Source organism: Ictidomys tridecemlineatus, chromosome 7 (assembly GCF_052094955.1).
Source record: "Ictidomys tridecemlineatus isolate mIctTri1 chromosome 7, mIctTri1.hap1, whole genome shotgun sequence".
Classification (NCBI taxonomy): Eukaryota; Metazoa; Chordata; class Mammalia; order Rodentia; family Sciuridae; genus Ictidomys; species Ictidomys tridecemlineatus.
Genome location: NC_135483.1, coordinates 127,528,717 through 127,672,895, shown reverse-complemented (window position 1 = coordinate 127,672,895; position 144,179 = coordinate 127,528,717). Strand labels below are relative to the sequence as shown.

Here is a 144,179-nt window from a genome sequence, read left to right as displayed (position 1 = left end):
TTATTAAGGTCTCATGTGGGTAAAAATAGGAAAGGTTTGGGCTGGGGCTGTAGCTTAGCAGCAGAGCGCTTGTCTAGCATGCATAAGGCACTGGGTTTGATCCTCAGCACCACATAAAAATAAACAAATAAAATATAGTTATTCTGTCCATCTACAACTACAATTTTTTTAATTGGAGAGGTTCATAAAAACATGGAAATCAAGTATCAATTCAGTTGAAAGAGTCAAGAAAATTGACAAGGTGAAGCTTATAAGGATGGGGAAGATTTGTCTAAGTACAAAACAAGTGAGAGTTCCTCAGTAGGAAAAATATCCAAAACAAAGGTAGGAGTGTTCAAGGCAATGAGGAACCTGCAGAATTGGAATGAAGGGTTTGGGAAAGGATTAGATCACAGCATTTAAAATTCATCTGGTCATTGTGGAACATGCTGAAACTTTTAAGTAGCAATAATTATGTGAAATTGATATTTAATAAAGGCAGTAAAAGAAATACCTTCTTAAGAGACTTATCAAGCTAACCTTCAGATTCCACAATACTTTTCTCCCTTAACTAGTAAGTGTTTAGAGACACTACATAGGTGAAGAACTCCAAGATGAGCTCTACAATGATACGATGTGATTTATGTGATTTTTCCCCCTGAATTAATTTAATGTGTTGTCAAAGCAAAGAAAAATATTATAATAAGGAAGAGAAAAAAGAAATGAAGATTTCATCTTTAATAATTTAGTGTTACTACAAATATGACCCATGGCATTTTTTAAAAGCTTCAAACACTCATACATACAGAAAAACAATCATTGAAAAAGGTCTACCTCATAATTCCATCTCTGCATGAAGAAATTTCCAGGTGCCACTGAACTGTGTGCATTAAATTTCAAATATAATCAAATCAGGTTTAGGAATACTAATGGCGATTTCATAGAAGAACACTTGCTTCAGCAACTTAGGAAATTACACTTGATTTTCTTTTGAGTGTTACTCAATTGTGCTTGAAATTGTTCATTCGAACCCTTCTAAACATGAAGCAGGTGGTTAAATGTGGGTGCTGTTTAACATTTACACAAAACATTCCAAGCACAATGTACTTTCGCCCTTCAAAAGTCAACTGCCTCCCCCCCAGCCCCCCACCCCGCCCCTCTTATATCCTGTCCTTCCCTGGTCATTTGGTTTGACCTTGCTACATCCCTGAAAGAATTGGCTCAAAAGTAGTTACCTGCTAAGGGGCATTAGACTATTTTTATAGTCTTTCAGCTAAAGCTTTTAATGTGGCAACTGCTGGTTACTGAAGCAGTTTAAGAAAAAAGAATTGCTGAGTTTGCCTTTTATTTTTAAATGGAGAAACACAAGGTGACACAATCATATAAGATATAAGTGAACTGGAACAGGGGGGAATATAGCTGAGGTTTCTGCATAGAGTAAAAGCAAAGCTTTGCAAAACACATTTTTAATTCTGTACCACAATCTGGATCTTTGCTTTTATAAAATACGTGAACTAGTTCATAAAATGTACTTTTCTCTATGTCTGCTTTCCTTTACCAGAAATACATGGGTGATATCATAAACATCCAACTGAGAATCCGTCAGCATGAGGCATTTATTAAATAGTAAAAATTATAATCAGGTGGGAAGATGACATTCAGAAATTCATCCCCTGTGTTCTTTCCTTTCTGAAGCAAGTTGTTGTGGGAGCTGGGTGCATTCTCTGTCCCCACCATCTCTGCCCATTCATTTCTCTACCCACTGCAGTACTAGAACTTCTATGCTCACTCATCCTCTAAATCTGTCTTCTCTATGCTCACTGATACAGAAGCCCAGGGCAAAGAATACTCATCCTTTTCTTCCTGGTCTCTCCTTTATTATAAAATGTCATCTCCTAGAGTTATTTCTTTCTTCATTTAATTCTTATGATTCTTCTTTCTGCCTTTCCTTTTTTTTTTTTTTTTTTTTTTTTTTTGGTGTGTTCATATATTTTCCTTTTTCTATGTCCCTAAAATGCTAACATATATCCAGGATTCCGACTTTGTTGCTCTTCATCCTAAACACTCCTTTCTGGAGATCTCATCTATTCTTGTCTTTGACAATCTTGGTGATTTCCAAGCCTACATGTTTGTTCTAGACTTCTCTTCCAAGATCCAGGCCCTAAGGTCCAGCTGCTTCCTGATGCATCCACTCAGATGTGACACTGTCACTTGAGACACAAATGTCAAAGTGTGCTTCTTTGTGCCAGACTTCTTTGGCTTAGCATGCTGTTTTTGAGATTCAACCATGTTGTTAGATATGTCAGCAGCTTGTTCTTTTATATTGCTGGGTACAATTCTATTCCACAAACACACCACACTTTGTTTATTAATTCACTTGTTGAATGACTGGATTGCTCCCAGTTTGGAGTTATTATGAATAAATCTGTTATGAACATTCATGTATAAGATTTTAAAGAATATAAATTTTCATTTCCCTTGGATAAATATCTAGGAATGTAATTGGGTAAATCCCTACTGGTGTAATAGAAACTATGGCCAAGGTTTCTATACCATTTTACAGAGTCTTTTTCTACCAGCTTGTGAGAGTAATAGTTGCTCCAGATCTTTTCATTTTAACCTTTCCAGTGATAATGTAGTGGTATCTCATTGTTAGTACAAATTGTACTTTTATGACTCATTGTTATTTCAAATTGTGTTAACTATATTTATATTCTATATAAATTCTGCAAATATTGACATTATATATTGTGAAGTACATTAGAATATTTTGTCAAAAATAAACTCATTTTCTTTCATGAGAAAACTGTCTATGGTCCCTGTTCTTCCACCTAACAACCATGTTATTGTTCCTCTTTCCAAACTCTGTCACTCCTCTCCGTCTTTATGTCACTACTCTGTAGGCTACTACTATTGTTTTAGTTTATGACCTTCCAGTCATTTCTTTGGCATATGCCATGGGTTTTTCTTATATAGTTTCTCCATTTCTGCTCGTATAATTAGTGAGTATACTAAATAGTGAGCAGGATGATCTAAATTATAAGTATCCTCACATACTGTTATTTTAAGAAATCTTATTTACAAGCTTTCTGTTTACTTTAGGATGAAATTAGAATTTCATATAACTCAATTCCCTTCTTTTGTCTTCTATAGGCTCATGTCTTATTTTTTTCTTCAATTGGTCTACCAACCACAACTACTGAGAGTGATATAAATATTGCATGTTTATCTAGGATTCTGAAATTTCATGTGATTATTTTTCTGTCTTTCTGGAACTTCCTATTTCTATCTAACTCACATGATTGACTTCTATTTTTCTGGTCAGACTTAGTTGAAGTACCATATGCTTCTGGATATTTCTCCCCGTACACATTCTTAAGCTAGGTACCCATCCTAATCTTATAAGAGAGCCAGAGGAAGGGTGCTTATTTGGGAGATGCAAAGCTTGTGCTGTCAAAATGAGGACACACAGTGTGGCTATCTCTTTTAAGTATAAATGAGAGTGAATAGAAAAAATAGATATGCATGTGTGTTTGAATCCTCACATTGTGTTCTGTAAATCACAGCAATTCTATGAAAAGCCTGCTACTATGATACTTCATTGTTAAGGACTGAATGATTTTCCTTTAAGACCAGGGATATGTTAACAATGTTCATTCTTGAAAGTTCTCTTCAACACTGTATTGGCAAGCTAATTCATAAAATAAGATAAGAGAAGGAAACAAAATAAATGCAGATTAGAAAGGAAGAAATAAATGATCATTTGAAATTATGTGTACATACAACAATCCTAACAAATCTATTAAAATGCTACCTGAAGATTAATGGGCAAAAATCAATTTAATATGAGTATAATTACTCAGGATGTACTTTTTTTGTCAAGTGTCTGTGTTGCAAATGTTTTCTTCCAGTTGGTGATATATTTTTAAGTTAATAGTATTTCTCAAAGAGCAGAAGATTTTTTTAAAATTGATTTTTTAAAAAAATAAATGACAGAGGGGCTGGGGATGTGGCTCAAATGGTAGTGTGTTCGCCTGGCATGCGTGCGGACCGGGTTCAATTCTCGATGCACTACATACAAACAAAGATGTTGTGTCCGCCGAAAACTAAAAAATAAATATTAAAAAATACTCTCTCTCTCTTTAAATAAATAAATAAATAAATAAATAAACAAACAAACGACAGTGGAATGCATTACAATTCTTACTACATGTATACAGCACAATTTTTCATATCTCTGCTTGTATATAAAGTATGTTGACACCAATTCGTGACCTCATACATGTACTTTGGATAATGATGTCTATCACATTCCACCATCCTTGCTAATCCCCTGTCCCCTTCTTTTCCCCCCCACCCCTCTGCCCTATCTAGAATTCATCTATTCCTCCCATGCTTCCCCTCCCTACCCCACTATGAGTCAGCCTCCTTATATCAGAGAAAAGCATATTATAGCGACACAGCCATATTAATGTTTATAGCAGCACAATTTATAATAGCTAAACTGTGGAACCAATCTAGATGTCCTTCAGTGAATGAATGGATAAAAAAAATGTGGCATACATACACAATGGAATTTTACTCAGAAAAAAAAAGAGATTAAAATTATGGCATTTGCAGGTAAATGGATGGAGTTATAAAAGATAATGCTAAGTGAAGTTAGCCAATCCCCAAAAAAGAGCAGAAGTTTTAAAATCAATGTAATTGATGAGGATCAATTTACTGATTTTTTAAAATGTGTGATTTGCTTTTGGCTTCTCTCTAAAAATCTTTGTCTACCTCAAGAAAATGAAGAATCCTATCTTATGTGTTTCTTCTAGAGGTTTTATAGGTTTAGCTTTAAGTTTTTAATCTCTAGTCCATTTTGAGTTAATTTTTGTGTATTGTGTAAGGTAAGGGTCACAGCTGTAAGGATTTCTGATTGTTCTATATTTGTTTTGAAGAATATTTTTTTAACATTTAAATATATTATAACCTCTGTCAAAGTTTGATTTGTCATGTATTTGTGGTTCTGTTTCTTTCATCAATATGCCCATTCATACATCAATAGCATATTATCTGGATTATTCACACTTTATAGTAAATCTTTAAATGAAACTGTATAAGTCTTCTAACTTTATTGTTCTGTTTTGAGGTTGTTGTGTGCTATTCTGTCTAATTTTTAGGCACATTTTAGAACCAGGTTTTAATTTTCTACAAAAAAATCCTCAATTTTGTTTGAGATTGCATTGATGTCATAGATCAGTTTGGAGAAAATGTCTTCCTTGAAAAATATCAGGCCTTCAATTCAGGAATATATTTATTTGTTTGTCTATGTTTTCTTTAATTTCTTTCAGCACCATTTTGAGGATTTTTCTTTCTACTTCTATTGCACTTATTTTGTTTAATTTATCCCAAAGTTTTACATGCTTTTAGGATGGTATTGGAAAAGTTGATGATATTGGAAAATCTTCCATTTCTTAGTTTTTCTACTGTGTTAATATCTGCAAATACAATTGCTCATTTTTACATCAGAATCTAAATTTAATCAGCAAAGAATTGAAAGTCTTAATCCCTCAAAAATTATAAAAGGGATGCCATAAATTGCTTATAAGCTTTGAGAATCTTGAGAGCACTTTATGGATAAGTGATAGAACAGTGAAATTAACAAAAGCTTTTTATTTTACAGGCTGAGAGAATTGGTGCCTAGACATTAAATAACTAGCAATCTTGGTAATCATGGTAGCTGTGAGCACAGAAACCTGACTAGTATGGAGAAAAGTGACATGTTATGTTTTGAATTTCAAAAATAAAATGTTTGCCCTCGATTGCTAAATAATGCAGGGATGAAATTTAAAACTGGACACACTATTCTACCTGGAAAACTTTGGTGGACAAAAATAGGATGCGAGCGTGGATGTGAGTAAAAGCTCATTCTCCTCCTTTCTACTTAGGAAAAAAAAAGATGAGTAATGCAGGGATGGATAAACAAAATGTGAAAAACTCCTTAAAAGGACTATTTTTGAATGTCTAGATTCTGTTTTATATATACTTTGACCAATAATTCACCAGAAAAAAGGACATCTTTTCAGAAGTTGGCAGTATTTTCCTTGGCCAGTAGCATGTTGTAGTAGGCCTGGCTACTGAAACCAGTTTTCTGAGCCAAATCCCGTTCTTCTGCTTACTGACAGTTTTATCTTGAGTCCTCCATACTCTGAATGATTTCTATCCTCTCCAGGTTACTGAGAATTTTTTATGGCCAAGAATATGATGTGTGTTCTGTGTGCCCTAAAAAACATATATATATATATGTATTCTATAGTTTTGTGAATAATGTTCTATAAATATAATGTTTAGCTGATTGTGTTCAATCTTTTAACCTGATTCCCTTCTACTTATTCCACTATGTACGAAAAGACAGTTGTTGAAATCTCCAACTGTAATAGTGGAGTTGTTGATTTCTCCTTGCATTTTGTCAGTTTTTGTTTCTGGTATTTTAAAGCTCTATTTTTAGTTATTATACATTTAGATTATTGTGTCTTCTTGAATAAATCCTTTTATCATGAGACATCCCTTTTTATGCCTGATTATATTTCTTGATCTAAATCTACTTTGTCTGCTATTAATTTAGCCACTAAAACTTTTTTATAATGAATATTTGGCCCGTATTTTTCCAACTTTTTCTTTATATATCTAGGTCTTTATATATCAAACTTGGAGACAGTATATATATTTAGATCTTACATTTTTATTTAGTCTGACAACCTCTCACTTTTAAAATTGAAATGTGTAGACCACTTATATTTAACATAATTTTCAATATGATTGATTTTAACTTTATTACTTTGTTATTTCTCATCTACTTTATTTTTACTTTCTTCCTTCATATTTTGAATTTAGTTCAATATTTTTAGTTTTCCAGTTTATTTTATCTATAACTTATAAGTAATATCTATTTAAAATTTTACATGTTATTCTAGGATTCACAAGTATCTTTAACTTATCAGAATCTATCTTGAAACACTGCTAAAGCAGTTTACATAAAAGTAAGAACCTTATAAAATATATTTTATTTTTTGACTCATCCTTTTTATTATTATTGTCATAACTTTTACTTCTATACATATTATACATTTCATAATATATTGATATAATTTTTGTTTTACATGGTTATAGTTTAAATAATTAAATTTGGAAGTTTTAAAAATAAGGACTGTTTCTTCTTGATGCTTGTCATTTCTTTCTTTAGATCTGAATTTTGATCTTCAATCTGAAGAATTTTTTTTTAACATTCTTTATGGAGCATTGAATTCTCAGCTTCCTTAACCTGAAAATATCTTCATTTTTTGAAGGATATTTTCGATGGACATTGAATTCTAAGTTAGCAGTTTTGTTTATCTGTCAGCATTTAAAGACATTGTGTTGTTTCATTGCCTCCTAAGTCTCACTGTTTCTGACAAGGTCAGTGGTAATTATGTTTTCCTCTATTGTGACCCTTTCTTTTCATCTTAAAATTTTTCTCCATGAGTTTTCAGCAATGAGATTGTGATGGTTTTAGATTGCTTTTTTTAAAATTCAACTTTGGTTCATTGAACTTCCTGGACTGTGTGGTTACAATTTTCATCCAATTCTGAAAAATGTTAGGACCTCACAGTGTTTTCAGGTCTCCACCCCGCCACCCCGTCCCATACTAATCTTTTCTCTTTCAGAGAAAAGTGCTTCAAATACATGCATATTTGACAACTTGATATTGTTCCTGAGGTAACTGAGATTCTATTTATTTTTCTATAGCTTCTTTTCTATGTACTTACACGTGACTCAATTCTACCACTTATTTCGTCTAAGTTCATTCTTTCTTTTATTTGCATTCTCTGATTTCCTGAAATAAGTTTCCAGTGAGATTTTCTTTTCAACATTGTACTTCTCAGCTCTGAAAGTTTCCTTTGTATTTTTTATACCTTTCACTTGTTTTCCCATTATTTGTATATTTATTTTAGTGATCGAACATAGTTATAATAGCTGTTTTAAATGTCTTTATCTTTCTCTGGGTCTGTTTTAACCACTTTTTCTTTTGTTTATGGATCAGCATTTTCTTCCTTTTTGCATGTCTAATAATTTCTTACTAGATGCTGGACATTGTAAAGGTTATGCTATTGAGTATATAGATTTTATTGTCATTTTTTTCTGAAGAGTCAAATTTTGACTTTGAACCATTTAAGGGGGTTGAAGACTAGTTCTTTTTTTTTTTTTTTTTTTTGCATTTTACATTCAAGTTTTGTTATTTAAGGTCTAGAGTAACCTTAACTCCAGGGTTAGCTTAATCCTGTGATCCTCCAGGGTTTCAACTGAATGCCCCAAGCTCTCTATATTCTGCCTGGTCAGTACACATACACAATCCAGCTAGTGTGAACGCTAAGAATTATTTCGTTTATATCACCTCAGTAATTTTTCTTTGCTTTGTTTCTTGAAGATTAACTAAACATGTACCATGAAGCATTTCAAAAAAGACTCCGGGTGCCATAATGCAGACTTTCAAAGCTCTTTGAAACTGTTTCTCTGTGAAGCACTCTCATGGTCTTGAAGTACTAGTTATCTTCACCCTTGCAGCATCTGTCTCCTCAAATCAGCAAGATGCTATGGGCAATTTGATTCTGCCTTTTTTCTCACAATTCTCTAAAAAATACTCTAGGAAAAGAAGGATCCTGAGTAATGATATGGATTGTTTCTTGTGTTTTCCTTATTTTAGGAATTATAATCCTGTTCTTCCACCTGTTGTTGAATGCCTGAAGTAGTTTGATATTGTAAATATATATACAATATATATGTGGATATATATGTGTGTATGTATTTACTTGTATTTTTTACATACATATTGCATATGTGTTTAATTCATATTAAATATATACATTTGGCTCTTTATAGCAGGAGGGCAATTATAGTGCCAAATAGTTAGTCTGCTACTGGTGGGAATAGAAATCTGTTTTTATTTTTAAAGTTCTTATCACGCTATATTTGTTTCTCAAATTATTTATTTGAATGCTTGTCTATTTATTCTGTGAATTGCATCTTTTGAGACTGAATCAAGTCAAGTACAACAGAATGACAAGTACCTAAAATTTTTTTGAACATGTCCAACTGATTAAAATATGTTTATAATACTGAGAGATGGGGGATGAAAATTAGAAAAAGATCACAAAAGCTTCATAATCATCTGTTTATATTGATGAGTGGGAATAGATATTGGAAAGTGAAGAATGATAATTTTTTGCTTTCAAAGTATTATTTATTTATCCAATAATCTGAGTAGATTGGATCCTATGTATTAAAATATATTAGTGAGTACATTTGAAATCTTCCCCCCGCCCTCTGGTTGTATACAAAGTATATTCACACCAATTCATGTCTTCATACATGTACTTTGGATAATGATGATCATCACATTAAGGGATTATCTACTTGTGAGTAGTGCAAATAGTTTCAAAATTATTCCTACATTGTTAAGTCTTATTGTAGTCATAAATGGAACATAATATTTTGTATTGTGCCTCTACTATTGAATCATAGCATTAGTTCTCTATAAATTTTGCCATTTTTATGGAATTCTAGAACAAAAGCATTGATTATTATTCTAAATGAATGTAGATAATTGCATATACTTTTCACACGTCTATCTTATTTCTGACAGTTACAATATTTCCTCCTCTGGAAGGTTGGGGGTTGGAGTGGCAGGTGCCTGACATGCCCCTTAATGTGATACTTTCACTCCCCTTTCTTACTCCCACTTTTTCTATTTTCCTTACTGATTTTGTGTGTTCTTTCATTTCCCCAGTTCTTGCTACTCAAAAAGTATTATAATGGAAGAAGGATTTTAGTTGCTATGCCTGTTCTAGAAGGGGAAAAAGCTTTGCTGTGTTGCTTACCCCTTTACATGGGCTGGCCACTTCTGAATCATGATCCATATAAAATCTAACAGAAACTATTTTGAGTCTGGCTTCATGAAACCAGACCTTGTTTAATAAAATTTGAGAAAGAACAACTCTAAGGGCAGGTTGACACAGTCTCCAGTGGCTTTTATCATAATGTACCTTTTTTAGTGCTCTCTCTAATAGTAGCTTTGAATTACCACAAGTTGATGTTGGTTTCAATTGAGATGTTACTTAAGGGCAGGATTGAGCACAGAGACAACGTGTGCTTGCTTGCATATATGCTGTGGTTATCTTCTAGAATGTTAAAGATGATTTAAATTTTAAATTTAACTTGTGAATATTAATCCCCTTTTCCTCCTGTTTTTTTTCCTGAAGGAAGTAGCTGTAAATTTGACATTTAGCATTATAGAAATTAGTTCCATTTTCCAAAAATACATTTTTAAAATATTATTTGCAATAGTGGAGACTATAACAATATCTATTATTTACCCTGATCATTGATACTTTAAGAATTGATGAGTTCTGAAAGTTTCATTTGTGTTTTTCATACTTTCCACTTGTTTCTCCATCATTTGTATATTTATTTTAGTACTTGAACATATTTGTAAGAGCTGTTTTCATGTCTTTTTCTTTTGGACCTCCCTGTGTTTTCAATATTTTTTGAGATTATATACACATGTATATACCCATGGCTGTTTATGTTCAACCCAAGGGGTTTTAAAGACCTTCCATACATTCTACGTAAAAGTAATATTTGGAAAAATGTGGAAAATAACTGCATATTTTGCTTGAGGAAGGGAATAGATATGTGTTCAACATCTATTTTTAAATGTAAATTATTTCACGTGACCCTGTTGATGGTAGTGGAGTATTTCCAAAAATGGTGATGTTCGTAGTTTGGGTCTCACATGTTCTTCCAAAACCTTGCCATTTCCCCATCTGTAACATCCACTTACCCTCTACTTGAGTTTATTGTGCCTGTGTGACTGTCTAGATGAAAAGCAGCAAAATGACAAACATGATTACTGAGAATAAGGCATAAAAGGCAGTACATCTTCCTGGCTCATTATTTCCCTCAAATGCTCCCTCTTGGAACCCTGCCACCATGTTGTTAGGAGGCCCAGGATACAGGAAACTATTACTTGTGGATGTTCTGGCCAACATCCTCAGTAAAGGTCTTGTCCAACATCCAGTATCATTATCGGACATGAACCTGAATAAGACTTCAGATGATTCCAGGTCCTTGCCAACAAGTTTTATATAGGCTTAAGTTTACCAGTTGAGGACTCAAGCACCCTGGAGCAGAGACAAAGTGTGAATTCAGTCCTCAGCTTTTAAGTTTTCCCTACTAAAGCTGAGTTGAGCAGAGATGAGCAATCTCCACAGCATCTTTCTCAAGTTGTATATTTTTAAGCAAAATAAATGTCGTTTTTTTGAGATCATTAAGTTTCAGGTGGGTTTACTGGCAGTAGTAGATGACTAGAACACATATTTTGGATTACAGCCAAAATCCAACCAAATACATAAGGCAGTAGGTTCGGGATAAGGGGCAAAGCTGGGCGTGGTGGTGCTCTCCTGTAATTCTAGCAAGTTGGGAGGCTGAGTCAGGAGGATTGTAAGTGCAAGGCAACTTAGTAAGACCTTATTTCAAAATAAAAAGCACTGGGGATCTAGCTTAGTGGCAAATTGCTTCTGAGTTTAATCCCTAGTACAAAAAAAAAAAAAGAAAGAAAGAAAGAAAAAGAAAATAAGAAAGAAAAAGAAGGAAAGGAGAGACAGAAAGAAAAAGAGAAAAAGGATCAGGGGCAAGTGGGGATGGGAAGTGAAACAGTGTTAGTGAAAGTTTAAAGGAGTTCAAGGAATTGGTTAGAGAAAACATAAGGGATCTTAAAAAGACTGCTGGTGAGGAATTAAAGGAAAAAGAGGAAAATATTATTGCAAGCTGGAGGAAAGGGAACTCTTGTTATGTACTGGTAGAAAGTTTAGCAACAATGTCTCCTGCAGTGAGGTGAAAAATAGGAAATATACCTATATTCTAGTTAAGGAGTTTTGCAGAAAGAGGGTTGAAAGTGCTTTGCCTTCTGTTTCTAGCTGCCTGTAGTAAAATGCAAGGAAGAGAGATGAGCTAAAGAAAGAACTGTTATATATAAGTCTCCAGGACTTGCTGGGTTGGAAAAGAAAACTGTTTCTCATTCCCAGCCTCTCCAGATGGCAAATGATGCTAAATTAAGATATGGCTTCTGAGCAGAGATCAAATCCAGGGTGCTGTCAGGAAAACATGATCTAAAGATAAAAACCTTTTGTTAATGCCTCATAAAGTTTTGAGATAGTGCCTTATAGACCATTTTGAGCAGACAAAAGGCCATATAAGGATCTTATTGTGTGCCTTTAAGATTCTTTCCATAAAACAATATAATTTCTGAGAATCTTAACAGTGGTACTCTTTAACAGAATCCAAGTTTAAAAGAAAAGATTTCAGTGAGATTTGAGCATGTGTCTTTTGTCTAATGGAGTGGATTATAAATTGATTCATAAGAAACCCACAAAGTGTTTAAAGGAATTTTATAACCTTGTAATTGAAAATGATAGAGACTATATAATTAAAAGAAGACTCTCAATCATGATATATCTTTGAGAAGGAAGCAGAACAAGAAAATGACTCAACCAAAAAAAAATGACCTACATTTTATGGACTAGGAAAGATAGATTGTGTGTTGGTAGCTCCCCAATGTAGAGGTAAGAACCCTGGAGAACTCTGGGCTCATACTGGTAGTAGGTATGAACCCTAATGAAAGTACAGGTAACACGTGTCTGACTCTATTTTACAATTTAAGGCCAAGTGACTGCACTGATTTATCCTTTTTGAATGTGAGTATATTTAACGCTTTTTCTTTATCTATCCCATCTTTGTGTGTCAGATGTGTGTGCAATACAGAAATCATCTATTTAGTTCACAGGTCTTAAAATCTGGAGAAATACCATCCATGGGCCAATTGTGGTAGGCCAGTGAGATAGGCTGTTGAGATACCAAGAAGACACCTGGAGACGGGATATAAGTTATAAAGTTTATCCAGAAATGCTTACAGGGAAGATCCAGTGGCAATGAGCTATGTAGATTCTTCATCAGAAAGTTCCATGGTGATGGACTGGACAGGTGCACCTTTGTTTCACACAGTGCCTCTGGTGATACTCAGGAAAAGAATATCTCCATTTCCCACGGCAGTTATCCAGTGGTGGCTGGCTGGATGAGCACTTCCCTCTCCACAGTGCTCTGATTCACACCAGTTACCACCCGGGAGAATGGTTTTATAAGCTGGGCTACAAAAGCAGTGATGTCACTGACTTAATTTGCTTTGTCCCATTGTATGACCGCCATGCCAAGGAAGTTGGCATGCATTCAAGAAAGCAACTTTCTACAGATAACAGCAACTTGCCCTAATTCTCAGCATACGTGAGAAAGCCAGTGTCTTTGAAGATAACATTTGTCTGGATATTCTGACCCAGACTTGCTCTTTTTGTTCCCTTAACTTGGCTAGGTTTCTGGAAAGAGAGAGGGCCACTTCAGGGACATATTGTTTCATTGTTTTCCTTGTATCCAAGGATGACGCAAAAGGATTGATACGCAATATGGTAAACCCAAGGAACCACAGTCAATGAACTTTATTTGATTAGGATGACAAGAACGTGTTCCGCAAGCCTTAGCTTGATAAGCTTGGGAGAGTCACCCCAGGGCCAAGGGATGAGTGTATTTGGCATGTGGCAGAGATATGGAGTTTTTTCGCTTAAAAGTGTATTGTAGCAGATTTTAGTTTCCAATAATGAACTGCATCATACTTTTGGTGACAAATGATTTTCTAGAAACTTGCAATTCTCCCATTCATGAACTATATATCCCATCCCCTAAATCTTGGACTTGGAGTCTACCTCAAAGAGTAAAATCTTGCTAAAGTGGTGCTCTATGACTTCTGAGGCTAGATCACAGAAAGAAACAGAGCTTACACTGAAGAGCCACCTAACTGCTCTTTCTCTTGGAATGCTTGCATTTGTAATCCAGGTACCATATTGTTAGGAAAATCAAGCTATAGGGAGAGGCCAGGTGTAGATATTTTGGCTGATGACACCAGGTAAAGTCTCATACCAGAGCCAGAATCAATTGCCTGACTTGTAAGTAATGGAGCCTTCAGGTGACTCAGGCTTTAAGCTGCCCCGGACACTGAGTGGACCAGAGACAAACTATCCTGAACAGGTATGTGATTGTAGATATGAACATTGTAATTATTACTTTTAAGCTACTAAATTATGAGTTGACTTTTTATGCAGCAACATATAGCCCACCAAGAATATGATCAACTATAAGAGAATATGATCATCAATTTTACTAATGAAGAAATGTGATGATGGTCACATAACATGGATATGGCAGAGTTGAGCTGTGAACTCCAATATGTCTAAATCCAAAGTTTGAGTTTCTTCCATTTTTTTGGGCCACACCTTTAAGAAGGCATAGGTTGACCAGCAAGACATTAAGTTGAGCTAGAAAGTCCATCAAGCTGTAGCCTGAGAAGATGAAGCCCAGTAGAACAAAGATGAGATTTGTAGCTTGCCAAATGTAGAGGCCTGCCTTGAAAAAAAAGACATCTTTGTGGTTAATATATATATATAGATATTATATATATAATATCTATATAATATCTATATATTCAAATTCTTTCCTAGTATTTATGAGTTCTCTTAAGTCCTCAAGCAAGCGATGCAAAATTCTCTGTGTGCAAGTTTCCTCATTTGGGATATAAGGACTTAAGTCTCTTGCAATATTGTTATAAGGATTACAATTTTCATATGGAAATAAAGGAAATTAGTATTAATTAATAATGAGTATCTGAACATCTTAATGTAGTCATCTGAAAGTTATTCTGGAAGATGAGTGATTTATACCCATTGATCTATGGTCCCTGAACAAAATGGCAACTCTACACTTGGCCATCCCCAGTTTCTCTTTTGAAATCCTGTTGCTGCTGGCTTTTCCTGCTGACCTTCCCAAATTCTGTGTCCTCAGGGACTCAGGAATTGTCTGCCACTCTCACTACTCCTTTCAACTCTCACAACTCCTTTCCCTGCCACAAAGTTTCTGTCTTGAAATTTAACTCAATCTAATTATTTGTTTAATGACATTCGGGTGCAAATGAGGTACAACCCTATGAGACCTTTGCACTTTAAAAGAAGGGCTCATTAACTGCTTTGAATATCTAATTGGTAGTATTAGTGGGAGAGATAATTTTGTACTTTGCCCACTCCCTCACCTCCCACAATAAGCAAAAAATATTTCAGAAAGTTACTTTGTAACCTCTCTATACCCCTTTTGCAAAATACTCTCTACCCCAGGAGAAACCAACAGAAATGAATTTGTTACCCGTGGAGAGAACTGAGGTTGACAGCAAATGACAAATTTACTTTTTTAAAAAATTGTGGCACTTTCTTTCATACCTTTCCTTCTTCTCAAATAGTGGGTGGTGTTGTGGGGAGGATCTACTATTTATCGACCACCTTGACTTGATGTAACTCTCATTTTATCCTATCATCTGACTATGTATTTATCTTCTGCATGAGTATCTTTTAAAAATGATATTTGCAATTAAATGATTATTTGGCTTATATCTGATGTGTGTGTGTGGGGGGGAGAGTATAATTGGGTTGTTCTTTTGATTACCTCCAATAATTTCAGTTTGTTTGAAACCAAAGCACAAAGCATTTAGGCTGTTCTGTGAGGGACTCTACATAAAGTACATAACTGGAAGATCTTTGAAATAGCATTTGATTCACTCTTTAAGAAACATGCATGGGAAATTTTTACAGCTCAGAATATTAAGAGTGATGACTAGAGGGTACTATAATAGAAACAGTTTGTGTTGATACTGTCCCCAAAATGCACAGAACAAATTTTGAAATATATTGTAATTTAATAAAATTCTAAACATATTTGTACTACTTATTATTGAACGGCCTCTACCCAAATCTGTGGCTCCATTTTTTGTCAATATACACTTCTCCATTTCATTAGCTTTCTTTTGGACTTATTACATTGGAATTTTTGCTTTGTTCAAATTCCCTGTCTTATAACAAACTCACAATTTTATCATAGTAACCGCCCACTATCTTTAGGTTCAATCTGGTTTCATTTGATTGATAATCTCTGTCCAGGGGGCACATCCTTATTAATGTCACTGTATGGTATCAGTACTTCTGTAATCTCAGTGTTCCCATATTTGGGTATGTATTGGAATATGTACTGGGGGGCTTTTAAAATAATAAATTTCTAAGGTCCATACAAAGCTACGGCACCATAATGTTTCTCCTGTCTGTCACTTCCTTTCCATCCTTATTACTCCTGCCCAAGTCTAAAATTTCATTTGCTGAATTGTTACACTTGTATATTAATTGGTACATCCAACCAGTCTCATCTTCCCAACATGCCTTTTCCAGATTAATTTTTCTGAAATAGTATGTCATACATTTTTTTCCAGTGTTCAGTAGCTGTTAATGTATCTCCACTGCCCTCAGGAATACAATCAATTATCTTTAGTCTAGAGTCTAAAATTCTACAATTTAGCTGCTACACAGTTTTTCAACATATTTTAGTTCTTATTTGATTTAACTTCATGCCAATACATAACATCTGATAAACCCTTCTGTCTTAGTCAGCTCTGGTTGCCATAACAAAATATCATAGATTGGGTGACTTAAACAACAAACATTTATTTTTCACAGTTCTGGAGCCTCGGAAGTCCAAGATTAAGATACCAGAATATTCAGTATTTGGTGAGGATCCTGTTCCTGAGTTATAGACAACTTCCTTCTTGATATATCTTCACATTGCAGAGAGGAAGTTCTGGTTCCTCCTCTTCTTTTTGTGAAGGGACAAAACCTATCATGGGGGCTTCATCCTCATGATTTCATCTGAACTTAGTCACCTTCCAGGAACCCCATTTCCCAATGTTATGTTGGGGGCTGGGGCTTTATCCTATGAATTTTAGGGGGAAAACATTCAGGCCATAACACTTTTTTTTTTCAGAATAAAATGCTTTCTTACTGTGATTTATTTGGTATCATATATTCTTTTAAAAATATGTTGAAATAATTTCAGACTTACAAAAAAGTTGTTAGTATAATTTCTGATTACCTTTTACTCAGATTTCTCATGTGTTAACATTTTACTACGCCTGCACTCTCTTTGTCTCCATTTCTTCCTTAATTTTTCTTTACTTCTACCTACTTCCATATGTATCTCCTAATTCTCTTAAATAATACAGTACAAACAGGAAACTACACATCAGTAATTAACATTGATATTATATTATCATCTAGTCTACAGAATATAGAAAGGCAAGACATCAAATGGGAGAAAATGCTAGCCAAATATACATATGCGAAGGCCTTGCATTAAGAGCATAAAATAACTCTTATAATTCAATTATACGTAGATAAGTGTCTCCTATCAATGGGGCCAAAGACTGACACCTCAAGAAAGACTGACAATTGGTTGATAAGTATCTGAAAAGGTATTCTATGGAAATGCAAGTTAAAACCATAATGAGATACTACTACGCATTCAGTAGGATAATAAATTGCAAAGTCAATATAACAACCCCACATGTTGGCAAAAAATGTTGAAAAATTGGTTCTATCATGCATTGTTTGTGGAATATGAAATCATTCATTTTGAAAATTATTTACCAGTTTCTTACAATACTCTGTGTGTATTTCCCCCTATGGGCCATCAATTCCACTCACCTTTAATTATACAAGAAAAATGAAAATATACTCCCTCAGAAAGGTTTTACAAGATTACTCAGAACATCTTTATGTTTATAAGTGTTAACTAGAAACCATCCAATACCTATGGTCATGAGAACAAATAATGCTACACTATATAATTGGATATTATAATGAAAAAAGACATACTGTGAATAGAACTATATCCTGTATTATGAATCTCACAGACATGATGTTGAAAGCAAAAGTAAGACATAAAAGAATAAAAACTATGTGATTTAATTTACAGGCACATAAAACGGGTAAAAAATAATTCATGATAATAGAATTAGAATAGTACTTGCCTTGGTAAAGAAATATATTAAACAGAAAGGAGAATGAGAATACTTTGGGAAGTGATAGAAAAGTTGTGTCCATGGGAATCAGTAGCTAAGGTAATATGGAATTCAAAATGATTAAAGGAGAGGAAATCAAGGAACTGAACAACAATGGTAATGGAACGACTGTCTGCAAATATACTGAAACCATCAAGAATTAAGGCAGAATACAGAGAACGAGAGGGTTAGATGCTAAAATCTCCCAAAGAATAAGGAGGACCAGAGGAGAGGACCTGTAAAGAGAAGAGGGTGGTCCTTTAACTTGAGTCATTCTTGATTATCTTTATCTCTTTCAACCTCTAGAGTCAACCAATTATTGGGTCCTGTCAATATACTGCTTTTCTTCATAATAGCACCACTTGAATTTTAAAATGTCATTTCTTCCTGTTTCAGTGCATTATCTTTCTAATGGGTCTCCCAGTAGCCACCCTGGGGAGCCTATTTTCCTTGCTACCGTCACCAAACTTTTCTCAATAAATCTGATCATACTTTACAAGCCCACTAACCATCCTTTAATCTAGCTTTTGAAAATATTTTTTGTTTTCACTGCTTTTAAGATCAGAACCCAAATCCTTAAAGCTTAAGAGGGCCAGAATGATATCAGGTCTCAGATCTACCTTTCTCGTCTTTTCTAGTGGCATTTTTCACTCTCACGTCTCTGCCTCGGGCACACCAGCCTTCTCCTTCAGGGTCTTTGCCTGTGCAGTTTGCTTTGCTTGGAATTGTGCTCCCATTTATGTCCCTGTGCTTCTCCAGGTTAATTTACAGTCTTCAGTTAAAGTTCATTTCAAATATCACTGACCTAATACTTCCCAGCCTGGGCAGACTTTGTATACATGGAGTGCTTCTTCAAAGAGTCATTCAAAGAAGTATCTCACGTGGGGTCTATTTAAAATTTGTGTTGACTTCTAGAGTTACGTTCAACTGATCACTGGGACTGAAAGAACCAATGGGCATGAATAAAAGAATCTCCTTAAGTCACAAACAAAACCTGGTTTAAAGACATGATTCCAGTCCAAGGCTCTGGTGTAAGACAGCTAGGTTGGACAAGTGTAAAACTTGTGCTGGAAACTCCTTAGATGTAGCATTTATAGCCCATGGATTATGATGTGACTTTGAAGAATGAGAACTGATTGAGCCGCAGGCTTTTGTTTAATGTACAACCGGTTCCACTGGACTTAAACCAACAAAGATATTACAGTGTAAGAAAAGCCCAAGTATCTAAATTGGTCTTTAATAGTGATACCATGTAGTAGTAAAAACCACTGAAAGTTATGTACCAGTTTAATGATATTAAACTTTTGTCATTAAAATTATTTAGGGAATTTTTAAGATAACAATAATTATAATTAAAACAAATTACATTTTATGCTTTTGTAATTATGTTAAAGTAAATTATATTGTCATGTGTATACATTTACATTAAAATTATTGTTGTACACTTAGGGTACATGAATTTATAATATCTAAACTAAATCTCAGTAAAGAAGTCAAAATTTTTAAATGATAGGAGTGCTTGATCCCCACCCTTGGCCAATTACATTAAAACCTCTGGGAGTGGGATTTGAATGTTGATAGGTATTACAGTCTTCCCAGGAAAATTTAGCAATATTTAAAAATGGTACATGTGCATTTACCTTTTGCATTAGGATCTTTCAGAAGTACTGAATCAATTTATTATATATATATATATATAATTGATTATATATATAAAACAATCTACCTACATACCTACCTACCTAGTTATGAGAGTATCTATTAGGTTAGCTTAAATGATAAGAGGTTAAATGGTCCCACAATGAGCTATCTGCAGGCTGGAGCTAAAGGGAAATAAGTAACTGCTCAATTCAAGAAACAGGAAGTTTCAGGATAAGAGTGACTAATAATGGAGCTCCAGTCCAAAGCTGAAGGCCTGGAAACTGCTGGAGAGTTGTTGGTGCAGGTCTGCCCTTAGAGAAATTTGGACTCTGATGTTCATCGTTAAGGGCAGCAGCAAAAACCCTCTATCTGCTTAAGAAGTTCAGCTGCAAGCACATGTAAAAGTCCCCTTTGTATTTTTTTTTGTTCCATCTGCGTTCCCAGTGTATGGGACTGTGCCACCCATATTCGGTATGAGATTTCCCCACTCAGTTTCCTTACCCACATACAATAGTCTTAAAGACACACTCAGAAGTGTGTTTTACCAATTTTCTAGTGTTTCTCAGTCCAGTCAAGTTGATAAAAAAGAATAACCAGCACATCTTTCAAAATAATCCTATTTCTAGGAAGTTATTCTGAAAGCGAACATATGGGCATGATGTGATTGATTGGAGCATTGTTGGTAAATATAAAATATGAGAAACCACCTAAATGGTCATACATGAAAGAATGGTTGAGTAAGTGGTAAAGCATCTCTACAACTGATGGCATTATGCTACTATAGAAAGAATGAGAAATACCACTCTGGGCTGATATAGAGATATGTGGGATATACTTTAAGTCAAAAAAGCAAAGTGTGCAATACATCTATAGCATGATATCCTTGGCTTAGAAAGAAGGATATAAAAAATATACATATGTTTGCTCATTTGTGCAAAAAAGAAATATAAGAAGGATAAACAACCAATATGATTGGTTATTTACAGGGATGAGTGGCAATGAATGCAAAGAGTAGAGAATACGTAGAAGGGATAAATGGGGATTTTTCTCTAAGAATACTTTTGTGTATATTTCTGACTTCTAGAATCAAGTAATGTCTCACATATTTAAAAAATTTTAATAATAAAGCCAGGCATAGCGATGCTTTAATCCCAGCAACTTGAGAAACAGAAACAGAAGGATTGTAAGTTAGAGACCAAAAATAAAAATAAAAAATAAAATAAAAATTATCTCAAAAAAATAGTTGGGGATGTAGCTCAGGGTTAGAGTGACTTTGGATTGAATCTCCAATATCACAAAAATTAATATAACTGTGATTTGTGGAGAACTCAAATGACATGTGAACTGTAACCAAGAAATCTAAGTAAACAGTCAATGAACATCACAACTATAACAACTGGAATAAAAAAGAAAAAAAATAAACATAAATAATAGTGAATAATAGTATTTTTAGTGTATTTTACACAACCAAAGAATAAAGAATTGCACAGCACACACATACTATAATGTCTTTTGTAAATTTGTTTTTTATAGGGCTATGTTAGTGAATGTGAAGATAATTTATATGTATTCTAAGTTGAGCAAATGAGTAAATAAATTGTGGATAATGAGAGCCAGTTTCTCACTGTCAGAGAAAGGAGTTACTAAGGAGGAGAGGTGGAAGACTGGAAGGAACCCCATGAATTAGAATGCAAAGTATCAGTGTGAACTACTGGTTCTATATATACTGGTTCTGGGTATATGTGTGTGAGTGTGAGTGTGTGTATGTGTGTGTGTGTGTGTGTGTGTGTGTGTGTGTGTGTGTGTGTGTGAGAGAGAGAGAGAGAGAGAGAGAGAGAGAGAGAGAGAGAGAAAATAGATTCAGATAGATGTGCATTTGTGTGTGTGTATGCATATATTTCCTAGCTCTCTTCAGCTAGAATGATGTCCCAGCAACAATGAGCATGCCCAGAGCATGGTTTCTAAATACCATTTTTTTTTTTTTTTAGCAAAAAATGGTCACATACTAAAAGGACTGGAAACCAACCTGAAGTAGCCCCTGATGGCCAGAGCTGACCAGCAACAAAATAAATACTGATAATATTGGATTATAATCCACAGAATAAACTAAATATGCATGAGTTCATATTGACAAAAACAGATAATTGAATAGGTAAACGAAGGAGAAAGGACAGGTTCATCCTTACAGTAGAAATCCAAAGAGTAAGTGGAGAAGGAATGGCAGAAATAGAAAGTCAAGGTCACCATTTGGGGAACACCACAGTGATAATTGCTTTAGGGATGACTCAATGTATGGAAAAACTAGTGAGCAAAAATGTAACTAGAAATAAGATATTTGCATATTTTTCAAATTATCTTATCTCACTAATTCCAATAGAGAGAGTAGTATCAATTGTGGAGAAACTTGACAAACACACATTTAACCAAGTGATCAAAGGTAATATCATCAAATATGTGACGTATTGACACCTTGTGCTTCTTGATAATGATGCACTGAGAAGGGTCTGGCATCATTTCTGTAGAATTCTTGCCCAAGCCCATAGCTTTCCTCTAATCATGACAAACCCAAACTGAATACTCTACAAAACAACTGACTGTACTGTTCAAAATTGCCAGTCATATCAATTATAATCTATAGATGATAATCTAATATTATCATTATTTATTTTGCTCTCCCAGATGGCAAGAGAGTGAGAAGTCATGCTCACTGAATGCAATGCCAAGTCCTGGATTAGATCCTGCACCTCGAGTGAAGAGAACCTGGCTGGACTTTATGCTGTTGGAAGAACTGATTATTTGAGTTAGCAATCAGACATTGACAAGTGAATAATCTAGGAGGTCCTGCAGTCCACAGAGTTTAATAAATCTCTTCTAGTACTCTGTACTTACCTGGTGTAGCACTCATCAAGTTATAATGTCTGGTTCTCTGTCTGGAAGATCAGTGCCATGTCTATGTCATTTACCACTCTGTCCAAGTGTCCTACACATTGCCTTACACAGGGCAGCATTTTATACATGTGGTTGAGAAATATGGCCTTAATCTTTTGCTGGTGAAGCTTAAGCAACTTTGCACCTACCCTTTGCTGGTTGACAGCCACCCACAGGTGACTGAGAGCTCAGTCCCTTTATTCAATGCCTCGGTCTCTTTCAGGCTCAATGTAAATCAGTCTTTGAGTGCAAGGCTGGAAAGCCTTGAATTTTAGAGGCTAGACAGTATTTCAAGTCCAGTTTCCCTGTGTGCTAGCCTTCACCCTGGACTGATCTTTCATCCTTTCTGGGTTTGGTTTCCTCAATAGTAAAGTCAAACCTTTACATTCTAGAGAAATTATTTCAACCTGTGTTTTAAAAATTCTTTTGTTGTTGCTCTGATTACATTTGTTTGTTTGTTTGTTTTTATGGTGTAGAGAATCAAAACCAGGGACTCACACATGCTAGGCAATCACTCTACCACTGAGCTATACCCTCAGCCCTGTTGTTTTGATTATCAATGGATTGACTATTTGTTTATTATTGCAGTTATTCTTTCTTTGAAGGTTTTAGTACCCACAGGTGTACACTAACAAAACAGGTAAAACTGATTTTGTCTCACTGGGCTGGGAGGTAGTAAGGAAGTGGAGTGGAGGTTGGAGAGTGACACAAAGCTTGCCCAAGCACCCAGCCTCCTTCAGCTACCACCTCACCTGGGAAGACTTTCAGGTAGTGATGACAAGCTTCTAGCTAGTCATTTGACACTCTAGCATAGATGATGGCTGTAATTTTTCTTCAGCATTAATCTGTCCTATGAAATGTGGCATTTGTCCTTGTCTTCTTCCATTCTGCGCTGATTATACTGCTACCTGGACTAGAATGAATGGGAAATATCTTTTTAGACACAAGGCTTGGTATAAAACTCCCAACTTGTAGTTCACTTTGCAAACATTTTGTAGATAATGACTATTGACACCAAGACTTCCAGAAACTTCCCAATGGAGTTGCCCCTGAGTCAAGCTCAGGGAGAGAGAAAGAATTTAAGTTAGTGGGAAGGAGATCATTATCCCTATCAATGGGAGCTGTGAAGTAATTACAACAGAGACCACATAATGGGCAGCTCTTAAGAGTTTCCAAGGACAGGGAGGGATGGTCAGCTCAGGGGGAGGTGCAGGATGTGTGAAAGAAGTGGCCTCCTTGAGAGTTATGCCATCTAATGCCACAAACAGAAATCACTATGGTTTATGTTAAATTAGTTCCCTATGCAGTCTCTTCTACAAGATATTCCACCAAAGATAATAGGAAATGGCTAGTTTCCAGGTTCCTTAAAGACCAATTCCCAAAGAAAAAGTGGGCAGCCTGGGAAACAAAACTTTCTCTGACATTTCCAAGGCCATGTCCTGTAACTCCTATTTTTAGTTTAAACTTCACCCTTTTTCAGATCCAGGTGAGTAAATAATGATTGCTGTAATGGCAGAAAACTCTCTGGGAGTTGAAGTCTCATTGCTTTGGTAGGAGGCTGCAGCCAGTTGGCGTTGATGGGAGTATCCTGCCCTCTGCTGGATTTGGCTAGAAAAACTGAATCTACATTACTGGCTAAAGAATTAAAGTTGAAAGTTGAAAATTAATATTTGCTTGCATGCTGCAGAGATTTACTTAGCAGAGAGTGCATTCCTTGCATAATATCTGAATTCTCAGGGGATTTCTGAGTACCCAGGAAAAATATTCATTGTGTATCATCATAAGCATCCCTCTTGCTCAGTAAATTGGCATGCAAAATATACAGTGCCAGAATTTTTAAAGAAGTGTAAAGAATCAAAGTTGCATTTATAATTTTTTTTGAAGTATTAATATAGTGTGATGTGATAGGAAGAACACTGGGAGTACCAGTAGACTGGTTTGGTTTGTATATTAATTCGGCAGGATACTAAAACTCTTTGAAGCTCAGACTATCAGTAAGATGCATGACTTACATCAAAATGTTTGTGTGAGCATCAAGTAAATTAATAATGCAGGTGAGAGTACGTTACTGTACCCCTTGCAAGTGTGGGGCTTTAAATATACATACCATGTACAGCTTACACAGTAGTACAAAGTGATCTACATTAGCAACATTGTTAAATTATTGATTTCCGGAAATTCATCTCGTTTAAAACTGGCAAAAAGTTATTCATGTTTCAAACCTAGAAAATGAAAGACATCTTTCTAAACATGTTGAAAGAAAGCAGGATGTCCTAAAAATAATTTTTTTCCAAGAGGTTCTGGAGACAGAACAACTTCTTTCCTTGGTAGTGTTTATCTTTAATTGCCCTTCATTATGTTCTGCACTGCCTGTATAAATGTCTATATTTTTGCTTTCATTAAGAGAAAAATAGCAAAAAATAATTCTCAGAATAATATTTCACAGCAACAAATACCTCCCTTTCCACTTTTCCTTTGCTCTTTGCTCTAGGTCCTTCTCTATCCCTCCCTTCTGTTTACCTCCTGTTTAATTTGAAGTTGGAAAGAAGCAGTTTCCAGCTAGTATTGCCACTGCTGTTGGGCTTAGCTATTTCTTGCCCTCACACAGCAATTCCACAGGTATACTCTTCTCTTCAGTGCTCTTATTATAATTGGAGTAGATAGAACATTGCTCAGCTCTCAGATTACTGGCCATTTAAGGGGTGACAAGCTGAATGACAATAGTGTTGATGTTAATGTGCTAGCCAGGCTGGCCTTGAACTTGTGATCCTCCTGTCTCAGCCTCCCAAATTGCTGGGATTACAGACATGCGCTATGATGCATGGGTTAAAGTACTAGTTCTTTAATCAAAAATAATAGATCTCTTTTTAACTTGTTTATTTAATCAATTTTATTCTCTTCATTAGCAGCTAGCTCTGCTTAATAAAAAGTTTTTCTTTTTTTAATCCCAATTGAGCATCTAGTTGAAGAGTAAATCCAAGCGTAACTGATTACTTTGCTACCCTCAGCAAGTATTATATTGATCTATTTTGGAAAATTCATGTTCAACAAAGTTTTAATACTAGTTGCTGAAGACATAAAGAAATAAGACATGGCCTGTATACATGAGATACTCAGGCTTCACTTAGATACCTATATAAATATATAAATAAATTATAAGCTGGCTATTAGGAAATTGGGGAAGAAATAGCCAGAAATGTCATTTGATTTTTTTCTGAACTCTTCTTTTTGCTAATATTTACTTTAATTGACGCATTGTAATTGTATACATTTATGAGGTACAATGTGACATTTCAATAAATGTACACAATGTGTATGATCAGATTAAGGTAATTGCCATATCTATCATATTTACAATATATATCATTTTCTTGTGTTGGGAACGTACGAAATGCTCTTCATCATCTATTTTGAACTATTTAAAGAAAAGTTTGTGGCAGGGAAAGAAGATGTAAGAACCTTTCAAAGGAGTAGGGGGAGTATCAGACAATACCAGAACTACTTAATCACTATCAACCACAGTTATTCTACAGTACTATAGAAAATCAGATGTTATTCTTCCTAGCCAACTTCACTTAATACTGGTTAACCACTCTCTGTTCATCTCCCTGTCAACTTCCCAGGCTCTGACAATCATTATTATATTCTCCACTTTTTTGAAATCACTTTTACCTATCACATAAGTGAAAACATATGGTATTTGTCCTTCTGTTCCTGACTTATTAAATGTAACGTTGTGTTCTCCACTCCACCCTCTGGCTGCAAATGACCGAATTTTATTCTTTTTATGGTTGAATAATATTCTATTATGTATATATACCACATTTGCTTTATTCAATCGTCCATGATGGATACCTAAGCTGATTTCTTATTTTGTCTTTTGCAAATAGTGCTGCAATAAACATGCAAGTGCAGATGTCTCCTCAACATACTGATTTCACTTCCTTTGGATATATACCTAGTTGTGGAATTGCTGAATCATATGGTAGTTCTATTTCTAGTTTTTTGAGAAACCTCCATGCTGTTTTCCATAATGACTATACTAATTTACATTCCCACCGTCAACATATGAAAGTTCCCCTTTCTCCTCACCCTTACCAGCATTTATTTTTAAAATCTTTTTGCTATGTCATCTGATCTTGAAGAATGAAGTTTTCCATGTGGACAAAGTGTGAGAGTGTGTATGCGCATGGGCGTGTTGTGTGTGTCTGTGTGTGTGTCTGTGTGTGTGTGTAGCTTGGGGAAGGGCAGACTTCAAGGCAGACGACCCCAGAAAAGCAAGATGTGGTATCATGGAAATGCATGCTGTGGTTACAGTGATAAGGAAGGTGATGTTAAGGCTGGAAGGGTAATTTGAGGCCAACTGCTGAGATGTGGAGCTTGAATTTTTGGCTATGTGTGTTTTGAGTGGCAGATCAATTTTATACCTCTGTTGTACTTTATTCAGTCAAGGAAATATTTCTTAGGGAAGGAAGTTGGGTTGTAACTGGTATAATTCCCTATGACTTTTAAAATATGTGTAAGTTTCTAAGTGAGATCTGTAACAGTCCCTAGGTTTGATCCAAACTGGGCTGGATTAGTGACTCCCTAGCCAGACTAGAATCTTTATCCTGTTTCTTTAAAAGACAACAGACTGAATTCCTTTTGAGTCATCAGAATGACATGCATTTTAAAAAAAAACCCACCAGCCTCTTCAGTCCAGTTAGTCTTAGACTAATCATATACTCTGGAGTTCATTGCCTAAGAATAAGGATTTAGAAATGGCTACCATCATTTTTTATATCTGACTTGCCATTTTGTCATATAAAATAAAAAGGCCAGAAAAAGTCCCATGGATAAAGGCTCTCTGCTTCACCAAACATGTTTGATCATTTGATTAATCATAAATATATATTATTTATATAAACTGCTTGGCATGACAGTGCTGATCTTAACTCTCCTTGTCTCATATAGCAATTCCACAGATATTAACAGAGACAAGAATTGCTTACACTAACTCTTTGTTTGTGGCATCTTAAAATAAAGCACTCTGAATTTATGTTCCTCAATTCCTATAATTATAAAGAGATTTATAGGTAGTTTAAATTTTTTCTTTTGGTGTGTTTGCTCAGCACTTAGCACATTATGGGTATTCTGAAGAACGGAGCATATTCCATTAAACAGTTTGGCGAAACTAAAACCTACGTAAGTGTAATCAGGAGTGTAGCCCAGTATGACAGTGAAGAGTACTATAAGAGCCCCATAGGATCCCTCAGTTGCCAGTGCTCTGTACACAGTAGGTGCTCAATAAATACTTGAGAAATAATGAAATGATGAAGAGAATCCCTTTTCTAATGATTTTGACGGCAATAGTTATCTTAAGGGTATGTTAAAGTAATAATTGCTCCATGACTACTTGGCCTCATGAGTTAATGTTTACAAAGTGCCTTGAACTTCTTGGAAAAAAGAATAGTGTTTTCCTTGGCACTGTATCATGTTTGCAGTGGCACATGAATTCCTCCCTCCGCCTTCTCTTCCTCCAGCTGCCCACACTGTGCCCTCCCCCCACTTCATGCTGAGCTGGGATCTCCTACAGGGCAGCTTTTCCTGCTTTCCTCTGGCCAGCTCCAGCACGACAGCACAGGTAGGGACGCAGCAAACCTCAGAAACAGTTTTTGAAGCCTCTAAGGAGATTCTGGGGCAATGAAACTTGGGTCTTTACTAATGACTCTTAAAGGGATGGATTAGTGTATAGACAGGTGCAGCTGCTTGTTCAATCACAGAAGAAGCCCTGGGACAGATTGCTCTATGAGGAAACATCCAGCTAGATCCCGAAGGGGAGATAGAGGTGTCAGGCCATCAGGAGCATTAGCCAGAGCTGCTGGTTTCTCAGTTTCATGTGCATTATACAAACAATTCTAAATCTCTACTAGTAGCTGCCAGCAAAATATTATAGTTCATTAAAAGGAATCCATAAAAAAGCCAACTATTTTGGTTTCCTTCTCCATAATTTCTCTATATTATGGAGACAAATAAAGAGAGGGGCACTATTTCACATATGGTTGGTCAAGGCTGCAATGGTTTCCAATGTATTTGTTGCTATATTAAATATTGCCTTTATTTTTAGAAACTCAAGCAGTTCAAATTTGATTTGGAGAACAAAAGCTGTGTTTTCAATGGAGGATGGATTTCCTTGATTTGAAAATACAAGCAAAAGAGTTTTTTTCTTTCTTTTCTTTTTCTTTCTTTCTTTCTTTTTTTTTTTTTTAGGCAACATCATATTAACTTTCAGCTGATCACGCACAATAAATATCTCAAATTAAGGGAGAGCCAGTTACAAGCTCAAAATAAATAGAATGACTCTCAGTGCCAGATCTGCCTTAAAGGCAGGGACAGCTCCTATTTTCCACAACTTTGAAGTGCTTGTTTTCCAAACCAGACCATGAGGTTTTCCATGTGGGTGGAAAATTTTCCACAATACATATTTATATGATAGTTGCTGTCCATGTGGCACATTTGCTCTCTCTATAAATTGTTTCTTGGGACTGGAAATGAATGTCATGTGAGCAGAAACCAACATGGTATTCTATTTAAAAAATAGATCACAAAATGATGTCTGTTCTGCTTCAAAGAAAAAGCTCAGGTAAGTCTGGTTTTAATAGAACAGTATAGAATTGACCAAAAGTAGGGCTTTAGGTTTTGCTTAAAAACCAAAATTGTAGAAGAAAACTTCCTTCCAACTAAGATGCACTCATTAATTACCTGAAAACAAAGGCAAATGAAGTAAAATTTGTAGTTAGATTATAGGAACCAGCATTTGAGACTCTGAAATCTCGCAGTCCACATGCAAGCTACATGTTAAACACTTAGGGGTGACTCCAGATTAGAAATGGTTGCATTCTCCACTTGATTCATTATAGAATAAATTTTCCATCCGTACAGGGCTTGGAATCACAGAAACATCATTCAAGTTTTGCTGTTGTGTATTTTTTTCTTTTTCTTTCTATTTGTGACTCTCCATGTCCTAAAATAACTATATAGGAAATTTGCCAGGGCAAGACTGTGTTTCAGTCTCAGTATTTGATTGTCCTGTTGTGTTGCAGGGGTTGTGAATTCATGTAGAACAGAGGAGACAAAATCTGGCTTGGAGACCAGGAGAATCACTTGGAGGTTTTCGAGTTACAGTCCTATGGTGAGTTTGAGTTTGAAATGTATGGGACGACTCTGTATTATACATTATTTTCTTTGATCTTGAGAAGGGGAGAAAGCGAACAAATACTAATGGAGTACCAATATTAAAATAAAGGGGATTATCGCTGGTAATTCTTTTTTGGGGGAGGTTCTTTATTCAAGTGTTTAATGAATAAGTGGGCTGATGTTTAGGGGTTTTATCGAATATTTTTGACTTCTACTTGTTGAACTAGGTTGCTTCTGTTTTTTTTCTTATAACATATGGTGAGGGGACTTGCTGGGGGTGGATATCTTCTGTCAAGCCAGATGCTGAGTTTGTGACATGTAGATAATATTTGATAATAGAAAGTTTTTATAAATACAGGAACATAACATCATGGCAGGGAGAATAGCAAAAAAAAGAAACTCATCTAGAAAGTTAAAAGTTCTTATTAAAAGAAAAGAAAGGAGGGAGCCAGTGAGAGACCAAGTTTAAACTTACTAAGAACTCAAACAATAGTCCAGTGATGAAAACAACGTAAGGCTGCTCATGGGAATTTACTGTGTGTGTGTGTGTGTGTGTGTGTGTGTGTGTGAGAGAGAGAGAGAGAGAGAGAGAGAGAGAGAGAGAGAGAGAGAGAGAGAGAATGCACATGAGAAGGAATTCATTATTATTTTTAACTGCATCTACTCTAGCTTTTCTAAGGACAGGAGCTCTTGTTCTTCCCAACAAATTTCGATTAACTTCTTTGTCACATATTTACTTAATTCATGTCAGCTTAAAGACATTTGACTTGTCTTTTCAAATTTATGAGCACTCAGTCATCTATAAGCCAATTTAGTACCATGTTGCCACAACATACGATACACACGTACACAAACAAATAAAAGCACACAGAAAACAAAGATTTTATAATTTATCTACCAGGCATAAGATCCTCACAGGTAGGGGACAAGAGTTGCAGATGCTTATTACACAGGGTATCTGCCAGATTTAAGCTCTCCCAAAACAAAACACAACCCGTGAAAGACTTGTTGGATGACACACACATATGAAGGCCCATACAGGTGGGGATGTTTGGGGTAGAGTCTGCCATTTACAGTGGACCCTGACATTAAATGTTCAGGTGGCCACTTGTCCTCCACGGGGGATGATCCATACCAACCATCACTACTGTATATGCACTTTAAGCTCTGCATCATCTGCAAAGAATAGATAATCAATAAACATTTTGATTGAATAGGGTGTCTCTTTTTGTGACTGCTATAGGAAGTTTAGCAAAACTAGTTGCTTTTGAATGCTTTCTGCAAGATTGACCTAAATAAAGTGAGCAGAGCCCACTTAGAGCCAATCAAAACTTAAACAAGTTGCCAGTTAAAAGGTGAGTTTTGGGTGGGATCAAAAGTATTGTATCAAATCTCCATCATGTTGGGAGTTACAGTTTTGGGCTAGACCACCAGGGGTCAGGGCACTGTCTCCAGAAAACCTTTGTTAAGTATACTTCTGGAGTCTAAGAAGAAAGACAACACAGTGGAGCTCAAACTTTGATGTATGTATCTCTCTGGAGAATGTTCAAACACTAGTCCTGGGTTTCACCTTTGGTGATTCTGATTCAACAAATTGGAGGTAGGGGATATGTGTCTCTGGGAATACTTATTTTATAAAGGATGCAGGTGTTAGAGGACCCCAACCTTAAGAAAAAATTATGGGTTTTCTCTGGCTTGTTTATGTCAGTAGAGGCTTGTCAGTGTGACACACAGCAGGAGCCTGTCTCTGAGGGAGATGCAGGGCAGCCTAGATGGAGAAGTAGCACCTGTGTCAATGTACCTAAGTTTGAATCCCTTGTGGCTTTAGGCACAATGCTTTTCCTAAGATTCAGGTTCCTGCTTTTTAAAAGAAGAGAACAATATTGTCTACCTCAAGGTAGTTGAATAAATAAGGCATGCAATGTTCATTGGCAGAGATATTGGTACATAGTAAAGAAATTCGTTCATGTTGGCTCTTTTGGTGGGGAGAGAAGGGAATGTCATTGATGTCTTTTGTGGTCACAGAGTAAGATTTTACCAACCTGGAGAACAGTTCTGGGATCTCAAGAGTCCAGCACCAGTGTCTACAGGAAAATCCTAGAGTGGGTGATGAATAAAAAGAATAGGAAACATTTTTTTCTCACCATCATGCATGAGTTTTTTTCCAAGGCTAGTGGTGAGCAACCCAGATGGCCCAGTTAATTGGAATTATAATTGATCCCACAATGGTATTTAAGTCAACAGTTTAATTGATTTTCCTCAGTAAAACCATTAGGAGAGGGGCTGGGGATATAGCTCAGTTGGTAGAGTGCTTGCCTCATAGGCACAAAGCCCTGGGTTCAATTCCCAGCACCACACACACACACCACCACCACCATCACCACCAACAACAACACATTAGGAGAACTAAGCAAAATGCACCAACTTTTGGAATTGTTCATACCCACCACCCATACTGCATGGAAGGAATAGTGAGTGAAGAGAAAAAATGATCAAAGAGAGAAAAGGAACAGGGATCACAGATCAAATAGACTGCAGGGAAATCAAATACTTATCTGGTAATCCAGTGCAATGTCAGGGGGTACTCAACAGCTGACTGGGGCACGTGTGGCTGATGTCAAGAGCTTTCTTCAAATGAAGCACCAAGAGTAGAGGAAACTCCTGGCACCCCAGCTGCCTTTCTTAAAAGATGAAGGTGAATTTGCGGGGCATGTTTCTTTTGAATGTTTTTTGCAAGATAGACCTAAATAAAGTATGCTATGATAATAAAAATCAATAAGTAAATAGATGGGAAGTATGAAGGATGAGTGGGGTGATGTGTGAGCAGACTGTCATTTAGCCTCCAGTCATTTGGCTTTTTGGGGCCTTTATCTCCTAAGTACACTTTTAAGTGGTATAAGGTATACACAGTGGGCCAAAGCCCAACATTTTACTTTATATTTTTTTTTTCACTTGCAGAGTAGCTCCTAAACTGGCACAACTAACTTATCACCAAATCTAGCTATTTTAAGGAATTTTGTTTACCCTGAACTATATATTTTTTTTTCCATAAACCAAAGTTTCAGGGCTGGAGATGTGGCTCAAGCGGTAGTGCGCTCGCCTGGCATGCGTGCGGCCTGGGTTCGATCCTCAGCACCACATACAAACAAAGATGTTGTGTCGCGGAAAACTAAAAAATAAATATTAAAAAATTCTCTCTCTCTCTCTCTCTCAAAAAAAAAAAAAAAATTTAAAAAACAAAAAACAAAAAACCCCCAAAGTTTCAAATTAAATCTATTTTTATCAGCACTGTTTTATCTGCGGATGTTACTGGTAGCATCTCAGTACATAATCACAATAACAGAGAGTAATGATGAATGAAATGATGGAGAAAAAATGCTAATAATAGCCACTTTTAAAAACATTTCATCATTAATCTTTATGGTAACAGTGTTAGAAGGCATCATCTAAACATTTTCCATGTGGATTCTGATATACCATGGATACAGCAGCTAGTCAGGATTTTTTTTTAGATGGAATAATATTTTTATCATATCATCAATTTATTCCAAGTTATTTCTAGAGAACCCTAAAAATAAAATGGAAAGACAATAAAATTAGAAATCCAAATAATCTGGAATTGACTTTCTTTTCTTACAGTGAGTGGTCTAGTAAAAACCATTTGATTTATTTATACCTCAATTAGTTTTATTAGTGAAAATAAGATTACACAAGTATTTCATAAGTATGATTTTAGAATATAGATATTTGTAAAAGGATTTAAAAATCTGTAGGGTGATGTCTCTGTAGCACCTTCATGCCATCCTATATATGCTTATTCTCACTATATTTCTGCTGCAGGCCCTTTGCTTCATAGATAAAGTTTTGACGTCCCTGGTTAGCAATATTTTCTCTACCTTGCAAAGCCTATGTCAAATATTCCTTACCAAATTAGTCTTTCTTGATGATATTAGATATCATCATGATTCGTGATGGCATCTTATATTATCCAAACCATGCTATCACATTGTGGTATTAGTTTATGTGTGTGTGTGTGTGTGTGTGTGTGTGTGTGTGTGTGTGTGTGAGAGAGAGAGAGAGAGAGAGAGAGAGAGAGAGAGAGAGAGAGAGAGAGATAATCTACTTATTATCTCCCTCTAATTATTTCAGATAAGAAAATAATAACCAAGAAAATTGTTACTGATATGGATGGAAATGTATGACATAACATTTTAAAAATTATTTTACTTGTTCTTTTTAATTATACATGACAGTAGAATGACATACTATCTTGAGAAAATAAAAATTCAAAATTATTTGAACAGAATTCTTTCAACTATAATAAGTTACATCTTTGTGATGGGCTTCCCAATAATTTACAAATAAATTTAATTATGAAACTTTACATAAAACTATATTTTGATGAATCAGTAAAATATTTCACCAGTATACAGTATGAGGGTTTGAATCTGTTCTATAACCATGCTTCTACTCCTATGATATACTGAAATTCTATTATTCTCTGTAATACCATTATTAATCCTGTATAGTTTGTTATTTGATTCATATTCTCCTAATAATTATTTTTTAAGCATGGAGTTTATTTTTTAATGTCCTATGTTTTCATTTTTCACTTGTGACCACTTTAATTGACACTTTTCTTCCTAACAGCAATATTGTATTATTTTGTTTACTTTGATTAATGTAAACTTGCCTGGAGCATATATATGAAAGTGATTTTTTTTTCTGTAATTAGTTAAGCTTTGTCAAATTTATCTTTTCCTTGGGCAAATATCATGATATTTTGGTCATTTTTTTCCTATTAAAAACAAAACCCTAACAATTCAGTCTTTTGAAAGTCTCTATTCCCCCAATTCAAAATTATCTCTTCCAAAATCATCAGAGAAGTACAAAGTTTCCAGATGGAAGACAGCAGTGTGGTCTGCCTCTCGAATATGGTCTCTCTTCCCCTGTCCCTTTTCTAAGTTTCTTCAGTTTGGATGATCCAAACTGGAACTCCAGGGAAGAAGGAGGATAAAAGGACCTGTCTGTCACATATTATAGTGTAGGCTGTCCTCGGTGAATGTTTTTACTGTGTCTCTGAATAATGTGGCCTAACAGGCTGAGGCCTTTCATGTGGCAATTGTATGGGTTGGAGTTCTCTGGCCTTTGGGGGTCTATGCAACTGTACAGATGGCAGCTCCAGCATCAGTTAGATCTCATGAACACTCACCCAACATCCTGCTGTGGGGGTCCACTAGTTCAGTGGCCAGCCTGTGTGAATAGAATATGTCATGATAACATAAACCTAGCTACTTCTCCCAAGTTCTCTTGCCTAAGTACACATGCATGGGGGTTGCGTTAAGGCTGGGACCTCTGTCTTTTCTGTCTCCTTGTCCTTCAGTTCAAATTAGTTCAGGAGGTGGATTGACAAGGCCACTGCAGGTGCACATGTCAAAGTTAGAAATAAAATGTTCATTTTCCCTTCCTATAGGCAATGCTCCTAAGCTTTAAGAATGTTTCTCTTGTCTGCCCTTATACTTGGCTCTGTGATGGAAAGGTTGGGAAAATTTTAGCATCTCTCCCTAACCTTTCCTACAAAGCCTGCCTTGCACTTTGATGATTTGCCCTACGCCTCTCCCTCTTGGATATTGGGGCCCTAATTGACATATCTGGGATAACTGGGAAGTATGCCCTAAATAGGCTATTACGTTTGTGTGCTTTGTGGAGCAAAGATTAATTGACAAAAATTGAAAATTTCTCATCTGCAAGAGATACTGTCAAGGAACAATATGAAAATACTTACAAGTATATCTGATAAAGGGCTGTAATCCAAAATATACAAAGAACTCATGAATCTCAATGATAAGAACACAAACAACTTGATTAATGTGCAATAGATCTGAACAGACATCTCACTAAAGAAGATTAAAAGGTGGCATATAAGCACATGAAAAAATATCAACCTCATGTCATTAGGAATTGCAAATTAAAATAGGGACATACCACTATGCACCTATCAGAATGATAAAAATCCAATCCATGGATCCAAAATGTACTCAAATGTTGGTGAGAATGTGGAACAACAGAGACAACAGAGACTGTCATCAATTGTTGGTGAAAAAACAAAATGGCACAGTTGCTTTGGAAGTCAGGCAGTTTTTTTTTTTTTTTTTAAACAGAAGCTAGAAACTCTTGTCATAGAATCTAGCAGTTGCATTGTTTGGAATTTTCCCAAATAAGTTGTAAACTTACGTCCACACAAAACTCTACACACATGTGTGTATGCCTGCTTTATTCATAATCGCCAAAATGTTGAATTGGCCAAGATGTCTGTCCTTCAGTAGTTGAAAGGATAAACAAACTGTGGTACATTCATGCAATGGAATATTATTAAGAACTAAAAAGAAAGGAGCTATCAAGCTATATCAAGACGTGGAGGAACATTATATGCATATTACTAAGTGAAAGGAGCTACCCTGAAAAGACCATGTACTATATGATTCCAGCTATATGACATTGTGTGAGAGGCAAAAATGTGGAGATAATAAAAGGTAATGGATCGGAGATGGAGGAGAGGAGATTGATTCATGGAGCACAGAGGATTCATAGGGCAATAAAGCTATTCTGTATGATGCCATAATGCTCAAAATATATAATTATACTTTTGTCAAAATCCATAGAATTTCAAACTCTAAGAGTGAATGCTAATGTAAACTATAGTCTTTGAGTGATTAGGACATATGAGTATGGGTTCACAATTTTATCATATTTACCACTGTGGTGTAGGATTCCAATAGTGGTTAGAGGGTATATGAGACATCTCTGCACTTTCCAATCAATTTTGCTATGAATCTATTATTTTTAATTTTTGCTTTAAAAATTAAAATATATTCAAAATTAGCTGTTAGTTACCATGTTGTCACAAAGAGTATCAGATAACCTACATTGAGAGATCTGCTTTTCAAATAGATCATAGATTTCTTTACTTTCATATGGTCCAGAGCAATATTTTGTTATATGACTCCTTTCCTTGAACAGAGAATGTCTAGCTAATCAGAAGCACAGTTCAGACTTCTGTCTTCTCTCTGTGTTTTATATTCATAGAAACTGATCCCAAGATGACTAGGGAGCCCCACCTCTTCCTGGAAACTGTGCTGGACAGTGAGTCTACTGTACTTCTGATGCTGCAGGGAACACACATCACAGCTATTGTTCTGAATGATGCAACTCTACAGTGACTCTTTATTACCTGGAAAGACAATAGTCCCTAGAAATTGGGATTCTGTTTTCTTAGAAGCTTTTTTTCTGTGTTCACCACTTGAGTTGATTTTCAAGAAAGGCTGTGCTAACCAGAAAAAAAAGGACAAAAACAAAGCTGGCAAGTTACACGTGGTGGTGACAGGATCCTCTCTTATTTTAAAGTTGTCTGCCACAAACACAGAGATAATAACAGGGGAAACTTCCTTAGAGTAGGGAAAAGAGAAACACAGTGGGAAAGAGGGAGATGAAGGAAAAAGGGCAGATCACTGGAAATAGTGATGAATGGGATTTCAAATCTGAAGTGTCGGTGGCAATGTAGAAACGGAGCTTAGAAAAAACAAAAATATTAGAACACGTAATGTTGTTGGCTACCTCTTTCAGAGCACTGGAGCATAGAGGGCAACTGCAAGGAAAGCCCTGTGCTTCTCTTTTTGAGTATGCTGATAAAAGCCAGTGTTTTTCTAAAACAAACCGATTCTCTGCCCAACTTTACATATTTATCAATGTCAGACAGCTTTTCAACTTTATCTCTGAAATGTTCAGGTTAAGATGTTTTTGGTCTCTACATTTTAACGTTTTATTTTTCTTTGGTCCACACACTCTCCAATGCATGCTACATTACAAGTTGGGGAGGGGGTGTGGACAGCAGGAAGTAAATGTACTTGGTTTAGTCCATGTTGTTTGTCTTTTCTATAGTCTAAATATTTGGAAGTTTCCAACGTTCCTTGCCCTCAATGAATTAGAAGAATGTGAAGCTCTAGTTATTTCCTTTAAACACCTTTGTCCCCCAGGATAGATATATTTACCTCGTTTTTGCTTAGAGCCTCTGCTCCGTGGTTATGAATTTACGTTCCTTGTTTCTAGTTCTTACCCAGATTTCTTGATTCTAAGCAAGCTCTCTCACTTTTGTTCTCAGAATAATGGGTCCCTGCTTGGTCCACATACTCACACCTGTGATTTTCGTTTCTACTTGTCTTCAAATTACTTTGGGATCTCAGTCTTGTCGTCCCTTTCACTACCAGCTTGAGTACAACCACCTAGTCCCATGTCTCAATTTTGAGTGACAACTTATACAGGCATTGTAAAAAGAATATGCATATTTTTTGTACTAATATACATATTATATATATATATATATACACACACATATATATGTTTATATCAATAGATAAATATATATGGTTAAAACATGAACATAATTATGTCAAATAAATTTGTACAGAAACAAAGTGTATTTAAGATTGAAATCTTCAACTGACTCACCGCTAAACTATTTTCTTTCTACTCAGTAAGATCACATGGGGCTCTTCATCAGCTCAGGATATGAGAAGCAGGTTGTTAGATCTCTAAAGCATGATGTCATTGAGTCTCAGGGCATTAATCATCATGGCATATGTATTATTTCACTGCTTTGCTCTGCTGAGCCAGGGAGATGATGCATATGAATTCACACTCCTCCACTGTCACCTTCTTTCCTCTTCTATCTCCATTTGCTCTCTGAAGGCAGTTTTGGCTGCCACCAAATACTGCACCCAAAGTGTCAATTTTTTAAATGCAAATGGTGTTGTGTGTATTCATAGGAACATCTCATCATTTGGGCCAGTCCCCTCTCAGTGGGTATATGCCTACTGGTATTGTAACTGTGATTTTTTTGCAGCTATGCATCCAAGTTACAACTAGAATTGTAAAAATGCTAATTTAAAACTAGGATATGGTTAGGTAGGCTCAGATGCCTCTGGAGTCATTAAGTCTGTTTAGAGGTATGGAGCTCTATCAGTCTGAGATGTATTTGTTTGTTTGTTTGTTTTCATGTCACATAAGCCCTTCTGTTCCTTCTTGGCATTTCAGTTGACATTAACCTCTAATGTATGTCCTGCCAGTGTTTTCTCTAGCTCTAAACAATCTCCCATTCACCTAAGAGAGACTGGGCTGGGGATGGGGGGAGAAGTAACAACTACCAGTCTGTGAGATGCTGGAGATGTTAAGCCTAAAGGAGGAAAGAGACTCTGCCTTAAAAATCTTAGAATATAGTGGAAATAGAGATAAGAGAGAGTTAATATGGCATGGTAAAAAACAACAACAACAAAATTTCCTATGCTGTAGTTAAAACACAGTAAAAAGAGAGACCCTCATATTGACTTTTGGAGACGTAATCTAGAACTTGAAGGAGAAGAGCTTAAAACTTTGGGGCCTGATGCATCTAGGCTTTGATCCATGGATGCACTGCAATTCCAGAAGTATCAGGAGGACAGAGCAGAAATCGGTCAAAGCCAAGCTTGACCAGGCTCTGGCAAGTGATAGGAAAGATCATCTTTTATTTGTTTGCCCTTCATCACTGAATTTTGGGGAGTGATTTCTCAATGCTTTTTAATACATCTGAAAAACAAAAATATATAAACAGTGATTTCTTTTCAATGAAAAACTTGGTTTTCTTTTGGTTGATTCGCTGGGTTCCATTCCCAGTGCTTTGTGCATGGTAGGTAAGCACTCCACCAAAATTTTGAAGGTGCCTCTCTGGATCCAAGTACTCTTCCTGGGGTCTGATACTGGTCTGCCTTCTCTGGATATTGGTTTGAGCTAGCAGAGTGACCTCCTAGGATGGACTACCCTTTTGAATGGTCTAATTAGAAAGATCTGTGCAGACAAGGTAGCAGTGAAACTGCCCCCTTTTCAGGATGCCTTCTGTAGGTTTATCTCTGCTCTGCTTGAATACTGACTTCACTAACTTGGATTTCTTAAACTTTATCATCCTAATGCTTGCCACAGTTGTTCTGTAGCTCGATCCATCTGTAATGTCCTGGGTCTCAGCTTGTTTACTCCTTCTCATTATTATTCAAATAGCATTACAAATATCTTTATGAATGCTACTGTTATTTTTATGACTATTAATACTACTAATAAGGTCTTTTCAAAAATTTTTAGTGACTACATGCTAGGCACCCTCCTAGGCATATTTTCATATCTTTCAGAACAACTCTGAAAAAGTAAATGTTTTTATTTTATAGTCATGGTTACCAAGGCTAAAAGAATTTAAGAAATTTCAATTCATCAAATATTGTCCTCAGGATATAGACCACGTTTACAGGTTTATATACCATCTTTGACACCAAACTGACATTCAGCACTTTTTACAGTTCCATTGAGTCATAGAGCCTGCAGGTGCTGGCAGTGTTTCCTGGTATGGGGACCATGGGCAGCCACATGACTGGAACAGTCAGGTGTGTGGTGGTGGTGTTGATGGTTTCAAGGCTAGCAAAGAGTCTTCTGGGGGCAAGCATGACCTAGAGAAGAAAGTACATGGGACTCCAGAGTCAGCCAGAAGCCCAGGCACTTGTCTTCCTGCCTAAGAGCAGAATAGTCAGTAGGTTCTGGTTTTCTATTTAGCTTGATTTTTTGTTTGTTGGTTGGTAGACTCTGCTGGATGTTGATTGTTATGGACTTGGTACTGTTAATGCTTAGTAAAAATATAATCTTGAAACATTGTAATTGAAACCATCCCACTCAGAGAAAGGGAAAAAGGAACTTGGATCAGAATAAATACCACTAACATCAACAATCCCTACATAGCCCTGCAAATATATTGACCTTTTAACATGCTCTAGAAGTATTGTTTTTAGAAGAATGAATCATTTCTTATGACAACAAAAGTTTTTCTACTTACTTTTTTTGTCACAAATTTGAATTGCTTATTATAGGGCTCCAATTGTTTAGATTATAAATAAGCAGTATTTTCAAGTACTAATAAGCTTCTATTGTACAGGCAGATTATCAAAAGCAAGTTAGAGACTTTTCAAGTTCTCTAGTTATACCTCAGGCTCTTGATGCAACATCAAACTGGAAAACATATGTTGCCCACACAGAGGAGTAAGAATGAACATATAAGAAACAGGTTTAAACTTACTCTTTACATGAGGTAAGGGACCATGTGTATAAGTGTGTGTGTGCTTTGGTAGGTGAGTAGGAAAGTGTAGACATTCCTTGCCTAGAGGGGATGAAGTTAGAGCAGGTGCCCTATTGTTTCTGATCAGAGCATAGAGAAGGCACTTTCAGTGCTGGCAGTATGTATGGCCTTTGTCTCAGAGAGAAAGTAGTTAGCCCCTGGCTATGGGCTAGTGGGGCTGTATTTCCTGCTGTTTTGACTTCAGTGATCTTCCTGTTGAAGCAGCCCTTGTGCTGATGATCTATGATGGAATAGTACTTCAAAGATATCAGAGAGTCATAGACTTGTATCCTGTGATAGCTTCCTTTTCCCAAATAAGGGGTAAATAGTCTGGAAAACCCGAGGCTGATTGTATTGTATTGCATAGAACCTGTGTACAATTTGTTGGCTGGTGATGTGAACCAGCTTTCGGAAGCACTGAGTAAGTGTTGTCACAAAATACTTGCAGATGATTTCCCCCCCTTCAAGAACTTTGTGGAGAGCTCATTAGGAACTCTTCATGCCCCTATGTGACTCAACGCAGTGTATCATTGAGAGTTTTGAGTATGCAGTTTGTACAGTCTGCACTTCATAGTCATTACAATTCACACACACTTTGATTCACATTCACAAAGCAGAGATGGAATCAGTGAGATTTTGTTCCTTAATCAATCTCTTGATTTATTTAATCTCACCCTCGTTTAATACCAAAGGGATTTAAAATGGCTAAATTAATGAAATTCAGTTAAATTGTCTCTTGACCATACTTAGCATAATTTCTCTACTTTTTAATTTCAATTTCTCTATTCTTCAGAGAGCTTTTTTCTTCTTCTGCTTTCTTTAAATCATGGTGGATATAGAACATCCTCTCATACTTTGAGTAGCTGGTATCATCTCTATGTTAAAGAAAAAAAACAGATATAAAATTTTTCCTGAAATGCCAGAAATTTGCATGAGGTTAAACATCTAGTTCATAAGGAAAAAAGACAACCCCAGCTACCCTTGAGGAACTGATAAAATATTTCATCTGTTTCTAAGATACTTGGGTAAGTTCAACTAAACAGGAAACAACAATCGAAGTCCTGAGTCAGAGAGGAACTACTCATTACTCATTAGAGTTTACAAGCAGAATGATGAGGCCATTACCCTGAAATCTATAAACCTTGAGACAATATATTGTCAGTTATGAAAGTACTATGGTTATATGCTCATTATCATGTAATTTTATGGATGATTCTGCCTTGTCTATTTTTCTATGCTACTAAAATGCTTCATACTTATAGATAGAGCATGTTTTTGCAAACTGTGTATGACATAAGGTACTTTGAGCAAGAAGAAGATAAATTACCCTACTTACTCTTGTGAATAACTTACACCACCCTATATAATTTGAATGGGAAAAGTACATACAAGAACAAATGGAAGGCTGTGGTAGAGTGCTTGCCTAGCATGTGTAAGGCACTGAGTTTGATTCTCAGCACCACATAGAAAAATAAATGAATAAAATAAAGTTGTTATGTCCAACTACAACTAAAAATATTTAAGAAAAAAAAAAGGAAAAGATGGAAAGATCAGTTCTCCTTTGACATAACTGAGACAATGTTCAGTTTCTCTAAATACAGGGAAAGGCCAAACATTAAGGTGCGAAAATATTGTAAGTACAGATATCTTTGGCCTCTTTTGGTGGACCAGTCATCTGTAATACTCAGTCAACTTGTCACACCCAATGAAAACCATGAAGAAGGGGAAGCAGAATGAGGAAGTGGGATGGGAGGTATAAATTCAGTGGTCTTTTAGCATTTTGGAAAATGTAAGTCAGTGTGGCATTTGCAGAAGTTATTGCTTGTTATCAAAACCATCATATACCTTCCCATGCAATCACACCTAAGAATGCTGCTTCCCTTTTATCCTTTGATCTAAAGCAGAGTAAGAATATCTTTCTTCCTAAAGCAAGTCTGATTCGGGCACTTGGACTCTCTGTCCACATATGCCAGTGCTCAGTAGCTCAGGGATTCTGAGACATTTTACTAATGTTTATTCAGTACTTGCTATTGTGTTCACTACGTTTACATAACTTTGATTTTCCCAAAAGCCCCTATGAAGTTAGTACTATTTTTGTATAGATGTGAAACTGAAGCACACAGAGATAAAATGCAGCTGTTCCAAGAGACTGCCTGCAAATTGTCTTTATAGGGAACCTGCAGCACATGTTTGGCCCTTCCCCTCCCTCCCACTATTGTACCATTGTAGAAGTCAAGTCAGAGAAGTAAGTCCATGTGTCAGGTAAGGAGTAATGCATACCAAGAGATAGGCCAAAAAAGACTTCCTTCTCTTACATCCCAGGGCGACTCCACAGATGTAACTATTACTAAATTTTTATGCATTTAAATTTTTTTCTATGCGTAAACCAATATACGCCCACTTTTGCGTACACATTCATTTTTGTTTGTGGCTCACTTAACATTTTGCTACTACTGTTGTCATTTGTGAACAAGCTTGTCTCCCTGAATTGACTGTAAGCTTTTTGAAGTCATGCTCTGTATCTGTTCTGGTTATCTACTGTGAAGAAACAAATAATCTCAAGGCTTAATGGCTTATACCAACATTTATTTTGCCCAAAGATCTGAATTCCAGCAGGATTCAATGAGAATACCTGTCTTTGCTCCACTAGGGATTAGCTGAAGCAGCTTGGAGGTTGGGCTGGAATCCTATGAAGGCTCCATTGCTCACATGTGCAGTGTTTGATGCTGGCTCTCAGCTGGGACCTAGGGGAGAACCCATGGGTGGAGCACCCACATGTGGACTTCCTAAGGAGATATACCCTGGTTTCCTCAGAGCACGGTATTAGGTTCCCAGGATTCTTAGAGAACTGGGTAAAAACTGTATTGCTTTTTATAACTCATCACTGGATGAGTTATAAAACTGTATTACCCAGGCAATAGAGTTTCTAGTGCCATTTCTGCAGTGCCTACAGGTTTACCCAGATTCCAGGGAAGAGAATGTCCATTTCTCCTCTCAAAACCCACATCATAAAGAGAGCATGTGCAGTGGATATAACCTGAGCCCATCTTTGAAAAATATAATATGCCACATATATATTTTAGTTTCAGACTTGTTCATCCACTTTCCAGACCTGTTTCACAGTTTTGTATACAGTGGGTGCTCAATTAATGTCCAGAACATGGAATTGTTGAATCAAACTTAGGAGAAGCAGCTTTCTGTATTGAGCCAAACTAAAGTGGGAGAGAGGAGTTAGCTCACACAAAATTTGGATTTGGGGTATAAAATCCCACCAGGGATGATTATAAGGAATTGCTAGAGAAGATGCTTAGGAAATGATTCTTTTGGGTAAATGGTGAACGTCTCTCCAGGAGGCTTCTGAGGAGTTCCATCTTGATTGTGAAGGGGAAGGGTTATCGAGCTGGGCTAGGCTTCAAGAGAGCAGATATAGCAAAATGACACATCCTTGGGAATTACTGCTTTTGAAAAGCTGTAGAACCTTGGTACTTGTTGATTTTTCCATTGTCTGTGACTTCTGTGGAGTAGGAAAAAGAGAAAACTAGATTTTCCAATGTAGCAAGGCTTTATAACAAGGGACTTGATTTTTGGACTTCAAAGTTTTGCTACTATGTGCTGGAGCTTAACTTCAGTGCTGAAAATGAAATTAGGGTCAGATAACTGAGCAAAACACTCAGGGTTATCACCACCACTGTTCACAATGGCATCATCCTCCCTGTCCCTAGGGATGGTGCAGAGTCCTTGAGTCCCCTCCCATTGCCCCTCAAGACTGTTGCCCCACAAGGTCCTCTTGCCTTATCCCTCTGCTATGCTCCTTCCTTCTGGTTTTTCCTTTTCCTTCCCTTCAGACACAGTGCTAGTTCAAGCCTTTGTTATCTATTTCTAAGATAGATTATGGCACAAGATGAACTGGTTTCAACTCTCTCCCCCTCAATTATTTTATAAACCCACTGCCAAGTCAATTTTCCTAAAATTAGTTAAATTATGCCTCTGCTTAAAAATAAAATATTGGTAATACCCTTTGATGGTGGAATCAAGCCCAAAGAACTTAAGTGTGTCAGGTCAGGGTCCTCATCAATCAGCCCCAGTTATGTGCCAACCACACACATGACACAGCAACCTGGTTGCTGACCCCTCTTCCAGTTTTCTCCTCTGTCGACTCTCCTATCCTCTTATTCCCCTGGCCACCATTGCTCACTGTTGAAATGATACTGATTCTCTTTCATCTTCTTCCTTCAAAGCAGCCCTTGTCCCTATCTAAAGAAGAAGATGATCTCTGTTCTTTCTGAATGGCTTTATGTCACTTTCTGTCTGGTGCTATATAGCAGGGCACTTTGAGCTCTCTTCCTGGATGGAGGCTCATGCAGTACATTGGGAGGTGTCCTAACTTCACCTAACTTCAGCATTGTTTCTCCATGATCATATACACACTTGTAGTAGGGCTTTGCTAAATGTTGTTGTTTGGAATTGCATTTTCACAGATTTACTTTGGGGAAAAAAAAACTTAAGTTTAATCTGGACCATTAATTTAAGTTTTTATTTATACAGAGTGTATAAAGCAAATGTGGAGAAAAGATCTGATTGGTTTGATATCTTATTGCTATAGTCATATTTTCTAAGTCAAAAAAATCAAAACGTGATTTTAGAAATGATGTCTACAATATAGTTGTCAAAGGACAAAAATACAGTTTCCTTTAAAATGTGCTATGTGGAATTTGATTCCTTTTGTATGTGGGAGCTTAAAAACTAATGAACTTTTTGGACACAATCCCCATATACATTAATAAAGCCAATGATTAATTTTCCACTAGCTTGGAATGGGAAGTCTTTAAACATTTTTGGATTGTACATCTTATACTTTTTTGTCCTCATCTGTTTTTTTTTAACTAACCTTTATCATGTGCTGTACTTATGAGCAGAGAGACCAATAGTGTCTTTCCCTCTTCATCTATACTAATGAGATTAACTGATAAGAATTAGAGTCATTGAAATTTGTGTATTGAAGTCATAAAATTGGATTTTTAAAGAAAAGTGTTTTCTTGTGACTTGTTACAAAATTCTCTTCTTTTATGTTAAAGGTTATAGTGTTCAAAACCGATTCTCTTTGCACCTTGTGACGATATTTCAGTTACCCTGTTTTCAGTTTTGAGTACTTTGCCATTTTTCCATCAGTACCTGTAGGTATCATGTAGTTTTTTTGGTAATGCTATTCATAACACTCTCCTATTCAGTCTCCACCACACACTTAGCCATTATTTGGGGCACAGGTTTTCTTTGAAGCTGGTGGGACCTTTGTGCACAGATGAAACCTGCACAGGAAAGGGGACGCTTCCCACCCTCCTCTCTGTTGGATTTTTTATCACTGCGTGACAATATTTTCCACTCCTCTGTAGATAAGAATCTTTCTGTAGATTTTCTATATTGAACACCGAGACTAAATGCTGTAAAGCAACATTAGCTATTCTTACCACATTCATACAGATTAAAAGCGAGTCAAAGACAATTAGGTTACTCTGGCAGGAACCCTGACCCACAAACTGATGGTTCTTGATAGTGCCTTTCAGCATGTTCTCTTTGGCAAATGCCAGGAGACAGACTAAGGCAATTTTCTTTTGTCCTCCCACCCCTTTAAAAGAATAGGCTATTTTCCTTTTCCCACATTCTCCATCCTTTGCTTGTTAGGACTTAAAAGAGTTAGACAAGTGATTCTGCTCAGTTCTTACATGTAGTCACTGGATTTCAAGCAGACTTCTGCCCTAATGTCTTTTCTAACTTGGTAAAACTTCAGAGATGCTCCATAAAGTGCCTTGGCATTCCATGCCAATGTTCAATGAGCTTGCCTTTCAGGAAAGTGCCACCTCAGATAGTCACATGGGGTTGGTTTTCATCTGAATGTTGAGGAGCACCAGCTCAGCTCTGTCTGATGCTCCTTTAGAGGACAACAGAAAGCTCAGTAGCTCATGAATCTATGCTGACTCACCAGGACAGACCCCATAATGGGAAATCTTACCTCTTTATGACCCCCTTGCCTGAATCCTCTTCAAGATTTCCACAGCCCGGGAAAGGCCAAATTTAGGGCTTCCTTTGCCCTAAAATTATTTTGCATACTTCAGTTTCTCCTACATGAAATAAACTCAGTGGGAGAAGTTGGCTTTTCAACCACCAGCTCAACTCCAGTTCAGAGACTGAAGGATCTGGAAGGGACACTCCTGAGACAGCTTCTAGTCAAAGAAATTCTTAGTCTTCCAACATGTATGTTTTTATCTGCTTGGGATTGAACACTTGGAGACAGACACTAAATATTTTTTAAAGATTTATTTGCAAATTATTATCACTATTTAATGAATGAAATAGATTCTTCTTGAACAAGAAAAATTTTGTCTTAGAAAAAAATTATGGTGTCTAATATATTTAGGATTATTTTCTGTCTTACTGGGAAAAAAATTCTGAAGGGAAAAGGCATAATTTTTTCTGGGTAACACATGTAGGAAGTTTTTATAATAACTACCCCAAATTCCTCCTTTATGATAAACTAAGATTGATAAAAAAGACTGTGTTAATGCCCATGTGTACTTTTTATATTTTAATATTGTTTAAATTAATCTTATATTTCTTGGGTTTCTACCTTAGACATCAAGAGCTCAGGAGGGAAAATATTTCATAGAATATGAGCTCCCTTCTATCTGTATATTTATTACTTTTCATGAGAAAAAACATGTTTGTACATGTGTGTACATATACACTGAATACAATGGGTTTCTATTGCCTTGCTATAATTTATTTTCCAATGAAAGTCCAGTTACCATGCTTAAAATTATGTGCTAGCTCCTCTCCTACCTCATTCCAAATAACTAAGCTCAAAAAAAAAAAAACCCTTAGATTTATCCAATTTCAAAGAACAGAAAAAAAAGGAAATTAGTATTTCATTTGGTGCTGTTTTCTCTTGGACTATTTCCATGTACCGGTAAGAATGAAACCTATTTTTTTCTCCTGCTTTCCTATAATTATGTTTTAGTATTGAGATTTTTTTTTTGTCAGAGTAGATTTCTAGCAATTTGGTAAATGTTTTAAAATCAATCAGTCTTTAAAAAATTTGTCCTGCCAAGACTGTGAGCTACATTCCTACATATTCATTTTTGAATTGATGGATGGATGACAGGCAGTAGGCAGCAGGATTGAGCACTCAACGATTCTCATGTCAGGCTTCAGAAATCTTCACAATCTGATCTGGGCACATGAGAAAGAGTAGGAAAAGCGCAAAACCAGAAATATGTATGAGAGTTTGATTTTAAGTCAGAAAATAGCAGCAAAGAATTATTTTTACTAGCAGGAATAGCAAAATAGTAAAGCTAGAAGCCTGGAACTTTTGATGTCATTATGAATAAATGAACTGATTATTTTATGTTTTATTGAAAAGTTATCTGTTATGCCATGTTAAAATCTTAGAGATTAGTTGAAAGAGAATAAAAGTGATTGAAAGATTCGAGGGCCAGATTTATCAGGAAAGATGAGAAAAGGCAAAGTTCTAATGATATTCTTCCAGTAAAAGGTAGTGAGTTTCGATAGGAAACAGAGGCTGGTGCTTGTCTTACAGCTACTTCCAGTGATCCATTGTGTTTCCACTCAAGTTACCGCATACTGGGATCAAATTGTCCATCTGTGCAGAACGAGAGGATAGTATTGGGTTATTTTTAAGGTTCCCCTGATCAAATTTCATAATGGTTTCTCATCTGCGAGAGAGATGAAACAAGAAGTGTTCAGAGTATATAGAGTTAATTTGTTAAGGAAAAGAAAAACACACAGCATTTTAAAAATGAAACACTTTAGATGAAACATCTAAACATTTTTAGATGAAACACTCAGAATTTTGGGAACATTATTCAACCTATGATGTTGGCCCTTGAGTTAAATGCTTACTTTCTCTTGTTTCTTTTGTAAAACCCATTGTGTCTTGCTTATTTAAGAATAAGCCATATTCAAACACCAACTCTAAAAGAGAGAAAAAAGAAGAATGAAAATAGAAGAATTAATGCGAGTACATTTTCTTTAGGGGAGTCCACTGGTTTCCTCTCAGCCTGTCCTACTTTTTTCTTAAACCTGGCTTGCATGCGGACTTGGCGTGTTTCTTTGCAATCTTGTTAGAGTTTTTGCAAAAAAGTTACAAAAAAAAACAAAAAGAAAAAGAATGACAATTACAAAACTAAATAGAGCTTTCACGTTGCCAGTACTTAAAAGCAAAATAGAATGGTGTTCCTCTCTGCACCCAAGTCCTACAGGAGCTCATGAAAGCAAGTAAATAATCAACTATTACTTACTTGGACAATGACAAAGAGGGCCTCGGGGCTTGTTGGGCAAGCACTAGATGATCTTCCTCGTTCTGTGCAGTGCAAAAGTTCCATAACATGATTCCTACCCTAGGGGAAATCACATTTCAGAAGTTGGGAAAGGAAAGTTTAGATTGATTTAAGGTGGTTTGTGTGTCTCCAATCGTTCCCAATCTTCTTTACAAGTACTTTTCCTTCTTTGGGCAGTTTACTAGTTTTGTTTTTTTTCAATTTTTTGATAAAGTAAACTATGTTCCAAAAGGTAAATCCTAAGCAAAGGATACAAAACAGCAGACAAGGGACATAGTGAAGAATCAAAAATCTATAATAGTATGTGTACTTATGAACTATTTACTACTTTAAGGGATTTTTACCTTTGAAAAATTCCAAGGTGTAAGTCAAGTCATTAGTTAACAATAGTTGTAAAATAAATCAGAGTTCGGGGCTGGGGATGTGGCTCAAGCGGTGGCGCGCTCGCCTGGCATGTGTGCGGCCTGGGATCGATCCTCAGCACCACATACAAACAGGGATCTTGTGTCCGCCGAAAACTAAAAAAATAAATAAATAAATATTAAAGAATTCTCTCTCTCTCTCTCTCTCTCTCTCTCTCTCTCTCTCTCTCTCATCTCATCTCTCTCTCTTTAAAAAAACAAACAAAAAAACAAATCAGAGTTCATTGTATTGTGTACTATTGATCATGATTCTCCCTACATTTTAGAAAAGATTTTTAGAGTATCTATTTTTGAACAAACAAACAAATAAACAACAACTACAAATCCAAAAGACAGTTAGTAAACCAATCCTTTAAGCCAGGGAAGCAGGAGAATCAATAGGTTGACAAATACCCGCCTTGTATCTCCTGGTTCTAAGGATAAAATTGTGCTTGCTTTCCAAAGTGAAAAAGGTAGGACATGGTCCGTGTGTGCTCATGTTTTTGTGTATAATGTGTACACCATCTTTTGTCAGGTGTTATAAGTGAAACAAAATATAGGACACAAATATATTTTGCAACCATTTCCGGAGATGAAATACATCAGCATGAGCAAGACTAGAGAATATTAACAATCTGCTTACCAGCAAGTGGAAGTGTTGTCCCACTCACTGATTATGGAGTTGAATATCATATCATAGACAAGAGCGACAGATCGATACAATCTGGCTTTTCCGTCATTCAGTTTCTTAGTTTGTGGCTAGGAGCCAGTGATATATTTTGCTCTCTTTGTTCTGCACTGCACACGTGCTCTGGTAAGCAGCTGCTCTGTCTTCTTTTCGGTGCTCAGCCATGATCAGTGTACTTCTGTGAGGTCCTAGGAGAATTTTCATCAGCCCTGGCCAGTAATTACTGTCGCTCTTCAGACACATCTCTTAGACATCCTGCATTTTTATTCTTCTCCAGCACTATGGAGAAGGGTGGGGCTGGAGTCACAGAGTTTATCAGCTGAACTTAACACCAGCAGGAAAGAAAAAAAGTGCTTCCTCTTCTCCCCGTAAATTGAATGAGGGCATATTTTTCTGATGCTATTTTAAAACACAGGTTTTGGGTGATTGCATATACTCTAGTTTTCTTCTTTTTTTTTCTTTTCTTTGACCCCAGAATATTTAACATTCTATCATTTCCATTTTGATTTATTCTACCTGGTTTAAACAAAACAAACTGGTCAGGGACAACAGCTGTTTTATCTTCTAGTGCATTCCCACAGGCCCAACATTCCTCTGTCAAGCTTCTGAGCATCCTACCGAAGGAACAAGTGAAAAAACTAGGAAAAGAAGTTCTTAATTTTAGTTATTTTTATCTGCTCCATTTCCTTTCATGTCACCTCAGAAACCTCTCTGACATTTAATCAAGTGAATTATCTGTTCCAAATACTTAATTTATTCATTTGTCATATATTTATTCCTAATTTCATTACATTGGGACATTGTTTAAGGATGTGGGGGTCAAAAATATAAAATGAGCTTTCTGTCCTGATAAATGAATGACCATAGAAATAAACAACTGGGTGATGTGTCACGGGCTGTATGAGTGAAGCATATAGTAAATCCTATAGGAATCCAGGAGTGGTAATTAGACATTCTGGCTGCTATCATCAGGGAATACTTCACAGAGGAGGTGCCATTTGAGGTGAACTACTAACAGTGGATTGAACAGCAGTGTCTAGAGGTGGGAAGAGGATCATAGGAAGAGAGAAGAGTTTAAACAAAGAAACTGAGGTTTGATCATGTCAGGGAAACTGTCAGAAGGAAGGCTGTTGCATCTCAGAGAAGTAAGCCAGTTTATTTAGATTAAATGCTAAGACTGTCAAAGTAGGTAAAAAATTAAATTGTACATGATTTTGAATGCAAGGCTAAGAAATTTAAACTTGATTCAATAGTTTTGGGGCCACTAGATGATCAGATAAGAAGAATTAGGCTGGGGAGACTGTGTATAGAGAAACAAGTTGTGGTAGGTTGTGGTGTGTTGAGGACTGAACCTCATGCCTGAAGCAGGAAGATGCTGATGAATAGGGCAAGACAGATAGCAGGTATTGCAGAGGAAGATGTGACGAAACATGAGATACTATCAATCAGAAAGAGAAGTCTGAGACAAAAGAGATGGGAATCTATGTTCTCCACTACAGGGTTGACCCGGCAAGTCTTACTCTTCCTAGACAAGAGCTCAAACCGCACTCCTTGCACTGTGATGCACACCTTCTCCAACTTGGCATTTTTGAAATTAGGATACTTCTTACCATCTATGTGCTCATTTAAAGTGATTTTTTTTTGTTCTTGAAAATAAGTTAGTAAATCGATGGTATATATTTTAATTGGCACCTTATCATCAAAAAAGAATGTAAAATGTGTATTATTATTGTGTTTGAGTTAGGCTTTCAATGCAAAATTATTTCATTTACTTATTGCAATTAAGTCAAGATACAGTATAAATTATACTAAAATATTAATAATAATATGAATCATGTAAATAATATTCAGCAAATACCTACATTGCCCAAAGTAAAAAATCAATGGGAAATTAATCAACTGCCAGAGCTTTGGGCAGATTATGAATGTATTCATCAAATGCTTACTGAGCAGCTCTGATTAAAAAAAAAAAAAAGTCACTCTTATAAATTCTAGAGGGACCCAGGATAAATGAGATGGAGCTCTGCACACAAGAAAAAAAGGCACACAAGAAAAAAAAGACAATTATGCATAATTTTACCAAGGCAAAATGTGACTGATCACAGGACAGACCCCATGCTTTGGATTACCTGAGAAGATTCTCCCATGGCTGCTTGGGAATGTCAGGTCAGTCTTCGAAGACACTGAAGCACATATCAGAACTTGCTCCAGGGCCTCAGAACCCATGCTTAATCTGTTGTCCTTCCTCCTTTGAAGGCATGCACACGGGGATGTGCAACCCTGAGAGGATGCTGGACATGGTCAGAGGAAGTGTTGCAAATAGTGTGGAGAAGGGTGTACCTCTGGAGCTGAAGTGATGGAATTCTCTTGGGTTTGGGACCCTGTATCACTACCACTATGGTATGTGTAATGGAGTTGGCCCATAATGGTCTCCAATAATGTGGCACTGGGGAAGCATAGCTTGCATTCTCCAGGGAACTTTTGAATGCCTCTATTTTTATATGACTTTGCATTCTCAAAGGTTGTTTCCACTTTCTCTGTCTTTTGCTTTGATCATGATGACGTGTCATTACTTTCTGCACTGGGAATATGGGGAAACAGACTCCAAACTGTGACTGACCTTGTCCAATCCCTGTGGCTGGCAGGAAGTAGAGATAGGGAGGGAAACAAGATTCCCTGAAGCCTAGACATGCGCTACTATCTCCTTCTTGGTCTTGGTCCTCCCTCTTTTCACTGGTTTTATCTCATCAATGTTTTATTATTTATTTATTTATTTGTACAATCAGAGATTATGCAAATTGGCTGCTTGACACTGGAAATCAGTATTCCAATGTAGAAGATAATATTCACTTTGGCCAACTGGCAGGACAGGCTGCCATGGGTCTGCTAAAGCAGCAGTATCTTCTGTTTATTTCCACTGGAAGGAGGAACAGTCCTTGTGGGCTGCCCGTGGAGATTCAGTGTCGGGACTGCATGGCACATTCTCAGGACTTCTGAATTTGGGATAAGGCCAGTTGTCCCTCTGTCTTAGGTTAAACCATACATTTCCTTATGTTTTTGCTCCCAGCTTCCTAGTAAAACAGGAAGTCAACAGTGCTATGGCTAAAGAGAAAGTGTCACTGTTTATGAATTTACCTCAATTCATTGCCACATACTCATTTATACAATTTCAATACTTGTTATTTTAAATAACAAAACAACAAGAACAACAAGAACTACAACAAACTTTTGTTGTGCTTTGAGTCAATATCTACCCAAAGTGATACTGGGTAGTCATTAATTTGGGGGCTGAACAGGACATTCCACTTTTAATATTTTCTTAAATATCTCTAAATAGGAAGAATGGATAGTATGAATTCCCAGGACTGACAACAAATTTTCACAATCTCAGTGGCTTAAAACAACAAATTTTATCTCTTGAAGTTCTGGAAAATAGAAACCTGAAATACAGGTGCTAGCAGGGAGCTGTTCCCCTGAGACTCTGGATACAATCCTTCCTTGCTTCTTTCCAGCTCATGGTGGTAACTGGGTTTATAACTGCAAAACTTGCAATCCCAATGTGTCTCTGTTCTCACAAAGTGTTCCTCTCTTATCATAGGGAGACCAATGGGATTGGATTAGAACCACTATAATGGCTTCATCTTAATTTAATTACGTCTGCAAAGACCCTATTTCTAAATAAGGCCACTCTTACAGGTATCAGGGGTCAGGACTTACTGGTACCTTTTTTAATGTGATTTTTTTAATGAGGTGTTCAAAACAAAAATTACTGACTAATGATTGGCATTCTTTCTTTCATTATGACTACTTATAAACTTATCATAGCATTTTATCAAGGTTATAGATTGCTTTGGGGAACAAGTAGAGCTGCAATAAGGCAAATATTTTGATCTTCTTTGATAAACCCATAGTATTTCTTAGAACCATTATTTGAATCACAATCATACTAAAACTCATTTTTTCATTATCTATCTCCTCTACTGGATCCTTATCTCCACAAAGCCAGGGGTCATATCTGGCTCCTTGTATATCTGCTGCGTTTGCCCAAGTGTGGAGTGGTGGTACTGCAGAATGGTCAACCTTGTCATCATCCTTGGACCCTCACTCTGGACATCCTGGGGTTTAGCTGTGTAATCTAAGGCGAGTATGTTAGCTTCGATGTCCTGTCCTCATCTGGGGGATTATGGCAAATGAAGTTCTATTCTCATGACTTCTATGAAATTAAATACATTTACTTATTGCCTTTCTGTTATTATCATTAAATATTCACTAAGTACTTGTGGAATTCAATGGAAGGAGACTGCAGTTTAGCCATAGTCCTGTCTTTAAACCATTCTGTCTCTTTGGGGAAGACTGGATTTCTGGGGTTTCAGTTTTTTACAAGAAAATAAAGAGAGTTAGATGAAATGATTCTGAGGTTCTTTCTAGTCTGACATTCTGTAAATTCAGCCAGCTTCTTCTTATGACTTTAAGGAGAGAAAGTCTGGGAAGGAAGAAAAGGAAGAGAATAGAAGGAGACAGAGTTAGTCCTTTGATTCTATTCTTTATTGAGGATTATAATAAACAGTATGGATTTATGAAAGAGGGACATACTGTTATTGGTTTTTCTCCTGTGCTTAATACTTTGTGCTGTGTCTTTTTGACTTATTATTTTAATTAAATAAATTTTAGAACTATTTCTTGCCTGCCTGTTGTAACTCAGGCTGTGTGGTAGGTTATGGGCATATAGAAATGATTAATATACTCCTCTTCCCTGTATGGCATTTAAATCTCAAAGCAATTGAAAGTTCATATCTATTTAAAATTTTAAGTAGGCAAGTATAGAAATAAAATAGAGGATTCTGGTTTCTGAAAGTTAACTTTATTGTTCCTCTGTAGTTCCTTCTGCTGCACACACACACACACACACACACACACACACACACCCCTTTCTAGATTTTGAAAACAAAAATGGAGAAGGTGAGGCACATTCTATTCATTGCTTCCTGTTGACCCTTCTCTGTTGGTTCACTCACCATGTTCACAAACAAATCCCTACAGGTGGCAAAGTTAATCCAGGAAGCAGATGGTGAGCAGATTGGAGGGAGGACTATTTGGGGAATCCTAAGGTGAAAACTCTCCCTGGAGGTGTTTGGATGTAGCTTAACATCTTTGTCCATTCAATTGGGTTGAATTGGGAGCCTCTCTAGTTACTGTTGAGCTGGGAATTGAATGGCAGGGAGAGTACAAGTGAAATAGGTTTAGGGTAGCATGTTTTAGGCAGAAGAGACAGTGAGGGCAAAAGACCTGAGAAGGAACTGCTTGCTGTTGAAGGGACAGAAGGAAACCCAGCATGATCAGGCTATGCCACAATGAGAACTCATGGGATCTACCAGGACATGCGGGACTGTGAAGGACAGATTAAGGCGTTTGGATTTTATTCAAAGGTCAGGGGGAATCATCCATATTTCATGTGTATATTTTGTTGTTCCAAGTATCACACAAAATTCCAGTCCCCAAACAGGTTTCTTGTTTTCTAAGAAGTTATTTTCCAAAACCCTGAAGGCTTTCCCTATTCTGTGAAGCCGACAGACCATGTCTATTGGGCAAGAATTAGATGAAGTAAAAACTGCATTTCAGGGTGACGCAGGGCATTAGGGAAAGAGGAAGGAACACTGTTATCCTTGTTGACTTTGAATTTTGATAAAAGATTTAGAAATGTAGCTGTGTGTGTGTGTGGTAGAGAAGAATGGGATAATAAATGGCCCATGAGAAAGAACTGCCATTTTAGAAACAGTGATTCTTAATACCTCAAACCAATATCCTTTTCTACCAAAAAAAAAAAAAATTAGTTTTCTGTGATTAATTTTCTCTCCTTTGCTGTACTATTTTGTGGGGACTTCAGGAGACCTTTCTGAGGAAGGACTTTGCATAGTTGGAAGAAAATGATAAAGAGACACCAAAGATCCTGATATGGTAGCACTTGTCTGTAATCTCAGCTACTTGAAACATTGAGACAGGAGGACCACAAGTTCCAGGCTGGTTTTAGCAACTGGCAAATCTAGTGTAACACCAATCAAGTAATCTGCATCTCATGATCTTTCAAAGGACAGATTGTTGACTACTTTTTCAATATCTTCTACAATTATTGGTGTATTTTTTATTTCTGCTTTATGACACATGCACACATACTCACACACACACCACTTTCTATTTATATATATTTTGTTTTCTTCTTAAATGGATTTGAGTGAACTCATTTCACTAAATCATCACTATATAAACAAATGGATATAACCTACCAATTTTATTTAGTAGCCAAGATAATTGATTGATTTTTAGTTTCTTATGATACTAAATATATATATACACACACACATTTGTTTATATATGTGTATAAATCAAATTTACCTTACATAAACTCAAATATACAATAATAAAAATAAAATATTGCCTGTGTAACATTAACCCATCTCTTATGTTACTCCAGAGAGTCAAAAAAAAAAAGGCTTTCTATCCAAATAAAGGCAAAGTCCAAAATAAAACCAATTAGTGAAACAACAAAGCAAAACAAAATGCTGTGGCAGTCTAGGAAGCCAAATAAAATCCTGTTCACATAAAGGCAAACAGCCAAAGTAAAATAAAGAAAAAGTCAAAAACTATCTTAAAGTCAGGACACAGAAGAACCCCTGTTTTTTAAACAACCACTCAACTCCCCTCCCACATGCAACCTAATGAATAAGAGCATCCCTGCTGCATGTATGATCATGTGGTAATGGACACGGCAGCTCATAAAGAATCAAAGTCATTTCCTTTGAAGCTTTTCTTTCTGAATTCTTATTACTTAAGATAATAGCTTATTCTGTACCATGCACTGTTAATGGGCTATTTTATCTATTCCTCCCTAAAACCTTTTGTTCAGAACTGTGAAAACTGAGGTTTATAGAGTATATTAATCAGCTTAGGCTGCCATAACTAATACCATAGCATAACAAATGCCACAGTACAAGAAATACCACATACTAGGTGGCTTTACAAAACTTAAATTTATTTTTCACTGTTACGAAGGCTGTGAAGTTCAAGATCAAGCTTGTGGCGAGGGCTCTTTCTGCGCTGTGATGGCTGATTTTTTTGCTGTGTCCTGACATGGTGCAGAGAATCTCTGGTGTCTCTTCTTGTGAGGGCTCTAGTCTTATCCTGTAAGGGTCCTATATGTCCACCCTCATTTGACTTAATTATGCCCTTACAGACTCTGTCTCCAAGTACAGTCACGTAGAGGATTAGAGCTTATATATAAGAATTTAGGAGACACAATTCAATGCTTATTCTTTAAAGCAGCAGAGTCAGGATTTGAATCTAAGTAGTAGCTTAGCACCGGAACTCGGCTCTGAACATTTTAAAGCTGCCTAAGATTCTCATAAGGATTAGAAATGGTTGGCAATATTTTCTCCAAGACCGTGTGTTCCCCACTCTTTGGCATATCTCTCTTACCTGCCTCTACCAAATCTTTTCCACGTCCAACCCCTCAGGGTTCATTTCAAGACTATTTCCTTCCGAGGGTATTTCCTTATGTATGAACAAAATGCCCTGTTATGGTATGGTGTCTCCTCAAAGCTCATGTGTGAGACAATACAAGAAGGTTTAGAGGTGAAATGATTGGGTTATGAGCGTCTTAACCCAATCAGTGCAGTAATCCCATGAAAGGGATTAACTGAGTGGTGACTGTGGAAAGGTGGGGTATGGCTGGAGGAGGTGGGTCATTGGGGGTGTGCCTTTGGAGTGCATATTTGGTGAGCTGAGCTTAGTTTCTCCTTAAGGACAGTTTCTCTGTCCTGGGCTGCTTTCCTCCACCACACTCTGCTGCCATGATGTTCTGCCTCACCTGGTACCCTGAGGAATGGACTTGGTCTTCTGTGGATTGAGAGCTCTAAAACTGTGAGCCCCCAAATAAACTTTTCCTTCTCTAATTGTTCCAGTCAGGTCTTTTGGTCATAACAATGAAAAAGCTGACTAAAACATGCTCCAAAGAAGAGGAATGTTCTTCCCCACCCAAATAAAGGAATGTTAGTTATTGAGCATGTCACTGACAGTTTTAAGAGAGATTCTGTACTTATCTGTCAGATAACCTTTTGGGGAGGTTTGAAATTTGAAATATGAGCTTATAGTACATCTTATTTTCTACAAGTTTGGTTTATATCGTATTTGATGCTTCAGAACAACAGTATTTCTGATTTCTGAAAATCCCCTTTTTTTCAATATATATTGCTTCTACTTTTTTATTAACAAATATTTACTGAACAATTTTTATGCTTAAGACATGAAATATGAATTTAATGGTCCTCCCTTTCAAAGAAATTAGAGGAAATTAGGTATTAGTGGAGAAACAGACTTGCAAAAAATTAACTATAATCCAAGTATAATATGTAATATCTCAAAAGAAAGATCTAAAAATATATGATATAAAATTTCAGAAAATGAAATCAGGTAAGAGCTTGGAAATATTTTTATTTGATTTTATTCTGTGCACAGTGAGGTACCCTTGAAACCTTTTGAGTTGGTAGACAGCTTGATCTGATTTATTTTCAGAAACACCTTTCTAAAATAAAGTGGAGTCTGTAGGGGAAGAGAGTTCAGGCTATTATAATTGCCCTCAGATAAATCCTAAAGAGAAGCAAAATTGTAAATAGTAGAACAGTTTTTATAAGTCAAATACTTTTATAAGTCAAAAAATAGTTTGATGTTTGAAAGCCACATTCTCATTTAAAAAATGGTGTTTTCCTACAGTTTATCACAAGGAACACATTTGATCAGGATATTATTTAAAATATCTAATCAGTAGTATGTCAGGGCCTGGAAATCAGAACAGGAACTGACCAATAAACATTGAACAGTTCATAAGGATATAAATAACAGGTGTGACCACATATTTATTGACTGAATATTAGACCCAAACACCTTTGCTTCTGATATTACACTCATGAAGCCCATAATCTGAATGATTCTGCTTGTAAGCACACTTCATAAATTACATAATAAATTTCCAGTTCCTTAATTATTGATTTATTTTTATAATATACAGCTGAAGATCAGTGTAAGATACAGAATTGGTATAAATTTTGTACTCATCTATAAAATTTGTTGTGTCAGTTGGCCTATGTGGTCTTAGAGAAGGCAAACAATTTATATTTGCTATTTTATGATATTAAAATATTTGCCTAACTTAAAAATTCCTAGAAGTTGATGTATTGATGGATCATTAATAGTGTGGATTTAGCTGGGTGCAGAGATGCACACCTGTGATATCAGTCTCTAGGGAAGCTGAGGCAGGAGGATTGCAAGTTCAAGGCCATCCTGGGCAACTTAGTGAGACCCTGCCTCATGAAAAAAAGTAAGGGGATGAGGCTGGGAGTATAGCTCAGTCATAGAATGCCCCTGGATTTAATTCCCAGAAAGAGGGGTGGGGGAGGGAGAACTAAGGGCTAAGGATGTAGCTCAGTGTTTTATCACCCTGGGTTTAATCCCCAGTAACACTAACACACACACACACACACACACACACACACACACACACACGCATGCACGCACGCATGCACACACACACACAAAGAAAAAGAAAATAAAAAGAACTAAAGGTGTAGCTCAGTGATAGAGTGCCTTTGGGTTGAATCCCCAGTAACAATAACAAAATAAAGCAAAGCAAAGCAAAACAAAACAAAAACAGAAGCAACCAATGTTGATTATAGCTATGTGCTTCATAACTTAGAGATGATTTTTTTAAAAAAAGCATGAGTTTTTCTCACACACACATACACACATATATGACATGAAAATCTTAATAACTGGTATAATATTTACTTGTCAAAATCTGTAGCATGGCCATCTACCTACGCCTAAAGCCAGGTGCACCTGTAAACTCATATATATATATATATATATATATATATGTATATATATATATATATATATATGAGATGGACATCATTCTGCCTGTGTCATAATCCAATTCTAGTAGTAATGAGTCATTCTGTGACAGGGTTTTACAAATTTCTGATGACTCCATCTTTGGAAGCTCTGTTACAACTAACATTTGAAAAGTTCTGCTTGAGCTCAATTCACCTTGATTTATAGCACATGCATTCTACTTTAGTGCAAAGCTTTTCTAACTCTTATAAGTTCTAGAAAACTTCTTTCCACTTTCGTTTTGATTATTCTTTTAACCTACCTCCCCTGCTTCTTCCTCAAATCAGTTTTTTCAAAGTTACCCACCCATGACCTCTGAGGGATTAAAAAAAATATTTGGCATCCGACACCCATTGACATTTGCAGGGACCAACTGGAAACTCGATTTGCTTGTTATCTTCTTGCTCACTTCATTTCCCAGACCACTTACTGATGCTGCAATAACGTCCAATCTAAGCCATGGCCAACACTGTACCCTGAGTGTGCTGGCTTTCCCTTCCCACTCAATTGTGTAAAGATGGTGGGTAATTTAGGGCAGACAAAGTAGTAGAAGGGGAATGAGAAGAATGCTAAATGGCTATAACCTAAATGATAGAGAATGTCTTTTTGATGAACACTAATGAGCTAGTGCCTACTTCGGGGAAAGTACATTACAAGGACTTTAAGAGAGAACATTATGACCAGCACCTGTAATTCTTGCTTATGTTCACAAGAACTGTCAGCACATCCTGGCTCTTGTACTGCTAATGTTAAGGAAGAGCATGGATGGGAAACAAATGGCAGAACTTGGGGAAGTGTTTCATTCTTTTAAAAAAAAATAAATAAAAAAGGCAGATGGAGTTTTGAATACAACTAGCTAAAAAGTATGAAAGGATAAGAGTTCTGGCTGTTTGAGGGAGAAAATAAGAACTTTTTGTTTTAATTGTAAAAAAAAATCGCTTGAGGTTGTCTGAGGAGCTTAAAGCAAAAAGCATTGAGAAATGGGAGTGAACAGTAAGATAGGGTTTGTGTAACAAGTACCTCAAACCACAGGAGTCACGTGGGTTCTTTCTGCTCTGCTACTCTTGATTACTTGTCAGAGGGTAGTACATTTAGCTTCCCCCATCCTGCAAGGCCACTCAGACATGTGCAAGCTGGAGTAGTCTTTATTCACAATGTCTTTACAAAGGCTTATGCACCAGAGCAGCAATGGCAATTTGGTGGACTACTGCGGGGGTCCAGCATATAGCTCTTACCCCACCCTCACAGGACCTCTTACCATGGATGATAACAGAAGGATTCAGATGCTAGCAGACACTGTGGCTACTTTGCCTCGAGGACGAAAGCAGGTATGATAACTTTTTTTTTTTTTTTAAAAAAAAACCTTAAAAGTGTTTGTGTTTTCTTGAGAGTAGAGTGATATATTCATCTGACTTCATACTAATCAGAATTAGTGACCAAGCCTAGGGGTGAGGAAAGAGGCAAGGTGCCCACAGATCTAGTAGACCAATTCAGAGATGTGAGACCAGAATCAAACATCTATTTTTCCATCTTAAAAGACTGTTTTTCTCATTTGAAGAGGTGCTCAAGTAAAATGAAAATCGTTGGGCATGAGAATGATTTGATCTTTCCCTCTTTTTGTTTTCATTGATTCTTTTCTTCCCATCCTCACTATTCCCAGTCCTTGACAATAATTTCAGTTTATAATCAAAACAGGATTCTTTTTCTCTTGGAAAAATTATGTGCACTAAGTTATTTTTCTTCACCGCTAGGGACTGGCACATTCCTCATGCTCTTGGGAAGGATGGCTTTTTTGGATAGGTGAGTGCGGGATAGAGTGCCACTTCAGCTATTTAGTAGCTGTGGAATCCTGCACAAGTCACCAGTCTAATATTCAGATTGCTTTCTTGTAAAATGAAGATAATGGTAGAAGTACCCTTGTTAGGCTCTGTGATTCTTAGGTAAGGAATATGCAGTACCTAACAATGACAGACTGTGCTTATGAAAGGCTAAATTCTGTTATTTAAAAATTTTTATTGCAGAATATTTCTCTAAAGATGAAAACTCATTTAAAAAATCCAAGTCCTGAATTTATTCTGATTTTTTTGTCCTTCAGTTTCTAAATGATAGCATATTTTTATGATTTTCTCTTAGATTTGTTATATCCTGTTATTTAAACTTTTAAAAAGCACTTATTTAGAAAATATTCAGAATTGCTTTAGAGCATGATTTTTCCCCCTTAATCTTGTGTATACATCACGTGCACCTCTGAATCCTTCTGATATCAGGATCTTGGAGTTATAGCATGGAGGGAGAGTCATGATCTTTTTTAGTGATCCAATGAGTTGAGTCTTTGGTATTTTTCACAGTGAAGATAAGAATGTGATTTGCTATGACCCAGATTTTTCATCTTTCTCAATCCAAAGGGGTTTTACAGTACAAAGTTTAATATAATGATGAACATTTCCATCAATTGACAATCAATCTGAAAATAAAGCAACAAGAAAGCACCAACATCTTTATTCAGTTTTGAGATATAGAGTGGCCTGTTTTCCTTTCTCTCTATTTGCTTGAAGCTATCATATTAAATATGATTCATTCGACTAGGCCATGATTTCATGCTTTTGGTAGAATACTTACTGCTAAAGTTGGTCATTTTTGAATCAGAGTTGAAACTTACTTCCCACCCTCCATGTCCTCCACACCTGTAACTTTACTTATTTTCTTTGCTTTTTCAGCTCAGACATTTCAGTGCAATAGATAGTTTCTGTGCACCTACAAGAGGACAGATGTCATGCTACCCATAGGAGACACAGATTGGGCAGCACATTTGTGGCCTGGAGGGGTTACAGTTTAGGAAGTGGAATGAATAAGCATTACACAAAGTAAATCGATATAAATCCTTTCATCCAGGTAGCAAGTCTTTGAATACACACTTGAAGGATATTACAGAGGAAGGGAATGATTATTGCTGAGGCATCATCCTAGTGCCTGGGGTCAGGATTGTGTAACAATAGTCACAGTGCCAGTGGGACCCCATGCATGGGCAGGAGGTGCGAGGAGACCTCAGACCTGGGCTGCTTTGCAGAACATTTGGACAACTTCCCCTGAGAAAGCAGTACAATCTTCCCTTGGTATCCATGGAGGATTGGTTCAAAGACACCCCCCCCTCACCAATGAATGTCAAAATCCAGGGATGCTCAAGTCACTGACATAAAATGGCATAATATTAGTGCATAAACTAGGCATGGCCTTCCTTATTCTGTAAATCATTTTTAGATCACTTATAATGCCTAGTATTATGTGAATCTATATAAATAGTTGTTATATTCCATTCTTTAGAGAATAATTATAAGAAAAGTCTGTACATGTTAAGTGCAGATCCTGTAGTTTTTCATTGTTTGAAATTTTTCAGTCGGTAGTTGATTGAATCAACAGATGCAGAACCTGCAGATACAGGGAGCTGACTGTGATGTGACCTGTCCAGAGACCACTGAATGTGTTTGAACAAAAGAGAATTTAGGAACTTTATTCTAGAAACTGGGTGCGTTTGGTGACTAGAAACTAGATGTGAAGGGGGAACTTGTGCATTAGTTAGAGAAAGAGGAAATGAGACAATGGAGAAGAGACAGAAAGACTTGAATATCAAAGGTATTGAAGACAGAGGAGGCACATTTGACTTTAAGCCTGAGTAGCATGAGTTAGAAAAAGGCAATCAGTAAAAGAGATCTGATTATCGGTGGAAGTTAAAAAGAGGATTTAGGCATATTAATGTATGTGTGTGTGTGTGTGTGTGTGTGTGTGTGTGTGTGTTTATACACTCATGAGTGCCACATACAACCCAGACCAATCAATGTATGTGTATGCTCTTCACTTTCCTAGTTCTTCTCTTCCACTTCTGTCATATTCTCAGACATCCTGGACTTCCTCTATTCAAAGAGCTCTTTCTTGCTGTAATGAACATTGCTTTTAAAACAAAACCAAACCAAACCTCTGGGTTTATACAATCTTCTGATTCTATACAATTTTTATCAATGAAAGTTGATTCCAATTTATCCCAACATTTTGGAATTTTCCAAATGGATGTTCACTGTGCAATGAATGATTCAATGTCTTTGCTTGTTGAACATTTTCAATCTGTAGTTGGTTGAATCCACGGATGTAGAACCATGAGGACATAGAAAGGACACAGAGAGCCACTGTATGTTTGAGCAGTAGAGAATTTAGGAATCTTATTCTAGAAATGTGGTGAGTCAGTGAGTAGAGACTAGTTTGGGGAGAATGATTACCCTTTTGGCACTGACTGAACAGCAGGCAACAAGATCCCTGGGAGGCATTCACAGTAGCAGGTGCTTTGCGGCCCACTGTTATTTTCAACACTGGGAGGGCTGACGTCAACAATTCATACTTCTTGTTATTGTTGGCTTTGGTTTCTGCAAAGCTGTATCTGGTTAGCTTCTAGTTTCAGATTAATCTTTAGAATCAGTTCGTGTTTGCATTCAGAATTGTTTAAAAATAAATTTCTGTGTGTGCAGATTATTTCAATAGCTGCATTTGTAGGAAGCACCAGACATCCCAGTAAGGCTTCTAATTTTGAGCACAGTTTTAGGGAGGAAAAATTCCTGGAATGGAAAACTCTTTAGGAAGAAGAAAGAAGGATAGTTTTTGTTAATTGGGGCGGGGGGGGGGCAAAGGTACAGTGACTGTGTCTGACCGAAAGCAGTTTTTATAGAATGCTATCATGAGAACCAGGAATCCCTCACATGGGCAAGAAGCTTGGCTGTGTGTTAGTGGCACCACAGATGGATACCTTTTGCGTGTTTTTTTTTTAGTTATGAAATTATTACTAAATAGGCAATTTCTGGATGACTGATTTCACATGCAAGTTCAGATAAGGAATTTGGGCTGAACTCTGTAATGTGTATTTCTCGGTTGGTTCTGCCCTTTAAGAGCTTTTAGTATTTCTGTCAGCACATCTGTCAGGGACCATATCTCCCAAGGTTCCTTCTAGAGGACTGAGACTATCTCATGATGTTAGGTAGATAACTGTGTTTATTTCACTACAAAGGAATTTTTAAAAATATATTCTTTGATTTATTTTGTGGCATTTAAAAGGTCCATGAGTCTGCTGAGAAGCTGCAAATTCTGCTTAGGTTCCTTAAGGGCACTTACAAGTTAGAAAATTGACATCAGCTCAGTCATTGTGTTGTATCTTTGAACAGTCTCTGGAAGCCCTGTTGTCCTAATGCTCCTGACTCAAAAGTGGATGAGGCGCGATTCATGGAACAATTGAGAAGTAAAGATGAGACAGGGGACTGGAAAGAGCAAAACTCATACTTTGAGACTTTCAAAACATTAAAAACAAAACAAAACAAAAAAAACCCACCTGTGTTTCTATATACTCTCCTAATTCCACTCTTTCAGGAAGTGAGAACTCAGAGCTGGATAAGGAAGTAACCATGTGTAACTTAGCAGCAGAAGTGGCTAGAGTGTTGAACTTTGAGCCTCTTTGAAGCAAACAAGCTATGTGGCTGAGGGGCAGATTTCCCCTGTCTTTTGCTAACTGACAGCTGAAGTCAGTTTGGTCTTGGTTTCTCACTTCATAGCAGGACAAAATTACATTTTGAATATTAATGCCTGATCTTTTAAGTCATCTGACTGAAAACAGAAGAACGATGATAAGTTCAATGCCAGGCGTCATTAGTGGCCAGTGAGGAGATAAGGAACTTTGTGTATTCAGCCGTCATAACCAAATGTGTGCTTTGCAAGCCTGCCAAATTGCTAAACCTAGATTTCTCATATTAGATAATGTGTAATAAAAGACAGCTGTTGCTAGCATATGCCGTGAATTGCACACCAGTTCCTCATTCATGATTTTTGGTGCCTTCACTACAGGTCTGGAGAGGCTCTGGCTGGCAGGGTGGTCTGGGGACCACCAATTCTGTTAGTCACATTTTTGAGCTGCTCACCCTAGGGAAAAGGTGCAAGGGAAATTATTCCAAAGTGTAAGACCCTTGGTAAGACCTTAGACATGCTTAATGTCACTTGGGCAGACAGTTTGGTGGGTGAGCCTTGGGATATTTCTACATCACCTTAGTCTGATAGTGCGGATCAAAATCAAGGAGGCTGTGTGGAGATGTGGCCAATGTCAAAGAATTTGATGGTGTCTAATTTATTCAAATTGACTTTTATTTATGTTAGGTGCCTATAACCAACTCTTTGTTAATCCAGAATGGAAACTTAATTTATAAGTGGAATAAGTCTGATTTTGTGTGTGTGTGTGTGTGTGTGTGTTGTGTGTGACAATAATACAAATGAGTCAGTCCTCAGGAATTGAACACCTGTGTTTCTCATGTTGTGAAAGACAAATATTTTCATCTTTGTATAACTGGCTACATAGAACGGTTAAAAAAGGGAGAGGTGGGGAACTTTCATTCTTATAGAAGTCTCTGATCTGTTTTGTGAACCTAAGAGATTTTAGATTTTTTATTTAAAAGGCCAATTGGAGAAAATCTTGAGGCTTATTAGTGCTCTGATTATAGGCCCAGGAAAAGGGCATTTGAAATTGCCAAGGCTGGACGTTTTAATAATTTATCATCTCTTGCCACCATCGTTCATTCATTCAGCAGTTGTATAGGAAGACATTACTGCCTTACTTGGCTTTCTACTAATGATTTTTCTTTACTTCCTGCTGTTTTGGGATAGAGGGAAGTTTTCCCCCTTCTGTTTGTTTTCTTTTATTTTTAAATCTTGCTAACTATTTGAGATTTAAAACTTTTATCTTTTTTTATGTGTGATTACCTTTGAGTTTTCCTGTGAATGCTTAATTTAATGAAAGACAAAGTTAAAGAATATCTTAATACAACACTCTTGTACTTAGATACTTTAACTTGGATCTTCCCTCGACATTCACTTGCTTGTGTTGTCTAGTGGTTTATTTCTGTTTGTCTCCTTTGCTATTTTTAAGTTCCCACTCTATTCTAGGCCCTGTGATAGGCACTGGGGTGGAAAGTAAAACAAATACTTTTCCCCAAGAGGACTGAAGCATAGAGATGATTATCTACAAGTGTGAAGTATCTGGTCAAATATATACTTCATATAAATATATACACATATGACCCTATGACCATCCATATGTGCATATATAGATAACATGAAGACAAGGTAGCAAGAGCAGTATTTTAAAAATATAAGCCCTAGTCTTGATTACAGATGACATAATTAAATATGGCTAACCTAAGTACTTAAGCATCTGAATTCAAGGAAGAAGGCAAGCAGATGAAGGCAATGAAAATAGATCAAGAAATTGTGAGCACAGTCTAAGGTGAGATTGAGAATGCTCAGAATGTTAAACTCATGGCCCTCCTTCCAAGGAGGAAGTCCACTAACAACTGAATGGTCTCTGTCTTTTCTTCACCGTATACCTCAGGTGCCCAATCAGGTTGTTACAAACCACACATTTCTGTAGGCTTTATGTACTCTTGGGCCTTATAAATCAAAAGTAGATTCTTTTCAGCAAGTCTAAGGATTTTTTTCCCCACTCTGAGCCATTCTGTTTTATTCAGTCTTCAGGGGGATATTATTGAGTTAAGGTCCAAAACTGATAAAAGAGTCAAATAAAACTAATTTACATAAAATATGTGGGATGAGTTCACCTCTTCATTACATTAACTTCATTGACTGGCGGCTGGATTACTAACACTGGGGCACTCCAGAAAATTTGTGAGACTGCTGCATTTGGGACCTGGTCATTTGAATTCCCCAGAGTAACATAGGCTTCTGGGTAACTAGTCAGATATGCATTAATTCTTATATGGATTTTTCTACATCTGGTTCTTATCTTCTACTTATTTTATTTTTTTATCTGGGCTATTTATCTGGATTGGGACATTTTATGCATTTGCTTACATATGACAACCATATTAAGTTGGCAGTTAAATACCACGTTAGCTAGTAGCATGTGCTTATGTTTAGGGTCCTTGGAACAATACTTGAGAATGGGCTAATTAACCTTTCCTAAACTACAAACAAACAAAACAAAGAAACCACACAAAAATCTGCTTCAGTCCCCTAAGAAACAAAGTGTGATTTCTTTATTGACTCTCCTCTGTTAAAATGGTAGAATATATCTTGAAAGTTTATGTTTATGTGATTCTTTTCTTCAACATGCCGAGAAGTGAAGGTGATATTATTTATACCATTTATAAAACCATTCTGAGTTTCCTTTCCTTTCTTGGCTGGGAATCTCACTACATTCTTCCAAAACTATTGCAAAAATAAAAATCGTAAATAGAATTGAGATTTTGAGTCCCTGGTTTCACCTGATTCATGTTTTGTATATGAGTTGTTTCTGTAGAGATTATTTTATCCTGCTAAAAACATTAGCATCCTGAACTATTACACTTAACACAGTTATTTCATCACCATCTCCAAACATCAGAGATTTGGGTTTCATGGCATTTTGTGGGGGCTATTTTCTTTGGATTTGAGTGTGATCATACATTGTTATTGTTCATCTTCAGAGGCTTTAGATGTAGACCAGAGATGAAGTAATATTTCTAAGCTTTGGATTTCTTCCACATTACATGAACTCTGGTCACAGTGCCTTACTTTAAACGAAAAACTGAAAGTCCAGGTCCCCAACTGTTCTTTGGTATCACTAGGGATTGGAAATGACTGCCTGTATGTAACAACCTCCCAGGAGCTGGGCCAAAGAGAGTGGCGAGGAACAAGCTCCTGTATGATTTAGATCAGTTTATATCTGTATTTTAAAGACCTTGAGATAACTGAATGCTTTTTCTGTTTTTCAGATTGCTTTGACTCGATCAAGTTCTTTGGGTGAATTTTCCTGTTCTCAAAGGTAAAGAGATTCAGTTGTTTTTTGGTTTTCCACCAAGATACATAAGAACATAGCTCTCTAGACTGTTGCTAAGACACACACGCACACACACATAACAGGTTCTACAGTTTACACAAATTCCAGTTATTCTTAATTGTTGTAGTGATTTTTAATAATAAATATGTATCAGATGTGATACTCTGAACTTCATGCAGTTTATTTTATTTTATTTTTTATAGAAAGCTTGTTACTGTGGAAAAGCAGGACAATGGAACATTTGGATTTGAAATTCAGGTGGGTAGTTTTCAAATTTTCAAGACTCCCCAGGAAGAAAGTGGAGCAAATAGTGTCATGATGTTTGCAAAGTGTAATGAAGTTAGGATTACAGAGCTATGGAGACTGTGAATTTCATTCAGTAGATGGGTTTTTGGTAGTTTTCCAGAGTGTTGAGTGGTGTCAAAGAAAGAAAACACTGAAGCTGAGAAAATATTACTCCTGAGATATGCACAGCTCCTTGTGCTGAGCTGTTTCCATCTCAGGCTCAAGATAGATCAGAAATACTTTATACAGATGTGCATTTTAAATATTTCCATTCTTTACATGTTTTTACACAATCATGCTCTTATAATAGATACCAGGTTCCAAATCCTCAATATTTGAGAAACACTTGATAGACTGTGTATGTGACATACATGTACTCATGTGTAGTTATTGAAATTTTGATATTGATGATTTCTTAGTGGACATAATGAGAGATTTGTCTTTTTCTTCTGATGAAGGCACTTTATTACTTGAAACATTTAAGAAATTTGACTCTACTCACAGATTCTTCATGATGGTGGGATTTTTTTTTCTTTTTCTTTCTTTCTTTTTGGCACTAAGGATTGGACCTCAGGATGCTTAGTGACTGAGCCACATCCTCAGCCCCCCACCTCTTTTTTTTTTCTTTTGTGGTACTGGGGATTGTACCCAAGGCCTTGTGCATGTAAGGCAAGCATTCTACCTACTGAGCTATATTCCCAGCCCCATGATGTAGGGAATTTTTAAACAGTCTTTGTAGGTTTCAGTGTAAATGTCTAAAATTTTAATTTCTTCTTTGCTGTTTGCTTTTTCATGACTACATTAGGAGAAGTGGTGAGATAGGTCAAATGAAATCTGATCCAGTTAAGCACAATGGTTGTAGTTTAAGCATAACTGTTTCTTTCCACAGCAGTTATACATTTCTTTTAGATGTGTTTTGCAGATTTGAGATCTTAGCTTTTGTGCTGCTTTCAGAAAACTTTGGTGTGATATCAGCCCCACAATTAGAAACTCAGTATGTATTTTAAGATCAGGAACAGGAAGTGCTAAGTAAAACACTTTTTTATGAGTAAAGAAACAAAATGGAATGAATAAGGAGAAAGAGGAGAAAAGTATGCCTTTTACTGTCTGAACTCTTCCACTTTTAAATTTGGTAAAATCTTTAATTTGCCATAATAATTGGTGAAATGCATCAGATTTGTGAAGTAGAGTATTCTTTTATTCCCTGTTCACATGAAACACTATTTATTCTCTGACAGAGACATTGTGTGTTCTGTGACTGGTTCTTTTTAAATGAGAATAATCCTCAGCAATGTGCAGCAGTTGCTACTGAAAACATGATAAATGATTACTTGTGTAGCTGATTTTTCTCATTCTGCTATACTATTTATCACTGCTTCCTTATGTTTCCCTCCCATGCCATAAATACTTACTCTACATGGAACAAGAGTCAAAAGTATCATGAGCAGACAACAGGCCACAGAGCCACTCAATCTTTTAGATAGACATGAGCTGATGGCTTAACCTCTGAGCTACAGCTTGTATGTTATCTTAGTGAGACAGGAAGTCAACAAATAGGGGAAATGCTTTGAGGAATGTTCTGTGGGCCAAAAAGAACCTTACATATCCTCATGTGCACCATGTGTAAAAACATATCTGGGTCCTGGCCTGCCAAGAGAGTGACATTTTGGAGAATACCAGATCCATTTTCCTCCATGGTTTTCCATGGGTGTCCATTTTTACACTGCATATGAGAATAATGCAGTATGATAAGAGCATAGACTTTAGATTCATGTACACTTTGGTTCTTATTCTCTTAATTACTGCCTTATTGGGTCCTTGTGGATTTCTAGTAACACATATAAAGTCTCTAGTAATGTGGTAGGTATCAGTGGATGATCAATATGACAAGTTGAAATGAAGGTCACTGGGCATGAGAAAGGGCAATGTGATCTTTATGTCTCCATGAAATGCAGGTGATCATTCTGTCACTGCTATTGTAATGGGAGACAATAGATCAGTGAGAGAGAACGAGAAAAATATTTAAGTACTAATTTCTGTAACTTTGGAGAGTCTGTTATTTTACTCCTATTTCTAATCCCCAAATTTACACCCATTACGAGTATATTCAGGTGTCAATTACATAAATCAAATTGCTTCCCCTGTATTGTTTTCACTCTGATCCCTGGGGATGGAGGGTAGAACTTCACTGATAATGAAAATTGTTATAACAGTATCTTCCAAAAGGAGTGTCAGTTTTTTCTTTGGTTTATGTACCACATGGACTAGGCCAGCCTCTGTCTCTGAAAGGGTCTGAGCTATAGTGATAGCTTTGGTGGGAAAACTGTTAAAGTCATTTCTGATACAGATGAGAAGTATATTACATCATCTTTTAAAAATCCCTTCTACCTTTAAGATATGGGGACTCTGAATGCCTTAGGGATTGAGCAGAAACCCCTTGGAGGTTAACAGATCAAAGTTTGTAGATGTGACTTGCATATGACTGACATGTGGTACCTCAGGGGTTGCCAAATAAGAAAGAATCAACATTCAACATTAATTTCTGCACAATGAAGCAGTAATGTAATATGGTAATCAAGTATTTAAGACTCAACTCAAAATACTGATTTTGATTTTAAAGGGAGCTAGACTCCATAACTTAAATTTTTTAAAAAGAACAATATGTTTGTTTTGAGTAGTTGGGATGCTGTACATAGCACACATTTTCAGTATTTTGGTATAATCTGAAAACAGAAACAAAAACCCAACATCAACAAACTACTTGTGTGCCACACTGAAGTAAGAGGCAAAGCCTAACTTTTTCTAATTTGGGTGACTGATAAACTAGTAAGAATTCAGGGAAGGCATAGTAGAGAGTGCTTAGAAATGAAATTAATGGAGTCAATCATAGCATTTGTGAATAAATGCAGGGAAGATTGTCATTATTTACAGAATTATGTTTTAAAATAATCATTGCTGGCATGTCTCCCTTGCTGAATATATACTGTTCCATATTCTTCTATGTTGAGTGCTTTAGCTTATAAGAACTACATAAGGATTTTGCTCTTGGCCACCATAGTTTTATCCCATGGAGAAATAAGAAACTTAATTTTTCTTAATAAATATGTAATGATGATAGCATCAGGTGGTTTCTTAGTCTTGAAAACAGGAAATATTGAGCCACTCTGATCCCACTTTCTTTCTCATGCCAGATGTTTTTTTATGAATGAAGTTGGTTGCACATTGTCTGGTAATTGCAAAATTGCTACCTTTGATTCAACCTGTAGTCAAGAAAGCCTTTCCAAATTGTCCTTTGCATTTACTTATTTACCACTTAACAATAATTGACACAATTTCATGTTTTCACACATATAGTTTGAGTGTTTTGAGTAGTAACTCTGTATCTCCTTAAATTTTGTAGACCAACAGGCTCCAGAATCAGAACATCTGCTCCTTGGAATTGTACACTATGATCTGCAAAATACAGGAGGACAGTCCAGCTCACCTTGCTGGTCTGCAAGCTGGTAAGGTAACTTTGCTCCTGTTAAGAAAAGAGCCATTTGAATAGCTAGAAAAGAAAGCTTTTGGATAGTGAAGGTCAGGTGGTGATTGTTGCTTTAAATATTCTTGAACGATTCCAAGACGGTGTGGAGCTTGCTTGTTATGTTTCATTTGCATGTCAGGAGGGATTATTTAACTAACCGATATAATGTTCAGTTTTCTTGGCATCTCCCAGGTGATGTCCTTGCAAATATCAATGGTGTGAGCACAGAAGGCTTTACACACAAGCAAGTGGTTGACCTGATCAGATCCTCAGGAAACATGCTAAGGTAACTATCCATTTAGTTCCCCTAAGGTTTCAAAGATGTTACATTCACTCACAATGCTTGCTGAGTGAATGAATAGACTTTTTGTCTAAGGATCACCACAGGGGAGACAGCACACTGCAGCTTTGGGATGGGGTACACATATTTTCATCAGTTCCTTTTGTTTTTCAAGGTTTCCACAGGCTTGAACATATTGTCAACACCTGAAGTCAGTGGGTATCAATAGCCCCAATGTCTTTGTGAATTTACAAATGCTTTTTCAATGTCAAATTCAATTCAACTGGCACACATTCTTTGGACTGAAAAAAACTAGTTCAGTTTTCATGGTTGATATAACCTTGTAGATACAACAAATAAAAGGTCAGAAGACTAAGTTTTTCCCTCTTATGCCACCAGCCACTCATTTTTCTCTTATTTCATTTGGGAGAAAGAATCAAGTTTTGTTCAACTCTCCCAACCTTGAAACACAAACACTTCTACCAATATTCCAGAATTATTTTTATAAGATATTGGTTTTTCCAATTAGAGACTTTGACTGATTTCCAGATCAACATTAAGAGTCTCCATGAGCGAAAACTGCCTCAAGGGAAAAACAGCATCATCATCTTCTATCATAGCATTCCTAAACCCTCTCTCAGTAGTTAGAAATTAACATTCACCTATTCATTAAAATTATACTATGGATAAATACTACGTAACTAGTGGTAAGTTCCAGAGAGGCAAAGAGGAAGACCCTCTTAGAACTCTATTAATTGTGGAAGGAGATGGATAAGAAAATCCTGAAAAATATTTTTTTTCACATTTTGGTTGTTGATAACTGCTACAAGGAAAGTAAAATAGGGCAAGGGGAGAGAATACCAATGAAGAAGTCTGCTTGTTCAGTTTTAGATGTTTTAAATGGTCTTTTCTAAAGAGGGAAACTTGGGGCCAAGACTAGTGGAGAGAAGATTGGTCATAGGAAGTCTTAGTAAGCGCATTCTGGGTAAAGAGAGAGGCCTCTGAGCCCTCAGAATGGGGTTGGCAAGTGGAAGCGACAGAGGAAAACCCAGTGTAATAGGTAGCTGGTGGGTTAGTGAGAATATACAAAATGAAGACAGAGTTGGCCATGAAGCAGATCGTGGGTCTCAGCAACTATGCCAAAGAGTTTAGATTTTATTCTCATTGAGGTGGGTCCAATACTATCCCATCATTCTTCACAGCTACTTAGGTTGGTCTTATTCCTATCTATGCATGAAGTGCCTGAGGCTTAGAGAGGACCTTGTTAAGGTTACCCAAATAGTCAGTGGCAGGGCTGGATATGGTCACCTGCTCTAGATACCAGGATCCATTCTCTTCAGCTACAACTCTCATCATGAGCTGCTGAAAGAATTTGGTGGATACTCTTTGATACTTCAGGGATATGTTGATGGGTGTGCATGAGTGGTTTTGAGGGATGATTGGTGGGGGTAAATGACTAAATCAGTTCTGTGGGTTCTGTGAGTTCAGGGAAAAGATGGGGGTACTCCAGAGAAACTTGGATCCAGAAGGCAGGAACCATGTAGAGTCAAAGAGAAAATGCTAGCAGAGTCAGAAATGTATGCTTCACATAGGTGAAGGGGGCAGACTGCAGATAATAGATGGGGATGATACTTGAGAGTCCACAGATCAGGCAAATGGAAGGCAATCTGCACAAATACTGAAGGAAGGGCCCACTGAGGTCTGCAGGTTTTCCCATGCATATCTATTATGTGAACAAGTCAGGCCCACATTAAGAGTCTCAGTGACAGAGGTTCACAGCAATCCCCTGTATGGCTCAGAGAATCGAGACAGTCTTAATTAGAAAGCAGACAGCATTTTGGCTTGTTGTCAGCTCATTATCTCAGGTATGATGCTATTAGAAATAGAGGAAAATTGGTCTCCACATTTTATGCATTTACCATGCCTTCTGAAATTGCTTGCATCTTTATAAATACAGTTACAGCCTAGTTATCAGAAAGAATTTGAACCAGTATTTTTAAAATGCTTAGGAGTGATTCATAAATGATTGATAGTTTCGTAGTCAAAATAAAGGTAATTTGAGCACACAAAACAAACCAAATCACTCAGGATAGAATAAGTCTTCTATTATTAGAAAAGCATTTGGCATAGGAAGAAAAGAACATTGTTAAAGCGATAATTCTGGGAATAAAGTTTGTAAACTAAAGGTTTGAGAAGAAAGAGTCATACAAAGGTTATTATTTTATAGTCGTTCTGGTTCTTTTAGTTCTTGTTCTCAAGTGATAAGGCAATTTACGGAGGTAAGGCCCCCCAGAATCCCAGGAGGAAAGGATTGCCGCCCATGTCAAGATATAGCACATTGATCCCACTGTTGGGAGAGCCCCAGAGTCTGCTGTTTTAGTCATACCTTTTTCTTCATAGTGTAGGGTCTGGAGTTTGGCACATGCTAGATGCCCAATAAATAATTACCACATGCATGAGCTGATTCAGCCTGTCCCAAAAGAATAGATTCTGGTAGAGAGCAGCCATTGTTATCACATAGCAATTTTATCAAATGAAATAAAACTTAGGAATTCACCAGGATCTTTTCATCTACACTTTCAAGGGGAGCTCTCCCCCACTACACATTTTATTTCTCCAAATGTAGTGAGAACATTTGGCTTAGATCCCAGGTACTTGAAGGACCATGGAAGTGTGACATTTATGTTGCATTTTTAGTGTGGTCTGTCCTCCAAGTGTCAAACTCCATCAAGATGAAACTCATCCAAATGAATCACTCACATTATTTACCCCCAACCTTTTTTCCTCCTTAAAAACAGGATAGAGACTCTTAATGCAACAACCATTCTCAGAAGAACAGAACTTGAAGAAAAGCTGCAGGTTTTAAAGGTAATTTGATTCAATACAGTGGGGTACATTTTTCATCCTTGAATGAGTGAGTGTAGAATAAAGATCTATTTGAGGAATTGAGATAGCCCTTGAAGATGAAATGTTATGATGAATCTGAACTGCTAAATTATCAAGAGCTACACAATTGCCTTTGCAGGAATATCAAATTCTGTAAATAGGTATAAATCACCTTCTTCCTTCCTCCTTCAGTGTGTCTATGGGGCTCAGAAAGGCAATAGGAAGGCACATCATTTGAAGGACTTTTCACTGATGCACCTGTGATCTCTTTTGATTTACATTTTTTTGTTTGGAGAAAAAAAATAAAGAGGACTTGTGCAATGTCCTCTCTTGGTTCTTCCTTAAGCAGAGACCATCTCTCTTTAATGCTTTTGCTATCCTTCAGCCTCCTTTTCATTGGAAAACACTACCAACTTCGAAGGAGGGAAAATATTTCCAAGAGACAATGCACAACACTGGATATTCAGTGAAAATCTCCTGAGATGGTTCTTTAAGGGTCTTAAAAACTCATTTTTCTAGGCTGAGGAGAGTCTCCCAAGTCATGAAGTCCAGATATGTTCACATGTATGTGAGGCATAGCCTTGCAGACCTTCCCCTGACCCCCAGTGACCTCTTCCTCCTAGGATTCTTGCATGGCAGTGAGTTGACCTGTCTGAGCAGAGATGGTGAGGCTTATCACAGTTCATTTATTTGCGATTTGTTTTAAAACAGCTACCCTTTATTTGTTTTCTTCATAAAGTATGTACTTATTAATTATCCATTAATTATCTATCCCAAGAAGATAGATTCATTATATTTTATCTTGCATCCTCTTCCTTCATGTTCAGTACTTTAACAAGCTGTTACCTTTTTCAACAGCAATGGTTTTGATACTTCTGTCATTTTGCTCATTCCTGTGAGTTTTTGAGTCAATTTTAAAAATTCCATTAAAAAAACAAACTTTTTTGAGATTTAGATATCAGTTTGATTACATCTATCAAACAAATGAGATGGATTAAAATCTTTATGGCTTTTTTTCACTTTGAACAGAATTTTCAGTCATTTTATTCAGGGCTTTTGAGTACTTCAAAATATTTTGTATTTTTTTTCATGCATTTTCACAAATATTTTATTATGTTTACTCATAGATATGCTCTAAGATTTCTTTCTGCAACAATATAATCTTTTTGCAATTATTGCTACTAGTTTTTTTTTTTGTATAATTTTAAATCCAGTAGTCATACAACTTACTTTATTTGGATAATAACTTTATAAATCCCTTAAATTTTTTTTACATAAGTATCTGCATCTAATGAAAGTTTTGCCCCTTTAGTTCAATAACATTATTATTAGTAATATTTATTATTGTTATTGTTGGTGGTGCTAGGACTGCACCTAGGGCTTTACACATGCTAGGCAAGCATCTACCACTGAGCCACAAACTAAGCACCAGTTCAATTATTCAACTAATTTATTTTTCTTATCTTATAGCATTGTCTAGGATCTTCAGTAAGTTATAAATAGTAGTAGCTTTTTTCTTGAATTCAAAGGAAATGCTTCTAATATTTTCTCATTAAATTTTTATCAGTCATAAGAAGTGCTTCATATTATATATAGATTTTTTAAACTGTCAAAGTTAATTTGTGCAAAAGAGAGATAAATGTTTGGATTATGGGTAATGTATACATATGCAAAATCAATTTTTCTATGTTATTGTATTCAAATATTTTGTTAAATGATATAATTTCTAACAAATTATGTGTAGATTATTTGAGGTTTTCTATAAAGATAATATCTGTCAAAATGACATGCAGTTACTTTTGTTACTTAACTACACTGGCTAGTACCTACCACATAAGATAAATAGAAAAAATAATAATAGTAGGTAAGCTTGTTTTGTTCTTGATTTTTAAAAGAAATGTTTCAATATTCTCCTACTAGGAATAAGCTCTTTCTATGAAAATACTTTCCAGATTAAATAGGTTCCCCTCTACCTCACATTTTCTGGTAGTTTTTATAATGCTTATGTATTAATTTTCAGCACATACCTTTTCTGCATCTGTAAAGATGGTCTTCTTATTTATTCATTTAAAAATATCAGTCAATATTATGAATAACAAAAAAAATCAGAAACAAAAGTATGGTGAATGACATTTAGAGATTTTTTGATGTAAAACCACACTTTTATTTCTATGATAGGCCCAATTTGATTTATCCTTGAAATTTATAATTATTTTTTCTTATAGGTTTGATTTGCTATATTTTTTGAAATGGCTTTATTTTACAGGTAGTCTGACCTATATTTTCATTTTCTCAGACATCTTTTAAAATTTTAGTATCAAGTTTACTGGATTTTTTAACATGAACTGGGGACTGCCTTCTTTTTTTCTTTCTTGTAATGCCATCTGAATCATCTGTACTTGAGATTCAGTTGTGGTGAGAATACTTTTTAATTGATGTTTCAATTCTTCTTATTTGCAAGACAACTCAGTTTTTCTTTTTCTTTTCTTTTTTGAACTGTTTTGGTGGTTTACATTTTTATTGATAAAGTTTTAAAAATTTTAAATATATTGTATGAAGTTGATATATACACACACACACACACACACACACACACACACACACACACACACACAAACACATACACACACTTTTTATTTTTTAGTGCTGGAGAATGAACCAGGGTCTTGTGCATGTGAGACTAGCACTCTCCCAACTGAGCTGTGTCCCAGCCCCAATAAATACCTCTTGATCTCTGTCACAAATGTGATTATGTCCTCATTTTCTACCTTTTATGCACTCCCCCATCTATCTCCCCTACCACCATCATTGGTAATTTCTCTAGGGGTCTATTTTTTTTTAAATCTTAAAATACCAATATTTGTATTGGAGACAATCTATTATTTTTTTCTGTCTACTTTCATGATTTCAAAAATATTTATTGAGATACAGTTTATCTGTATGTATTAGGTTTCCAAATTTATACTGCTTAGAGCTCTCAGTTTTGGTCTAAAGACATGTGACTATATTCAGATTTGGAATACAGTCACATGGATCTTTTTGACTATTACATCTTTACCACTTCCTACATTATCATCTTGAATTCCTGTTAACCATATCTTAGAGTCTCTTGATTTATCTTTCTTAGTAATATCTTCAGTAACATTCTTATTATCTCCATTCCAATAGAATGTATTCTTTCTATTCAATTTTAAAATTTATTTATATTTTATTATCAAGTAGTTTTTCATGTGTACCTGTTCTTGTTTCCTTTCTTTGTTTCAAACTTTCTTTTTCTTATGAATATTGATCTCATTTATCTCTCTCAGGGGATTATAAGCATTCTTATTTTAATGACTTCTTTGGATAATTTTTTGAAAATATATATTTTTTTTAGTTGTTGAAGGACCTTTATTTTACTTATTTGTTTATATGTCATGCTGAGAATTGAACTCAGTGCATCACACATGCTAGGCAAGAACTCTACCACTGCCACATCCCTATCTCTTCTTTGGATACTTTGCTCTTTTTATTTTGCTTGTAGAGAATCCATGTATTGATCATTAATTTTATGATTTTGCTTTCATTAAACATCTGTGGGAATTTTGGAGTTTAAACCTCCTGCTTTCCTTGAGTCTCCTTCAGCTAAATGTTATAGGTGGACAGTTGCCTCCACCCAGCACTTTGAGACTCCCAATCCAGAGCCAGTCTGATGGTTGGATGCCTAGCCTGGAGAGTCAGTGTGGGACTCAGCTCAGGACATGAGAATATGCTTATGTACTCCTTTCTCTCTAGGTAGATAGCTGTAGCTTTTCTCAACCTCATTTTCTTTGCATGAAAGTTTTAGCCATGTTTCATTTCTTAAGCAGGGAGCTTGACTCAGTCTTGTGTTTCAGACAGGTGCATTTAAACCTTGTACTGACAGAGGATATGAATTTATAGTTGCCTCTTCCAGCTTCTCTAGGCCCAGCTTCTCTAGGTTCATTTCTACGTATGTCTGACATTTTTGTTCTACTTCTAATTTTGAAATTGTGAGATTTTTCGTTCATCTCTTGAGTCAGAAATGTCTGTGTATGAGCTAGAGCCAAGGTCAGGCTGTCTTCCCTTCTGCATGATGACATTTCTTTGTGCATCCCCTACTGGTGAGCATTCTATTCCCCAAAGACTCTTTGTGGGGCCAAAAGTTCTTCTTTAGAAACAGTGGTCCTTTCTGAGTCACATTTCCAGGGATTCCCTTTCTCTTAACCTATGATTCAGATGTAGAATATGAAACCAGCACATCTGATGGACTAGCTGAGATATCTAGTTTTAAATCTAGCTCTGCCATTTTCTATTTTTGTAGCCCTTAAAAAATATTTTGCTGTACCATAACTGTATTTTCTAGTCCATGACATTTTGAGGGGAAATTATAAAAATTAAATAGCATATTATCTCTGAAAGTACAGTAAATGTACTAAAGCCAGGGAGAAGTTTGGTTTTATATCTCATGTAGATTGAAAACACTTGAAAAATATTTGGAACCAATCTAATGTGTGATAGTTGCAGGTCCTTTCATGAAGCCAGTTTCTGTGTGCTCTTTCATGCAGTATTCAAATATTATGCCAGTTTCTCTGTATCAGGCCCTAAACTGGGCTCAGTCAAACAATGTGGCCCAGGATGGCTAGAACTCATGTAGTTCTCATGGGATGATGACAGTTCATATTTATTCAAATATACAATGTGCTATCAATAACACAGGAAGAAATAAACTCTGAGGAAAATAAGGAAACTTAGTTATAGACTAAAAACTCTTAGTCACTTTGACACATCTGCTCTTTACACTGGTATTTTCATGGTGTTAAGTGATGACATACTTAGATGACTGGGCCAGATCAACAAATTAGCTATTTTAAAACCTTTATGTTTGCAAAAATTATATGCTTGGCAAGCCCTGGCTTTGTATTTTTGGATAGTAAGTTCAGGAATATTACTTCATTTTCTTTCTATATTTAGTTTTGACTGTCAACCTACTATTATGCTTCTCTACTGGACTCTGTTCCCTTGTAGGAGATAAATCTCTTTAAGAAAGAAGAAAGGAGTAGGTGTATATTCCAGTTCTCCCTAGTTCTATACTTCTGGATCCCTGATTCTCACCCTCAGGTATCCACAAGCTTAGGAAGTCAAGGACTGTGACTAAGGCAGCTCAGCAGTTTTGTACCCATTAAAGATGTTATCACTCTGAAGGAATAAGAAATTAACCGAGCCAAGCATTTTATTACTTTGATTTATTGTTTGCATATTATATTGGCAAACATAAGGATTACTTTTTAACTGTTACCATTATTGAGGCTGGGAAGATTCCAGCCCAGTTCTTGTTCAGTCCTTGAAGAGTGAGTAATGACCTATGTTCCCCTTATGCATTTAATGATCTTTTTTGCAATTTTATTATTTTCTTTCCCTTAAACTTTTCCCTCTCCAATGTATTTTTTTTTCACTTTCTTTTTAACCTTCATCTAATCCTCCAGCTTGCTTTGAACAAAGGACTGCTTATTTCCAACTAGGCTGTCTTTCTTTTAGGATGAGTGTCCCTGGCATATCTGAGCTGTGTCCACTTGCTGGACTGGCTATGGAAATCTGAAGAAGCAAAGGGAGGGGTAGAGTAGAGGACAAGGGATGGGAGGGAGAGTGAGTCTGTGACAACTGTCTTGTCAGATGCCTTCTGCCAGATTGGTTTTGGATTTCCATGGCCTCAGCTTTCCCTGTGCTAGAGGCCAGAACTTGCATGCTGTTTTGAGAGCATACACTTCCTGCCCAATGTGGGTTCTGGTTCTCACATGCTGCAGCAGCCAAGGAAGGAACCAGCTAAGGAGTCAGGGTGCTGAGCAGTAATTAGCCTTCCAAGAGACATTTGAAAACAGGTCTGTTCTCATTTGTGGTATGGAAAATAAAGAGATGTACAGCAAAAAAAAAAATGCAGTTTTTGTACCATAGGCTTCTAAGAGATTGATGATTATTATTAAGCATTTACTAAATTTTAGTCATTTGCTCTAATTATTTGACATCTGTCAGCTTATTTAACCCTCATGAGACTCTTGAAGTTCAGGTTCTATTATTGCCCTCACATGCATTTGGAGAAATTTGAGAGTGCACATCTTTGTCTAAATAGGTAATAAGTTCTTATAAACCCAGACACTCTGGGTCTGTAATATTTTTTAAAATAAAAAATATAAATTTAATTGTTCCTCATTTTTTTAAAGAAGAGTTGGTGCTACTAGTTTATTCCTTGAGAAATTAGTATCTTCAATATTTTTCTTTAATACAAAATACACCAAAATCTTTTAATGAATGGGAGAGGCTTGTAACATTTGAAAGAAAAGAAAATTTTAATGACAAATCTCAATACATAGAATTAAATTGCTTCCTTTACTGGGATTTTCCTAATAATAAGCACTTGTTTTTTTTTTTTCTTTCTTACAGCAAACCTTGAAGAAAAAATGGGTGGAGTACAGGTCTCTGCAGTTACAGGAACAGCGCCTGCTTCATGGTAAAGGCAATTTCCTGTTCAGAAACCACATGAACATCTCATCCTTTCAGTATTTCTGCCTCTAAGTTGATTATTGTTATTATAAGAAAAATTTGAAAAAAAAAGAAAAAAAAAAAGAAAAATTTGTCCAGTACCAATCAACAGTAGTAGTCTTTCATTAGCATGAACTTTGGAGTAACTGAGGAGGGAAGTCAAGTCACAGCCTTTCTCTATATACATACAACATGCACATTCATGCACACACTTTCAAGACGTGTCTGGATACTTGAGAGGAGCAGTAGGAAAAATTGCCTGACTTGCTTGCTGTTTAAGCAAATGAATGAAATTCCTGAGAGTGATTATTGCCGAAGTCTGGCTTGGCACAAATCAGGAGCCACTTGTCAAAAAGAAACTAACTTTATTTTTAGAACTACAAACGCCAAACAAAACAGCTCCAGGGAAAAACCCTCAGAGCCCAACTGCCACCACCGGCTTCCACAAGCCTCTCTCCCCAACACCAGCCTTTTCCTCCCACAATCCTCCTCCTCTTGAGGCCGATTGGCTGGGTTGCGTGGGCAGAGCCAAAGAAGTCACCCAATGAGCAGCTCCGTGGAGGAGCCAATCAGCTAGATGTTGCTGGGGCAGCTGTGAGCCAATCATCAGCTGGCAGTCTGAAGGGCAGGGAAACAGCCCAATGAACATCACCGCAGAGGAGCCAATTAGCTAGATGTTGCTGGGGCAGTCTGAAGCTTGCTGGCAGCTGGAAGTTTGCTGGGGCCCCTTTGGCTGTGGCTCTCAACATCTCCCCCTCTCTGTTTAAACAACAAGCATGTGGCTTATGGACCGTGCCTGCCTTAGGTTGTCCAATACATATGGTCCTTACCCGTCTTCGGATGAGCTGACCTCAGGGCGTCAGCCTCCTGTCTTAGGTTGGTACCATTGTAATTGGATCTTACCCGTCATTGACTACCGGTCCAGTACAGCCACACCTGTGGAGAGGTCTCAGCGGGGGGGGGGGGGGGGGGTGAGGTTCTTTGCCTCACCTCTGTTGACCCCCAAATTTTAGCTGAATGATCATGACAAGCAGAAGGGAGGAAGATATACCAAGTCAATTGACGGCTCCTTTTGGGAAAATTGTACCACCGATGATATCATCAGCAAAAATATCCCAACACTACACAAGTCGCTGCACCAACAGATAGTTCACAATGCATACAAGTGACACATAGTTCTGTAAGCAGTTCAGTGTAAGTTCTGTAAGCAGTTCAGTGATGGCTATTGCAGAAACTGTAGATTAGTTTTATCTTTGTCTTCACCGGCACAGGGATGAAGATAGGAATTCTGGCAATAATGACTAAAGAAAAAATTAGGTAACATTCCAGAAGACACTAAAAGAAAACAATTTTCTTAACAATTTATATTATCTTCATCGGCACTGGGATGAAGATAGAAATTCTGGCAATAATGGCTAAAGAAAAAATTAGGTAACATTCCAGAAGGCACTAAAAGAAAACAATTTTCTTAACAATTTATATTATCTTCATCGGCACTGGGATGAAGATAGAAATTCTGGCAATAATGGCTAAAGAAAAAATTAGGTAACATTCCAGAAGGCACTAAAAGAAAACAATTTTCTTAACAATTTACATTATAGTGAAGAGAATTATTAAATATAATGAAAACGAAAGGTGAGAGTAAACAAACAGAACCTCCTTTTTTGTTTACATATTAAAACAATTCTTAACAGTTATTTACCCAATTTAAATTAAACCATTTAAATCACGTGAATAAAAAAAAAAAATATTTGGATCCATCTTTTCATGAGCGCTCATCATATATGATATATAGAAATATGTACATTGGACATACGTACATTCAAACATATAACACAAAACACAAGTGTGCACACATAATATAATACATACAACACATAACACAATAGTAAAGGCCTTATAACTTTTTACAGGTAAAATCTCTATTGCAATGTTTAAAAACTCTATAGTCAAAAAAAAAATAGAACTGATCAGCAAAACATTAACCTAGGTCTGTATGAGCTCAAAAAAATAAAATAGAACTTCATGATATGGGAAAGGGCAATAATAAAATAGATATTGAAAAAAGCATCCTGGTTCTGTCGCAGATGTAAGGATAGCCAAATTGGAGTTTTGGATATCAGCTATTATGGATTTGAGCTAAATCATCTTCTTTTTGGTCTGTAGAAATCACTTTAGTTAATCTCTCTGGAATCCAAATCAGCTGCTGTTCTCCCTGTGGAAACACAAAAACAGACCCCCGACTCCAGACAATCACTGGGTCAGGATTTTAGTTAATCTCTCTGAAATCCAAATCGGCTGCTGTTCTGGGTCAGAACCTTGGTTAATCTCTCTGGAATCCAAATCGGCTGCTGTTCTTCCTGTGGAAACACACAAACAGACCCCCGATTCCAGACAATTACTGGGTCAGGACCTTTCCATTGTCCTGTTAGAATATCTTTCCAAAGTACCTTAGGCTTATGTACATTTTTTGGACACATATGCCTTTCTGCAGCACTAAGTCCTGATGAATCCAAATTTAAAAAGTTTAGAGTAAAAAGCGTTATTTTAAGTTTATCTTTGGGGAATATATACCCCTTCCCAATTCCATCTTTTTGCTTTAATAAGTACATTTTAATAGTTTGATGAGCTCTTTCAACTATGCCTTGACCCTGTGGATTGTATGGGATTCCTGTTATATGAGTAATGCCAAATGATGAGCAAAATTGTTTAAAAGAAGTAGACGTATAACCAGGGGCATTATCTGTTTTTAACTGTTTTGGAATGCCCACAGTGGCAAAATTTTGTAAGCAATGAGCTATAACATCTTTAGTTTTTTCGCCGGCATGAAGGGAGCCCATCAAAAATCCAGAAGAAGTATCAACTGTAACATGCAAATATTTTAATTTTCCAAATTCTGGCAAGTGTGTGACGTCCATTTGCCAAATATGGTTAGGCATCAATCCTCTAGGATTGACTCCAAGATTAACTTGTGGTAAAAAGGTCACACAATTTTGACATTGTTTTATTATTTGTCTAGCTTGTTCCTTAGTTATTTTAAAACGCTTTTGTAAAGTATTAGCATTGACATGGAATCTTTCATGAAAATTTATAGCTTCTTCTAGTACAGAGAAAATATGTATGTCACGTGTAGTTTTATCTGCTAAATCATTGCCTAAACTAAGGGCTCCAGGCAATCCTGTATGTGCCCTGATATGTCCTATAAAGAATGGATCTTTTCTGTCCCAGATTAAACTTTGTATAGTGGAAAACAAAGAGAAAACAGTAGAAGAAGGGGAAATTCTACCAGCATCTTCAAGGGATACTATAGCATTAACTATATACTGGCTATCAGAAAATAAATTAAATACAGAATCTTTAAACATCACAAAAGTTTGTAATACTGCATTAAGCTCTACCTTTTGAGCTGATTGTTTGGGTACTAAAAATGTAAAAGTTTGATCAGGTGTAACTATTGCTGCTGTACCATTATTTGACCCATCAGTGAATATATTTGGAGCATTCATGATAGGTGTTTTTCTTGTCATTTTTGGAAAAATTACAGGATGCAATGACCAAAAAGACAATAAAGGATTAGATGGTAAGTGGTTATCAAATGAAACATTAGATTTGCACATTATTATTGCCCAAGTATTTAACTCATTAGCTAATTCATCAATTTGATTCATAGTATATGGAGTAATAATTTTATGGGGAGAAATTCCAAACACTGCCTTTGCTGTTTTTATTCCTTTGAGTATTAATTGTCCTACAGCCTCAGGATATCTAGTAAGAATAGTGTTAGGAGAATAAGATAAATGTATCCATAATAATGGACCTTCTTGCCAAAATACTCCTGTAGGAATATTTTTTGTTGGTAATACAATAAATAATAAAGGCAAACTTATATCAATTCTATCCAAATGCATATTTTCCATATATGTTTCAATGATTTTTAATGCCTTTCTTGCTTCAGGCGTTAACATTCGGGGTGAATTTGGATCTGATGGACCTTTTAGGATATCAAATAAAGGTCCCAATTCTCCTGTTGGAATACCTAGATAAGGCCTTATCCAATTTATGTCTCCTAATAACTTTTGAAAGTCATTAAGTGATTTGAGTTGATCTACTCGTATTTGAATTTTTGGTGGACGGACCATGGTTGAGGATAATAGAACTCCTAAATAATTAATTGGAAAATTTAATTGCACTTTATCTATTGCTATCTCTAGATTATAATTTTTTAATAAGTTTGTAAGTGTGGCATAACATTCTAGCAATGTGTTTTTAGCTTTGTGTGCCAATAACACATCATCCATATAGTGAAATATTTGTAGTTCAGGATTTTGATTTCTAAGTGGCTGGATTACTTTGTTAACATAAATTTGACACATAGTTGGGCTGTTAGCCATCCCTTGAGGGAGTACTTTCCATTCATATCTCTGATCAGGACCTTCATGATTTAGTGCAGGGATAGTAAATGCAAAACGTGGACTATCCTCAGGATGAATTGGAATTGAAAAAAAACAATCTTTAATATCTATAACTAAAACATACCAAGTTTTTGGCAAAGCAGACAATTGAGGAATCCCCGATTGAGCAGGTCCCATAATGACCATTTCATTGTTAATGGCTCTTAAATCTTGCAGTAATCTCCATTTACCAGATTTCTTTTTGATGACAAAAATGGGAGTATTATGGGGAGATACAGAAGGTTGTATATGTCCTTCCGCTAATTGTTGTTTGACCAGATCATGGGCTACTTGTGTCTTTTCTTTAGTCAAGGGCCACTGAGGAACCCATACTGGTCTTTCTGATTTCCATGTAATTTTTATTGTCTCAGTGGCCCTTTGTGAAAATCCAACCCATGTCTGTCTGTTCTTTGATCTATTTGTATTGGTGCTGCTATACATTGTTCTTGTCTTTCTAATCTTTTTCCTTTCCTAAAACCTTGTCTAGCCATAATAGTGGGTGCATTTTGATTGATATTATTTGTTAATGTCAAACCTAATTGATCTAAGACATCTCGTCCCCATAAATTTACGGGAAGATGATCCAATACATATGGCTGTATAGTTCCTTCACATCCTTCAGGATCCTTCCAATCTAATAGCATTGCACTTCTATCGGGATTAGTCGCCACTCCTAGGCCTCGAAGCGATTGAGTGGCTTGTTGTAATGGCCAATGTTTTGGCCATTCTTGACGAGAGATGATGCTAAGATCTGCACCTGTATCCAATAGCCCATTAAATTCATGTCCTTGAATATTTAGTTTTAGCATGGGGCGAGAATCTAAATTTAAAGAAAGCATAGCCCAATCTACACCTGTGGAGCCTAATCCCTTGGAACCTCTTTCTACAACATGACTGGAAAATTTATCATGTAGGCTTGGTATTATTAGTAACTGTGCTATTCTATCTCCTGGTGAAATTACTGATATACCCTTTGGAGAACTGGCTATAATTTTTATTTCACCTTCATAATTGGAATCAATTACCCCAGGACTTATCAAAAGTCCTTTTAGAGTAGAAGAGCTGCGTCCCAATAATAAGCCTACTGTTCCTTTGGGAAGAGGTCCTTTTACCCCTGTGGGAATGATTTGAACTCCCATCTCTGGAGTTAGTACTGATTTGGTGGAGGCGCAGATGTCCAACCCTGCGCTCCCTCTGGTTTGTCTGATGAGGGATCTGATGTGCTGGGCACTACCCTGATGGGGTTGCTGGGTTCCTCCAGTGCTCCGTATATTTGTGGTTTGGGGCCCCGGAGCATTGGGGCCCCCTGTCCATTTTTTGGCAACGGAGCCCGATGCCTTTGTCCACGATATTGTGGATAAACACCTTGTCCTTGTTCGTTTTTTGATAATGGAGCACCCTCTATGGTGGTTTGAGGACGGTATTCATTAGCCCAATATAATGGAGTACCCTCTATGGTGGTTTGAGAACGGCATTCATTAGCCCAATGTCTCCCTCTACGGCATCGTGGGCAAATACCCGGTATTCTACTTGTTTGATACCTAGTTTTGTTAAACCCTCCTCCTATGGGGCAATTCCTTTTAAAATGTCCTGTTTGTTGACAATTGTAGCATGTTCTTGGCCTGGCATCTAAAGCCTGTTTTACTGCAGTTGCCACAATTTGCCCTTGTTCATTAATGTCTCTGGCATCTAAAACCTGTTTTACTGCAGCTGCCACAATTTGCCCTTGTTCATTAATGTCTCTGGCATCTAAAGCCTGTTTTACTGCAGCTGCCACAATTTGCCCTTGTTCATTAATGTCTCTGGCATCTAAAGCTTGTTTTACTGCAGCTGCCACAATTTGCCCTTGTTCATTAATGTCTCTACATAATTTAATATATGTGTTTAAATCTTCATGTTTCCATGGTCTAATGATATCTCTACACCAACGATTCGCTTGGTCATAAGCCAGTTGTTTTATAAATGGCATTGCTTGTTCTGTATTCCCAAAAACTCTGGTAGCTGTTTGAATAAGCCTATCTACAAATTCAGCGTAAGGTTCATTAGCTCCTTGTATTATCTTAGATAATTGACCTTGTAAACCTCCAGGTTCTTGTAAAGACTTCCATGCCCTAACTGCATCTACAGCAATTTGTAAATATACACCAGGATCATATGCAAGTTGTTGCTGCCGATCCTCATAAGGTCCCTTTCCTAACAACATATCTAGATTTCTCTGAGGATAACCAGCTGCTGCATTTCGACTAGCCGTCTCCTTGCAAAATTCCTCATTGGCAACCTTCCATAACAGGTATTGTCCTCCATTTAGCACAGCTTTACACAAACTAGCCCAATCTGCTGGCGTCATGCTTAAGTTGGTAATGGATTCGACCAAGCTTACAGTGAAGGGTGCTTGAGGACCATAGGTTGCTACAGCCTCTTTTAGCTCCTTCACTGATTTGAAATTTAAACCCTGGTAAGTTCGCTGCCCTCCTACCTCAAATACAGGGCATACTTGAGATCCTGTCTCAGGATCCAAACTATCAACTGCGGGGGTTGGGAGTCTCTTAGCATATGGAGGTGGTGCTGTTGATTGGACACTTATGCCCTCTGGTGATAGAGTGCTGTTAGTAGCAGTCTCCTGTAGAGGTGGCGCTGTTGGTTGAACACTTACGCCCTCTGGTGATAGAATGCTGTTAGTAGCAGTCTCCTGTAGAGGCGGTGCTGTTGGTTGGACACTTACGCTCTCTAACAAAAGGGTCTTATTAGCAGTCACCTGTTTTAACTTTTCCCCTGATAGATTTTTCTGCTCTAAACTTCCTTCCTCTGTCTCACTATCTCGAAAGACCTTCTCTTTTACTTGAATCTTTTCCTCTTTCTGACTAGCTCGAGCTTTTACTTGAATCTTTTCCTCTGTCTGACTAACTTGAGAGACTTCCTCTTCTACTTGAATCAATATGTCTTCTTCTTCCTCTACCTCTGTCTGAACTGAAGGCTTTGGACTAAGCAAACTAGATACCAACGTCCACAATGACAATGTGCCAACTGGCAGAGTCCCTGGGTTGTTCTTTTCTATTCTTTTTAAATCTTCACCGTGATGGTTCCATTGTGATATATCTAACAGCTCCTCCTTAAAAAGCCATGGGCTATATTCTTGTATTACATCAACGTATGCCCTGACTGCTCTTGGTTTTACTGGGAAGCTTCCTTCCTCTAACAATTTACTTAACACTCTTTCGGTTTGTTTTTTACTAATTGCTGATCCCGTATTTCTACTATAATACAACCCAACAAGATGACGCCAAACAAAACCGAGACAGAATCCAATAAAAAGGGAACCACACAAAATCATTATAACAGCCTTTCTATCCTCCTGACATATGCATCCGTCCTTTCTCCCTATCTGTTCCTCAAACGCAAATAGTTTTTCCTCAGATGTGAGTGGTTTTTCTTCCCTCTCACTCATCTCCAGGGACAGGCAAGTTAAAACAAAAACGAAGCAAAACAAAAGAGGAAACTTAGAATGGCTGCCCATCCTCTCGCCCTGCCCTCAGGGGCGGGCAGTTTACTTACCCTCAGTTGCTCCCCGTGCGAGCCACCAAATGCCGAAGTCTGGCTTGGCACAAATCAGGAGCCACTTGTCAAAAAGAAACTAACTTTATTTTTAGAACTACAAACGCCAAACAAAACAGCTCCAGGGAAAAACCCTCAGAGCCCAACTGCCACCACCGGCTTCCACAAGCCTCTCTCCCCAACACCAGCCTTTTCCTCCCACAATCCTCCTCCTCTTGAGGCCGATTGGCTGGGTTGCGTGGGCAGAGCCAAAGAAGTCACCCAATGAGCAGCTCCGTGGAGGAGCCAATCAGCTAGATGTTGCTGGGGCAGCTGTGAGCCAATCATCAGCTGGCAGTCTGAAGGGCAGGGAAACAGCCCAATGAACATCACCGCAGAGGAGCCAATTAGCTAGATGTTGCTGGGGCAGTCTGAAGCTTGCTGGCAGCTGGAAGTTTGCTGGGGCCCCTTTGGCTGTGGCTCTCAACAATTATGGTGTGAGGGCTGTGTAGCTCTCAGAAGCTGTTGAAGCTGGCATGGTTACACATTTTTCAGGTAGAGTTCCTACTATTTGTTCAAATTGTAAAAGCTACATTTATGCAGCGAAATCTCATCTCATTGGTCCCTAACCAAAACAGACGTGTAAGATTATTGCAACAGGGAATGTATAGCTCTTGCCATTCTGTGCGTGTGCGTTCCTGAGGAAAGCATTGAGCTTAATGTTTGTCAGGGGCTACTTGTTTTGTGACTGATGTGACCTGAGGAATGAACTTTTATGTAAAAATACTTCACTGCAACCACTAGCTGTGTGGGTGTGAAATAAACTTTACTTCTTGCTGCTTCTTTGGATAACACTTAACTCAATTCTCTATATATAACCTTGGGTATCTGTTGAAAGTGATAATCACTTTGCAGAAGAAGATACAATTTTAAAACTTTTGAATTGATACATAAAAACATAAGAATTGTACATATTATACCATGTGATGTTTTGATACATGTATATATTGTAAAATATTTAACTTACCCACCTTCTCAAGATTTTATCATTTATTTGTCATGGAAGCATTCAAAATACTTTCTTCTAGCATTCAAAATACTTTCTTCTAACTTTTGAGATATAATGTACATGGTTGTCAACTCTACTCACCCTATTGTGAAACAGTGGACCAGAACCTCTTACTCTTACCTAACTGTAATTCGGTATCCACTGATCTACCTTTTCTGGTCCTTAACTCTCCTTACTCTCCCTAACTTCTGATAACTACTAATCTACTCTGAACCTTTTAATATTCCCATATGAGTGAAATCATGCAGCACTTGTCTTTCTGTGCCTGGCTTATTTTTTTTTAACATGTGACTTCTAGTTCTATCCATGTTGTCACAAATGACAGGATTTCATTGGTCATTATGGCTGAGTGTATTCCATTGTGTATGTGTATGGTGTTTTCTTTCTTTTTCTTTTTTTATTGGTTGTTCACACCATTACAAAGCTCTTGACATATCATATTTCATACATTAGATTGAAGTGGGTTATGAACTCCCAGTTTTACCCCAAATTCAGATTGCAGAATCACGTCACTTACACATCCACAATTTTACATAATGCCCTATTAGTAATTGTTGTATTCTGCTACCTTTTCTATCCCCTACTATCCCCCCTCCCCTCCCCTCACATCTTCTCTCTCTACCCCATCTACTGTAATTCATTTCTCTCCTTGCTTATTTTCCCATTCCCCTCACAACCTCTTATATGTAATTTTGTATAGCAATGAGGGTCTCCCTTCATTTCCATGCAATTTCCCTTTTCTCTCCCTTTCCCTCCCATCTCATGTCTCTGTTTAATGTTTTCTTTTCTTCCTGCTCTTCCTCCCTGCTCTGTTCATAGTTGTTCTCATTATATCAAAGAAGACATTTGGTATTTGTTGTTTAGGGATTGGCTAGCTTCACTAAGCATAATCTGCTCTAGTGCCATCCATTTCCCTGCAAATTCCATGATTTTGTCATTTTTAAGTGTTGCGTAATATTCCATGGTGTATAAATGCCACATTTTTTTAATCCATTCATCTGTTGAAGGGCATCTGGGTTGGTTCCACAGTCTAGCTATTGTGAATTGTGCTGCCATGGTGTTTTCTTTCTTCATTCATCATTTGATGGACACATACGTTGTTTCCATTACTTAGCTATTATGAATAGTGCTGCAATAAACACAGATATCTCTTTAGCATACTGATTTCTCTCCCTTTGGATGTATAGAAATAGTAGTGAGATCACTGGGGCATATGATAGTCATATATTTTTTAAAATTTTTTGGGGAATCTCTATAATGTTTTCCATATGATGCTTATACTAATTTACATTCCTTTCATTGGTTTACAGTGCTTCTCTTCTCTCTACATCCTCACCAGAATTTGTTATCTTTTGTCTATTTAATAGTGACTATTGTTATTGAAGTAAGGTGATATCTCATTGTGGTTTTGATTTGCAATTTCCCTGATGATTAATGATATAGAATATTTTTGTCCACATATTTGTTAGCCATTTGTATATCTTCTTTGGAGAAATGTCTATCTAGGTCTATTGTCCATTTTTTAATCAGGTTATTTATTTATTTGTTCTTTAGTTTTTGGAGTTCTTTATTTGATCTAAACAGACTCAACTCTAATTAGATCTTTATTTATAGCTTAGTGATGTGGGTTGAAACTTAGATGTTTTTGAAACATGTACCAGTTACTTCTCTTTTTTATGTTATTCAGTTAATATTTTTAAAAATTCACAAAACATTTCTGAGGGTCTCAAATTTGTTAGATTGAGATATAAAAACATCTTTGCAGGCACTTCCTGGCTTTCATAGAAATGAGAGTATTTGAGGAGCCTTCACCTCGATGTCTGGTGTATCCCAAATAGTCTGGCAAATGTTGCAGTCCTTGGGCTCTACAAAAATGGCTCTCACATGAATGAAATCCTCAATTCAGGATCCTCAGAAGGTCATTGTCTCAGAGCTTTTGGGAAATTGAGGGAGTTTATTAGTCTACCTTTTCTAAAACTAAACACCCAAGGGATGAGATTCTACAAGGCAATTGATTATAGAACCAAAGAAAATATATCAACTCACTTTAAAATGAAAGAGTGTAGGTTATATGAAGAAGAAAGTAAAGCATGACTAGTTACTACACAGCTAGCTATGTTCAACCCTGCATATCAAATGGAAAAAGAGTACTATTTTTATGTTGTCAACGGAGGACAAAGGAGAGCTGAAGTGGGAATAATCAGCACAAAACAAAAGAGTGTTGTGAGTGTGTGATGTTCTAGAACCTCTCTTGAGGCAGATTCACATTCTCATGATGCTTTTCTAAGACCAGCATTAAAAATACTCTCCTTTCTTTTAGCAGCAACTAACTTAAACAGCTCCGCAGCAGGCAGGTGTAGACAGGAAGTTGGGGTATGATGAACTTTTCAGTTTGGAGAATCCAGATATAGGTTATAATGGATTGAGGGAAAAAATTTAGTCAAGCAGATAAAATTCAGTTTCTTCAAATAAATTGGATGGCAGGGATGCTTTGTAGGTACAGTACCATTCTAGAGCATTTAAATATTCCAAGACAAAATGTGGAATATTGAGGCTGTAAGATATATTTGACTTCATAAATCCTTCTGTTATAAACAGAGTTGAATTCTCTGATTTATAACTGTGTTTCCCATATACTTCAAATGGATTTATAATAATCTTACAATTACTTAAAAAAATTACTAAGAACAGAGGAATTGAATTAGAAGATCCATAAGACAGAATTTTCTCAAGTGTTTTTTTTTTAACCTCATTTCTGTGAAAATTTTAATGAAATGTTCCAGGATCACTTAAGTGTAGGAAGTGGTCATTTGGTGACTTAAAAGTCATAATGACATACTCTCAGCTGGGTCAAACAGTTCTCATATGAAGAATGCTAGTTTACTGTCAATATTACTTGAGATAATCAACTTATGAAGAGAATAAGTTTATTTTGGCTCATAGTTTTGGAGGTTTCAGTTCATGGTGGATGGGACGGTCCCATTGCTTTGGACCTATGGTGGCACATTATGGGGGGGGGGGTGCATGTAGAAGGACAAAAACCATCTCCTCATGGCCAGGAAGTGAACAGGAGAAAAAGTAAGAATCCAAGACCCCATAATCAAATTTGAAGACTCCCTTTCCCCCATATGACATAAAACCTCACAGCAGCTCCATGCTAGGGATCAAGCCTTAACCACTTTGATCTTTGGAGGACATTCCAGATGCAAAATATGGCATGAAGCATTTTATTTAAAGTTATTCTGACATTATAATTTTCTGACCATGAAAACTTTCCCTTGGAAGCTAGTCCACGAAACCTTCCTACATGTTCTATCAAATGACCTCAAGAAATGCCTTATTTATGTATGCTTATTCGTCTATGACAAAGCACAGAGGAAATATTCTTATGGCTTTTTGTTTTCATTTTTTTGTACCAGGGACTGAACCCAGGGGCACTTAGCCACTGAGCCACATCCATGCCCTTTTTTTTTTTTTTTTGTATTTTATTTAGAAACAGGGTCTCACTGAGTTGCTTAGGGTCTTGCCAAGTTGCTGAGGTTGGTTTTGAACTATGGATCCTCCTGCCTCAACCTCCTGAGCCACTGGGAGTACTGACGTGCACCAAAGTGCCCGGCTATTCTTATGCTCTTTAAAGAAAAAAAAAATTGGAGACTTTGTAGTGACTGATGATCAAAAATCCATTCCACAGCCGACTTTGTTCTTTATGTTCTAGGTGACGCAGGTAGCTGCCCAAGTTTAGAAAACATGGACATGGATGATTTGTCTTTGTTTGGAATCCTGCCTGGGCCAGCCTCAGACCTCCTGGACCGGAATCGCTTATCCAGCGAGAGCAGCTGTAAGAGCTGGCTGAGCTCCATGACAGTGGACAGTGAGGACGGCTACGGGACAAGTGTGTCCGAGGACTCAAACCGGGGTGCCTTCAGCCGGCAGACAAGCACTGATGATGAGTGCTTCGTCTCCAGGGATGGGGAGGATTTTCTGAGGAGGGCTTCTTCAAGGCGGAATCGGAGCATCAGTGCTACCAGCAATGGGTCCCTGTCTCCCCTGTGGGAAGGCAATTACTCAAGCATGTTTGGGACTCTGCCCAGGAAAAGCAGAAGGGGAAGTGTCCGCAAACAACTCTTGAAATTCATTCCTGGCCTTCACCGAGCTGTGGAAGAGGAAGAGAGTCGCTTTTGATGGGTCATTCTGCCCTTTTGGATTGGCCCATTTCACAGTAGTCACTAGACTCCACCAGATCAGCTCCACCCAGCTCGGTGGGAAAGTGTGGATGGATTGCAAAACTGACATCCCATTTCACAGCAATGGTGACCTCTATTTAAAATTTCATGACGTTATTTTTATTTCTGAATCATTTTTCAACCAGAGCAGTTCAAGTTCAAAACAGGCCTTAGGGAAATTAAGTAATAAGTTAGGTAGTAAAACAAATTAATGCAAGTGCCTGATTCTGATGCTGCCTGTTCACAGGAGTAATGCAAGGAGTAATGTTTACTTTCCAGATTATGCATATGAAAAATTGAGAATTTTTGGAGTCAAGTGTGAATAGGGAGTGACAGAATATAATAATTTGGTTACAAAACCTTGTTTGCTTAAGCTCAGTAGCCTCTGGAGAGCCCCAGGATAAGGCAGGTTTGAATGGTTCTGTTCAGATATTTAAAGGGTTATAAGCAAAGATTTACATCCATACTCATAATAAAGCATAAAGTGTAAGGTTTAATATAAGAGGTTGCACTTCATGTGAAAGATAAGGTATGAGATGGGTACCAAGGAAGACCATAAAAAAGATTCTTGTTATAGGATGTCTAAACAAAAGGAGTGGGGATCTCATTCTCTTTGTCCAATTCAATTTTCATTCTGCCTGAGCGTTAACAACAGTCTGGGATTCTCAGCATCCTATCGCTTGGTGACTATTTTTTTTTAAGTGTCCAAAATCCAGAAAGTTAAGAGTTCAGAAAACAATTTCCCTCCTGTAGATTTTTTTTCACATATTTCTATTCTACGTATTCCAAATGATGATCATCTCAGCATTCTTTATTCATTTGTATCAATTACATTTTTTCAATCATGCTATATTTTATTCAATATTCATTAAAATCCATGACTTCTTTGTTCTGGTGATACAATTGTTCTTAAGTAAAAAAAATCTGGATTTAAAAAAATCTTTAAAATAAGTCCTCACTGATTTTAAGCTGTGTGTGTGTGTAAACTTGGGGTTAAGAATTAGTCATTTTCAGAAAAAAAAAGTAGGGTGGGGTAAGGAAGCTTGTATGATAGGAAGTAAATAATAAGATATAAAAAGGTTTTTAGGTGGGGCATGCTTTTTGTTCTTTGAGATTACAAACATCCAGTGGAATCTGCATGAAAGTCATTCAGATGAAAGGCAGGGTATATATAGCACCTTTCTCAGGCACAATAGCAATCCTGCCTACCATTTGCTGAATGTCTGATAGACTAAATAAAGGCACTTCAGTATGATTCTGGAACAGTGGATGTAGGGCACAGAGTTAAGGTGGCAGAAATTCAGAGCCATCTCAAAGTCACAGGGCTAGGCAGTGGCAGGGCTGAAATTGGAAGCCAGTTTTTCCTGCTTCTAGCCTATCCTCTGAGTCTCTCTAGATATAATTTACTTTGTTGCTGGTTCATTATAGTTATCCTCAGAGTACTTTTTATTCCCCTGAGAGAAAAGATTAAAATTCAAATTGTAGATACTGCATAGAAAAGCATATAGTCTTGGTACGGAGGAAAGCAAATGTTTAGGGTGATTCTCCTGGCTTTCATAAGCAAGTTTTCAAATATAAACACCTTAAAACCTAGTAAGAACTTGAAAACCATGTATAATCTAAATGGTATTGTTTATCTCTTGTTCTCTAGAATTATCATGTTAAAGATCAGCTTACATAAAGGCAGCATCTCCCATTAACCTTATTTCACAAAGCTCAGGAGAAAGACATTCATTTTGGGAGAGATGGTTTCAAATTCTATGATGAGAAAAAAATGCTTAGGGAACTACCACAGGTCACCTGGGAAAGCAGAGTCTATAGGTCATTTGCTTTTTTGCGGCATTAATACAGAAGTGTAATACTTCTTTATGACGGTAAATGTCATATGCAAAATGGGGGTAGGGAAGGGACAGAGCAAGTATCACTTCAGTCTGTAATAAGAAAAGTCAAGAGTTTGATCTATGTTCTGGGAAAAAAGCAAAGCTGGTTAACCAAGGTACAGGAAGGGAGGGGATGTCATATTTGGTGTGTTCACAAGCTGTTTAGTGGAAATGTGGGTCAGTTTTTCACAGCATAGCTTTTTAGCCTGAGTCTGACTTTTTTGTAGAATGATATTTGATAAACTAAATTTGTGTCAAGTATTTTGGGAATTACTTTATCAAACAGGTAGAAAATATGCTTTTTGAAATGAACTTTTAATCCTCACTTTCAACTATGCAATACTTTTATATCTTAGGTGCCTGATATAAATAGTGTTAAAAATCCGAGTTTGAACTGAAGACATCAAACTTGGACAGTTTGTGTGTACAGCTTATCATAAAGTATAAGTATTCATGAATGTATACAAACAGAGTAAATAGTGCATTACTACATTAAGCCTGCAGATCATAAAAGTATTGTTATTTTATATTTGTTTCCTTACATAACTGTGGACTATGAAATCAAAATCCAGTGCCTTTCTGAAATAAAGAAGGCTTTTCAGAAAAGGAGATTTTTTTCCTTCTTCCTTTCTCTTTTTCTGTCTTTTTAGTTTTCTAATCAAATGAGATGAATGTTTTGAAAGCAGACTTTAGTTTTTTAAACCTGGTCGCCTCTTGACACTTCTATGAAGCCTTTAAAAGACATTACCCATGTACTGAAACTTGGTGCTTATATTTACTGTCTATTGCTATTCAACAAATTACTGTGAACGTAGAGGCTTAGCTTGTATTTATTACCGGTAAGTTTCTGTGGATCAGGAGATGAGCTCTCACTCTCAACTGGGGAAAGCCACACGTTTAAGCTCCCTTAGGTTGTTATCCAAATAACTTCCTATGGCTGAAAGATTCATGATAGCTTACTTTTTTTGAAGCTGGCAAAAGACAGAGAGGCTTCCAGCAAGACAAGAGTCTTCAAACAATGTAATCACAAGGGTGAAATCCATATTCTTTGCCATTTAATGTAACATAATCACTGAAGTGACTTCTCCTCACTTTGCCATATAGTGTAATACAATCATTTGAGTGGCATCCGGTCACCTTTCTATGTAGCGAAACATAATCAAGGAGTCACATCCTATCAAATGTGCCATAGCCTATTTGCTAGAAGCAAGTCCCAGGCCCTACCCTGAAGAAGCAGGATTTAGAAAAAAGTATGAATATCAGGAGGCAGAGTTAGGGCACCACCTTAACATTCGTTTGCAATACCATTCAAGGAGTTCACAGACTTGGTGATATGAAGGTGTTGAACTTTCTTTAAACACTTTTAGTAAAAATAAATGGTGAACTTTACAATCTTAATTTTTAAATAAAATAAAGTAACATTAAATTAAATTTTGTATTGAAGAACTTAAGATTCTGTAGCTAGCCAAAAAGCTGAATTCAGGTCTATTACTGGCCTCTAAACTTTGCCTCCTAGGTCCATGGATAATAAGAGATTTTTTAAAGGAAATATTAAAGATTGAACTAGTTACTTCCTTTCAAATTCCACTCAAGGTATACAATTATGCAAATTCAGTAATAGGTGCATCTTTGTGAGCAGAGAATAGTTTATACTTACACAGAAACAAACAAACAAACAAACAAAAACTCATGAGATTACAGAGCATAAAAGGAAATGACCAACCATGGGCAAATACCAGGAACATCACTCATAGAATACTGAAACTTAAGGGGAAATACAGTTTGAAAGAATATAAAATATATATCTTAGAAGAGGAAAACTACCTCAACTTGATAAAGAATACCTACAAATACCTACAGTTGAGATCAGAATAGTAGGAAACTGAATGTTTTCTCTGTATTCAGGAACAAAGAAAAGACATCTTCTCGAACTACTTCTGTTCAATGTGGTTCTGAAAATCTTGGCTAATGGGATAAGACAAGGAAAGAAAATAAAAGGTGAACAAATCAGGAAGAAAGAAAAAAAAACTTTATTTGTAGATGACATATGGTTTGTGGGGAAAGTCCCAAAGAATCACCAACACAACAAAAAATTCTGGAACCAATAAGTGAAGATAGCAAGGTCAGAAGATACCAGGTCAATAGGCAAAAGTCAGCGCTTTCCCATACATGAGTAGTTGGCGGTTGGTATTTGAAATTTAAACACAATATTATTTTTACAATAGTACCAAAAATGAGATGCTTAGCTATAATCTAACAAAATATGTATGAGATATCTATGTGGGAAACTATAAAGCTCTAATGAAAGAAATATTAAAAATCTTAACAGAGACGCTGTGTTCCTGGATTGGAAGACTTAACTTGTTTTAAGCTGTCATTTATTTTCAACTTAATCTACAGTGTCAGTGTCATCCCATTAAAATACCAGCAAGTTACTGTGAAGACATCAATAAAATGATTCTAAAATTTATGTGGAAAAGTAAGATAAAATACCTAAAACAGACAACAAAATACTGGAGAAAAAGAACAAACTTGAGAAAAAAACACGATAGCTTATTTCTCTTATTTATTTATTTATCAAAGCATAATTTGAGCAAAGAATAATTCATGACAAGGGCAACAACACTCAGAGTCAGAAGCAGTTCAGACAGCTCAGCTCAATGGTGCAAGCAATGAGCTTTCATCAGCCAAACATGGACACCAAGTAGATGGGTTAACATTTTTATCCATAGAAAATGTTCTATTTCTCCAATACCAATTTTTCTATAAGGTTTAATTTGTCTTTTATGAGTCCATCATGGAAGCAAAGTAGAGGAATCATTAAATTAGCTCTAGCTAGATATCTGCCTTATCCGGGCATGACATGATGAAGCATTTGGGCGTGGTCTGTTCTATTGGTCACCTCCTATTGCTGATGCCTGGCTGTTTGAGATGGGCTGACACCCAGGTCAGGTTTCATCTTGCTTATACTCTGAGCTAGGTTGCAGTTTGTGACATTGCAACTCAAAGTAGAGAAATAGTCTTAGGCCAATGTTCTATAGCTCATTTAATAGGTATAGTTACAGTTTTTAAAGTCTTAATTTTTTTGTTGTTGATCTTCTGCCTATTTATTCTATCTATTATTGAAAGTAGGATATTAAAGTTATTAATGATTGTTAAATTGTCTATTTCACTCTTTGATTCTTTCTGATTTTCCCTTACAGATTTTGGATCTCTCTTATTAGGTTCTTACATGACTCCAGTAGGTATGTCTTCCTGATGGGTTAGCATTTTTATCTTTTAGAACTGTTCTTATCTCTAATGTCAAGTTTTGTCTTAAGGTCAAATTTGTCTGATCTGGGTACAGCCACTCCAACTCTGTTGCTTAATGCTTGCATAGTAAACTTTTTCCTATTTTCAAACATTTACAATATTTTTGACTTTTCTGCACCCCCAAAATGTTTATTTTTTTAATCTTTTTGTCCTTTATTCTATTTTATGGTAAATGACCCTTATTTGGAGTGTGATATCAACCCTACTTTCTTTTTTTAATGTTCTTTTTAGATATGGATGACAGTAGGGTATATTTTGACATATTGTACATACATGGAGTATAACTCACTCTAATTAGGATCCTATTCTTGTGGTTGTACATGATGTGGAGTTACCCTGGTTTTGAATCCATATACAGGGATAGGAAAATTATGTCAGATTAATTCTACTGTCTTTTCTATTCCCCTCCCCTTTCTTTCCCTTCATTCCCTTTTGTCTAATCCAATGGACTTCAATTCTTTCCCTTCATTCCCTTTTGTCTAATCCAAAGGACTTCTATTCTTTCCCCACACACACCCTCCGTTGTTGGGGGTTAGCCTCCACGTATCGAGAACATTCAGCCTTTGCTTTTTGGGGACTGGCTTATTTCACTTAGCATGATGTTCTCCAGTTGCATCAATTTACTGACAAATGCCATAATTTCATTCTTCTTTATGGCTGACTAATATTCCATTGTGTATATATTAACATTTTCTTTATCCATTCATCCACTGAAGGGCATCTAAGTTGGTTCCATAGCTTGGTTATTGTAAACTGGGCTGCTATAAACATTAATGTTCTGTGTCACTCTAGTATGCTGAATTTAAGTCCTTTGGGTATAAATCAAGGAGTAGGATATCTGGGTCAAATGGTGTTGCCATTCCAAATTTTCCGAGGAATCGCTATACTGCTTTCCAGAGTGGTTGTACCAATTTGCAGTCCTACCAGCAATGTATGAGTGAATCTTTTCTCCAACATCCTTGCTAACTTTTATTGTTACTTGTATTCTTGATAATTGTCATTCTGACTGTATTGAGATGGAATCTCAGTGTAGTTTTAGTTTGCATTTCTTTAATTGCCAGAGATGTTGAACATTTTTTTTCATATATATTTTGACCATTTGTATTTTTTCTTCTCTAAAGTACTTGTTGAGTTCCTTTGCCTATTTATTGATTGGGTGGCTTTTACTGTTATCATCATCATCATCATCATCATCATCATTATTTTTGGTGGTAAGTTTTTTGAGTTCTTTGAATAGCTTGGAGATTATGCTCTATCTGAGGTGCAGATGGTAAAAACTTTCTCCCAATCTGTAGGCTCTCTCTTCACATGCTTAATTGTTTCCTTTGCTGTGAAGAAGCTTTTTAGTTTAATAAAATTCCATTTATTGATTCTTGATTTTATGTGCTTTGGGAGTCTTATTGAGGAAGTCAGTTACTAAACTGAAATGATTGATAATTGGGTATAACTATTCTTCTAGTCATCACAGAGTCTCTGGTCTAATGTCTTGGTCCTTGATGCACTTTGAGGTGAGTTTTGTGCAGGGTGAGAGAAAGGGGTTCAATTTCATTCTACATATGGATTTCCTTTTTTCCAGTACCATTTGTTGAAGAGGCTATCTTTCTGCTAATGTATGTTTAGTGTGCCTTTGTCTAGTATGAGATGACTGTATTTATGTGGGTATGTCTTCATGTCTTCTATTCTCTTCCATTGCTCTTCATGTCTGTTTTTGTGCCGATACCATTGCATTTTGTTACTGTAGCTGTGTAGTATAATTTAAGGTTTGGTACTGTGATATCTTCTGCTTCACTTTTCTTGCTGAGGATTGCTTTGGCTATTCTGGGCCTCTTATTTTTCCAAATGAATTTCATAACTGCTTCTTATATATCTATGAAGAATGTCATTGGAATTTTAATAGGAATTGCATTAAATCTGTATAGCATTTTGGTAGTATGGCCATTTTGACAATTAATTCTGCCTATCTAAGAACATAGAAGATCTTTCCATTTTCTGAGGTTTTCTTCAATTCCATTCTTTAGTGTTCTGTCATTTTCATTTTAGGGATCTTTCACCTCTTTTTTAGATTGATTCCCAGGTTTTTTGTTTTGTTTTGTTTTGATTCATCAAAACGATAATTCCAGAAAGAAAAAGTTGATAGATTGGAATTTATAAAATAACAAACTTCTGCTTTGTGGAAGTACTGTGGAGAGTCAAAAGGCAAGTCACAGATTGCCAGGAAATACGAATAAACCATGATATACCCATACAAAGGAATATTATTCAGCTATTATCATGCCACTAAAGAACAGGATAAATTTTAAATACAGGTTGCTAAGTGAAAGAAGCTAATCCGAAAGTGTACATACTCTGTTTCTAGTTATATGACCTTTAAAAAGAGACTACATATGACAACACTGAAGTCAGCAGGGGCTTTTCTGGGTTAAGGGAATCAGGGCAGGCCATGAAGAGGGTTAAAGAGGTGGAGCACTATCAAATTTTATGGCAAGGTTAAAATATGCTGTGCGATATTAGAATTGTGGGTACATGGCTCTGCATTTATCAAAATCCATAGAATTTTTGTAAGATAAGGAGTTATCCTTATTGCATGCAAATTAGCAAAAACCCACATAGGAGGCTGGCAATCCCAAGATAGAATGTAAAATGAAACAAAACAAACTAACTGTGGTACAGATACATGAAATAACCCACTGAAGAGGGTGGAAGAAAAAGGTGCTGAGCCAAGTTATTTCTGAAGTTACTTGAGTCTGTAAAACTAAACACAAAGAAATTATAGATAAACTTTCTACTCAGTTCAAAAACTTTGCTTCCCTTGGGCGTCCTGGTTAACAATTCTGCTATTGCTATGAAGAATTAATAAATAAGTGGATGATGATGGGAGTAAGATTCATCACTGTTGGATTAGAATTTACTAGGGAGAAGGCTAGAACAATCCATGTGGTAATGGATTAGTGTTGAAGATGTAACTATGTATTACATATTAGCTTTCTAATAATACAGACAATTAAATATAGAAACATTTCTAGGTATGGGCACATATATGGGTTAATATACACAGATACTTCTTTAGCCTGTCAGCTGAGAGGGCCAAGAAACTATGACACCTTAGTTGCAATAAACACTCTTCATTCATAAGTCTTGGTTTATAATACTACTTTCTGATAAAAAGAAACTAGGATTCCATTGAGAAGTGGCTTATTCCAGGACTGAGGCAGGAACTGTACAAGATTCAGCAGCATTATGTAGTAAGAAATGTTTTAAAAATTCATAAATATGGGGATGTCAAAGAGATGCAGAAGTCACCGGAAGAGACCCAAAGGTCAAAGATGAAATAGTTTGAGCAAAAATAGAATAGTATTACCACAAGACTCCCTCTTTTTTTTTCTATATTTCATATATGAGAGAAAAAAATTTACCTCTAACCTTTTGACTCTGGTTTATTTCACTTAGCAGGATGTCTCCAGTTCTATCCATTCATCAACAAATGTCATAATTTTTTTTCTTCTTTTTGGCCAAGTGAAATTCCATTGTGTATATATACCATATTTTCTTTGTACATTCATCTGTTGATGTGCAAGCACCTAGGCTGGTTTCATACCTTGGCTATTGTGAGTTGCACTGCAACAAACATTGGGATGCATGTATCTCTATAGTATGCTCACAAAAAAAGAAGAGAGATCAGTAGAATAGAGATAGGGGACCAAGGGGGAAATGAAGAGTGTGGGGGGAAACAGGGGAATAAAATCAACCAAATTATGCTATATGCATGGGCGACTAGATCACAATAAATTCCACTTTTATGTAAAATTACAGTGCACCAAGGGAAAAACCATGTGTGATAATAAATAAAAGGAAGAATAGAAAAAAGGGGAGTGAATTAGAAAGGAGAGGGGGGGATAAGGGAAGTACTAAGGAATATATTGGAGAAAATTTTGTCATATATGCTTTTAAATATGTCACAGTGAACCACACTACTATGTGTATGTAAGATGCAGTGATAAAAACATAAAAATAAAATAGTATTGGATTTTAATCCAGAATAAAATAAATATCCACTCACAAGTCCACATAGATAGGAATAAATAATTCAATAAACAATAAATGAGTGTTAAGATAAATCTCCTGTGCAGAAGAATTTCAAATTATTTACATAGATATCCACCCTAAAGAAAGTGGAACTTAACTCTCCAGCCTTAAATGTGAGCTGAGCCTGGTGACTTCCTCATAAAGAGCAGAGTACAGAAAAAAAGTACTTCAGCCACTGGAAATATCAACATCAGTAGAGAAATGTTGTGTTGATGATAGGTACCTGAATGCTCTGTAAGTAAGACCAGCATTTTGCCTCAGGGGTGCTCCTGCCCCAAACCATAACCCAAGTTTGATCATGAGTTGAACATCACACAAACGCAGCCAAGAGACACTTATAAAATACCAACTAGTACTTCTCAAAACTGAATGTCATTAAAAACAAGTGATTCTATCTCTCACTTCTCTCCTTGTTTATTTACCCATTCCCCTTGCAACCTCTTATGTGTGATTTAGTATAACAATGAGCAAGATGGGAGGGGAGGGGAGGGGGGATAGTAGAGGATAGGAAAGGGAGCAGAATACAACAGTTACTAATAGGGCATTATGTAAAATTGTGGATATGTAACAGATGTGATTCTGCAATCTGTATTTGGGGTAAAAATGGGAGTTCATAACCAACTTGAATCTAATGTATGAAACATGATATGTCAAAAGCTTTGTAATGTTTTGAACAGCCAATAAAAAAAATAAAATAAAAAAAGAAAAATAAAATCTTTTAAAATTCAAAAAAAAAAAAAAAATAAAAACAAGTGATTGTAAAAATCTGTCACAGCTTAAAAAAGCCTGAGACATGCATGGTGACTAGGTGTTATGTGTGACCTTGAATGGCATTCAGGAACAGAAAGGACATTAGTTAAAAAGGAATTCTGAAAAATAGTGAGCTTTAGTGAATGCATCTATATTGGTGCACTAATTGTGACAAGATGTTAATAGCAGGGGAAACTGAGTGCAAAGTATATAGGAATGATGTGCTATCTTTACAATTTTTCTGTAAGAAGAAAACTGTTCTAAAGATGAAGGGAACTAAAAATAAACACACTTGAGTTCATTGAAGACAATAAAAAGAAGGAACAGAAACTGCACCAGAATAATAAAACATTAAAGTTTTAATTGAGAAGATCTAAAAAATATATATAAACAAGCTTTTATTTTGAAAACATGGGCCAAGTTGTGGTTTCCGGTCTGCAAGATAAGAGATTTGAGAGCTACCATTCTATCCTAACAAGTCAAAAGCCAAGCAAACCATAAAACCAACGACTCTTCTTAGACTCATCAAAGAAGTGAGGTCACAGGGCAGACGACTGTCCCCTGCATTGGGGAGGGTCAGGAGATGCAGAGAGTCTTGTTCCTGAAGCAAGTTCCCATGGGGGAACCTCCATGAGAAGTAATACCAAGATAGGAAAACCCCAACAGTAATTGACAAATTGCTGGAGGTTCACAGGGGACAATCTGAGAGTTAAAAAACTTTAGGGGTCACAGTTATGGGGGCGGGGGACTGCACATTTCTATTAAGTTTTACTGCCAGGACCTCACAGTAAATTTAAGTGCTTTAGGGGTGGGGATAGTGACTATTTTGAAATAAGCCAGAGTATTCTCTTCTCCTTCTTTCTGCCCTTAGCAGAAACTATTTTACCAGATCTAACTTATTGGTTTTCTTTGGGAGCCTAACTAAATTGGGGAAAAGAAATATCAACTTCAACCCACTCTAGTCATTCTGTCCCACCTAAGGGAGTGGGACTGAGAAGTACTTATGAAGTCCACAGTACAGAGGCACAAGCTCACTAACATTGAGACCTGATCCTAAAACTACAGAATACTCCCTACACTTGCACCTCATCACCACATTACAAAAGGCTCATTTATAGCAATTCCCTTTGCCCAGTACATCATTTTGGGCAATGAAAAAAAAATGACAAGGCAAAGTAAAAGATTAAAAGCATGGTTTGTAGAGACAATAAGCATCAGAAGTAGAGTCAGAAATAGCAGAGATTCTGAAATTATCAGATTGGGAATGTGTAACAACTATGATTAACATTCTAAGGGCTAAAGGGATAAGTACACAGCATGTAAGAATAGAAGGGCAAGCAACCAGAGAGATGAAAATTGTAAGAAAGAATAAAAAGAAATGCTTGGGACCAAACCCACATTTAACAGAGGAAGGAATTCAACAGAACATCAAATGGACCATATACCACAAGCAGGTGGGATTTACCCCTGGAATGCAAGATTAACTCAAAATATGAAATCAATTAATATGTTATGACAGAATAAAGGATCAAAACCACATGGTCATCTTAAAAGAGACAGAAATAAGGTATGTAACAGAATTCAACACCTTTATAAGAAACTCTCAACAAACCTAGGAGAAAATTACCTCAATATAATAAAAGTCATATAAAAAAATTTCACAGTTAATATTCTTAATCTTGACCTCAGACACCAGCTACCAGGGATAGAGAACTCTGAGCATAACAAGATAACCACAATATCTTACAAGCACTGCAATCCCCAAGCCTGTCTGCAATGGACTTCCTGCATGTAGCAGAATAATAACAGGACATTAGTAGTATTTCAACAGTAGAATAGCTACAAAAATGTTTCTAGTTCTGTAACTTTTAGTGCACAAACAGTGCCCCTATAGTTTTAACTTCCTGATTGTGAGACCCTATATAATAAATGTGCTGATCTCTCCATCAGAGATCAGTGTCTCACCTGGTCCCCAGCTTTCTCTCTATAAGTGTTTGTGTATCATCCTTAGTACCCCATTACCTCTCACCACTTTTTAGGGTTCATCTTTGCAGGCCATGGCAGTTCCTGTTGCAGACAATATGAAAAAAATATATAAATACAAACACACAGATCCTAAAGGTTTTATACTAATTGTTAGAACTAACAAAAATCCAGTGAAGTTATAGGATACTAAATTTGCATATGAACTCATTTGTGCTTTTATAAATTAAAAGAATTATGTGAAGAGGAAATTTAGGGAAACAATCCCATTTATAATAGCATGGAGAATAATAAAATATATAGAAATAAACTTGATTATGAAAATGGAAGACATATTTACTGAAAACTACAAGATACTCATAAAAAAATTAAAGAAGACACCAACCAATGGAAAGACATACCATACTCAAGTGTAGGAAGACTTAATAATGTTAAAATATCTGTAATACCCAAAGCAGTTTACAGATTTAATGCAAGTGTGATCAAAACCCCAATGACATTTTTTATACATGCAGAAAATATTCTAAAATTCATATGGAATGAGAAAAGTCTATGAATAGTCAAATCAATCTTGAGAAAGAAAAATAAAGCTGGAGACGTCACACCTTCTGCCTTTAGCATATATGTTACGCAGCTAGAGGGATCCAAACAATGTGGTACTGGCATAAAGACAGATATATAGACCAGTGAACAGATTAGAGAGCCCAGAAATAAATTCACAAATATATAGCCAAATGATCTTCAACCAGGGTGCCAAAAATACACAATGGGGAAGAACAATCTCTTAAACAAATGGGAAGAACCGGATAACCACATGTGAAAGGATGAAATTGGATGCTTATAACACACACAGAGAGACAAAATCAACTCAAAATGGATTAGAAACTTAACAGTGAGTCTGAAACTATGAAACTACTAGAACAGGAGAAAAGCGTCATGACAGTTCCCTTGGCAATGATTTCATGGATATGGTGACACTAAATGTGAACAACAAAACAACATGAATAACAACCTACAACAAACTAAAAATCTTCTGCACAGCAAAGGACACAATCAGAAGAGTGAAAAGGCAGGGTACAAGATGGGCAAAAATATTTGCAAACCACATTTCAGTTAAGGGGTTGATTTACAAAATACATAAGAAATTCCTACAAGTAGGAATAGGCACTTATCTAAGGATATCATGCAGATTGTCCACAGGTACATGAAAAATGCTCCACCTCACTAATCATCAAGGAAATGTAAATCAAAACCATAACATCACCTCACACCTGTCATAGTGACTATCATATAAAAACAAATAGGAAAAGGTACTGGCATGGATGTGGAGACACTGGAACTCTTTATTCACTGTTGGTAAGAATGAAAATGAAAGCCACTACAGAAGCCAATATGGAAGGGTCTAAACATTTTTTAAAAAATAGAGCTGTGAATCGAGCCAGCAGTTCCATGTCAAAGAATTGAAGTCAGACTCTTGAAGAGATTTTAGCATTCTTAAATTCACTGCAGCACTATTCACGATAGCCAAGATGCGTAAACAACCTAAATGTCCACTGACAGATGAATAGATAAAGAAAACATGGCACATCCACAAGTGGCATATCATGTAACATTAAAAACAAAAAAAAATTTCTGCAATATGTGACAACATGGATGAATCTTGAGGATATTATGTTCAGTGAAGTAAGTCATTCACAGAAAAATGCTACATGATTTCACTTATAAGAGGCATCAAAAATAATCAAATTCAGAGATTCAAAGAGTAGAAGGATGGTGGCCATGTTCTGGGGAAAGGAGGAAAGAGAAGGTTACCAATCAATGTATAGAAAATCTCATTCAGGTAAAATGATACACTCTAGAGGTCTGCTATGCAAAGTTGTAATTTTAGCCCACAATAATGTACACTTAAAAAGTGTTAAGAGTGCAAGTCTCATGTTAAGCATTCTTACTACCATGAAAAAAAAATACCCAAAACACTAAAATAGGAATGAAGATGCCGTTAATGACCTTATGAGGAGACAGAACACAGTCGAGGAAAGAATTTCTGTGTCTGCGTATATCACACTTGAAACTTCTCAAAAGCAAAGGAAAAAAGAAAAAGAAGAAAGAAAGAGATGAAAAAGAACAGGATAGACCTGTGGGACAACTACAAAAATTTTAATTTATAAAAGAAAGAGGAAGAAGAAGAAAGAAGGGCACAGGAGCAGTAATTGAAGCAACAATATGTGAGAAATACCTCCGAATTAATGTGAGAAACAAAACCACAGATCCAGGAAGTGAAGAGAGCTCCAAATAGGAAAAAACATCTGGAAAGCTACACAGAGGCATGCCATATTTAAATGCAGAAAATCAACATTCAGAAAAAAATAAAAGTGAAAACAGCCAGAAAAACAAAACACAATACCCATATTAAAGATAAAGTCACATCTGCATTCTCCACAAAAACTTACCAGAGGAGGAAAGTAAAATCAGAGAAAAACCCACCAACCCAGAATTCTGAATTTTATAAAAATTTCCTTCTAAGTACAGAAAAAATGAAGGCTTGCTCAGGCCAACAATAGTTGAGTGAAATTGTTACTAGTTGACTGATATTGTAAGAGATTTAAAAGTAATCCTTTCCAAAGAAGGGAAATGATACAGGTATAAATTTTGGATCTATATAGGGAAAAGAATAAGTGAGGTTAAGTGTTTAATTGATTTAACATATAATAGTTTGTTCAAAATATAAAAGCAATAACATATTTGAATCATGCATATGTGAAATGAATGATAGCAATGGTAGAAGGAATCGGAAGGAAGAATTAGGATTATCATTATTATAAGGTATCTGCACTACCTGGAAGTCATGCAGTGTTATTTAAAAGTGGACTTGAATTATCTGTGAGTATATATTGAAAACTCTGGGGTAACCCCTAAAAATAGTGAAAGAAGACTAACTGATTTGCTGAGAGGAAAATGGAATCATGTAACATGTTCACCTAAAACTACCAAAGGCAGAAATAGATTGGAAGTCAAAAAAACGAGCAAGGATAAGGAATAGAAAACAATAACAAATATCAGAAATATTAATCCAGTGGTACCCATAGTCACTTAGAAAGTAAATAGTCTAAATGCATTAATTAAAAGAAGAAATGGTGTGACTCTATGTTGTGTACAACAAGAGATAAAAAAAATTGTGATATATATATGTAATATTAATTGAAATGCATTCTGCTGTCATAAATAACAAATTAGAATACATTTAAAAAGAAGGATTTTCAGAATAAATCATTAAAGGAAAATACACCTATGTGATGTATATAAGAAACTCATTTTAAAAATTGAGACATTTATGGGTGGACCATGACATTAGTCTGGCCACAGATTTCTTGGATATGACCCCAAAAGCATGGGCAATGAAAAAGAAACTAGACAAATGAGATTAGATTAAACTAAAAAGCTTCTTCTTGACAAAGGAAATAAATAATAAAGAGACAATCCACGTTTTACCAAAAAAACCCACAAAACTTTACAAATCATATATTATATAAAGGGCTAATATCCAAAATATATAAGGAACTCAAACCACTAAATAACAAGAAAATAACCATATTTTAAAATGGGCAAAGGACTTGAGTAATGATTTTACCAATTTTCCAAAAGATACGTGAGAAAATGTTTAACATCTCCAATCACCAGAGAATGAAAATTAAAACCACAATGAAGTATGGTTTTAATACTTCACACCTGTTAGATTGCTGTTAGATTGGTCTTATGAAAAAGACAAAAGATAAGAAGTGTTGGCAGGATTTAGAGAAAAGGAAATCCAATACACTGCTGGCAATATTGTAAATGAGTATAGCCATTTTGGAAAACAGATGGAGGATCCTCCAAAAACTGAAAATAGAATTACCATATGATTCAGCAATCTCAGTACGAGTGTCTACCCAGAGGAATTGAAATCGGTGTGTCAATGGGATGGCTGCTCTCCTGTGCTCACTACAGCACTGTTCACAACATCCAAGATACAGAAAAAACCAAGTATCTGTGGATGAATGGGTCAAAAAAAAAAAAAAAAAGAGAAAAACACAATGGAATACTATTCAGCCCTAAAAATGCTTAATTAGACAGGAGTTATACTCGTGATCATTATTGTAGATAAAACTATCGTGTTGTAGAGTGGAAAGCACTTCATTATGCTAGACACATTAAGTCAGACACATAATCAAGGGAATTTAAAAAATTATTAATCCAAGCAAATAACCTGGGTTTGAACTAAGCCTTTGTATTCTTTACATTGGTGCTGATTTGGTGAATGTGGTCTTAGAGCATTCTGATTGTGTTACAAATTGATTACTAGTGAGTGTATACACTCAGATTCAAATGTATAGAAGATGGAGGGTGCACACTTTTTCTTTTCAATAACAATTTGAAGAGAGGGCTTCCTTTTCTGACCATGTTTTTGTCTTATCTGACTTTCCAAACAACAATGCCCAGAGGAGAAAAGTTTTACACTCTTTGGAGTGCACTTTGTCTCAAAATGTCCAGAATTGAGTAAATGGGTCAATATATCTCCAACTCTTATCACTGCTTCAGGTAGAGAAAAAGAGAAAGAAATTAACTGACTAGGTAATGTAATCTATTGCTATAAAATCACTATGGCCACTGCCATTTTTTGGTGATTTGTAAATAATGCAAATGAATTTTAAAGTATTTTTTAAATAAAAATATAAGAAGAACACAGAAGATAATAATGGGGAAGTTTCTGATCCTAACTAGTTCTATTTGAAGACTCGGTTGTCACTTCCTCACCACAGTGTGTGATACCTCTACTCTGTTTTCAAAGTACAGACCAAGCCACCGATTAAAACAGGATGTGGGTGAAGAGTCAAGCATGAGACTTACTGGACTAGACAGGATGAGCTAAGCTAGTGGTTCTGGAGCAAGAGTCTTCAAACCAGCTGGGCTGCTGCTTTTTGAAAAATGCAAATTTCCCAGGGAAACCATTCCATTCACAATAACTTCAAAAACCAAAAGGCAGACCAGAAAGTCAAGGGTCTAATATTTTCTCCAATAACAGAAGCTATCCCAAAGTAAGAAAAAGAAAAAAGAAAAGAAAAAGCAGTGGGGGATTCCATGAAAATAGAAGAGAGATTAGTGAGTAGATAAAAGGAATTGGGGCCAGGGAGAAGGGAGGAGGATGAATGGGAAAAGGGAGGAAAAGTGGAATGAATCTGACCAAACTTTCCTAAGTACATATATGAATATACCACCATGAATTTCACCTATGTCTGTCCATAAGATGCCGATTAGAAAAAAAAAGGTGAATAAATAGAAGATTAGTAGAGGAAAGGGAATCGGGAGAAGGAAGGAAAGGGGAAGTACTAGAGACTGATTTATAGCAAATTATATTCCATGCTTGTATAATTATGTCAAAAGGAATCCTAATAGTATGTATAACCAAAGTGAACTAATAAAAAAAATGTGAAAACAAAAAAGATAAATAAACAAAATAATCCTAGGAATAACCAGAGAGGTGAAAGATCTCTATAATGAAAATTAGAGAACACCAGAGAAGGAAATTGAAGAAGACATTAGAAGGTATAAAAACCTCCCATGTTCGTGGTTGGCAGAATTATTATTACAATGGCCACATTACTGAAAGCAATCTCCAGATTCAATAGTATCCACATCAAAATATCAAGACATTCTTTAAAGAACTAAAAACAAACAAACAAACAAATAACAACAACAAAACCCTAATGTTTACATGAAAGCACAAAAGATTCAATAGCTAAAAGCAATCATGAACAAAAACAGCAATGCGGGAGGCATCACAAGACCTAATTTCAAAATATCCTACAGAGCCACAGTAACAAGAACAGCATGGTACTGGCATAAAAACAGACATTTAGGCCAATGGAACAGAATCGAGGGCAACAGAAATAAAACTCACATAGCTTCAGCCATTTTATTCTTTACAATGTTTTTCAAAACATACATTGGAGAAATGGTGCTGGGAAAACTGGACATCTGTATGCAGAAAACTGAAACTAAATTCCTATCTATCACCTTGTCCAAAAACCAATACACAATGGATTAAAGACCCAAGTATAAGTCTTGAATCTTTGAAACTGGCAGAAGAAAACAGGGGAAACCTTTCAAGAGACAGGCATAGGCAATGGTTTCCTGAATAGTGTTCAGTAACACAGGAAATATACCAGGAATTGATAAATGGGGTTGCATCAAATTAAAGCTCTGCACAGCAAAGGTGACAATTAGCAGAATGAATAGACAGCTTGCAGAACGGGAGAAAATCGTAGCCAGTTACTCTCTGACACAGGATTAATATCCAGAATATATTTTTTAAAATTCAAAACACTTAACATACAACATAAACACAAATAACCCAATTGGTAAAATGGGCAAATGAATTGAGTTACTTCTCAAAAGAATAAATTCAAGTGGCCAACAAATAAATGAAAAAAATATTCAGCATTTTTAGCCATTTGGGATCTGCAAATCAAACTACACAGAGATTCCATCTCACTCCAGTCAGAATAGTGTTAATCAAGAATACAGAAGACAACAAATACTGTTGAGGATGTAGGGGGAAAGAAGGCTTTTAACACTGTTGGGATTATAAATTAATATAGCCACCATAGAAATCAGTATGGAGGGCCTACAAAAGACTAAAAATTGAACTGCCATATACTCTGGCTATAGCATTCCTGTGCATATGCCAAAGTAATCAGCATACTCTAGAGATACCTGCATACCCATGTTTATTCTAGCACAATTCACAATAGCTGACTTACAGAATTAGTCTAGGTGTCCATTAACTAATGAATGGATAAAGAAAATATGATATGTAGATATGTGTAATGTCATATTCTTAATTCATTCAGTTATAAAGAGAATGAAATCACGTCATTTGTAGGAAAACAAATGGAACCAGAGTTCACAATGTTAAGCTAAATAAGTCAGACTCAGAAAGACATGTTGCTTTCTATACAGAATTGAAGAGAGAGAGAGAGAGAGAGAGAGAGAGAGAGAGAGAGAGAGAGAGAGAGGACTTGAAAATAGACTATTAGTGAAGACGGAGGGTTGGGAGAGTGGTATTTCAGGAGTGGATATGATCCTGACATACATACATATGTCAGGATCATACGTATACATATATATGTTATATGTATGTATAACATACATGTTATGTATAAATATGTTATGTATAAAAATTTTAGCATATTTATATATGTATATGTAAATATGCTAAAATGTAACCCTCATTCTATATAATTAATGTCCACTAATAAAAAATATTTACCTATGGGGTAGAGAGAGAAGATGGGAGGGGAGGGGACGGGGGGATAGTAGGGGATAGGAAAGGTAGCAGAATACAACAATTACTAATTGGGTATTATGTAAAATTGTGGATGTGTAACCGACGTGATTCTGAAATCTGCATTTGGGGTAAAATTGGGAGTTCATAACCCACTTCAATCTAATGTATGAAATATGATATGTCAAGAGCTTTGTAATGTTGTGAACAACCAATAAAAAAAATAAAAAATTAAAAAAATATATTTACCTAAAATAGGTAAAAATGGGTCTGATTCTTTTCAAGCCGTGGATATGATTAAATAATAAACATTCCTAAATGATTATTTTCCATTTGTGTTTCAGCAGAAGTTTGTAGTGAAATGAAATCAAACTCATGCTTTAAAAAATGCAAATTTCCAGGCATCAGTCCCCAGACAAATTCTAATAAACCTGGGTGGGATTGAGAACCTTCATTTTCAACAAGTTCCCCAAAGGATTCTCATGTGGATAGCCAAGAAATCGTGGCTTGGCAAACAATACTGAAGAGGGTTTTAATTTCTCTATTTGCTCTGGTATTGGAAAAGGATTAGAACTATGATTAATAAGGAAAGAAGTTTAAGAAAAGTCCTAAGATATGTCAAAAATGCTTGAAGTATCTTTTGAAGAAAGCTACCGCCCAATAAACTTTTGTTTTCCCAAAATGATCCTGTGAAATCTCCACTCTTTCCAGCCTCAATCATACACTGAGTTTCTGAAAGTGAAGGACTCCTACCTAGTCCACTGAAGAGGAAACCATCTGAAAGTAATTTCTCCAGTAGTTACCTTACCCCATCTCTCTCTCTCTCTCTCTCTCTCTCTCTCTCTCTCTCTCTCTCTCTCTCTCTCTCTCTCTCTCTCTCCCCCATCTTTTTTTTCTTTCTTTTTTTTTTTTTTTTTTTTTTTACGAATTTCTGAGAAAAAGAACTGCCTGAAATGAATACGTTTTCCCCCTCTCTCTCATCACATCTTCACTTACCACAGACTTCTCTCCTCAGGCTGATAGAGATTTTCCATTCTCCCCATTGTGAATTTACCACCAAGACTGGCTTTATCAGCTCAGAGTAAACTGATCCTATCTCTTCTACGTTTAAATTACTCTAGGAGACCCTGGTTTGCTCCACTTAGCAGGTGGTGACGAGCATTCATAGATCATGTTTCCATCTTCCTTCCTAAGCTCCCTGAGAACCTCAGAGCCTTACTTCCAAACTTCCTGAAAACATACATGGAGAATTAGAAAAAGCTGCTAGTGACACACATTCAGCTTCTATTGCTTTCGCTGCTATTATACAGTGTTAGTACTAACACTCTGCCCTGAGGTGGTTAAGACTCCAACATCATTCATGGTTTAGAGACTTCAAGACCTTTGTTTTGTGGAAAGGAGTCAGTCTGGTTTCCTGTTATTTGAATCAGTCAAGAGAACATGAGCTCTTAGGATGGCAGGTCTTTCTGCTTTTATTTACATGCTCAGTCATTTGTCTTTATTCCCCTTTCAGGATGGCTTGGCTGAACTAGAAGGAGCTGTAGTCTAATTGCACACTGAGCAAAACCCTTCTTGCATGCCAGCATGGTTCTGGTATTGAGCAATGACCACCTGTTGAGACTGCTTTTTTACTTGTGGTAAAATCCTCTCTCCAATCTGTTGTCTCCTCCTGTTATTGGACCTCATTGAGGACATTCTTAATTCATCAGAGGTTCGAAAGAGCTCATTTTATAGTCCTGAGTAATGGATCAGTGTTTCTTTTCTGTCCTCTTCCCTCCTCTAAGGCAGGATTTTTCAACCCATGGAAGGTCCAGTTATATCTTTCACCTTGGGCGGTCTCTACAACATGGGCTACACTTCGCTAATTAAAAAGCTACTCCAGTGGTTCTTCTGCTAATAACAAAATCATACTCCAAAATAACTTGCTGTCTTGACTTCCAAACTTAGAAAAATTGTCATAATTTTATATTCCTTAAATACATGTGTATATTTATAGATGCAGATCTATATCTGTATCTGTCTTTATATACTCTCTTTATATAGATACAGATATACAGTCAGCCCTCTGTATCTGTGGGCTCCGCATTTTAAAGGTTTAACCAAAAATGGATGAAAAATATTTTTTTAAAAAATAGGTTCTTGCTGACCTATATTATGTAGCCAGGCCTATGATGTTTGTATCTGTAATGACAGGTCCTGATATTTTTGCTTTTCATTATTCCTTAAATGATATAGTATAACAATTAGATACATAGTATTTGGACTGATTAGGTGTTATAACTATGAGAAAATTTAAAATATATGGGATAATGTTTGTTGGTGATATGCAAATAGTAAGCCATTTTATAGAAAGGGCTTGGATACTAAAGTTTAAGGTCTTTAGTATCCATCAGGAATCCTCAAACCATCCCACGTGGATACTTTGGAATGACTCTATATGCATATGTAAGTGTATGTATGTGTATCCAAATGTATATATGCATCTTCTTTTCTCTGATTTCCTTTTGAATCTCGTGTTCTTTTTCCCTCTCTTAAGAACCAATCTTGTAAAAGTGGTCCACCCATTGCTTTGTCTACTTTCTTCTGATTCAATTACTCACTGTTTTATTCTCGATGATCTAATTTTTGTCTCATCACTCCTTTAACATTTTTGTTATTAATAACTTTCTAAAAAATAATGCTATTTTTTTATTTTATCGAACCTTGTCCTCCTCAGCCCTTTTTCAGCCTTTTGGTAGAATTTGATATCTGCAATTAAATATCCCACCCCTGCGTTCTGGCCCATTCCTTTTCTAATTAACCTTGCTGTCACCTAAATAAGACTGTCTTCAAGTTCTATCCTTTGCTCTCTAGTTTTCCCTTTCCTTTGTTTCTAATCTCCATTTACATATCCTGTACTTCTGTTGTATTAAACGAACTTCTCTGTCTCCATGACAATCAAGATTAGAGAGAATACCTGGAAGAATGATGTGGGGAAGACAGATCATTTTGTAGTACACATGCAGCCTTAGTGACAGGACAGCAGGAGAGGTGGGGGTGGTAGTAGTGGAAGAGCCCATGTTCAGAAGGTGAGCTGCTGTTCAGCTCCAGGAAGTTGTTTTCAGTTTTTCATGTGGTTTCTTGGCTTCTAAATGTTGGTCACTGCATTTTATATTTTGGAAAACACTGTGCAAAGAAAATATATCTGTCAATCATCTTTAACCTGATGATGACCGGTTTGAAACTTCTGACCTAAACCTAGGTTACTGAAGAAACTCTCTACGTTATCCAAACTCTTACAATGAATTTCCTCATTTTACACAACTGCTGGATTGACCGAAGGCTAAGCATGATGATCATGTCATTTTCCATGTAAAATATTCCACTGTGGACAAAATTAAGGACAAAACCTTAGCAGATCTCTGAGTGCTGTCCTCGACATAGTCTCAGCTTTGCTCACAGCTTCGCCTTTCCGGGTTTCCTCTAGGCACCTCCTGCAGCTGGACTGAAGCCCAGGCTTCCCTCCCAGGACTCTGCTTCACTCCCCTCCACATGGCCTCCTGATCTCCATGCCTTTGGTGCATTCATACACTTCTGCTCCTCTAATTGAGTTGTATGCTACTCAAGTTTTGAGGGATTTTGTTCCCAATTGTACTTGTGATTTAAAATTTGCTGCTGAAACTGGGCAGGGCAATATTTTAAGAAAAAAAGAAAGAAAAGAAAATTGTAAAAATCCAAACTTCTGCACTTAGTTTGGTTCTCCATTCACTTGGAAGAGATTAGATGGCCCTGGATGTTCTAGATAATGCTTTATACAAGAATTATGATGTTGTAATTCTAATGAGCAAACTCATACTCAGAGAGTAGTAGGCCCTGGTACAAATGTTGGTGAATAAATCTATAGTTATACATTTTAGATTAAAATAGAACATTTTCAGAGCATAAACCATTTGATTATTACCTACTTTAATAGAATTTGCCTGAGATCAAATACTGCTGTCTGGGAAGTTCATCAAGGCCTCAGAGTTGTGTTGAAACATAGTGGTAATCAGAGGGTTTTGAATAAATTGTATTTAAATACCCAAGAGACTTAGAATCTGTATCAGAACTTGCAAGTCCATTTTAATGAATGAATTTCACCTTTCTCTGTGTCCTTGCAGAAGACACATGAATCAGCTCTTGGTAAAAATATACTCTGAAATTAGAAATGGTGTATTGCCAGGCCAGTGCTGAGTTAATGTTCATCGCTTTGAACAAAATATTTGGATTTAATATCTGATTATGTTTGCAAGTGTCTGTGCTGATTTATTACAGTTATGGGATTATAAAAAATGCATGTATAATTGGAGATTTTTGATTGGTGTGATTTTATGGAAAAAATACTGCAGTCAAAACAGTGTAAAAAGATATTTATGGACATATTTATCCTAAAAATATCCATCATTAAGCATGGGCCAGACAAAAAATTGGCAGTCATTTTAGAAAGCAGTAGAAATATGGGTGTCCTTTAGACTTATTTTGGAAACAAGAAAGAACTTGAAAATGTCAGGTTTATAAGCCAAATCCTCTTGTGGGGTGCCAGAACAGGAAACGTGATTAACAGGAGTCAAGCACGGATTACCAGGTCCTCAAATGAGGACACTCATGAGCATAGTTGCCTGGCAGTGACAAATAATTTTTGGACTATTAATACCTTTGCTCCCAGGAAGGCCCACCTTTACTTACAGCTTACTATTGTTTTTCCAGTTCTATTTTTTTTTAATTTTCACATTTGATTTCCTTCTAAGTTCAGGAATATTAAAAAGTTGTACTGTTATGACTTATTCAGAATCTCCAACTATTGCTCTATGAAGGACCTCTATAGTTTGTCATGCTGCTAGAAACAGTTGTGTTGGTTTTTATAAGCACCTGTGATTTATCCTAGCTTCTAACATGACATTTATTTCTCCAGTTGTTTGTTGTTATTTTCATGTATTTTATGAACTGTGCCAGCTTACTTTTTATTTGCTTCTGTATGTATATTTCTTCATCATCTATAGCTCTTCATTGAGTCCCTTTTCTGAGCTCATAATCCACTTAATTTCATAATAGCATTATTTTATTGTACTTCTTAGTAAATGGTTTTATTTGATTTTCTACTCTTTCTTGTCCTTTGGTTGATTTTTAAATTTTTGTAGCTTGTCGTTGAAAGAGCCATAAAACAAATAAAATGTTTTCAGGCTGAAATCTTGATGTGTATTACTCTTCTTGAATGGGGGAAATTAATGTGCACCTATACTTTGACTAAGAGCAGTGTAGAGATGCACCACTGGCCTGAGGGGCTGTAGGGTATGGGTGGCCTCAGATGAGGAATGCTGCCTCCCAGCTTCTTCTCTTCGATTCAGCATTATTTTTTTCCAACCTTGCAACACATTTCCTTTCATGGTGAGCAGGTGAACTAGCGAAGGGTCATCTTCGGTTTCAGTAGAGCCCCTGGGTTTAGTGGGGTTTTAGAAGTGATCATTCTGGATTAATTTCTGCTCAACTGCATTTGCTTTTAACAGCAAATCTGGTCTTTGTTCCTTTTATTCCCCTCCTCTTGTTACTCTGGATGGTTTTTGAGGTCAAGTATCCCAGCCTCAATGGCAATTTTTCGTACGTTATTTGCAGTATTGACTTCAACTTTCGTAGGGCTCCCTTGAGTCTTTTGTGAATCGTCCGTGTGTCTTCATTCCTTCTTATTTTATATCAATTGTCATTGGAAGAGACTTTGGAGATGCCCTGGCTTACTTTATGATGCACTGTTTTGTTGTTTTCACTGTCATTTTGGTCTATATTTCACTAAAACCTGCAGTGTGTGCGTGTGTGTGCGTGCGCATGCACATGTATATGTGCAAATGTGTCCCATGTTTTTTGTTTGTTTTATGGCTCTTTCATGAACTTGTGGATGTAATGGTTTTTCCTATTTTAAAAGGTTTTTGGTATTTTTGGTAGAATCCAAGGAAGGCTGAGGAATAAATATGCCTTTAATCTCATATTTTTTTTTCAAATCCCAAACAAATTTTGGGAAGAATAGAGCTAAGTGTAAGACTTACACTACTTTTTATTTATTTATTTATTTTACAATGGAAAACTGAAAAGTAGTCCTCTGATGGGTGTGTTGGGAGAAGCAGGTTGTAAGGTAGGCAACCCAGAAAACAAAGAAAAAATGCATATGTTATCAGCCTCTTTCCAGGAAGATATTTTTTAGGAGAATCTTTTCCTGCCATGTTGTTTCCACCATAAAGAAGGGATACCCTGAATTCTCATTTCTATCCACCAGCGTCTTATAGATATTATTGCATACAAAAACATTGTGTGAGATTTTGCTTGGAGCTTCCCCTTTCCATAGAAGTTAGACACTAGTTCACATTGAAAATGGAGTTTGAGACAAAGGACAAACACGTAGAAAATACCCATCCACAATAGTAGCATTTTAACAGTATGTGTGGGATCCGATTGAGGTCTTTTCAGATGCTTTCTTGTCTTATCATTATTGCAACTTGATGTTTCCTGGAACCCAAGATAGATGTAAACATGTTTGTGTGAAGTTTGTCATTGCTATTCCGAGTACATTGTTGAGTAGCATTAGAATTTTGGTCATCATTTATTTAGTACTTTCTGTATATGCCCTACCACTCTTCAAACTGTTAACACATATATTATTGCATTTCTGAGAGGAGTTGTTATTCTTTCATCCTTTCATATGAGGAGACTATGTCGACCTGAGATCAACTTTTCTGCTCTAGGCACACATTACTAGTAAAATGTGATGGTAATCTTATTTTACAATGATTAAGAGCTTGGGTTTATAGTTACATGGCTCTGGGATAAAACCCTTCCTCTATGTTTTTCAGGCTTTGTCCTATTGGGCAAGACGCCTCCCTGTAATGTGAAAATAACAATAGCTCCTACTGTTGGGGCTTGAGGGAGTTAAATGGCATAAATTACATATAGTAATGAGCCAATGCTTGCCTGGTATGGAGGCACTCACCTAATCCCAGCGGCTCGGGGGGCTGAGGCAGGAGGATTGTGAGTTTAAAGCCAGCCTCAGCAAAAGCAAGGTGCTAAGCAACTCCGTGAGACCCTATCTCTAAATTAAATACAAAATGGGTCTGGGGATGTGGCTCAGTGGTTGAGAGCCTCTGAGTTCAATCCTTGGTACCGCCCCCTGCCCCCTAAAAAAAAGAAAAGAAATTAGCCAGTGGTTGGCATACCCAGTAGATGCTAGCTATAAAAGCCATAAATAGTTCATTTCTCCATTGAAAGCAAGGAGTTACATCAGAAATTCCTGTAAAGCAATCTGACAAACAGGGTTCCATGAAACTGATATTTGGTGATAATAATTGCATTAGAAAAATAAAATGGAAACATTTTATTTATTAATTCACTTTAAAAAGGAGAAAGCCCCAGTATAAGATTTTCATGGGATCTTTAAGAAAATGACAATACATTTTCTGACTGCATTCCCTGTTATAATGTTTCCTTTGAAAACTTCAATCTGTGAAATACGGCCAACCACTAGCTGGCTGTGATTAGTAGGAAGAATATTCAAGCACAACAAGTTCATGGGATTAACTAGTATTGTCAGAGTGCAGTGAAGTGGTTGAGAATGAGGACTTTGGAATCAGATGCCTGAGTTCTCCATCTAAGTATTGTATGACATTGGCCATTTCCTCATCTTTAAAATAGAGATAAAATGTTACTTAAGTCACAGGGTTTTGGATGATTAAATGTGATCATAACTAAGTTTTCAGTACAGTGCCTGGTCCATAACAATGGTTCAGTAAGAGTGAATTACGTTTAAAATCTGCCATGCTTTGGCACATTTTCCTAACTCTAAGAGGATGAAAGTTGAGAGATTCTTTCACTTTTTCTAGAATTTCTTTTTATTTATAGATATCCTGCTGAGTTTCTATAATTCAGATCACTACTTTCGGTTAATAAAATTTTCTTTAGATAAATCATATCTGGTTCTTTCTCTAGAAACACTGATGCCAACTCTATGAAGAAATTGCCTTTGTTAACTTCTTTAATTCACTGTCTTTCCCTTTGTGCTTGTAGAAAAGGCAAGTTTCCCATCATCCCCTAACCTGGGTTTCAGGTTATAACAGGAAGAGTGTACTGTGTAAAGAGGTGGTTAGGTGGTTAGTTAAATGCCACTAGTAAGATGCTTCAGCTATCATTACCCTGGATGGTACAGTGTTTTAAAGGAAAATGGAATCATGAAATTCTTGTGGTTCTATTATTTATTGAGTAGGTGCTGATTTTCTTTAAATATGGATTGATACACTTAACCTGTTTACTAGTGGATGTGATGGTGTTCCAGATTTCAATTTCCATGAGTCAGGTGTTTCTAAGGTGGTATCTGATTTATTGCTTCCAACAACCCCATTAGGTTGATTTGTGAATATTTAGTTTATAGTGAAGGACATTGAGGCTTAGAAAGTGAAATGCATGATTTAGATCACTGGGCTGGTAAGTGATTATGGATGCAAACATGTCTTTTTTACTGGATACTAAGCACTCTTTTGTAATACCATGTGGCTTTCAAATCAAGTAGACTAAATACATGGATTAAATTATAACGCATAATCTTGTTTTTGAATTTATTTAGATTCTTCTTACCCATCTTTTTGTACTAGTTCTTTTTCTTCCTTTGATGAAAAATACTGTTTTCCGAGTGTCATACCGGTACTTGGTACTTAGTAATGACCATCTTGATTATCCAATTTGCCTTGTTTGTTTTACTATGGAAAATGACATGAAAATTTGTAGAGTGAAGTAATTTGTAGAGTGAAGAAATTTTAACTCAAACACCACTTTAATTTATTCATATTGACAAAATATCTTCTGTAATTGTTTAAAATGAGTTGATAAACTAGAGAACTTGGACCCTTTAAATTTCTTCTACTCTTTATGTTGTGGCTAAATGGAGACGAATATTTCCCAGATACATTGAGTTGGTAAAACTGAATGTTTACAAATACACTGAGACTTACAGAAGTAAAGATTTAGGAAATGTTCTACAACATGAGTCTGCTTTCATGATATCCATACTGAAATTCCCTTGCATCATTTATAAGCCTATTAAAAACTAGGTTTAATAAACTACCAAGGACCATGAACTTCAAGGCAGAAGATTTCCATGGGAAACTTTGGACAGCTATATTTATATTTCAAGGACTTATCTGAGATCTTGTGGTATTTTTCCCCTAAGTTCAACAATTCCTTGGAATTATCCCTGTTTTACAAACACACATTGTGGAATTTTTCTGTTGTTACTGTTCACTTCCATAATTCCAAAGCTTTGACACACATGTGATTATTTCAGATTCTCCTCATAAAGAGTTCAGACCTTGGCACAGCCCCACAGGCTAATAAATGGTTCCTCAATTAGCCAACAAAGGGTACGAAAAAAAAAAAAAAAAACAGAGGGAAAAAGGCCTAAAATGTAAGGGTTCAGAGTCCCAATTCTCTGTCGAGTTTCTCTTTCAGCACTTTATAGAAGTTGGCTTCCTAGACTCCTTTCACTGAGAGAACTTACTTATTGAACCAAAAGATTAGGTTCATTTTTCCCCCCACTGAGTAGCTCTTCAGCAAGCTTCTAAATATGCCTCTCTTGAGAGACACAGTTTAAATTTTTATGTTAACAAAGACACTTCGTCAGTCTTGGCCACCTTTTGAACTCACTCAGTTCAAAATTTCCTCAGTTCAAAAGTACAGAGGAGCTGATGATTAGAAACGAGCTATGCATTTTTGCAGGCAGGCTTCAGGCATTTCCCCCTTTATTTTTCATACTTTTTTGCCTTTTCATATTTTTGAGGCATTTTGTTTTCAATTTGTATTGTCACATCTACAGTGGACTAAGTTTTATTGAGATTAGGTAATTTGTTGGTGGGGCTTAAGGAGACATTATTAATGCTTTACTTCTCAAACCAAATTTGAACTCTTACTATGCAATCCAGAAACCAGCATAAAATGCATAGAGTAATCGCTGCTTTGATTCTTCTTTATTTCACATACTATCAATTTTTTTAGAAAGGTAATTTTACCTCCAAAATGTATCCTAAATCTGACCACCTCTTACAGCCACATTTTCTGCTTCTGTCTGCCTGCAACAGTGATACAAGCTACTAGCTTTATTTTTGCCTATGCTACTGAAGGCTTCAAGTGCCTAGATTATTTCTCTTCTTCCATTCTTACTTCCACCTGTGCATAATCAGATTAAACTTCTAAAAATATAAATTAGATCATATCACTCCATTGCTTAGAACTGTTCAATTTCTTCCTGTTGAACTTGGATTAGATCCAAACTCCTTATCATGGTGCACAGGACCTTGCCAGAACTGGCTCTTGCCTACCAGACTGACTGTATCTCTTAACCACACTCTGACTTCTGTGCAGCCACACTGTCCTCTCTTCCCTAAATGTGACATGCTTACCATTGTGGTTCCTTCTGCTCTAACCATTCTTCCTTCCACTGTTTGATTGGCATGCTTCTCATCATTCAATTCTTCACTTCTCAAAGAACTGGTAAGAAGAGGTGGTTTAAATTAGGTCATTTAAATAATCTCTTCCTGCTACCCATCTCTGTTGTCTGTCCTTATACTATTTCCCAGTTTTTTTTTTCTTTATAATACTTATCTCTAAACTAGAATTATCTATTGACTTATTTCCTTGTCCACTTTCTACCTTCCTAAAACCGAATTGCGAGAGCAGGATACTCAGATCTGTTTTGTTGACTTCAGTATCCTCAGTTCTGGGGACAGTTCCTGGCACTTTGTAGATGCTCAATAAATGTTTGCTGAGTGAATGAGTAGCTAAATGCTTGCTTAGTGAATGGATTGTTGTGAATTGAGGAAAAATATATGTATGGCATCTCCTGCTTAGCTCATGAGGACTTTATGAGTTAGCTATAGCACAAAGATTTGTCTCAAGCAAATTTATTGTTATAAACATAAAGATATTTAAATAACCCATCCATATGTCATTTTAGTCACCAAAAATATACTGCAGCTTCTCAGCTACTCAGTGAAATGATTCCCAGAGCCTAAATGTGTAGTACATTAAAATAAACAGTAAGAAAAAAAAACAACCCCTTAGATGTGTCTATGACAAAAACCACACAGGAAATCTATTTTTAGAGTGATATGTCATGTGATTCTTAATTATTACCTCTGCTTATGCCAGAGAACAAAAAAAAAACGTGTCATGGCAGTCTCCTGGGTATCTCCTTAGGATTTATTGTCTATGTTGTAACTCAATTTGGCTTGCAGAGCTTAATATGAAATATAAAATAATTGATGGTTCTATGCTTATAAAACATTAAGGGAAATCAGATGGTAGAACTTGGGGGAGGGAAAGATGAGAAATAAGGCAAAAACGCTACCTGGTGGTAAGTCAGTCATCTATGAAAATACCTGAATTTTTCTAACCCCTTGAAAATTCTAAATGCAAAGTTTTCTTCTGTGTGCCAAACAGATTATCTATGATGGCTGGAAAAATATCTGTTTTGCTAACTGGGCATTATTGATGGACACAAAATCCTGTGATTTTAATCCTTTTTGTGTTAGTGGTTAAGTGTTTCAGCAATTTATCAATTAATAAGAAATTATCAATTCATAAAGAATTGCTGCACTTATAAAATTGAATTCACAGAACCTGAAAGTCAGGTGATACTCCCCATTTTTCAAATGGTAAAACTGAGTCTGAGAGAGATAAAGATATTTGCTTAAATTAAACAAATAAAACCCAGTGTGAAATTTGTGAAAGACATTCTTATGTCTGGGTATATTTACATCTTTTTAAAAATTTTCTCTTTTACCTTACTTATTGATAAATGATCTGGACTAAAATCATGTGCTGAAAGAAATAATATTAGTTATTAGTTCAATTATACTATGTATTAAACATGGAGCTAGTAGACATTATTTTCACAAGATCCAGGATTCAGTTTATCAATATAGACAAAAAATGATGTTCAAGTTATACACTAATAAAATGGGATATTAGTCTTGCAAGCAACTCTAGAAAAGACCTTATTTAACCTTTAGTACAAAACAAAACAATGTCTAAAGTATTCCTCTGAGATGATGGTACTGGATAGACCATTTGAGGATCTGCCATTTACGTCTCCTTTAAGCACTCTTGCAGATTGGTAGGGTTTGCCGACAAGTTACCCCATCATCCTGGTCACAGCTAAGTGGGTTATGGCTAGGTTAAAGATGGGTTATGGCTGTCCTGTGGCTGTCCAAAAGGCAGCCATTTGGAGAAAGCAATACAGAAGATGGCCTGGTGAGAGAGAGCAGCAGTGAGGAACTTCACTAGATGTCAACAGGCACATTCAATGGGATCATCGACAATGGGTTTTGAAGTAAGTTGTGGATGAAATCATCAGACAGGGAAAAGTGTCAGAGACAAACAACAGAGAAAACAGCTTAAGAGGGGAAGTCATGCAGCAGGAAAAGCCTTGAAATCAAAGAAACCATGAGTAGAAGAAGGCATGGGAAGGAAAGAAATTAGCTGGGTGTTGGGCAGGTAAACCAGAGCAGAGCATGGTTGATGCTGCTGAGTCAACAAAGCCAGTTTTTTGATGATCAAAAATGCTGGTGAATTATGGGCTTCATGAAGTGGAACTTAAGTTCCTCTTTAAGCATGGATGTGAGATTTTTTTGGTCATGTCTTTATACATGTACTTTGTTTTTATTTATTTATTTTTGCATTACAATTCTTATTACACATATATACCACAATTTTTCATATCTCTGTATATAAAGTATGTTCACACCAATTCATGTCTTCATACATGTACTTTGGATAATGATGTCCATCACATTCTACCATCCTTGCTAATCCCCTGCCCCCTCCCTTTCCCTCCCACCCCTCTGCCCTATCTAGAATTTGTTTATTCCTCCCATGCTCCCCCTCCCTACCCCACTATGAGTCAGCCTCCTTATATCAGAGAAAACACTGGGCATTTGTTTTTCTGGGATTGGCTAACTTCACTTAGCATTATCTTCTCTAACGCCATCCATTTACCTGCAAATGCCATGATTTTATTCTCTTTTATTGCTGAGTAAAATTTCATTGTGTATATATGCCACATTTTTTTTATCATTCACCTACTGAAGGGCCTCTAATTTAGCTCCATATTTTAGCTATTGTGAATTGTGCTGCTATAAACGTTGATGTGGTTGTGTCCCTGTAGTATGCTGTTTTTAAGAACTTTGGGTATAGTCTGAGGAGAGGGATAGCTGGGTCAAATGGTGGTTCCATTCCCAGATTTCCAAGGAATCTCCATACTGATTTCCAATTTGGCTGCACCAATTTGCAGTCCCACCAGCAGTGTATGAGTGTACCTTTTTCCCCACATCCTTGCCAACACTTATTGTTGTTTGTCTTCATAATAGGTGCCATTCTGACTGGAGTGAGATGAAATCTTAGAGTAGTTTTGATTTGCATTTCTATGATTGCTAGAGATGATAAGCATTTTTTCATATATTTGTTGGTTGATTGTATGTCCTCTTCTGAGAAGTATCTGTTCAGGTCCTTGGTCCATTTATTGATTGGACTATTTGTTTTTCTGGTGCTTAGCTTTTTGAGTTCTTTATATACCCTAAAGATTAGTGCTTTATCTGTTATGTGTGGGATAAAAATTTGCTCTCAGGATGTAGGCTCTCTGTTCACCTCACAGATTGTTTCTTTTGCTGAGATGAAACTTTTTTGAGACTCCCTCTCTCATTAATCAATTTACAGAGTCAACTCCTATTAAATGATGTCATTAAAATTGCCTCTGTTCTTGGCAACTTCTAGGACATGATCTAAAAAGACTGTTTGGATTTTCACTAATTTTTCATCAGCCCATTTTCTTCTGAAAATTTTGTTGAAACATTTTATTTATGGAAAATCTAAACCTATTTTTTTTAGAATTATAATTTTTTAGCCATAAGCTAGCACTCCAGGAAAACACCAACTAAGTTGTTTTAATCAGCTTTTCAACATTGTGAACAAAAGACCTGACAAGAACAATTAGAGGAGGAAAAGTTTGTTTGGGGCTCACAGTTTCAGAGGTCTCAGCAAAACCACATCCTCTGGCCATGCCCTACCTACCTACATTTATCATCCAGTTAATTCCTATCAGGGGATTAGGTTACAGCTCTCATAACCCAATCATTTCATCTCTAAACTTTCTTGCATTGTCTCACACATGAGCTTTTGGAGGACACCTCGTATCTAAACCATAAGTCTATATCATTATTCTTATGACAGTCTGCTAGCTATAGGAACATCACTACCATATCAAAGCAAACTTAAACTGCTAGCCATATATTTACACCAATTAAAATGTTCCCAAGTTTCCCAAGTTCTCTAGTAATGTCATATGACAAAGTACCAGGATGTGTCAACTTGTCAACTTCATTGCTTATGTCTGGACCTCCTTTAATGTACCAATTTAACACTCCGATGTACATCTTAACCTCCCTTGTTGCAGGCAGTGCACCTCTCTGAGTGTAGCCTAAGGTTTCATTAACTTTAAGCTTTGTCACCATTTTTTGACTCACGAGAGTCCTCCTCTAGAGCACTTTAAAAGGCACACTTGGCCTGAGGTTTGTTCTTGCATAATGGCACTTTTAAAATATCCATGCCAGATTTAAATTCATAGCTATTAAATTTAGTCTTAGTGACTTAGCTCTAAGTAATTATAGCCATTTGCTGTCTTTTCCAATCTGTGTTCTGTGGAACCTTCCTGTGCTTACAAAGTTGGTAAGAGCGCCACATCTTCTTGAAGACTTCTGGGTTAAAGAAGAATTAAAAGATTTATCTGCATGACCCTCAAAGTCTAATCTCTAAAAATTATTCATAATGGCACTCTTTTTGTAGAACAACTACTAAATCTTGCAAGAACACAAATGTCTTTGTGACTTCAGGTATGTTATGAATCTTCCTGAATCATGGCCTTGTAATCTATAAGGTGGGAATAATAATACCAGTCTCATGAAGTTCATGAATATTAAAGGAGATGCTATATTTGAATTCCCTCTCATAGAAAAGGCTCAAATAGTGCTGCTTCTTGTTCTTATTATTTCTTAAGTTTTTAGTTTACAATATTTATTATTTTACCTTGATACCTTGTTATACTTAGTTACTTATGCCCACCAAAACATTCATGTTTATTTTTTTAAATGAATACTTTGTTTTTTCAATGAGTACTGATTTTTTTAATACTTTACAATATTAGAGTATGGCCCCCACCCTTATTTTGATATGGGGGGATTGAACCCAGGTGTGCTTAACTACTAAGCCACATCCTCAACCTGTTTTTTTTTGTGTTTGTGTGTGTGTGTGTGAGAGAGAGACAGGGTCTTGTTAAGCTGCTTAGGGCCTTGCTAAGTTGCTGAGGCTGGCTTTGAACTTGTGATCCTGCCTTGCCCTCCTGAGTTCCTGGGATTATAGGTGTGTGCCACCTTCCTGACTACAACATGTATTTTTATTTAGGTTTATTTTACTCTTCTATTCTATATTGAATTGGAATTCCACATTGGCAGCTGGTTTTGCTTCAGTTCAACAGCTGTTTCTTAAGGATTCTTGCCAGTCACATGGACCTTGCCTCCTTTGCCCTGTATCACGTGCCATTCCCCTCTCTAACCCTTTCCCACTCTTTTGAGAGTATCAACTTGGATCTAGGGCTTTTTGGACTTTCTTTTGATTGTCTCAACCCTATCTCTCGGTCAAAGTGCTCTTGATTGATATTTTCAAATTTTTTTCAGGTTTTATTTTTCCTTTTTTTTTTTTTTTTTGCTCTTCCTATTTTGTCTTTGGTAGAAATCGAAAGAATTATAAAAATGCATGAAAATACTTCTTCTCTGTTTCAGGGAGCCCTGTGTTCATACAAAAATAGCATAGCATCCTTGTGTCTCTTGCCCAGGTGTCTGGGGACGTCCCAGAACAGAGTCCCAGTTGCTCCATTCAGCTGTGACATGCAGTAACCCGGAAATGAGCAAGATGGGGAAGGCAGGAAACAACTGGGATGCGAAAATGTGGTCAAGACATCACATTAAACACACACACACACACACACACACACACACACACAATCATTTGGAATGCCAGAATCCATTTTATTTTCTCATTGTTTTCTCCCTGAAATAATTAGTCTAGAGAAAAATCTACAGATGGAGCTCATGTCTATCAGAAGAACTTTTGAAATAACTGTGATTCCACACTTTCCTCTCCTTTGTAGTCCCTACCCTGGGTATCACTGCTGTGGAGTTCTATATAGGTACACATTACCCATAAGCAGTATAGGGAATAATGTGAGCTCAATCCTATTGAATCATAAATGGGAAATCTGTATTCCTATCCTGTGTGCCTCCAAGTACCCTTTATGATTTTAATCTTAAAGAAAGAAACTGCATTAGACCCATACTTTCATACCATAAATTACACTATTTTGACAAATAACTGCTCTCTCTCTCTCTCTCTCTCTCTCTGTGTGTGTGTGTGTGTGTGTGTGTGTGTGTGTGTGAATTATACTGGCAAATTTTGGAAAAGACAGAATTAATTTTGAACACCTCCATCTAATCCTAAATTGATCTATAAGATATAGGCTTTTCCATATTGTCCTCATTTTCTTAGATATGCCCCCCCTGATCTGTTTTCCTTTTGTACCTATTCCCAGGAGTTTTTCTTCCTGTGTGGTGCCATGAAAATTAAATAGTTAATCAGATAAATTTAGTCTTATGTGACTCAAAAGATTTGTGTTCCTAGGTCCTTGATCCACTATGAGTTGAGTTTTGTGCATGTTTAGAAATAGGAGCTTAATTTCATTTTGTTGCAAATGGATTTCCAGTTTTCCCAGCACCATTTGTTGAATAGGCTATCTTTTCTCCAATGCATGTTTTTGGCAACTTTGTCTAATATAAGATAACTCTAATTCTGTGGGTTTATCTCTGTGTCCTCTATTCTGTACCACTGGTCTACAAGTCTATTTTGGTGCCAATACCATGCTGTTTTTGTTACTATTGCTCTGTATATATAGTTTAAAGTTCTAGTACAGTGATGCCACCTGCTTCACTCTTCTTGATAAGGATTGCTTTAGCTATTCTGGGTCTCTTATTTTGACAGATGAATTTCAAGACTGCTTTTTATATTTCTATGAGAAATGTCATTGGGATTTTGATTTGAACTGCATTAAATCTGTATAGTGCTTTTGGTAGTATGGTCATTTTGACAATATCACCCAATAGAAGAAAAAGTAGGCACAAATCTTCATCATGTTGAATTAGGCCCTAACTTCCTTAATAAGACTCCTGAAGCACAATAATTAAAATCAAGAATCAATAAATGAGATGGATTCAAATTAAAAAGCTTCTTCTCAGCAAAAGAAACAACCAGTGAAGTGGATAGAGAGCCTACAGAATGGGAGCAAATTTTTACCACATGCACATCAGATAGAGAACTAATCTGTAGGATATATAAAGAACTCAAAATTCTTAACACCAAAAAAATAAATAAGCCAATCTATAAGTGAGTCAAGGAACTGAACAGATGCTTCTCAGAAGATGATATGCAATCAATCAACAAATATATGAAAAAAATGTTCAGCATCGCTAACAAGTAGAGAAATGCCAATCAAACCCACTCTAAAAATCAAAAACACTCCATTCAGAATGGCAGCTATTAAGAATCCAAACAAGTGTTTGACAAGGATATGGGACAAAAGGCACACTCCTACGTTGCTGGTGGGACTGCAAATCAGTGCAGCCAATATGGAAAGCCATATTGAGATTCCTTGAAAACTGGAAATGGAACCACCATTTGACCCAACTATTCCATTCCTTCATTTATACCCAAAGGACTTAAAAACAACATACTACAGTGATGCAGTCACATCAATGTTTATAGCAGCACAATTCACAATAGTTAAATTGTGGAACCAACTTAGATACCCTTCAGTAGATGAATGGATAAAGAATGTGGTATATATACACAATGAAATATTACTCAGCAATAAAGAGAATAAAATCATGGCATTTGCAGGTATATGAATGGAGTTGGAGAATATGATGCTAAGAAGTTAAGCCAATCCCCCCAAATCAAATGCTGAATGTCTTCTCTGATATAAGGATGCTGATTCATATGGGGGTTGGGGGCAGTGTGGGAAGAATAGACAAACTTTAGATAGGGCAAAGGGGAGAGTGAAAACATGTATGAAAACATTCATGTATGAAAACATGAATGGTGTGACTCTCCTTTGTGTACAACCAGAGACATGAAAAAAATGTACTCTATTTGAATTGCATTCTGTTCACATATATAACAAATTATAATTTAAAAAAAGATTTATGTTCATGTTATGACTATGCTACTATCATGGAGAAATGATAAAGTTCTTGCTTTTTTTATTAAGAGCTTTAACACTAAGAGTCAAAGACAAGTAAAAGCACAGTACTAGTTGAGAGGATTATGTTGCCTTAAAGAAGAAACAATCAAATGGAATTGGTGTGATCTCTACTAACTTAACTTTAAGGACCGAGGGTTTTAAATCTAATGTTGGCTTGATTTCATCTTTAACTTTTGATTTTCATTTCTTTCTTTATTTTATTTTTATTTTTTTCACTCAGACCCAAAGCATCAACACTTACTAGGTGAACTGCTGTTGACAAAAATGATTTTCCTTTTATATATTTTAATGGTAAATAATGCTTCTTCCTGAAGGATGAGGTTCCAAGAAATATTTTGGATTCTTTTTATTTAGCTTAAGACTTTGAGAAATTCTTTGTGATTTGAATGTAAGTGGTTACATTAGAATGTAAGTGGTTTCCTGTTGGTTATATAGGATTTAAGTTTCACATTAAAATGTCAGTCATCCACAAGTAGAGGACATGGATAGGAATGAGGTCTGTGAACAGAAATGTCAAAAGTTCTCACTTATGACTGTTGATAAATTCTCTTTTTATAAGACATGCATTGCCATGGTAATGGGGAGCAAGATCTCATCTGGGATGGGATAAATAAGACACTGTAGTGTCATAGAGAAGTTTAATGTGTATAAACCATGAAGAAAGGTGTATTCCTTGATGGAAACTTGGATATCACACAGCCTGCTTACAATTATGGAAATGACAAAGAGCTAAGGATTCTGAGAGTCAGATTGGTCTCTCTATTATTTGAGCTATAATTTCAGTCAAGAGCTAGAATTAGGAGTGCAATTTTCCTGAGTGTTGACACCTGGAAGTGTTTGGAGAGGAACTGGAGAGACATTATTAGATACAAACTTTCCTGACACACCTAAATGTCAATTTATCATGTAAATATTTTCTTAACAACACCTGTTTACTCAGAACTCTGATAGTTGCTGTAGGACCTATGAGATAAGAATAAGTTTATCCCTAACTTAAAAGAGATAAAAGTTAGATATAAAATTCGAGTTTCATATTTTATTAACTAATAAATTTTTTAAAAATTCCATGCACAAAGCTTGGGAAGCAAGTTTAGGAACCTGTACAAACAATTTTTCAGACTTATTTTTTCTTAATAATAATTAGTAAAAGATAACTTCATAGAAAATACCAGTTTAATTCGTTTGAAAATGTGTACATTATACTATCAAGTGTTACCACAATTTGTTGTATACTAACTATATTATTTTTGCCAAACCTCATACTACCTGTACTGGATTGACACAAATCAGATTTCTATTTAATAAATTTATTTGGAAAAAAGGAAGCTTGCAAACAAACATTACCTGCTATAATACAAGGTAATTTGTAAAATAAGTATGATTAAACAAAATAATATAGTTAAATTCTAGAAATATACTATTGCATGCCAAAGGGAAACCTGTGGTCTAGTCTCTCATACTTAAAAGAGAGAATAAATAGAGCTAGAAAGGGATCAAAACATACTAGTACCAAATAGAGATTTTTCTTCTTTACATAATTATAAGGGTTAAAATAATATTGAAGTGCATTTCCTTATACATAATTTAATGGATATTCAATAGTCATCTAAAATCATATTTCACACTTGAAATTCACTCTTCTGGCTTGCAAGTTCAAATTCATGTATGTATCTTTTCTCAGTCTTACCAGAGTAACACCATATTTATTTATTAACCTAATTTTAAAGATGAGGAAACAAAGGCACAAAGAAATTAAAACAACCCCTGTGTTTAGTCAATGTTAGACACACAAACCCAGATTTTTGATTATCAAAATCCCCTTTTTCCTATACACTCATTATATTACTGTTATATATAACTGTCTCATGCAATATACAATTATTATTTCAAGTTTCTTTATTGTTAAATATCTCAGAAAAGTAATATTAAAAGTTACAAAGTATTTTTATCAAGATATAAGAAGTTCATATTTCCTTATATTAGTAACTGATGATAGGCATTTTATTAATTAGAGAAATATTTAATCTTTCCTAAGGATTTATTTCAAGAGTAATCTATTTTGACAAATCAATTTTATTCATCTGGTTTTGCATACAGGGAAATAAAGGTATAGAGAAGAAAGAGATTTGACCCTGGTCAGCTATATAGAAACTGTACTGGACTGTCCAATGATCTCAGAATCACAGCAATGGAAACAAGTTTTCTTAATGAAAAAATATAAGGTGACAATAAAGGGGGAAGCAAAGATCTAAAGACCATAGTTAGAAGAGTAAGGTCCAATATGGGTTGGACCTTACTCAATAAGTATAATCAAGAGATCTTAGTTTGTTTTAGGACAAAAGTAGGATCATTGAAGGAATAGGCCCTGTGCTGTGGTTTTGGATTAATGCTGATGGATAATATAGAACACGTTCATATCTATGTTGCTTCGTATTTTCTGTGAAAGAGACTGACTTCTACACTAAACTGTGTGGAGTGAACATTGATAAGGAGAAATAGAGTTGAGGGTGGGAAAAAATGTTATAAGAGATAATGCTACTGCTAGAAATGAGTTCAGGTTTCCCACTTTATGAGCATTAACCCCCCAGTATGATATGAAGTGCAAATGAAGACAGTGATGTGTGAAAAAATTTGAAGGATAAAGGAAAAAAGTAAGGTAGGGAAATGCAAATGCAGATTCACATTGCAAAAGAAGGAAAAAGTGGCTCTTTTCTGACATTCTAGATTGCTGAGCTTTAGATAAATTTGGGAAAGGTTCCGGAATGGATTTAAAGAGATAATTTATGAAAACCTGGAAGTGGATCCAGTGAGAGTTCACGAAAATCTATTCATGATCGAATAACATCCATTTGTTCTTTAGCAAAAAAATATTGCCTTTTGAATTAGTGTATCCAGTATTCCACAAGCATACTCTTACATTATACATACTCAAGGTTCCATTAAATTTCTGAGGAAATAATGGAGAGGAATGGGTTTAATGAAATAATAAATACCCAATTAGAAAAAAAGTTTCCATGTGTCTGAATAAGGGCTATTTAGCAAAATGATATCATCCCAAAATGAGGTTTTTAATGTTGCTTCTCAGAATATTTCCATATTTAACATTCAGTGCAGGGCATGTCTGCTGGTGAAGAAATCTCTTAGTTTTTATTTGTCTGAGAAAGTCTTTATTTCTCCATCACTGTTGAAGGATAATTTCAACACTTAATTTTTTTCCTACTTTCTTCTTGCTTGAATAATTTCTTATGAGAAGTCCACTGAAATTCTTATTCCATTCAAGAGCTATTTTCATGATTTTCTCTTTTTGTGTTTGTTTTTCTCAGTTTGAGTATATGATACGACTAGGTGTTTTGTTATGTTTTGGGTATTCATCTTGCTTAGAATTCTCTAATCTTCCTGGATCTGTGGTTTGGAGTCTGTCAAAATTTTGGAAAGTTCTTGGCTATTATTATTTCAATGGCTTCTTCTGTTCCATTCTGGTTTTATTTTGGTTTTTGATACATCTTGTATTCCAATTCCAATTCCAATGATCTCAGATCTCTATGTGTTTTATCTTTTTAAATGCTCTTTACAGTTCTTAGATGTTTTGGGTTTTGCTGTTGTTGGTTTTTGTTTATTTTCCATTTTTTTTTCTCTTCCCTTTTCAGTATGGGAAGTTGCTACTGACCCATCTTCAAGATCACTGATTGTTTTTTTTTTAACTGTGTTGTGTCTACTAATGAGCTCATTAAAAACATTATTCATTTCTTCTAGAGGGCTGTTCATTTTGATTGCATTCTTTTGATTCTTAGAACTTTCATCAATCTGCTTACATTATGCATCTATTTATTGTATATTGCTTACTTTTTCAATTAATGCTCTTAACATATTAATCATAATTGTTACTACAAAAATCTCTGATCATTTCAACATTTGTGTCACATCTGAGTTTGAGTCTGATGATTGTTCTCTTCAGACAGTATTTTTGTTGTTGTTTTTGTTTGATTGATTGGTTTTTTTTTTCCTCTTGGCATACTTGGCAATTTTTTGTTCAAATGTAGATAGGCAAATAGATAAGTAAGCAAAGAGGTCCCTACTAGAAGGATTTATGTTATTTGTCCAAGAGTTGGGCTAGATTTAATATTCACTGGTACCAGAGTCTTCAAATTCTTTCTTGATTTTGTTTCTCTTCTTGACTTTGGACTTTGTTAAGTACTTCTCCTCAGGGGGTAAAAAAATACTTTCTTATAGCTTTTTCAGCTGTAACACACTATTATTACATTGGAGCCCTGCAGATGTAGTAGAAATGTGTGGGGAAAGGGAAGCATTCAATACTTTTATTACTGAATTTGGTCTTGGGATTTGGGGGCCTGTGTTTGTGAACTGTTACTTTTACAAGTGTTTCTTCAGTGCAATCGCTTTTTCATTTCCCCCTTATGTGGAACTGGAAAGCTAGAGAAAGCTGGAGAAAGAGGAACGCCCTTCATCTACTAGAATAAGACTTAGGGAAAGTCTTCCTTGGAAAGTAGGCCTTTGTTATTCTGGGGTGATCACAATAATTACTCTTCCCATTTTCCCATCAGATCTAGGAGAGGATCTTCCTCAGATTTTCACTATGAGAACCTGGCCAGGTTCTTGAAAGTAAATCCCAGAAATGCATGTGGGTACACTTAAGAATCTGACCCCATGAGTTTTTTCTCCTCTTATATTGATCCACATTCAGCTTCCAGCAATTTGTTATAATTACTCTTGAATGTTCCTAAGACTTTATGGCTTCAGAAACTTCTTTGTTTCAGGTAAGTAGAAGTGAACTGTATCTCTTTGAATGAAATGATCTTTGAAGTATTTGGGACAGCATTTTACCCTGAAGCTTCAATTTCCTGATGGTTCCAAGAAAAGTCATTGATTTTCAGTTTATCCAGCTTTTTTTGTTATTGTTGTACTAATGGAAGCAATGACTTCCAACCTTGTTACATATTGGACCTGCATCTGGAAGTCTTCAATTCTTTTTTTTTTTTTTTCCTGATACCAGGGATTGAACCCAGGGAGGCTTAACCACTGAGCCACATCCTCAGCCCTTTTTATTGTTTGTTTTAAGACAGGATCTCACTAAGTTGCCTAGGGCCTTGCTTAATTGCTGAGACTGGCCTCAACTCTGCAATCCTCCTGCTTCAATCTCTCGAGTTTCTAGGATTATAGGCATGTACCATTATGCCCAGCCCTCAATTCTCATATAATTGCCAATGTACATAAAGATATGAAGAATGTGATTAGCCAGTCTGAAGATGAATTAAAGCAGGAGCAACAGTATCTATATAAACTGGCAGATTCATGAACTCTGAACATCTTTGGTCCTGACTAAGAGGCATATGTTCTCAGTGGTAATTCTGGCACTTCTATGAACTAATTATCTACTTTATATAATTTATTCCCATGGGCAGCGCTGAAGAAAAATGAGAACAGAAAATTACACAAATTAGCTAGCAAGATCGGGTGCAGGTAAGTTAGACTATAACTCGAAAACCCTTCACCCCTGAGGACCACTAACACCAACAAAGACATAAAAGCAGTTCACTATTACAGAAAAGTACAGAGCATCTCAAACCATAGGAAGCTTATTTTTTTTTTATGAAGAGCCTTTAAATATTCAAATTTTCCATATTCAACATATAAACATATTTCAGTTACATATTAAGGCCAATTAATATAGTGAAGAAGGAACCAAAGGCAGGTAAGAAAGATTCAGAGACAGAGAAATAAGGATGAGAAAGATAGCAAAAGGAAGGGAATGAAACAGCCAGATGTTTTTGGCTTACCTGGCCTCCTCAATTTTCTTATGATTTCACTTCTGCCTCCTAGAACTCCACATCTTTGAGGTTTAGGTTTTTTGAGGTATAAAAGGGGAGGGTGGTCAAAGTACTCTGTTAATTCATAAACACTTACGAAGTGCACATTTGGCTGCAGGCCTGTGCTAGCTCTCTGTGTGTGATGCAAAGACCCAGGTTCTTACTCAGCTCCAGTTTTCTAAACCCATGGCAAGGCTGTGGTCAGATACCTGTGATCCAGGTGTTGCCTTTGAAAAGTTTACAATTATATCACTGACCCTAAAGTGATGTGCCTCAACCATATCAAATGAATAATGGGTGACGAGGCCATATCAATACCGGAACACACACTCTATGCAAAATAACCAAGAGAGATCAGTGATAGAAGACAAATCATTGCTGGATGGCCACTGATTTCCCCTCCAGGGTGACTATGAGTTCTGATTCCTACCATTATCTCTCTTGTTTTCCTCTTCTCCTTCAGGATTTTGGAAGGAAAGAATGGCAAGTTATCTCTTAAAACTGGTCACAAAAGCCTGCACTAGGCGTGAATTTTATTCTCAACTATAAAACACCATGACAACATACATACCCTGGGAGATATAACCATTAAGTTGTATCACTGATGATACGTGGTAAAAACGAAGTGTGATCATTAGGGTTCCTGGTTCATATTAGTTAGTACTCTCAAAACTCGCCTTTCGTAGAGATTGCCTAGGACTTCTTCATCCATTTGGTCTTTCTAAATAAATGTTCACTATTAGAAAGGATGGATTGGTTTTATTAGGCAGGTGACATTTTATTAGAAATGCAAACAAATATAAAGATTTTTGCAAAACTGTGTCCATGAAAATCAGACTAAAATATTGTTAACAAGGGGATTTAACCTTGGAATACAGTAAAGGAAGAAGCATAAATCATTTCAATTAAAAAAAATACTAAAGGATACACACACACTACATACACACTTACTATAGTAGAATGCATTAAAAAATTGTCTGTGACTGTCATAGAAGTTGTTTTTCCCTAGAGCCACCATTAGATAGAAAAGTGCAACAGAAAACATGGCTCTTTATTTTGAAGAATTCTATATGTTTTATTCAGTTAATTTTGCTATGTTTTTAATGAAAGTACAAATTTGTGGTGGACAGCAGTCTCTGGTTCAATTCCTGGCTCTGTCTTTTACCAGACAATTAACTTTGACAAGTAACTTAAACCTTCTGTGTTTTATTTTCCTCATCTATAAAATGACAAGAAAAAAAAGAGAACCTGTCTCAAAAAATTGTTGTGAAGATTTAAAAACTCTAAAATGAAAAGCTCTTTGACCAGTGATTGTCACATTCTAAATGCTGTAGAGTGGTCCTTATTATTATTACTGTTATTCCCCAAAGTTTATTTGTCCCGAAATTATAAGTTCTAAAGTAATATGAATGAAAAAAAATTTTTTCCTCCAAGACTGTTACTGTTTTTTATTATGGATTGGAAATTATGAAGCATGCTATTTTTCATTAGAATGTGAACCAGAAATATCTAGGTATTTGTTTATGATGCACATTCTGGGCTTCAATAAAATCAGAATATCTGGATTTTTTTTTCTAGAAATATCTATTTTAAATGAGGTGCCCCGAGGATTCTGAGGCAAACTGCACTTTGAAGACAACTGAGCAAACAAGCTTGCACTGCTTTTGATTACTCACTTTGGTAACTCAAATATTATACACCAGCTACTGAGCGTCCTGAGTATGATCTTATTAAATCCTCACTCGAGGCCTCAAAGGGCAGCTTCTAGTTTGAGCTTAGTTTTTCAGATCAGGGATTGTGGCTTCCACAATTCCTGGGTTAAATGGTTTGTTCAAGATATGTTGGTGAGGGCACATTGTAGATGGAATTTGGGGATGGAATCAAGTCTTCCTGGAGTGAATCTGGTGTTCCTAAAGAGTCAAACATTGTGCATCCTGTCTGAGCACAAGCTGCTCCTCTGTTGAGAGTTTCTGTCCTGGAAAATGTGAATATTCTCCTTCAAGTTACTCAGGGCTGATGCAGAACCCCCTTTGCATGAAGACTGCATTAACCAACTGCATATTCCACTGAGCAAGTATGTCTAGTAAACAGCCAGAAGGGTGGGTGAAGATCCCTATGTTTTGAAAATTGAAGACCTTGGGGACAGAGTTTATAACTCATTCTCTGTATGCCAGTAGGTGGCATCATCTGAGTCCACATTATAATTCCACACTGTAACAACCCAATGCTTGGATCTTGGATCTTTAATATTTAGTTTAACCGATGAAACAGATTATAATAGAAGAATGGAAAATGAGGCCAGAGATATTTTCAAATGAATTTACTGCCACATTCTAATACTGGAAAATTCTAGTTATTGCCAACTCAAAGAATATATAACACAAACCATGAAGCAGGTGCTGTTTGTCCATGCAGAAATGCAAAAATTAATCCTATGAAGTCTGCAAGGATGTGATAATATACTGACAAATAACACTGTTACAATTATAGAGCTCCTGCTAAGTGTCAGTCACTGTATCAGATGATCCACATAGATTTTTGCCATGTAATTTAGTATTTTAAAAACTCTGTGAAGTAGGCATTATTCAAATACCCTGAGACTGAAAAGTTAAGGAATTTGCTTAAGTTCATACAGAATTTCCGTGGCAGAACTAAGATTTAAATCGAGGTCTTTGAATTGCAACATAAGCTTTTCTGGTAGCACGGTGATTATGTAAAATTTTGTAAAATTGTGTAAACCAAGGCAAAGTAATGAGGTGTCATTAAAACGACATAAAGATAAACTGCTAAGGTAGCTCAAAAGTACAAATAGAGCCTTTGGGTAAAAGTGTCATAAGGCAATTTATAGAAGATGTAATGTTTGATTTGGGATGGGCTTTGACATGTGGCTTTGGCTTGAATAGAGGCACTGAGAGGGATGTTAGGTGATTTGAGCACCAGAGGTGGGGCAGATGTTTAAGATAGAAGGAGAAGATAAGCCAAGACATGGAAATGTGACCATATTTGGTAATACAGAATAGTTCACTGTGACAAGAATAGTTCACTATTGAGTAGCTAGAGGAACTTGGAAAAATGGGGTGAAAAACTTGAAAAGCAGCTGGGTCATGTCATAAGGAGTTTGCACTTAAAGAAGTACAAACAATGAGTATTTAAGTCTGTATAGTGTGTGTGTGTGTGTGTGTGTGTGTGTGTGTGTGTGTGTGTGTGTGTGAAGGATTTTGGCAAATAGCAAATTTATTAGAAGTTCATTTTTTATTGAACACTTACTGTGAACCAATGTATTATGAGACTTATGGTCTCTCAATTGTTCTTTTAGAAGCTTGCTCTCAGAATATTAATTGGGTGTTAGTAGGAATGATGGATGGAAGTGGGACACAGAGGATTTAGGAGACTGAGGATTGGCAAATGGAGGTAGGAGATGAGTCAGATGACTGCTACAATTTTCCAGATGAATAATTCTGGGAGCCTAAACTTAATTTATAGCATAGATCCCACTGAGGATGTTGCTTTTCTCCACAGGTTTGTCTTCTGATAGCATGGCTCTTGGACTGCATTTCCTGTCTGGCTTCAGCTTCTTGGCAGTGTGTAAGCTCATCATTGCACAGAGGTTTAAAATCATTGCCCTCCTCATCCAAAAGTCAGTAGAATCTTCACAGCTGCCCAACATTCTTTTCTTTGATTAAACACAAAGGTTTTACAAAAGATCTTGGTATATCTGTATTTATTTTCTCACTGACAGCATGTGAATGTTTTCCTGTTCTCCCAAGACAAAGTTTACTCAGCTAAACTATCAGAGGCATCCTAAGAAAAATTGCCTCTGTTCACAGTCACATCTCTTTCTTGCAAACGCAGACCTGTAGCAGATTTGCTTTTTCTGTTTCCTTTTTCCTTAAGGTAAAATGTGTTTAATTATTTTCTTGCCTTTCTCCTCTGAAAAACAACATGTTTCCTTCACTCCTAGTGACATTCAAAACAATTTGGGAGGGGAGATGCAGGCAGTGATATTACTTGCATACAGCTCTGCTTCCCTAGGAGGATTATAAAGTACTTTAAAACTACCAAAGAATGTTTATGCCTACACAGTTCAAAATACTTTCTGTGCTTTTATAAGAACCCATACAAATTCCACTTCTATCTATTTAACACTGTGGAGTCTCTGTGAATAGAGAAATCATTCTTTCCATTAAACGAGATAAAAAAAAAATCCCATTGTAAGTAAAGCAGAATTATAATTGCCTAGTTAAAAGCTCCAGACAGCCCAGTTCACTGGGGACACTCCTTATGCATATAGGATAATGTACTTAAAATTATGGCAAGAGAGTGAAATGATTTTATTTTATGGGGATTTCTCCCATTCTTATCTGTGCATTTGCTACTGTACTTTTTAAAATATAATTCATGCTTTATTTTCATGGATTCTTGTGTGAGAGAGATTTGGGGGTCAAGATCTATATATTTTCCTGTTAGAACAGACTCTCATGGGGTCAACTTCTGCTGAGTCAATGCACTGTGGTATTTATAATGGCTATATACGAAGATAAGAAGATGGAGTCATGTTATTAAACAGGGCATGTGTTATTAAATAAAACACGTGCTGTCATTATTTGCAGAATCCCCTGAAACAAGCCACTGAGACATATCTTCCCTCACAG

General features: G+C 36.3%; 1 protein-coding gene, 1 long non-coding RNA gene and 1 other non-coding gene across 6 annotated transcripts in view; 1 reads left to right on the top strand and 2 right to left on the bottom strand.

The window, feature by feature from the left end:
• Positions 1 to 984, bottom strand: part of LOC144365542 (uncharacterized) — a 50,135-nt gene extending 49,151 nt beyond the window's left edge. The window contains exon 1 of the long non-coding RNA XR_013424088.1: positions 814 to 984. This is a non-coding gene — a long non-coding RNA (uncharacterized LOC144365542). The remainder of the gene's footprint in view (positions 1 to 813) is intronic.
• Positions 985 to 29,080: 28,096 nt separating this feature from the next.
• Positions 29,081 to 98,459, top strand: Cytip (cytohesin 1 interacting protein). 4 transcript variants are annotated; one of them, XM_078017432.1, is made up of 9 exons: positions 29,081 to 29,219; positions 29,680 to 29,768; positions 69,124 to 69,173; positions 69,392 to 69,446; positions 72,874 to 72,976; positions 73,189 to 73,282; positions 76,075 to 76,144; positions 82,598 to 82,664; positions 95,463 to 98,459. In XM_078017432.1, the coding sequence occupies exons 1-9, from the start codon at positions 29,186 to 29,188 to the stop codon at positions 95,927 to 95,929; spliced, it is 1,029 nt and encodes a 342-aa protein (XP_077873558.1). In that variant the 5' UTR covers positions 29,081 to 29,185; the 3' UTR covers positions 95,930 to 98,459. The 4 variants fall into 4 exon arrangements, with proteins under 4 accessions (XP_077873558.1, XP_021588413.2, XP_021588471.2 ...); XM_021732738.3 differs by lacking the exons at positions 29,081 to 29,219; positions 29,680 to 29,768 and adding exons at positions 58,163 to 58,309; positions 61,503 to 61,662; XM_021732796.3 differs by lacking the exons at positions 29,081 to 29,219; positions 29,680 to 29,768 and adding exons at positions 58,185 to 58,309; positions 61,583 to 61,662.
• A 35,455-nt stretch (positions 98,460 to 133,914) lies between these two features.
• LOC144365733 (small nucleolar RNA SNORD56) lies at positions 133,915 to 133,982 on the bottom strand. Its single transcript, XR_013424517.1, has one exon. It is a non-coding gene; the product is annotated as a small nucleolar RNA SNORD56 (small nucleolar RNA).
• Positions 133,983 to 144,179: the final 10,197 nt, after the last annotated feature.

Bases quoted from the DNA above. Each gene is read 5' to 3' on its own strand.
- Cytip (XM_021732738.3), top strand. From the start codon at position 58,272: ATGGACTTGGTCTTCTGTGGATTGAGAGCTCTAAAACT. The intron at 73,283-76,074 runs GTAACTATCCAT...CCTTAAAAACAG, and splicing joins TCCTCAGGAAACATGCTAAG to GATAGAGACTCTTAATGCAA. The intron at 82,665-95,462 runs GTAAAGGCAATT...TTTATGTTCTAG, and splicing joins GGAACAGCGCCTGCTTCATG to GTGACGCAGGTAGCTGCCCA.